The sequence below is a fragment of the Ostrinia furnacalis genome, unplaced genomic scaffold (genome assembly GCF_004193835.3).
Source record: "Ostrinia furnacalis isolate ACB-3 unplaced genomic scaffold, ASM419383v2 OfSCF2912, whole genome shotgun sequence".
NCBI classification, from domain to species: domain Eukaryota; kingdom Metazoa; phylum Arthropoda; class Insecta; order Lepidoptera; family Crambidae; genus Ostrinia; species Ostrinia furnacalis.
In genome coordinates this window covers 181,918-324,960 of record NW_021133151.1, presented here as the reverse complement: position 1 = coordinate 324,960, position 143,043 = coordinate 181,918, and the positions used below count along the sequence as shown (strand labels likewise).

General features: G+C 38.6%; 12 protein-coding genes across 18 annotated transcripts in view; 2 read left to right on the top strand and 10 right to left on the bottom strand.

Moving 5' to 3' along the window:
- LOC114356755 (serine/threonine-protein phosphatase 2A 56 kDa regulatory subunit gamma isoform-like) overlaps nt 1-4,126 on the bottom strand; it is a 15,915-nt gene extending 11,789 nt beyond the window's left edge. Inside the window, exons 1-3 of the mRNA XM_028310103.1 lie at nt 3,985-4,126; nt 3,156-3,359; nt 53-183 (exon numbers count right to left, since the gene is read on the bottom strand). Coding sequence (XP_028165904.1) covers nt 53-183; nt 3,156-3,359; nt 3,985-4,053 — 404 coding nt within the window. The 5' untranslated portion in view covers nt 4,054-4,126. The remainder of the gene's footprint in view (nt 1-52; nt 184-3,155; nt 3,360-3,984) is intronic.
- A 27-nt stretch (nt 4,127-4,153) lies between these two features.
- On the bottom strand, nt 4,154-14,593 carry LOC114356779 (uncharacterized). The gene is made up of 3 exons (XM_028310135.1): nt 14,179-14,593; nt 4,317-4,534; nt 4,154-4,285 (listed from the first exon to the last, which is right to left on the bottom strand). Exons 1-3 carry the CDS (start codon nt 14,546-14,548, stop codon nt 4,154-4,156), a joined length of 720 nt encoding a protein of 239 aa, XP_028165936.1. The 5' UTR covers nt 14,549-14,593.
- Nucleotides 14,594-22,298: 7,705 nt separating this feature from the next.
- On the bottom strand, nt 22,299-55,074 carry LOC114356778 (dynein regulatory complex protein 9-like). Its single transcript, XM_028310134.1, has 10 exons — nt 54,938-55,074; nt 54,782-54,852; nt 54,376-54,544; nt 54,051-54,197; nt 53,808-53,958; nt 53,318-53,512; nt 52,843-52,974; nt 51,385-51,438; nt 22,978-23,158; nt 22,299-22,363 (listed from the first exon to the last, which is right to left on the bottom strand). The coding sequence occupies exons 1-10, from the start codon at nt 54,994-54,996 to the stop codon at nt 22,299-22,301; spliced, it is 1,224 nt and encodes a 407-aa protein (XP_028165935.1). The 5' UTR covers nt 54,997-55,074.
- A 344-nt stretch (nt 55,075-55,418) lies between these two features.
- On the bottom strand, nt 55,419-69,161 carry LOC114356785 (dynein regulatory complex protein 9-like). 3 transcript variants are annotated; one of them, XM_028310141.1, is made up of 9 exons: nt 68,934-69,161; nt 68,414-68,451; nt 68,275-68,345; nt 67,768-67,936; nt 67,297-67,443; nt 66,965-67,070; nt 64,293-64,487; nt 63,814-63,945; nt 55,419-55,760 (listed from the first exon to the last, which is right to left on the bottom strand). In XM_028310141.1, exons 1-9 carry the CDS (start codon nt 69,081-69,083, stop codon nt 55,542-55,544), a joined length of 1,227 nt encoding a protein of 408 aa, XP_028165942.1. In that variant the 5' UTR covers nt 69,084-69,161; the 3' UTR covers nt 55,419-55,541. The 3 variants fall into 3 exon arrangements, with proteins under 3 accessions (XP_028165942.1, XP_028165941.1, XP_028165943.1); XM_028310140.1 differs by lacking the exons at nt 66,965-67,070; nt 67,297-67,443 and adding exons at nt 64,620-64,725; nt 64,959-65,105 and having other exon boundaries at nt 55,421-55,760; nt 68,934-69,146; XM_028310142.1 differs by lacking the exons at nt 55,419-55,760; nt 63,814-63,945; nt 64,293-64,487 and adding exons at nt 65,331-65,750; nt 66,163-66,294; nt 66,639-66,833.
- A 2,520-nt stretch (nt 69,162-71,681) lies between these two features.
- On the bottom strand, nt 71,682-77,565 carry Hph (HIF prolyl hydroxylase). Its single transcript, XM_028310132.1, has 5 exons — nt 77,551-77,565; nt 74,492-74,631; nt 73,439-73,555; nt 73,180-73,241; nt 71,682-72,426 (listed from the first exon to the last, which is right to left on the bottom strand). Exons 1-5 carry the CDS (start codon nt 77,563-77,565, stop codon nt 72,398-72,400), a joined length of 363 nt encoding a protein of 120 aa, XP_028165933.1. The 3' UTR covers nt 71,682-72,397.
- A 395-nt stretch (nt 77,566-77,960) lies between these two features.
- On the bottom strand, nt 77,961-92,376 carry LOC114356776 (mitogen-activated protein kinase 15-like). The gene is made up of 6 exons (XM_028310131.1): nt 91,820-92,376; nt 83,157-83,244; nt 82,858-82,976; nt 82,284-82,424; nt 78,374-78,513; nt 77,961-78,004 (listed from the first exon to the last, which is right to left on the bottom strand). The coding sequence occupies exons 1-6, from the start codon at nt 92,146-92,148 to the stop codon at nt 77,961-77,963; spliced, it is 861 nt and encodes a 286-aa protein (XP_028165932.1). The 5' UTR covers nt 92,149-92,376.
- A 773-nt stretch (nt 92,377-93,149) lies between these two features.
- On the bottom strand, nt 93,150-95,813 carry LOC114356761 (plasminogen receptor (KT)). 2 transcript variants are annotated; one of them, XM_028310111.1, is made up of 5 exons: nt 95,720-95,813; nt 95,508-95,638; nt 95,212-95,298; nt 94,711-94,820; nt 93,150-94,379 (listed from the first exon to the last, which is right to left on the bottom strand). In XM_028310111.1, the coding sequence occupies exons 1-5, from the start codon at nt 95,798-95,800 to the stop codon at nt 94,246-94,248; spliced, it is 543 nt and encodes a 180-aa protein (XP_028165912.1). In that variant the 5' UTR covers nt 95,801-95,813; the 3' UTR covers nt 93,150-94,245. The 2 variants fall into 2 exon arrangements, with proteins under 2 accessions (XP_028165912.1, XP_028165913.1); XM_028310112.1 differs by lacking the exon at nt 95,212-95,298.
- Nucleotides 95,814-96,868: 1,055 nt separating this feature from the next.
- Nucleotides 96,869-107,093, top strand: Fen1 (Flap structure-specific endonuclease 1). 4 transcript variants are annotated; one of them, XM_028310108.1, is made up of 8 exons: nt 96,869-97,086; nt 97,413-97,478; nt 97,883-98,086; nt 98,364-98,509; nt 99,196-99,363; nt 99,931-99,961; nt 102,830-102,963; nt 103,094-103,196. In XM_028310108.1, the coding sequence occupies exons 1-8, from the start codon at nt 97,005-97,007 to the stop codon at nt 103,190-103,192; spliced, it is 930 nt and encodes a 309-aa protein (XP_028165909.1). In that variant the 5' UTR covers nt 96,869-97,004; the 3' UTR covers nt 103,193-103,196. The 4 variants fall into 4 exon arrangements, with proteins under 4 accessions (XP_028165909.1, XP_028165910.1, XP_028165908.1 ...); XM_028310110.1 differs by lacking the exons at nt 99,931-99,961; nt 102,830-102,963; nt 103,094-103,196 and adding exons at nt 101,076-101,294; nt 104,972-105,121; nt 106,254-107,093 and having other exon boundaries at nt 96,871-97,086; XM_028310109.1 differs by lacking the exons at nt 99,931-99,961; nt 102,830-102,963; nt 103,094-103,196 and adding exons at nt 101,076-101,183; nt 102,005-102,175.
- A 6,477-nt stretch (nt 107,094-113,570) lies between these two features.
- Pgi (glucose-6-phosphate isomerase) lies at nt 113,571-121,844 on the bottom strand. Its single transcript, XM_028310130.1, has 8 exons — nt 121,797-121,844; nt 121,392-121,504; nt 120,216-120,342; nt 118,780-118,874; nt 118,057-118,215; nt 117,070-117,202; nt 115,943-116,084; nt 113,571-114,071 (listed from the first exon to the last, which is right to left on the bottom strand). The coding sequence occupies exons 1-8, from the start codon at nt 121,842-121,844 to the stop codon at nt 113,884-113,886; spliced, it is 1,005 nt and encodes a 334-aa protein (XP_028165931.1). The 3' UTR covers nt 113,571-113,883.
- A 209-nt stretch (nt 121,845-122,053) lies between these two features.
- Nucleotides 122,054-124,939, bottom strand: Mkk4 (dual specificity mitogen-activated protein kinase kinase 4). Its single transcript, XM_028310147.1, has 8 exons — nt 124,715-124,939; nt 124,407-124,608; nt 123,885-124,037; nt 123,425-123,569; nt 123,182-123,351; nt 122,916-123,045; nt 122,384-122,604; nt 122,054-122,288 (listed from the first exon to the last, which is right to left on the bottom strand). The coding sequence occupies exons 1-8, from the start codon at nt 124,746-124,748 to the stop codon at nt 122,105-122,107; spliced, it is 1,239 nt and encodes a 412-aa protein (XP_028165948.1). The 5' UTR covers nt 124,749-124,939; the 3' UTR covers nt 122,054-122,104.
- Nucleotides 124,940-129,894: 4,955 nt separating this feature from the next.
- On the bottom strand, nt 129,895-138,975 carry LOC114356773 (general vesicular transport factor p115). Its single transcript, XM_028310129.1, has 7 exons — nt 138,764-138,975; nt 137,454-137,588; nt 133,533-134,479; nt 132,909-133,230; nt 132,024-132,417; nt 130,488-130,672; nt 129,895-130,032 (listed from the first exon to the last, which is right to left on the bottom strand). Exons 1-7 carry the CDS (start codon nt 138,839-138,841, stop codon nt 129,895-129,897), a joined length of 2,199 nt encoding a protein of 732 aa, XP_028165930.1. The 5' UTR covers nt 138,842-138,975.
- A 1,199-nt stretch (nt 138,976-140,174) lies between these two features.
- On the top strand, nt 140,175-142,506 carry Hap40 (Huntingtin-associated protein 40 kDa). The gene is made up of 6 exons (XM_028310146.1): nt 140,175-140,346; nt 140,451-140,700; nt 140,991-141,204; nt 141,538-141,616; nt 141,712-141,824; nt 142,260-142,506. Exons 1-6 carry the CDS (start codon nt 140,282-140,284, stop codon nt 142,442-142,444), a joined length of 906 nt encoding a protein of 301 aa, XP_028165947.1. The 5' UTR covers nt 140,175-140,281; the 3' UTR covers nt 142,445-142,506.
- The last annotated feature ends 537 nt before the right edge of the window (nt 142,507-143,043 follow it).

Here is a 143,043-nt window from a genome sequence, read left to right as displayed (position 1 = left end):
GCCCTTTACAGTGCATTAAAATTTGTACAGTGTAATGTTGTTCATAACTTACCTATAAAACACGTTGTTGATTTGTTTCCGTATGTAGGCGCGGAGAACTAGGAACTTGCCGTATATCCTGTGAAGTGTTGTCTTTAGGAAGTCGCGCTCGCGAGGGTCCTCCGAGTCGAACAGCTCTAGTAACTGAAATAGAAACGGTATGTGTAAGATTTTTCTTAATTACATTATTATTCTATGATATTAATATGGCCTAGATGTGATATTATCAGTAATGATTTATAGTTTCATCAAAATCCGTCCAGTACTTTTTGAGTAAGGAAATCGTTGAAACGCCGCATTTCAAAAGGGCTAGCCGTAAGGTGATACGGCGGATTAAACAATCCTATTGCAACATTTCCATTCTCACTAACATTCTCATTTACTATACATATTTAACATTAAGACAAATTCCTTTCATTTTTACATGTGCTTGACATAATTTAAAGATGTTTCTAACATGCGCCGTGTAAACGCACCATTAGGAAATCAAAATTATGTCTGATCAGAACCATATTACTTGGAAGTCCCCCTAAACTTAAGGTAAAATTAAGAAGAACAATTTTTATAAAAATACGTCATTAATAACTAACCCTAACCTCACCTGAACTTAATGAACTTCTATTTGCACTTACGGCAGCATATCAGCTGGCGCAATCAGCGTTTATAATAAGATTGTTAAGGCGATCGTGTACGGACGGCGTCACATCAAGCTTAACACTGTAGCATCTTATGATATTGCAATAGGTGCCATATTGGAACAAAAATGTATAGGCTGTGCCGTGAGTTTCAGTGCCGTTACTTCGATGGGCGTGTCGCGGCGCTTCATTAGCGAAAGCTGACGGTGAGTTTGTAGGGCTGCTACCTGATATTGATGAGTGGAGTAAACAAGGAATGTCAGTCGAAGTTGATTTTGATACTGCAATCGACTGGGGAGTCGCCAAAAATGATACATTAGCGTCTTATAATAATCGTCGAATTTTTATCTTATTTTATTTATTTTATTAGGTATACAAAACAAGACAATTCAGAGTAAAAGGCCAAAAACTTTCTTTACGCTCACGGCATCGATGGTATTGTAAGTAAATTTCAGTGCTCTAACACAGAGATAGGCGTATTTTGGCGCCTCATATGTGGTGGGGCTGTTACCTGTTACTTTTCTTTTTTCAGTCTTCATGTAGAGAGCGAAAGCAGAACGCTTTTTTCTATTCTATTACAAACATAATTTTGCTTCTTTGTAAATATGAGGACAAATAGTCAAAAGTTGAAATGTAAGTGGGCCATCTATCGGCATCTTCCAGTTACTTCAGTACTTATGCCGAAACCATTTCCGATACACATTCTCTAATGCAGACGTAGCTGAATACACAAGCCGTGTACGTCTAGAAGCTGATTCCTGAATATAAAATATTGTGTCTACATCTGCACTTCGTAAAAACGGTTGAGCTTTTGTTGTTCAGTAAATAAAACGAGATAGGTATTTTCACATACACACGTCTCAAGTAAATGAGCCAATTGAAGATGCTGCTCGTTAAATTCAGACTTTCGTCTCATACAGAGCACTTACGAAGAAAAGAGAGAAAAGAAGACACACGCACGAAGCAACCCTAAAGATATCGAGTCAAAAACACATAAACCTTAACGGCATAGGTTTTATTATTCAAAGGGTCAAGGGCGGCGTGACGTCACAATGGACAGTGAGTATTCTTCCTGCTAAGGGAGTTATAAAACCACTAACCAATATTAAAGCATTAGACGTCCGAATGTTACGTATAAAGCACATCAGTATACACATTTCTGTTGAAAAATAGTACCTATTACAACCACGTAAGATGCCCAAATATACCTCGATGTGCCCGGACATTATTTATTCATGAATTGACAGCCCGAGTGGGGTATCAAACAGTAAACACAGAAATCGAAGTGTGTGCTGTATTATTCATAATGGTGGTGGTCAAGGGCGCATTTTTAACCGCAGGCTTCATACAAGCAAGTATTATTTTGAGGGTACCATTAGCGAGCGGTTTGTTGGTGCATACCGGTTCAATTTGTGGGTAGTAACCACAACATGCATGGTAATTGATAGCAATATTGCACTTTGTACTAGATATTTAGGGGATTGTTGTCAACATTTTTGCTGATAGGCATGTGGTTAAGCTCTATTATGTCAATTTTAAAACTATAACCTCTATTTTTAGTATTTGATCAAATTACGAAGAATAAGAAAAAATACGGCTTCGATAATAATTCATATCCAATAAGGAAAAGTTAACATAATTAATTTAGTCATCCAATTTACTTATGCTTTCTAAATGACTTTAGTGATTAATGTATTTGTCACAATCATTAGTTGTCCATCAATAGTAGACACATTTAATGCGGTTCACCACAACAAACTGATGCCCAGTTTGTGGTTCTTTTGAAATTCTAATAGGTGCTATTATTCAATACTAGCTTTCCACCCGTGGCTTCGCCCGCGTGGAATTTTGTCTGTCACAGAAAAACTTTATCACGCGCGTGCCTCTTTCAAAACCCGGGATAAAAACTATCCTATGTCCTTTCCCGGGACTCAAGCTATCTCTATGCCAAATTTCATCAAAATCGGTTCAGTGGTTTAGGCGTGAAAGAGAGAGAGACAGACAGACAGACAGAGTTACTTTCGCATTTATAATATTAGTATAGATTAATCAGTTCTGCTAGCGACAGTACTATGCTCTATTCCTGTTTCTAAGCTAGAAAGCTGACGAGCTGAGATTACATTAATGTAACTACTTAAGTACCGATAGACCGAAGATATCTTAATAAAGCCACAGCTGTGACATACGCGCGACACTTGCGAGTAATGACTCGTATTCTAGTAGTCGATGTTCTATTGTTTGTACAGAATTTTAATACCTCAGCTACACTATTCACTTCGACGAAGTACCGAAATTACCCGATTTGTGTAGTCAGACACAGTGTTCAAACTTTGGAACAATTTGGGCTCTTTGATTAGGGCGCAAAACGAACGACTTTCGGTAGTCGGACGAGGCGAGGCGAAGGTCAGGTAGCGCGAAGAGAAGTGCGTGTCTACACTAACTTCGCGAGTAGTTTAACATAAGCATAAGGTTCAAACTCACCTGTAGTACAAACTTCTGGTCAATATACTTCTTGGCGATATTGGGCTGGAAGTCCGGCGACTCCAGTAGCCTGAGGAACAGCTCGTAGACCAGCTGCAGGTGTGGCCACGCCGCCTCCAGTGTAGGCTCGTCTTCCTCCGGGTCGAACTCCGCTCCGTTGGGGTTGGATGACGGAGGTAGAGTTCGAAATAGGTTTATCGCGAACTGTGGAACGAAGAGAATTTAAGTTTTGGAATCTTATTGGTAGTTTTTTTAAAAGAATATTCCCGTTATCCCCTCGTACTAAGCTAAATATGCTTGTGTCACGAGTGGGCTCACCACAATAGTCGAACGACGGCGGGGTAGGAACCCGCGTTCCTCGGATCACAAGTCGGCCACTCTAACCCCTTCACCATTCGGCTATCGTGACTTAGCGTGATATGAGGCTAAGGAATAGAATGCTGATGCGCAACAGTGATCCAGTGGTAGTTTACTTATCATTCAGGACGAGCTAGCATTCACTGGTTGTATTTTAAGGGGTCAATATGAAGACAAGGGAGTTCTAGTGGTAGGGACAAGAGATGGGAATGGTCCTATTCGAATAAGCCTAACCAGTGACAGTATAATCTAAATCTAAATTAAACTTTCATAGCCGTAACGAAATTATTCAGAAGGTCAGGAGTTCGAAGCTAAGAATCGACTTCTTTCCAATGCAAAGTGGATTCAAGTCAACAGAAATGGGTCACCACGTAACTCCGGAGTTCTTGCTACAGTCTTGAATTAGAGGACAAACTTCTTCTCTGTCGTTTCGAGAGGATTAAGAGAGAACAAACATGGTGCTTCTACTTACCATATTCACAGCCTCCGGGTATATCGCCTCTGTGATGACGCCGCGCTGCGAGGTGACGTATTCGACCATCTCCAGCAGCGCGGCTCGCTTCACCTCCTTCCATTTGAGGTCGGACAGCGGCTCGTTCGCGAAGTGACAGATAAAATAGCTCAGCTAATGTGAATGTATGCTATCTACTTACCATATTCACAGCCTCCGGGTATATCGCCTCTGTGATGACGCCGCGCTGCGAGGTGACGTATTCGACCATCTCCAGCAGCGCGGTCCGCTTCACCTCCTTCCATTTGAGGTCGGACAGCGGCTCGTCCGCGAAGACAATAGCTCAGTAATACGAAAGTATATCTACTTACCATATTCACAGCCTCCGGGTATATCGCCTCTGTGATGACGCCGCGCTGCGAGGTGACGTATTCGACCATCTCCAGCAGCGCGGCTCGCTTCACCTCCTTCCATTTGAGGTCGGACAGCGGCTCGTCCGCGAAGTCGAACAGTAGGCAGCACTGGCGCAGCTTCTGTACGAACAACTGCTCACGCTCCGCTGCCGGTGCATCTGTGGATGGGTGTACAAGTTTAATAATGAGCTATGCTCACAATCTGTACTAAACTAATTATGCGAAAGGGGATTATTCCACTTTGTTCGCCTGTGTGATATCACCTAGGTGAAGAGTAGAATTTTTAGTGTCCTCATTTCACCCATGTCATATCATGGAAATGTAATGAAAAATGAAGCTAGGTGAAATGGTTCAGAGTGAAATGAAAACACTAAAAATCCCACTGCTTTGCCACTCCCAACGAAGAGGAATAATCCGCGAAAGGAACTATGTCAGTTTTTTTTGCATCTAATCAGTTAGCTAACTCAATTTTTGAGATAGATTGAAGACTATTGAAACGCAGATAAGGTGTATTGAAAAACCATAGATGTTAATAAACGGACCTTCCTACTCTAGGAGGATACTTAACTAGCAAACATTTCCGTACCCTAACTTGTTGGAATGTACGCAAATATAAATGGCTTGGCGCAAAGAGGGTTGAGTGCTCTTCAGCCTCAGGGATTATAGGACGTATTTTAATGTAGTTTTCTGTCTCTTTATTAGAGATGAAACGGATAGTTGTTTGGCCGGATACCGGATATCCGGCCAGCTGCTAGGCCGGATAGCCGGATATCCGGCGGCCAGATAGTTGGCCCATTGTCTCGTTGCATGTCGTGACGAGTTTAGCGCCGCATAGGTGCTTCGAACGCGATCAGTGGGTCTATTAGTAGACTAGACTAGTCACACTTTTTGAAAATCGAATCCGTCCGAATAGAATGTCAGATTTTGCCACTTGTCTTGGGGGCAGATCAATTCGGCCGATTTCGGTTGCTATCGTGAGTGTGTGATTGAATAGCGAAAATTAAATTAGGTTACTTGTTGCGTAATCTGACTGAACTGCATGCATCATGTCATCAGACCATCAGTGAAAAAAAGATCGCCTTTTTTATTTGGCAATATTTCGTTCGACAATTAACAGATATTTAATAATTTATGTATTCGTCATTACAGTGAATAGCCCAGAAAAAAAACTATTTTTTTGAAAGGCTTTAATATGGCTTTTTTGTAACTTTTTGGACTTTAAATAAAAGCCGTCATTATTATAAGCCATCTTATTGATATTTACCTCAAAGATTAATGTATTTCATTTTATTAATAGGAAATTGTCGTAGTTTTTTAATATCCGGTATCCGGCCGGATAGTGAGTTACTATCCGGTATCCGGCCGGATAGTAAATTTAGGCCGGATATCCGGCCTACCGGATAGTTACCGGATATCCGTTTCATCTCTACTCTTTATATTATAGTATGTTATATTCTTGTAAAGGGGCAAGCCCCGGTTTTTGATATGAACATAAAACTAAATGAGGCAAGGCACTTGAAAAGTTACAAGTGAAAATGGTTTTTGAATAGCTTAGAAAGAAAAACAGTGTATAACCTACATCATTTATGCTTGTTTTATATTTTGAAATAGCTGCGCTATACACCACAGTAAAGCAGATTATGTATGCGACTTTTTAATCGTCATTAAATTGAATATTTGAATATTTTCTATACCGAAATTTACATTGTCTCCAGTTACAGGTTACAGGGCGTATAGACTTATTTATATCTATCGATATCCCTGAACGGCTGACTGAATTTTAGGATATGGACGAGATAATCTCAAGGCAGCAGCATCCAAAAATAGTAAATTAACCGGCGAACTGGCAACACCAGTGTCGACGAAGTTTAATGTGTTCTCCGGCGGAGAGCGGAGAGCGCTAGAAACCTCTCGAGGCCCATACGTAACGGGACTGAGTTGCTAGTTTGATATGCTGGGAATATTACGCGAAGTCTCATACAGACGCGATGTTGTTTGCTTTATGTTGAATACAAAAAATATGATCAGATATATTCTTTAGTGAAATGAAATAAATTAGTCCAAAGAAATGATGCAATTAATCATCATCCAGGTTGGATTGAAAAAATTTGACATTGTGTTATGGTGAATGTATGTATTTATGGGNATGATGAATATTCCCGTTAGCCCCTCGTACTAAGCTAAATATGCTTGTGTCACTAGTGGGCTTACCACAATAGTCGAACGACGGCGGGGTAGGAACCCGCGTTCCTCGGATCACGAGTCGGCCACTCTGACCCCTTCACCATTCGGCTATCGTGACTTAGTGTGATATGAGGCTAAGGAATAGAATGCTGATGCGCAAATGCTTATGAACAAATCCAGTGATCCAGTGGTAGTTTACTTATCATTCAGGACGAGCTAGCATTCAGTGGTTGGATTTTAAGGATTCAATATGAAGACAAGGGAGTTCTAGTGGTAGGAACAAGAGGGGGGAATGTTCCCATTCGAGTAAGCCTAACCAGTGACAGTGTAATCTAAATCTAAATTAAACTTTAATAGTCGCAACGAAATTATTGAGAAGGTTAAAGGAGAAGTTCGAAACTAAGGATCGACTTATTTTTAATGCAATCAACAGAAATGGGTCACCACGTAACTCCGGAGTTCTCGCTACAGTCTAGAATTAGAAGACAATATTCTTCTCTGTCGTTTCGACAGGAATAAGAGAGAACAAACATGGTGTATTTGCTTACCATATTCACAACGTCAGGGTATATCGCTTCCGTGATGACGCCGCGCTGCGAGGTGACGTATTCGACCATCTCCAACAGCGCGGCTCGCTTCACCTCCTTTCATTAATTTGAGGTCGAACAGCGGCTCGTCCGCGAAGTCGAACAGACAATAGCACAGCTAATATGAATGCATGTTTGCTTACCATATTCACAGCCTCCGGGTATATCGCCTCTGTGATGACGCCGCGCTGCGAGGTGACGTATTCGACCATCTCCTGCAGCGCGGCTCGCTTCACCTCCTTCCATTTGAGGTCGGACAGCGGCTCGTCCGCGAAGTAACAGATAAAATAGCTCAGCTAATATAAATGCATGTTTGCTTACCATATTCACAGCCTCCGGGTATATCGCCTCTGTGATGACGCCGCGCTGCGAGGTGACGTATTCGACCATCTCCAGCAGCGCGGCTCGCTTCACCTCCTTCCATTTGAGGTCGGACAGCGGCTCGTCCGCGAAGTCGAACAGTAGGCAGCACTGGCGCAGCTTCTGCACGAACAACTGCTCACGCTCCGCTGCCGGTGCATCTGTGGATGGGTGTACAACTTAAGTAATGAGCTGTGTTCACAATCTGTACTAAACTAATTATGCGAAAGGGGATTATTCCACTTTGTTCGCCTGTGTGATATCACCTAGGTGAAGAGTAGAATTTTTAGTGTCCTCATTTCACCCATGTCATATCATGGAAATGTAATGAAAAATGAAGCTAGGTGAAATGGTTCAGAGTGAAATGAAAACACTAAAAATCCCACTGCTTTCACCCAGGTGAACGAAGAGGAATAATCCGCGAAAGGAACTATGTCAGTTTTTTTTGCATCTAATCAGTTAGCTAACTCAATTTTTGAGATAGATTGAAGACTATTGAAACGCAGATAAGGTGTATTGAAAAACCATTGATGTTAATAAACGGACCTTCCTACTCTAGGAGGATACTTAACTAGCAAACATTTCCGTACCCTAACTTGTTGGAATGTACGCAAATATAAATGGCTTGGCGCAAAGAGGGTTGAGTGCTCTTCAGCCTCAGGGATTATAGGACGTATTTATTTTAATGTAGTTTTCTGTCTCTTTATATTATAGTATGTTATATTCTTGTAAAGGGGCAAGCCCCGGTTTTTGATATGAACATAAAACTAAATGAGGCAAGGCACTTGAAAAGTTACAGGTGAAAATGGTTTTTGAATAGCTTAGAAAGAAAAACAGTGTATAACCTACATCATTTATGCTTGTTTTATATTTTGAAATAGCTGCGCTATACACCACAGTAAAGCAGATTATGTATGCGACTTTTTAATCGTCATTAAATTGAATATTTGAATATTTTCTATACCGAAATTTACATTGTCTCCAGTTACAGGACGTATAGACTTATTTATATCTATCGATATCCCTGAACGGCTGACTGAATTTTAGGATATGGACGAGATAATCTCAAGGCAGCAGCATCCAAAAATAGTAAATTAACCGGCGAACTGGCAAAACCAGAGTCGACGAAGTTTAATGTGTTCTCCGGCGGAGAGCGGAGAGCGCTAGAAACCTCTCGAGGGCCATACGTAACGGGACTGAGTTGCTAGTTTGATATGCTGGTAATATTACGCGAAGTTTCATACAGACGCGGTGTTGTTTGCTTTATGTTGAATACAAAAAATATGATCAGATATATTCTTTAGTGAAATGAAATAAATTAGTCCAAAGAAATGATGCAATTGATCATCATCCAGGTTAGTTTGAAAAAATTTGACATTGTGTTATGGTGAATGTATGTATTTATACATTGACAAAATACTTGCGACGTAGTGAGGCGAAAAAAAGTATTCCATGTAGTGAAGTAATAACGTTGTTTGGTAAGGGTAACTGAACTAAACTCTATTTTCTTTTCCAAAAATACATGTACTTATCCAAAAATATTACCTACGCACTACTAAATAAGTAGATTATGTGGGCTTTTTAAATTGTCTACAAAGAGAAGGTCGGGTGCCGCCAAAACGCTAACTCAACGGACTTGAATTAGTGCTCGAGACTGAGGGCACTGGATCCCCTCAAGTGTGATACGTAAGTTTCATTTTAATACGAAATTATCTTGTATAGAAGCAGTTAGAAATTCGACAGCTATTTTAACTTGATTAATTTAATAAAACACGTTTTAGATTAATGTTTCATTACTTTGACTGCTATTTTATTCTTGCTACTGGATTTACTGAACCGAATATATTTCATCATAAACAACTACGTATGTTATTCCCAAAGCAGTCTCTCTTTGACTGGACGAAACGAAATCAAAGTTGAAAAGCAACTGATAGCACATATTCGTATTTGGAGACGATGCTATAATTTACAAATTGGTGTACCTACCTATTTAGTCCAGTCATTACGTACATTCAAAAAAGAAAATGAATTTGCGCTTCTAATTTTTTAATATGTTGTAGGGGATACCTAGAAAAGCTTAACTTGAGATTGTCGACCAAGCTTTCCTAGGAGCTTTCGCCGCCATGTTGAAAAAAGGGGTAAAATTTGTTTTTCGGCAATAACTCGGCTATCCGATGAGACTCGAAAATTTTTATAGGACACTTTTTGTAGCTTTCTTTGTGCTCTACAATAACGCCCGAACCATTTTTAGCGTATCATGCATCGTTATCGAGATATCGATCGATAAAGTCAAAAATTTTGGACACAAATTATTTCGGAATAATTAAATAATTAACGTCAGATACGTACAACATAACTTCGAAGGAAAGGTTGCAATCATATTCGACGGTTATCCGACTGATATGACACTCGCTGGAACNTAACTTACATAATTTGAATCTAATATAAATCTACTATAAATCCACTATAAATCTTAATAAAAGTATTCATGTGGACGGACAACTAATCCCGCGGTATAAGTTTTGAGCGGTATGATTTGACCAAAGTTTCTTAATTACCTTAAAATAGAATAAAATCTTCGATATTTAAGTTATAACTGATAAGGGCCGATTCGCAACATTGTCAAAACAATTAAAACCGGTTTAAGGGTGAACAATGGATGGACAAGCCGCTTGGCAAGCGGTATCGGTTACTCATTTGCATAGATAACAGTTAATAAGATAATAACTCACACTTTTACCTTTAACAACGGTTTGTTGAAAGTGCAAGTTTTCCCATAATATGTTTGTATATTTTATCAATGATGTTTTTTTTTAAATAAAAATAAATGTACTAGTATGTATTTATCATAATTAAATTTCTGGACAAATAGTAAACGTTGTTTTGCTATCCATACTTGTTTTTGGTATATTTACTTTGGGTTGAGTGAGGAATGCATTTGGGTAGAATAACGAAATTCTGTAATGGGTAGAGCTAGGAATACTAATTTGGGATGAGTGAAGAAATGGGTTGAGTTGTCATGGGTCGAATACGGAATAACCCGTATTTATACATTGACAAAATACTTGCGACGTAGTGAGGCGAAAAAAGTATTCCATGTAGTGAAGTAATAACGTTGTTTGGTAAGGGTAACTGAACTAAACTTTATTTTCTTTTCCAAAAATACATGTATCCAAAAATATTACCTACACACTAATAAATAAGTAGATATTGTGGGATTTTTAAATTCTCTACAAAGAGAAGGTCGGGTGCCGTCAAAATGCTAACTCAACGGACTTGAATTAGTGCTCGAGACTGAGGGCACTGGATCCCCTCAAGTGTAATACGTAAGTTTCATTTTAATACGAAATTATCATGTATAGAAGCAAGTATAGCATTTGTTAGAAATTCGACAACAATTTTAACTTTATGCATTTAACAATACACGTTTTAGATTCATGTTTGATTACTTCGACTGCTATTTTATTCCTACTACTGGATTTACTGAACCGAATATCTTTCATCATAAACAACTACGTAAGTATTCCCAAGGCATAGTCTCTCTTTGACTTGACGAAACGAAATCAAAGTTGAAAGGCAACTGATAGCACATATTCGTATTTGGAGACGATGCTATAATTTACAAATTGGTTTACCTACCTATTCTGTTGCCACTAATAAGCAATAAGTGAAACACTTGAAATAAAAACAAATGCGAACAGCTAGGGACTGGAATTCGCTGCCTGCTGCTGTATTTCCTGAACACTATAATCCGGGCGTTTTCAAGGCGAGAGTGAATAGGCACTTACAGGGCAGATATGTACCATCCTAGACTGCATCTCACTTAACACCAGGTGCGATTGCGGTCAAATACCTGCCTTGGCTAGCATAAAAAAAAAATGAATGTTAAAGTTTTTGGTAAAAATAAGAATGAAGTAACAATTATTTAATAAGTCTGATAAATCAAGATACAGAAGCTGTATGCGCTCAAACTCCTTGGCCACTAAGAAAAAAAAAATATTCCACTATGGATTGTCAATTGTTTTTCATAAAGCATTTTTTGCGCTACAATGTTCACGACATGAAATTTTTATATTACTTTTAGAAGGATGTCTAGCATGATCAATCATAGGAAATCTAATTCAGTTAAGTGATTCGAAATCGAAATAATTATCATGCCTAATTTCTTTCTAGTGTGTATTAGTAACAGTGTTTTGCCCTTCAAATAGAGGTTTGGTGACGCATTCATTGATTATACCTAGTCGAGGTGTATCCGCCATTTTTGTTTACCTCAGTCAAATATTACAAATTCAACGATTCTTCGGGAAAAGTACTAAAGTGAATGTATAAAGATAAGGCGCTATTTATCACCAGGACGTTAAACATATTTTGTTGTTAAGGTGGGTTTTCTACAAAAGCATAAAATGAACGAAGTGCACACAATCCTAGACGATAATGTGAAACTAATAGGAAGGTGTGAAGTGTTTATCAGTATTTGCTCAATACAGGGCGTAAGAAAAAGATTTCAGGTAATATTGTTATGCTTTCAAATTGAAAATAAGACTTCGGGAAAATTTTAATTTTCAGTATCATCAAAGTATTGGCGCCTGATGGAGCGACGATTTAGTTTGATTGAGACTGTCATCACACCGATGATAGTCCTCAACTTATTTTCAGGTAAAATACGTTTATTAGTACCCATTTACGAAGTAGGAAAACAGACAGACAGTTGTTGTGTTATAATGCGAACAGCTAGGGACTGGAATTCGCTGCCTGCTGCTGTCATTCCCGAAGTCTATAATCCGGGCCTTTTCAGGGCGAGAGTGAATAGGCACTTACAGGGCAGATATGTACCATCCTAGACTGCATCCCACATAACATCAGGTGCGATTGTAGTCAAATACCTGCCTTGTTATGCATAAAAAAAATTAAAGTTTCTGTGCAAGATTTCCCATTTGGCATGGCAAAGATTCGTTATGAAGCAATAGAAATGCTGTAAACTAATGTATAGCGAATCAATTATGTAAAACAGACTTGTTATCGCCAATGCAGAAACAACTGGTAATTTCAGTAATTTAGCTATGCAATTTAATTTTCAGTAAATTTCTTGGAAGATCGCTATTGAAATATTAATAAAATAGGTCTGCTCTATATTTCTCCTTTAAACTTTGATGTATTTCAGTTTTTAACAAGTTATATTATTTTCAGTTGTGTATCTTATCCATAACTAATCAGAAAAACTAAAAGGTGAAAAAGGACGAAAGCATGGTCAGTTAATAATGTTATAACTTGTGAGAAGCAAATGTAGAGCGTAGTAAAGAAATTCTTCACTGAAACTCAAATCAGCCACCACAATGCTGACTCTACCAGTAGTTCTTGCAACTCACGAAGGCGAGTGAGCATTACTTGTACTTGCATGTACACGTACACATAACGTGTACATGCACATAACGATAGTGGAATGTCTATTAAAACTTAAAAAAAAACGTACAGTAGCGAGCCACCACAGATGAAGTTCACTCGCCTTCGTGAATTGCAACAACTATACCAGTACGGCTAGCACGAAAAACTTTCGAGTTCGAATCGCCATCAAAATATTTAGTACGAAAACTACAACTGCGCCCTTGTGAACGTTTCGTAAAGTGAACTTAGTATGAGGTTGAGTATCGAGATTTGTCGAATACGCAGTCGATTCGAAGACGAAAGTTGTTCATGCTGGTACTGTACTCATGTTTACCGAATTTAAAGCCGGAAGATGAAAACATGGAGTACACATGGATTGGCCAAATTGATGAGTTACGGCAACCGATAACATGCCGTAAAATCCCTCACCTGTCGACTAACACCCGTGCTGCGATGTAATAAATCATCTTGTTTTGTATTCATACCACGCAACAACATTTCTGCCGTGGAAAATGTTTGGAAAAATATTTTATGCTATGGAAGGTGTTTATTTACAGCAGTCCATTGATTTAGATAGTCATTATTTGGCTGTATTTGAAGAGTGGTGAAGTCTAAACAATAACATGCGAGTGAATGGAAGATCTAAAGGAAATGTAAAACAAATACAAACGTGGTAAACAACCAATCACAAAAAAGGTGAGGCCGGTATTTTTAAATCACTAGCTTTTAAAAATCTAATGCTCTACGTTTCTCGTCGTAATAATAGCAACCATTAACGGTTATTGAGAGAAGTCCTCAACCTAAATATGAATTGCATGCCTAATGCCAATGGGGGAACTACTGCAAGGCGCGAGGACGTCGCATTTGCCTCCCATGGCACACATACGCGGGGCCGACCAGTGGCCGATGGGTCGATATATTTCTGCGGCGTTTTCGCCATTTCACGTCATACTGACTACGGCTAGATAGCCATTCGGCTCGCCAGCGACTCTGTCGCATTGTTTAGGCACCGGCGCTTACTCCAAGGCTGCGAGCAGCGTGGGCGGAGTTAGTCATCGCTCCCAACGTTTGTCGTCTAGCACAATCAAATATTTATCGCCAGTTACACTGAGCATGTAGATCGCCGGCCCGCAACGATTAATCGCACGTTTGACGCCGGTCGGCTAGAAATAGCCCGAGTCGTTCCGCGGGCGGATATCGAAAGGTAGCTAAACAAACGTAGGCGGTTTGTAAACAGAGGTGAAATTTTTATAGGCGGGAGCTGGAAAGCATGCGAGACGCCGACGAACCTTTGAGCAGGGGCAGCTGCACCATTAAACTCTCTTTATCTGTTGGGATCTGTACGGGGCGTTCGGGCGAAGCGGCGGCGGCGGCGGGGAGCGGCGAGCTGCGCGCGTCCGGCGGCGACGGCGCCTTCTGCGGCGGGCCCTGGCCCTCCATGCCGGCGCCGGCGAGCAGCGCGAAGCGGAAAGCTCTGGCGACGTCCGAGACGCTCTCGGATCGCTTCGTGGCCGCTTGGCTAGCGACTAGGTCGAGTCCCGAGTGGAACGAGGGCGACTTGGGGATACCGAGCGGCGAGACGGCGCGGCGCGGTTTGGTCTCAGCGGCGGCGAACATCGCGCGAGAGGGCGCGCGCGCGGCCGGCCCGGCGTGGACCATCGCAGGCGGCGGCCGGCAGCGGCATCCGAGCGGGAGCCCGGCGGCGCCGGGACCGGAGCGACTGCGGGGGCGGCCGGACTGGCACGCGCCGGGCGCAAGACTCGCGCCGCCGCCGCTGCGCGCGCACCCTCGCGCCGCCCGCCCCCGCCCCGCGCATACAACCTCCGCTAGGGCTGCCACGTCATAGCGCCGTCCGCGATTTACATAACCCCTCCGTAACAACAATATAATACGCGCGGCCTACGAACTGAGGATGTTATCAGCGCTTTGCGATGCATATCATCTAGCGCTTGAGTCGATTGAAATCTCGTTGACCACCGTGTGCTGATTTCTCTACATTAAGTAGACATTTCTATTGCCACGACGGGTTCAATATCATATTCGTATCAACTTCACGCACCGTAAACAAGCTATGAGTATCGCGATCGTGAGCAAATATTATGGAACACTGACCGCAATTAATAACGATCAATCAGCTGCCAAGCGATGAGTCCATTATGTATTTCGGTATAATAATTCATTGTGAGTTTGGATAGCTAATAGAGGTGTGTGAGGTTGATAAATGAATCATTAGAGACGTTGACGTCACATTTTAGAGATACCTGCTCCCACGCATACATTTTAAGCTTCTCTACAATAGGTATGTGAACTATGACACGCAAAGTATGCTTTACTGTCTCGACGGGGGCAGACGGTCACATTTCTGAGAAATCAAAAGGCAAATGAGGGTTAAAACTTCAACCGGGCAAGTTTGTTTGGGTGTACGCAAGGGGAATGTAACCCTCGCGACGCGGGCGGGGCGATTCTGTGCCAGACGTGCCATTTCCCCCCACAAGAATCGATCGTTTAATCGACTTCAAATTGTCTGATTCATTTCCTGGACTCGATGTTAGTTCTTGAATGTCACGAATGTGAAATTATGTTAAAAACTTTGACATTAAAGACGCAGTGTGTGGCAGGACAATAATCTTATTTTGTTACGTTAACAATATATCCCGATGATATCTTATCGTGTGGTCATAATGCCGAAATTATCTGATAAGCCATCAAATATTTACCGTGCCCATTCTAGGAAACGCGTGTCTAGTTCCATTACAGCACAACTAAAGTCAGTATCTATACTCTGGCTTTACATCATTGATCATATACACCTCAGTCAATAGAAACAAAATGGCATACTGGCCAGTTATAGAAGCTAAAACTGAAGGTTTTTCTAAAACAGATGAGAAAAACCTGAAGAATCTATAACAATGCCATCGAGTCTTTCAGAATGGCGTCTTTACACCATTACGTATGTGTGAAGACACTACACAAGCCTATTGTTCTCGCTATAGTTATACATCGGAAAACAATTAAACGCAGTATTGAAAACACCTTTTATGTAACAAAGCTAATTTGTTTAGTAGATTAGACGTCCTTCGCGCTATATTCAAATAGTCAATGGTGCGAGTTTTTGTAATGGTGCGGGTGTATTTTTATTCGAACAACAAAGTAACTAATGGAAATAGTCTAATAGGATGGGCGGGGAGAGGAAGGAAAAACTTCTGTTTTCAGACAATGAGATGGGAAGCTAAACAAGTTCGCTGATATTCTTCCTGAAAGGTTTTCCTTGACTTTCATTGACAAAATAATTATGTTAATCGGAACTTATACATTGTTTTCACTTAGCAAAGTATCCATCCGTTTATCTTTCAACTATCAGATTAATTACCAACTGGTAGAGCTTTTGAAAAGGCAGCAGAATATAAACCCTGACTAGGGATTAAGTACACTAACATACGGCCCCAACGGGATTTGAATCCCCAATCACATAGGCTTTATAGTCCACTATGCCAAGCACCAAACCAAGTGGCTCTCAATAATTTACCACCGATATTTAACTAACGTACCAGAACAACGTAAAAGAAGCCTATTTGAAAAACACCTCAAATGAATAAAATATAAAGAAAATCCAACTGAAATCGAAACATCAAGTATTAATCAGGCTCGAAGCAACCTTCGGTAATAAACTTACAAGGACGTTTTTCCAACGCACTTTCCACAAGGCTGTCTCCACAATGTCAAGTAAACACATGTAAATCTTTAACAGGATTAAACTCAAGGCACTGGTGAGTTGTTAAACAGATGTTAGAAGGTTACTGTGACTGGGATTAGTGGACCATTACGGTAATTAGGTAGATTAGCGTTCGGTAGCAGTGACCCGTCCTAATTGAAAGTGTTAATAAGTGCTATGGTGTTTATTAACATATACCACGAGCGTAGGTCGGCAACAGAAATACAAATTACGTGCCATCAGCTGTAATGGGTTTACATGTCAGCCTATGACAATTTGTTAAATCAACTATTATTCAAGTCAAGACCTTTCATGGAGGTTTTTAGAGACATATTTTCCGCCTTAAAGTCGCAATTAGACTTCTGCAGCGGCATTTTTACGATTATTGATGTTGTGCGGTGTTGGAGTGAGTATCTCTTAGAGACTGTACTGTATCCATACCCCTTAGATAAAAAATGACGCATTTCACGTAGAGCACCATTTTTAGAGTACCTGAGCTCTTATAAGTAGAACATCTATCATTGTTTTGGTGAGTGTTAACACTGCTTATTTAAACCTAATTATAAGGGAGGCCTATTTTCAGCAGTGGACGTCTTGAAACGATGATGATGATAATATAATAATTTCGTTTCGCTGTAGTAAAAAGAACGTAAATGTGTCAAAGTATACGCATTTTAGTGGCATTTTGGCAGTTATTAGTGAACTAAGAAGACCCAGTTCACTTTGCATTCACAGTCATTAGCTAGTGGAGCCAAACTTTGGAGCTTGAACCCAACTCTGCTACAGCCACAGTGATATTACTTTGAAACTCGGATTAAGGATCTGGGACAGTGGGAATTTTGATGATATTACCTACCTAGTGATTTGAATGGGTGGTTTTATTTTATTCTTAGAAATTGTGTCAGAAATATCCATATTGCTTTTTTTTAAAGCTTGAAAAGCAACTTGCAACCTAAGCTTGCATGAAAAAGTTAGTTCATCTATCTAGTATATTTTTTTACCAGCAGATTCTCAAGTGTCGATGCGTAAACGTGACGTTTGCGATATTCCACCGCTTCACAATACCTATCAGAGTGTATTGTTACCCTCGATAGCAGGGTGAACGAGTGATTCCAGGTCACAGGGTTGACGCTCATTTAGGCGACCCATTTCGTTAGGGAAACCCAAGCGTAGGTACTAACGATAGCACAACGGGTTATACATTTTAGCCAATACAAAATCGCCTATACATTTTAGCCAATACAAAATCGCCTTTATTAATGAGGGCATTAGAGATCACCACGTATAACTTGACGTGCCGTCATCGGTACCTAAGCAGCAAATACGCTACGTGCAGTACTAAAAGCAAATGCAAATTCGAACCGCACTGCTTACATAATACGTATTTACTTATGCAAAAGAGCATGTGAACTCAGGTGCAAGAAATAGTTTGCTTTTGAATTCCATAATAAAGTTTCAGATCAGATGGTTGGCATATTGCTAGATTATTTTAAACGCATGAAATTATTTGATTATTTATTGAATGCCTATTTTTGCCCACAGCATTTTCGGGCTATATTTCAAAAAGTAATATAATTTGAAAGATCGAATTAATACATTATGTTAACATAAGAAACCGCACGTACACTAGACTATACATATAAAAACAAACAAAACAATGAAACAATACTTATTGTGTTATTAATTAAATCATGTAATGTAAATAACATTATATGTAAGTATGACGTACTTATGTATTTGATTTAACCTGACAGTAACAACCTTTTGTTTATTATTATTACACTTTGTATATTTTCTTTTCTGTTGCATTAAATTATGCAACTACGCATTTTCGTCATAAAATATACGAACATAACTAATCGTAATGTTTGTTTTTACATATAAATATAAAACGGTTTAGTAATTAAATAGTTAGAATTTCTGCAGCTGCATCTAACAAATGTCTTGGATTTGGATTGGATTTACAAAAACAAATAGAATCATAAATGATTGAAACAGGTCTCCAAATAATATTCTTGGGTACAAACAATATAAGCCCAGCTTTTGTTCAATTATTAAGTTAGTAGTAAGTTCTTTACTATGTACGGAAACAAGCATCTAAATTATATTCAGAAACGTATACATTGACCTACTCCCAAAGCATTAAAAGGCATGAGGAGCTCCAACTATGTCATACACGATCAACAAGAGGCTGAGAGCTAAGCAAACTGGCACTCCGTAAGGTGGATGGAACTACCTAGACTTGGGGCAAGACTTACAACGAGAACTCGATCTGTATTCACTTGAGAAATAGGACCACCTTCATTCTTACTGTGGATGTCGTTAAAGACAGTTCTATTCCCAGGGACTACTCAACCATCTCATTGGAAGTTGTAGTGGTGGGAAAGACAGCTTCTGCAACCCGCCGTCCAGCGAACGCAGTGTAGGTCAAATCCTCCACTCCCTCTGGTAAATTGGAGGGTCGGTGCTAAATTTTGACCAGTTATCAATGTCTCCCGCAGGCCGCAGTGCAGCTCTATAATCGAGCATTAAAGTGTCAAGCGAAATGTCGAAAGCTACCTGAGACCGTCGAGATTTTTAAATGAAAAATCATGCTTAATAAAATGTTACTGTCTCAAAAAACAGTATCCCAAAGAACAGAAAACCAACGTGTCTACCAATAGAAATTCATGATCGCCAAATTGTAGTGTTCTAACTAAGACCTTAAGTTGCATTGGAGAACATTTAAGAATTCCGAGACTGTCAATAAATGTACTTATCTGATTCAAGGACCTATGGTAGGGGTGTAATGTCTATTGACTAGCAAGCAGCTGAAAGGCGGCGGAAACGGAACGGAGCACAAAGGGATCTGGAGCGAGCGGACACACGCCACTTTACCGCTCCGCCAGCGTATGGTGGCCCTTAGCGCTCAATTGCTGTTTAATTTAATGCTCATTTGTCATTTGCCCTTATTTTGTGATAGTCGGATCTTGGAAGACTGCGATTATTAGGACTCACAGTATTCCAGTTTGGTTCAGCTTGAACTAAGAGGTCAAGCTTCAAAAGAACAGAAATCAAATTCGAATCCTAACCATGACCAAAATGGTAAAATAACTTGATTTTTAACAATGAAATAGAACACAATAATGCTCAAAAGGTTATGCTATAATTTGGAGAACTACGAAGAGCCTGAACATAAAAATAACAATGTAGGTGGCTTTTGACAAAATAATTGTTATTGAATTTCAGGCAAAAGATATTTCGGTCATTCACACGGTGTAGTTGCCCTTCATTTTTATCTCTATTAATTTCTTTTAGAGCTACAGAAGTTTGTATCATGTATAAACAAGCAGCTCTAATGAAAGACAACAAAGACGGTATTGTCATCCTGGGAAATAAGCACTGACACCGAAAATACGGGTGACGTGACAAAACCATATTAAACTATAAAACCGAAGCTAAATTATTACAATCAGTACAGTAATTACAGGAAATTGCTTCGTAATTAATATAAAGTTCCCTAAGTGTTTTTGTTCGCGTGACACAATCTCACTAGTGGTTCAATTTAGATTAAAATGTAGCATATTTTTTACTTTAACCTGTAAGTTATGGTGTACAGTAACTTTCGGTATGCAAAACCTAGTTGATAAATGCCACTGTTTACCTACGAGTATGTTATGTAGTGCGATCGATTCCTAGTTAGATATAGAAATGGTACCACTCTGTTGTGTTTGTTCAATGTATAAAGGCGTAAGTAATTCTTTGCGTCACCAAGAGATGGCGCTGCCTGCACATTAAATCGCAATCAAACATCACACAACTTTATATTTAGCTACTATTTAGCTCTACTTTGGGTTCAAACAGTCATAGTACAGATGCTTTTGTTTAAGCAGAATTTAATCTCGGAAGCTTAAAAGAATACAATGACGTAAAACAACCTCGTCAATTAAATACATGCGGCATTCATCAAACTCAGTCGAACATTTAAACGTTAAGCTCTACAATGCCAAAACAAACACGACTGCTTTATATACGTTGTCTAGTCCTCATAGAACAAGAGCACATCAAGTTTAACACTGTAGCATCATAAGTGGTTGTTATAAGCGTGATTTTCCAACAAAAATATATATTTTGATGTGTTGTCGCTGTCGCCCGTACCGCTTGCTTAGTTTGGTTGGGGCTAAGATTTAGCGTCATACCTACTTTTTTTTCTCCATCTAAGTATTTTTATAACATTGCAAAAAACCACGATGTTCTCCACATTTCCATTCTTTACGAAGTCTAAAAGGAAACATCGTTTTGACAGCTCCAAAAATGCTATTTTAATTTTCAACCGACTTCAAAAAAGGAGGAGGTTCTCAATTCGACCCGTATGTTTTTTTTTTCTATGTTTGTTACGCGATAACTCCGCCAATTATGAACCGATTTGAACAAATATTTTTTCGGCGTATAGGTAATACCTCAAGGGTGGTCCCATTTAAATTTAATAATAGAAAAAACAACGCCCAAGGGTGGAAAATTGGGGATGAACTTTTTTATACGCAATATCTCCGCCGATTATAAATCAATTTGAACGATTATTTTTTTGTTGAATAGGTATTATCAAAAGGGTGGTTTCATGCGAATTTGAAGAAAATATTTCACCCCCAAGGGTGGAAAATTGGGGATGAACTTTTTTATACGCAATATTTTTAATTTTTAGTTTTTTTTTGTGTTCACGCAATTGAAGTCGGTTTTATTTTTTTTTAAAGTTAATTATAAGAAATGCAAACTGACAAACGTATTTCTAGAAAAAACAAACGCTTCGAGACTGCGCAGGAGCATGGAAAACATTCCGTGGCCAGTTCAAATGCACAATAGCTAATAATTGTTTGGTTTTTACATGCAAATAACTATAATGGTTGCTCGATCTTGACATTAGCAAATACGAGTGTGTAACAGTGATGAATAGTACTGTATTGTGTAATATTTGTTTCACGTGGGACTAGAAATAGAAGAGTATTTTTTCAATTGAATAATAGGAAAAGTATTTTCAACAGTCAGGTTCTTATTTTACATTTTTAGCATTGTTTGCGTCTCTACTACGTATCGAGGATGCCGCTACTCCAAAATCCTATTTTCGTAGTTTCGGGTCTATCTGTCACCATCGCTCATGCTGGGATCTCACTTTGCGTGAGATAGATGGCAACATTCGAAACTTCTGATGAGGTTTTTCGGGGTAACTCTAAACCTAATAACCCAATACGAGTGGAATCTGCTTCTCCGCTTTTAATGATACAAAAGTATGGAATCTTAGGCCCACCAGCGATTCGAAAAATAAACTACAGTGAACCAAATATCGCAAGTAAGTGTAACTTCTATGATTAAAATCAATTTGCGTTACACTACACTCCATGCCGGACATGTCAATTATTATCACACGCAATGATACTTTTTCTCCATTCTGTAGAACTACAATTAAAGCTGCGGTGTGCAATTAGAAGATCGACGATTAAGTACAGGAAAACTTTACACAGTAACACAATGTCTCAATTCCTGACTTTTGATGTAAGGGCTCAGTCTAGTGTACTGAATGGTCATTTACGTGTTATGAAATTAATCTGGTACCAATGTTAAGTTGAACATTCACGGTCAGTTAAACTGACATTATACCCAAAAACTGACCGTATTTGTAATGTCTTGTATTGTACATTGACAGTTTTTTGGATGGAAATCAGTTTAACAGAAGTCCAGCATTACTTTACCTGAGGGCTTCTGATCCTCGCAAGAAACTGAGTATGGAACTGGAATTTAATGTCTGCAAAAATACGGACGTAATCTACTTAACTAAAATTAGTCGCGCATTGCTACGCGTAGTCACGCTGAGAATTCGATCGGGCTGCAATCGATTCCACTCGTGCGCATTCGATCAGAAGCAAGAGTTGATTGGATTAATTACTTAATTGCTGTAGGCAGTAATGTGATTAATGCGATGCGCGAGAAATATTTAGAAATGTTGGACTAATTTAATAAATTATTGCATCTTATCGACATCTCCTAATTGATTGAAAATCTTAACGATACTTGGCACCTAGGCAATATTATTGGCATTGATTTTCGTCGTTAAAATGGCGTTTGCCGTTTGGATACTGGCTTATTTATCCATCTCCCACCTCAAGCGTCAACCTTAGGTAAGTAGTAAGTTCGATATTTGGTAGTTCTTTCAAGTTGTTTAAAAAATCAAGCGTCTAGGTAATAACAGAAAGAAATTGTACTCTTTTGTTAGAATTGAATTCGAAAGAATTTTCAAAGTATTTTTCTTCATCTACGAACTACGAGCGTGAAAACTAAAACCATCTCATTGGGAGGATCTAACAGAAACTTCTTCACTTTTTGGTATACCAGCATCATCACTGACCTTTAATGGGCGGTAGTTTGACCAACTCCTGGTTGTGGTGGTGAACATTGAACCGGCTGGAGCCATGTCTTCGCGGCTGTCCGTTCCAGCCTGGAGGCCGGGGCCCGTCGGCGGACCGTGGCACTATGGGCGCGGGGGGCGGAGGCCCAGACGCTAGCGACGACTGCTTCTCTGGACGACTCTGGAATGAAGAAACGGCACTTTGAAAATTCTGGTTTTGATAAATGAGAAGAGTTCTCACTTACTTATATGGAACCAATTAAATAAATTACAAGAAATGGAATCAAAATCAAAAATATTTTATTCAATTTAGACCACAGGTGGCACTTATGAACTTCAAAACGGAAAAAAATAATTTAAAATCTGAAATAAAAAAGGAAAAGTAATGAATTTACTTTAAAATACACAATTCACAATATACAAATAGTGTGTGGATACAAATATACTAGAATATACAAATATACTGGACCAAAATGGAAACCAGCGGTTATGCTCTAGAGTAGAAGTTAGAACCCAGGATATAACGCTGGTATTCCATGAGAACCAACTGGAAAGAGAGCGTCACTAGTGACGTTATCAACATTAACTTTTTTTTATCCACAACGAGGAAGCTCTTGGCCTATATCTCACCTGATGGTAAGTGATGATCAGGCCGAAGGTAGAAGCGAGCTTCACCCGGAATCCTCAACCACATAGGAACTGGCTATCTAATGCATTTATACTAATGACAAAGCGTCATGTCTATTGATAAGGCAATCTTTCTATTTTGGTGTCAGGAATAAAGGTCTCGTAATAATAGACCTCTGAGAAAACTTTTTTTAAATTGAATAAACTTATGACTTAACCCTACTCGGACATTATGCAATATGGACAAAGGGCGATCTCAAAGGGCTGTCAGCCGCAAAATTTAGACAAAACCAGGCTTTTTCGTGGTACGTTGAAATATTGAAAATGAAGTATGATTAAACCGGATTCGCATACTAAGTTTGCGTGGGAGCGTCAAGTTGCGTCGTAATAAGTGAATCGATATTCATCGCCGAAACTTTACGTTGAAGTAGAGTTGTCCAAAAACAAATTATCGATACTCATAGTCAAATACACCATGTGTGATCTTTGCGGAAGTAGATCGGTTTCTTTTTCCAATATGATCACAAATGTAATAGACAAAGCCCGTTAGCCTATGGATAATCCTAGGCTACGAGTGCTTATAATATCTATAAACCGTTGTTACTTATAATAGAGAAATTGGAGAATGAAATGTAGAGTAAAAGCAGTAGTGCTCTAATAGTAATTTAATATGAAACACTATAAGTAAAATATTTGTTTCCATCGTTGTGTAAAAAAATATAATATGGTTACAGATAATAAGGCAAATAAAACATCGTATTTAAATTTTATCGATATAATCGCACAGTAAATACATCGGCCATCACTAAAACAAGTACAACCAAAGAAAGGCCCGTCTCGGTTTACTTTCATATTCAGAGCGTTTTGCGCGAATTCGGTAACAGTAGGCGATCTTGTTCGGAATACCAACAAAGGAGGAAAAGTTTTGTTTTTAAACAAATTGTAATTGTCTAACTTTAAAAACAATCAGGTATTAGCACATAATAGCTTATATTTACTTTAGTTTATTATTCACTAAGAGGATATATTGTTTTAAACTTTCATGGTCAATAATAAAATTATAACTTAGAGGATTTTTGCTTATAAACACAGTGTCAAATCAAAATACACATTTATAACTTGATATCGGTGTATAATTACTAGATATTGAATATGTAATCACTAAACATCGTATCAAAAATAAGATACAGTTCTATAAGCGAAAATAAAGACGCAACTCAATACGTACAAAAATTGTAGAGTAGATGATTATGTATGTACTGAATAAATAATTTGAATTTGATTAATTGATACGACCTAGAGTTCAGTATCCACGTCATTTCATAAAATATTATTAAGGTTAATATCCAAAAGTTTATTTAATTTTGAACCGTATTCCTTTGCGTTTATAGTTTGATCTATTTTTGTGGGAATTGTTTATTTGACATTGACATTGGCCCTAACCGCCCACACTTTAACCTAGGCTAGACCTGTATCTAATTTTGAACTAGTTAATACAACAAGACTGTATTTCTATAAATAGTTGACTAATGCCCGTTTTCACCATCAATCTTTAATTTTTAAGTGACACAACAGTATGATAACACAACAGGATTTTTTTTAAACTTGACCTTCACTGGTTGGGTTTTTATTGGCGGTCAAGCTGTAGATCCTGGCTACACAGGAGTTGCAGCGGTGGGAACGAGAGGTGGGAATAGTCAAGTAGTGAGTTCTTTGACGTAGGCAATAAAAAAATGTCGATACAATCAAGTCAATTGTCAATTAACGGACTAATATTACAAATCAAAATTGGCGTGACGTGATTTATTGACGGAATAAATGTGACGAAACAGAGATTGCATTTTTTAATAGGGGCCATCCATAAAGTACGTCACACGAATTTCATGATGTTTTGACCCCCCCTCCGTCCTTGTCACAGGTGGTCACATTTCTGAGACCCCCCCCCTCACTAGTGTGACGTCACATGTTTTGCAATTTCACATCGAAAAATTATTAAATTAACAGCAGATCCGAAATTAGTTCAAATTAGTTGTATTTCTATTTAAATTAAGTATTTTTTTATATGAAATAACTTAGGACCCCTCCCACCCCTTGTCACACCATGTCACACTTTGCCAACCCCCTCCCCCCCTCTTTACGTGTGACGTACTTTATGGATGACCCCATATGAGAGAACAAGTCAAGATTAAGAATCTGATTGCCTATCTAAAGAAGATAATTAATTAATGCATAATGTAGAGACAAGTATACATTTTAAAGTTTCACGAAAAAAGTAAATGGGACGAGTTGACGAATGAAATCCTACTAATATTATAAATGCGAAAGTGTGTGTGGATTTCTGGATGTTTGTTAATCTTTCACGCAAAAACTACTGAACGGATTTTGTTGAAACTTTACAGTATTATTGTTTATAATAACCCAGATTAACATATAGGCTATAATTTATGCCGATATGTGACAAACTAAATTTCAATAAATAATTTAGATTTTCCGCAACTCGTCCCAAATGGGCCGTAGGCTTGTGGTCCGAGTTTGTGAATTACTCATTACTTCTTGTTTCTACAATACTTCACTTACACTTCTTCGTCAAATCAACGTCAAACATAAGTTTAGAATCATTTTAGCCACGGCTGTGGATAAAGTACATGGGCATTATTTAACGTCGTCAAGGAACTGGAATAATACCAAGGTTTACGATATATTAATGCAAGCGCCCATTAACATTCAGAGAAGATGTCATAGATCATGCCGTGCCTCAATAAAGACTCGCTGTAGATAGGTTATTTTCTTCAATCGTTAACTCTACGTTACGTCAATCTATTAAACGTCGATTAAGTTACGTATCACTATCGAAAAAAGTTTAACTACTATTAGTTCCTCTTCTAAGACGGTCTAGACTAGACACAAGTTAGCGTATTTCTTTTTTGTATGTTTAAAACTTTCACAAATAAATTATTATGTTAAAAATAACGCAGTCATCGACATTAGCTTTAGCAGTTTAGCTAGTATTTTAGCATCTATCGAGTTAATTAATTTTTAATAACAAAATAATGTAAGTAATTATGAATATACTTGTAAACTAACTATCATGAAGGTATTTTTTACTTTATTTCTTTGTCTAAGGTAAAAAAATAATAAAAATTTAGATTAGGATTAGGCGCAGACTACCGATTTTTAGTTGGCCNACTTTTAGTGCAGCCCTCGTAGAAATGGAAAAAAAATCCATTTTCATTTTTGAAAGAAATAAAAGTTGTTTATTTACTTTAAAATACACAATTTTCATTATACAAATAGTGTGCACTCTTCGGGCACACCAGTGTCGCCAAGACAGCTAGGAGTCGGAGTGGTCGCCATGGACGAAATCGGCCGGATGGATCATCATCATCAGTGTGCACTATGTAATTATATACTTAGGTAATTTCTGGACCAAAATGGAAACCAGCGGTTATGTTCTAGAGTAGAAGTTAGAACCCAGGACATAACTCACATAACGCTGGTATTCCGTGAGAACCAATGAAGGTTTTCGCGATTGAAAAATCCGCCAGATGGCAATACGTAGGTGCGAGGTCCAAATGCTGCATGATTGGTTATTTTTGACATGACATTGACAGATATGTCAAAATCCAAATATGTGAAAGACACCGCCACTAATGACGTTATCAACATTGACATTATTTTATACTAATCTAAATATATATCTAAATAAGGCAATCTTTCTATTTTGGTGTCAGAAATAAAGGTCTCGTAATAAAAGACATCTGAGAAAACTGAAAACTAGCCGAGATACCACAACCCTACTCGGATATTATGCAATACGGACAAAGGGCGATCTCAAAGGGCTGTCAGCCGCAAAATTTAGACAAAACCGGGCTTTTTCGTGGAACGTTGAAATATTGAAAATGAAGTATGATTAAACCGGATTCGCATACTAAGTTTGCGTGGGAGCGTCAAGTTGCGTCGTAATAAGTGAATCGATATTCATCGCCGAAACTTTACGTTGAAGTAGAGTTGTCCAAAAACCAATTATCGATACTCATGTTCAAATACACCATGCGGTCTTTGCGGAAATATATCGGGATTTTTTCCCATTATGATCACAAATGTAATAGATAAGTATTATAGCACGTTAGCCTATGGATAATGCTAGGCTACGAGTAGGTATAATACTTATAGAGAAATTGGAGTAAATGGAAAAATTGAATGAAATGTAGAGTAAAAGCGGTAAAGTGTTTAGTAACTTAATATCAAACACTACAAGTAAAATATTTGTTTTCATATAATTTGTGAACTATTAATAAAAGATAAAAAAATATGGTTTCGGATAATAAGGCATATAAGGCAAATAAAACATCGTTACTAAATTGTATCGATATAATCGCACAGTAAACACATCGGCCATCACTAAAACAAGTACAACCAAAGAAAGGCCCGTCTCGGTTTACTTTCATATTCAGAGCGTTTTGCGCGAATTCGGTAACAGTAGGCGATCTTGTTCGGAATACCAACAAACGAGGAAAAGTTTTGTTTTTAAACAAATTGTAATTGTGTAACTTTAAAAACAATCGGGTATTAGCACATAATAGCTTATATTTACTTTAGTTTATTACTAACTAAGAGGATAATATATTGTTTTAAACTTTCATGGTCAATAAAAATTATAGCTTAGAGGATTTTTGCTTATAAACACAGTGTCAAATCAAAATACGCATTTATATGATTTTATAACTTGATATCGGTGTATAATTACTAGATATTGAATATGTAATCACTAAACATCGTATCAAAAATAAGATTCAGCTCTATAAGCGAAAATAGAGACGCAACTCAATACGTACAAAAATTGTAGAGTAGATGATTATGTACTGAATAAATAATTTGAATTTGATTAATTAATACGACCTAGAGTTCAGTATCCACGTCATTTCATAAAATATTATTAAGGTTAATATCCAAAAGTTTATTTAATTTTGAACCGTATTCCTTTGCATTTATAGTTTGATCTATTTTTGTGGGAATTGTTTATTTGACATTGACATTGGCCCTAACCGCCCACACTTTGACCTAGGCTAGACCTGTATCTAATTTTGAACTAGTTAATACAACAAGACTGTATTTCTATAAATAGTTGACTAATGCCCGTTTTCACCATCAATCTTTAATTTTTAAGTGACACAACAGTATGATAACACAACAGGATTTTTTTTAAACTTGACCTTCACTGGTTGGGTTTTTATTGGCGGTCAAGCTGTAGATCCTGGCTACACAGGAGTTGCAGCGGTGGGAACTAGAGGTGGGAATAGTCAAGTAGTGAGTTCTTTGACGTAGGCAATAAAGAATTGTCGATACAATCAAGTCAATTGTCAATTAACGGACTAATATTATAAATCAAAATTGGCGTGACGTGATTTATTGATGGAATAAATGTGACGAAACAGAGATTGCATTTTTTAATATGAGAGAACAAGTCAAGATTAAGAAGATAATTAAAACCCTTAATTTGAATTTGTCCGGTAGGGCGGACACTCAGATCATAGAAGGGAATAGATGTGAAACGGGGGCGTGGCGCGGGTCTCCGCGATATGCCCAGAAACGAACATCGCCCGCGACGCCAGGTTAGTCGCGATTCAGTCGTACCGAGGAAATGTTCTCCGATATTGTTGGATAATGCGTCGTAACGTGCAATAACATAAGTGAAACGAAGAACTAAAGGAACAATTTAAATACTTTTCTGCATCTCACACAGTTGTCAGCGTGTTTTCTTGACATTCTCTCTTCATCATATTCATTTATAATCATAGAATCGTGGGCGTTTTGTGATATCATTCGTGACAAATAACACGAAACATTGGTCACCTGGAACACTTTGAAATCACGTTACTATCATAGGTTTCAGATCTCACTTCTGAACTATTAGAGGCCGGTAAATCTATTCTCATAAATAAAACACTGGATACTTAACTTTCACATTATATTGCCTTATTTTAAATACAATTCATCACTTAGCACAAAAGCGCGGAGTCGTCTCCGCGCGTCCTTCTATTCTGACGTTTTTATGCTAGCGTAACATTGACGTATTGTCAATGTCACTATGACAGCATCTCATTGGCCACAACGATACCGTTATTTTAACGTTTTAGATTTTTCATAATTAACAGTACCTACATAATACATAGTTTATTTTTTGTGGTCGGTTCGTTCTTCGACTGACCAAAGTCCACTAGTCCGGTTATTATTACAAGCGGCCCGCATTCTTTTTTGATGCATCAATAATTTTCTATTACATTGATTACAGTGTAATTATTATTGTGTTATATTTATAAAGGCATACTTATTATCGCTTTAACGTATAATAAGATACTTTGCTTGTCTAAAAGATTTAGCAAGATAAGAAATGATTCAATGAATTTCATGATGTCGCATCTCTTCTTATGAGAATTCTAACGTTATACATAAATTATTTATGCGAACCAATTCTAAAACAGTACCTGGAGTTAAAATTGACCTTTTTTCTTTTTTTAATAAATAGATAATAATGGTGACGATGAAGCCTTACTTTGTAAGACTATCAATAGTATTATTAGCATTAGTCAAACATTGATTAGTAGGTACAAACCTACATAATAATGTTTTTCCAATTCAAGAAAAAATGACGTCATCTTATGTACCGATACCGATACAGTTTAAGGAAGCGTTTAAGGAAGAAGAAGATTTTATCTATTATAAATAGATACAAGCCGGGGTGAGACGTCATGAATTTAAAAATAAAATAAAAAAACTGTAAAAANTTCAAAGTCAAAATCCGGATTTTTTTATAGACTCAAAATCCGGATTTTTCAGGAATTTTCGAATTTCGAATAATCCGGATTGTAATCTCTAGCTTCTACTAACTCAAACTATTCTTCACCTGCACCCTCTATCGAAATGATAATGATATGATCTCTCTCTAATGTAAATATTAGCTTTAGCTTCTCTTATAACGTTGCAGGTATTGTCAAAAAAAGACAGTGGTGTTCTACATAAAGTTTCAAACGCGCCTTTGCTTTGTGATGGGCAGAAATGCAAGAAACTGTTTTTAGATTTCCATACCAAATTATTGTTTTATGTGTTTTTTTAATGTTACGCTTAATTACTTACTTAATTTTTCTTGCCAAAACACCAATTTCCAATGTGTTTTATTCTCAATACTATAAAAATTCTTAATAAAATTAGTTTATAACGAAGTTTTTTTTATTTATCCCCTATTTGCCAATGTCCGCCACGGCGAACATTCAAATCTACTCGTTATTTATGACGTCTTTGGCAGTGTCCGCTGTGACGGACACGAATTTTCCCAACTCTGGGAAATGCAGGAATTTTTTTCATATTTTTTTAAAAGTTCTTAGCATACCCTTGATGCCTTACATTCATCAAACTCATGTATTTCCATTTTTTATGTCGTTGGCAAATGAAGGGTGCATTATGTAGAGACAAGTATACATTTTAAAGTTTCACGCAAAAACTACTGAACGGATTTTGTTGAAACTTTACAGTATTATTGTTTATAACCCAGATTAACATATAGGCTATAATTTATGCCGATATGTGACGAACTAAATTTCAATAAATAATTTCGATTTTCCGCAACTCGTCCCAAATGGGCCGTAGGATTGTGGTCCGAGTTTGTGAATTACTCATTACTTCTTGTTTCTACAATTCTTCACTTCACTTACACTTCTTCGTCAAATCAACGTCAAACATAAGTTTAGAATCATTTTAGCCACGGCTGTGGATAAAGTACATGGGCAATATTTAACGTCGTCAAGGAACTGGAATAATACCAAGGTTTACGATATATTAATGCAAGCGCCCATTAACATTCAGAGAAGATGTCATAGATCATGCCGTGCCTCAATAAAGACTCGCTGTAGATAGGTTATTTTCTTTAATCGTTAACTCTACGTTACGTCAATCTATTAAACGTCGATTAAGTTACGTATCACTATCGAAAAAAGTTTAACTATTATTAGTTCCTCTTCTAAGACGGTCTAGACTAGACACAAGTTAGCGTATTTCTTTTTTGTATGTTTAAAACTTTCACAAATAAATTATTACGTTATAAATAACGCACGTCATCGTCATTAGCTTTAGCTAGTATTTTAGTTTACTATCCATCGAGTTAATTGATTTTTAATAACAAAATAATGTTAGTTAATAATTAATATACTTGTAACTAACTCTTATTATGAAGGTATTTTTTACTTTATTTCTTTGTCAAAAAATAATGAAAATTTAGATTTTTCTTGCCAAGTTAAGGCTTAAACTGTTATGGCGCCCAACATGGTACATATTTGTAGTTATCGTTTTGTAATAAAGAGTCTTGAGTCAGTAACCAATGACTGAGACTGAGACCAACGTGTAGAATAGAAACAAAATAGAAACGTAACGTTTGACGTTTCCCTATTCGTAATCAGATAAAGACATGCGGCGCCAATCAAAAGCAGTTGATCAGGAAATTACATTTATTTTTAAACCAAAGATTAATACCTACATTACCTACCAATTGCAGATAAAGTCAGGAAATGAGATCGGTTTATAGAACAAATTGCTTAAAATAAGTTCATACATTATGTATGGTTGCACGGACGAACGGCAAATCAAGCTAAGTGTAAACAAACAGTTCCTTATGTATTCAATGGGTGTGATGTTGACTACTGTCACTAACGATTGTTGGGAATAAATGGAAACTATTTTAAATTTGGGGTTTTTCGATATTTTACCCATAAATATTAAGCAAGAACGACTTTTAGCCTAGGCGCAGAGTACCGATTTTTAGTTGGACGATAGTTGGGTCGGGCTGTTAATCAGTATGGAGATGTATAAAAGTGCGCAGATTACACCGATTTGGTATCGGCCGATTCTTCATACAAATTAGAATCGGGCCCAACTATCAGCCACCTAAAAGTCGATGGTCTGCGCCTAGGCTTAGACCGGGCCAAAATATGTAGAGCTCTACAGGGTGACTGGAACTGAACCCGCCATAGCTAATATGCGTATAGAGGAGGTCATTTGCTAATTATTGAACCTTACTTTCTATGACTAAAGTTTTATAGTTTAGGAGATATGTCAATTTTTATACTTTTTTCAGATTTTTCCGAAGATCATTGGCAATCCACTATCACCATTAGCTTTTTTTTTAAATCGAATTCGAACTTTAATTTTTTATCGTGGTATGTACTTTTGTTGAACTTTGGCGGCTCGTGACTAGTTTTTCAATCATTATCTGGATCTGAAATTTATTTTATTTAACTAAAGGTTTATTCGATATTAGTATCAAATAAAAAAATCGGTTAAATCATGCGAGAAAAAATTTAAGCAGTTTTAAGGTAAAATTTCGGAAAAATCTGAAAAAGTATAAAAATTGACATATCTCCTAAACTATAGAAAGTAAGGTTCAATAATCAGCAAATGCCCTCCTCTAAACGCGTATTAGCTATGGCGGGTTCAGTTCCAGTCACCCTGTATATTTTTATTAAAACAAAGCTTCGTTTAATACTCTAGTCTACGGTATGGTAATAAACCGGTGTTCATTAAAATTGTAAAATTCTGTTTAACCACGAAAAAATATCTCAAACGTTATTAACTACGTCGTTAGTTAAATATGCCTAACTATTATGTTAGAAAAAACAACGCAATAAGTACATTATTAATTTCCGAAAAGAAGCTTTGTCACGCTAGCTAAGTAAGAATTTCATTTTAATGACAGAACAAGCAATTAGGCTACTCATTATTACAAAGTGCTCTTACATAATACCTACAATTAGCGCCATTTAATGCTAATTAATAAAAAATCTTTGTATTTTATGCACAATAAGTATAGAGAAAAATTTTGATTGACTGGAAGAGAATGCCATAATATAGCAAGCAGTAAGTTCGCCTTCTACATCACTGTGATAAATATATAATTTGTGAAAAGAATTTAAATGGTTTATTATTCAAAATCTCCTTTTAAAATTGAATAGACACATTGTCTGAGAATCTTATAGGAATGTTATAAGAATCTTTTAGGGAAGTTTAGTAACTCCAAAGTCCAACTATCAAGTCAAACTACCTACTTTATGATGGATTTAAAAATTAATGACGTTTATTTACATTATAATCTCACAACATGGCATTCGTTTGATTTCTACTGGATGGGGGCTGATCCAAGATCGACGCGTGCTAACGGTGACCGCCGTCATCCGCGCCCGCGTATTAGCAATTAGCATACCTACGCAACGGAACATCATACACCATCATAATCCGGATCGGTAAGAAAACCCCAGGAAACTTTAATAGGAATTGAGGATATTGTAAAGAAATAGGGTCTCGAAAGTTGTACAGAGAAGTTTGAAGCATGCCATCACACAAAAGCTGTGATGGACGAAGGAATGACTGACAGATCTCATACATTTCTAATTTGTCCATAACTGGCCAAAATAAAACTTATTATTAAGTCGAATAATATCACATTTAAAATGTACGTCTTTGAGATATTTCATCGTGTGTTAAACTATACATATTTGCATAAGACCATCTTATCAGATACGTATCTTTCTGTTAAGTTGACCTGGTTTAAAAAGCGGTTAATATTGTGCAGAGTATGGTTTGAAAAAAAACGAGATCTACTGTCGACAATATCATCGATTAAAAATCTCTGAATGGACTCTCCAATACTTACTTCTAAATATTATCAATGATTTTGAATTTACCATTTATGTACCGAAAACTTCAAACTTTTACCAGAGGGGTTCAAAATCTTAACAAAGTTCGAGCGAAATGCTGGCAATGGCGTTTAATTTATAATTTAATTATCTGCTTAATAGAGTAAAATGGAGGTTCAAAACGCTGCTGCAGTCTATGGGCATTTAACATCGACTAATATTATAATATAGAGCTTTTATACGTTATACAAAATACATTCCGCATTCATAAGCGTATTCTCTTCATCATAATTATGCCACACGTTGAAAGTATAACCTAGTCTTCATTTGGTTGAAAGTGTAAAAAAACACGTGACAAGTCTACCCTTTAACCTTAAGGTTTAAGGCCTAACTATTAGTCAGCCTGATAATTTTGACAGTGATGAAGAAAAAGATTTCCTTACCGTAGGTGACGGGTTCCTACGCCTCCGGAACATCGACGACAGCGAGTGACCGCTGATGTTTGAGGCTGACACCATCATTTTGACACAACACTTCACTCAATCCGTATACATTCACAAATCAACAGGTCATCACCTAATACCACTGTCACAACACTTGGAACTTCCAATGAGGCAGTAAAGTTTAATTCCCTTCGATAGTTAAATTCTGACTGATATTTTAGTCTATGGAATTGCACTGTATCGCACTTTAGTTTCGTATATTCACGCACAAATACGGAAAGGTCGTCAACATGCATAAACGTAAAATGTCTGTAACCTTGCTACGAATTCGGACATGGAATATGGGTCACATCTCATGTCATGCAACAGCGGAATTTAGCCACGAGCAAACCTTAAATCTGACTGAGATTAATCCAAAAATATAAAACAATTAGAATTTACCGCTTCAATTAAAACGGTCCGGTAAACCACTTTAAAACAACGGCACACAGTCGAAGCTTAACGTGCACTAAAGCTAGCTAAAGATCACTGAGAACAATCAACTTTTACTATTATAGCACAAAAAGTTTCACCGACGCGCGCGCAAAGTTTGTGCGAACGGTCACAAACCTATCACTTTTCTTGGGCAAAACACACGCGGACTTTCACCAAGAGATTTACACTTTCTTGCTTGAGACAGATGTCCTCGAAGATTTTAGGTCCAACAGGTAAATAAACTAGTCTTTACAGCGCCGTTAATTTTTATCAATCCGCGAAACAAAAAGCGCGCACTTTTTTAGGTCAAAGGTTATTGTTGAAAAATCGCACTTATCACAACTAAATATGATGCCAGTGTTTATCTTGAACCGCACAAAAGAAAAATTAACTTTGGATATGTCTGTAAGGAGATGCAAACAACCAGACACTACCTAGCACCGACTGATAAAGCGACAGTACGGGTGCAAGATAAGAAGGTGTTAATTAAATCGACGTCAATGTGNCTAACAAATGTGTTAAGCGTTTGTTTTTAAATGCTGTAATAATGTTAAAATAAAGCAAAAGAGTATTTAACAGCTGAACAAACGGTTGGTCATTGATATTCAGCTGGCGTGCGTTACGATAACTGGCAATGATTGGTTTCAGTGAAACGTCACTGCTGCCAAACCTCTAGAATTTTTCGTATTTGTGCCGAATATTCCCCACCACTTACAATAATTGTAAATTATGTTATGATAGTATTTACAAATCGCGAAATCACGGGGAAATGATTAAATCAATAACTCACAACAATAGAGCTTACCTCTACCATCGCCTCTACACGAAAATGTAAACGCTAGGCTAATGCACTCGTTCTAATTAAGTTATCGTTAACCACCGGTTCTTTAATTAATCTAGTTTGTAATTAAACTAATGAAACCGTCACATATTTTTAAAAGACATTAAGGAGCCTGTCGCTGCGAACGACAAGCTCGATAAGTATATTCTGCAAGTAAAATTTACAGGAAAATTATCTTTCTAACCCACTTTGTTTGTGTTTCAACAAGTTTTAAATCTGCCGAGCTCTAAATATACAATGTTTGCAAAAATTCACATGACATCACTACCATAAAACTGGCTAAAAGTGTGCTGATATACAACATGCGGTTGCTGGTTTCTTTTGTGACTATTAAATGCATGTTTCGTGTAAGATTTTAGATCTGATTAACAAATTAGCAAAGAGGAAGAGGTAAATATGCCGTGGAAAGGGGCAGCAAAATAAAAATAATCAACAGGGAACCAACTTATTATTTTTTTTGCAAAATTTTAAGTTACTTTAGTGTTGGGCTCTCTCAATTTCGTAGGTGATTGGATTGGTAGGTTTTTCAGGAAAAACGCATAAATTAAAAAATATATAGCCGATTTATTCCAGTTTGTACAGGAATTTTAAGCTTTTTATCAATTCGATTGATTTATTAATCATTAGATTAATCTTTAGGTATACATACACTGCTTCAGATTGCACGTTATGTTAGCCGCCTATGGCAGCTATATGATACGGTTGCGATAGCCGTTATTACATTCCGACAGTGAGATAAAAATTGCATTCCAAAAATGCCATTGGCACAGTCACTAGGATTCTGATGGAAGAACTTTTAATAAAATCTACTATTTCTATTCGACTATTATCATTTGATTTTATCCTGACCTAATGCAATTATTTCGGGTATAATCGACATATCAAATCGTTTCACATAGTAGAAGTTGTCTTAAATTATGCCTTATCCTATGACAAGATCAGCAAAATTTTGATTCAAAACAAAACACACGTTATAATCTTCACACAAACATATACAAACTGACTAAAGTACATGTTACTTAATATTCTGATACGTACGATTACAGTTGTTTCCTATAATTAACGCGAAATTTAACTAGTTATTGGTACATTAACGCTAACAGTCAGACACATTTGGCACAGGAATTAGAAATATGATCGATTGGGAAAATAACCTGTCGAGGTCGGGTTGTAATCGCGTGCAGAAGGTTCCGTAAGTGTATGCCATAATTAGGTAATTTATCGACAATCGAGAAAACATTTCTTATACTTAAACTAGATGCATTTAAAACTACTTACATCTAAATATATAAAAGGAGAAACTGACTGACTGACTGACAGATCAACGCACAGCCTAAACGGCTAAACGTAGGCACTTGAAATTTGGAAGGGACGTAGCTTAGGTACCGTAGAGGTGCACTAAGAAAGGAATTTCCGAAATTCCCACGGGAACGGGAATTAGCGGGAAAAACGGGATTCACGCGTACGAAGTCGCGGGCGGCCGCTAGTAATATTATAAGAATATGGACATAGCGTTTGATCAAAATCTTAAGATTACGTTCCGTCATTAGATGTCACACTGTCGTCGCAAGAGGACGATGTATTTACTTTCGATAGGAGTCCCCTATTATAGGTTTTATGGTTGCCCTTGGGTTGATCTAGAAATCAATGGGTATAGTATTACTTGTTTGGGATGAATCTGCTGCAGGACAGACCAGTTGTTATAGCGAAAAATGCTAGATTTTGTACTACCGTACATACTGGCTATGCAGAAGTTACAGTGTGGGAACAAGAGCACCTTATTTAGAGAATAATTTGACCATACTAAATTATAGTTCCACGCGTAAAGGAAACTAATTTAAAAGAAGTTACCGGTGTTTTAGCATAAATTCTACACGTGCGAAGTGGCAAAGACGCTTGGTATAAGGCTTCTATAGCGCATAGAGGTTACACGAGCAACGGAATAGCGGGTAATTGAAACAATAAGACATGAACTACCTACTACTTGCAACGTGATCTTCATTGGTTAGGTTTTTATTGGCGATCAAGTTGTAGATCCTGGTTATACAGGAGTTGCAGCGGTGGGAATAGTTTCGAAGACTTATAGCAGGCCTGGCTCACTCCGCGCGGCACATCCGATAATTACCTACAGCGAAGCGCCCCGCCGGCGGGTATTATATCAGTCGAGTGTCACGCGCGCGCTCGTCAGGACGCTGGCGTGCGTTGTAGCATGATTATAATTCTATGATCGAAGTATTATTTAAAAATGGACATAAAGAGAAAGAAATATTGTGCGGCGTTCGGGTGTTTAAATTCGAAAAGTAATCTACCGGATTCATCTTTTTTTTCGCTTCCCAAAGATGCTGAAAGGTATGTTGGCCATGTAGGTAATCAATAATTCTTAGGACAGTATAGGAACCTAACCTACTATGACTACTACTCAGAATGCGTTCGTTCGTTTCAGCCAAATGACGTCCACTGCTGGACAAAGGCCTCTCCCAAGGTTTTCCATAATGAATGCATACTTATCTACATACGTACCTCATTACAAATAAGTAGATTAATTATTTTTTCACTAGACAGCAACCCTAACAGCGTAAGAAGAGTTCAGAGGCACGCNGCGGAGTTATCGCGTAATAAACCTCCTCCTTTTTTTGAAGTCGGTTGAAAATGCCATTGGCACAGTCACTAGGATTCTGATGGAAAAACTTTTAATATATAAAATCTACTATTTCTATCCGACTATTATCATTTAATTTTATCCTGATCCAATGCAATTATTTCGGGTATAATCGACATATCAAATCATTTCACGTAGTAAAAGTTGCCTTAAATTATACCTTATCCTATGACAAGATCAGCAAAACTTTGATTAAAAAAAAACACACACACGTTATAATCTTCACACAAACAGTACAAACTGACCAAAGTACATGTTACTTAATATTCTGACACGTACGATTACAGTTGTTTCCTATAATTAACGCGAAATTTAACTAGCTATTGGTACATAAACGCTAACAGTCAGACACATTTGGCACAGGAATTAGAAATATGATCGATTCGGAAAATAACCTGTCGAGGTTCAATCGCGTGCAGAAGGTTCCGTAAGTCTATGCCATAATTAGGTAAGTATCGACAATCAAGAAAACGTTTCTTATACTTAAACTAGATGCATTTAAAGACATCACTGTATGTACATAATATTATAAGAATATGGACCTATGTTTGATCAAAATCTTAAGATTACGTTCCGTCATTAGATGTCACACTGTCGTCGCAAGAGTACGTACGATGTATTTACTTTCGATAGGAGTCGCCTATTATAGGTTTTATGAATGCCCTTGGGTTGATCTAGAAATCAATGGGTAAAGTAACGCGTAAAGGAAACTAATTTAAAAGAAGTTACCGGTGTTTTAGCATAAATTCTACACGTGCGAAGTGGCAAAGACGCCTGATATAAGGCTTCTATAGCGCATAGAGGTTACACGAGCAACGGAATAGCGGATAATTGAAACAATAAGACTAGAACTACTACTTGCAACGTGATCTTCATTAGTTAGGGTTTTATTGGCGATCAAGTTCTAGATCCTGATGATACAGGAGTTGCAGCGATGGGAATAGTCTCGAAGACTAGCCACTAGAGCTGCAAGTCAATTAATCTACATGTTCAAATTAATATTTTTAAAGTAGGCCTATAAAAATCTCTTTTACACGTCCCCGGTCCCAGTATAATTTTAACCAAACTACTGCTTCGGTAACACAAATGGGTCAGGGCTAGAAGCAGTGCAAGAGTCCGTCACTATTATCAGCCTCTTTTTCATGAGTGTCAGGTGAAATATTACATTGAAATACTGAAAAGTTGTGTCGGATACCATTATCATCTCTAGCATCCATAGAATTTTATGAAAGAGTCGTCTAGTTTCAAAACCCGCTAAAACGCTCCTGCAACGAATTTCTGTTTATATCTCTAAATGACGTTACTGCAATTTTCTCATCATACTGTTCAATCATTTTCGATCAAAATTCACTAAAAGACTACTAAACTAGCACTTAAAATTTGGTTTGTGTTACAAACTCCGCTAAAACGCCGTCCGTTTCTTTCAAAACCCTCTAAAAGTTGATTGACCAATGGCAGCACGGTATTTTGGTCACGTGACTGCGAAATCAGTATGGAGATTTTTTCATAACATGCTTAAGGTTGCTGCGGTTTTTTATTGTTTTTGATCCAAAATAATGGAAGATTTGTCTCAGTTCGTGGAAAAATGTAACCCTAAAGACGCAAGAAAGAAACCACGTAATGAAATAGCCTGGAAACGCACCAAGGAGCGCCAGAAACGGAAAGAGAAATTTGTTAAAAAACTACTTTTGAAGCAGCTTTGATGGTGTTATGCAAAATTAACCATTTAGCTGTCGTTGGTTATTGTTACTATTAAGTGTTGGTGATCACTACTGGGATTATAGAAACTTCACTAGCTCAATGCCTTTAGACGAATTTAATTATAAAGGTATGTTACTTTTTACCCGAGTGCAGGAGGGTAATGTGTTTCGAGAGTAGGTAGGTATGTATTTGTGTAATGTGTATGTTTATATCCCTGTACAGTCAGTCAGTGAAGTAAATAAATAAATATCGTGGGATGTTTTTTTTATGTGACAGGAGGCAAACGAGCAGATGGATCACCTTATGTCCAGATGTCTAGGAATAAATATTATGTTATAAAAAGGCAAAGACGAGATTGAGAATATAATTTATAAAAGTTTCTTATTTACATGCTGTAATTTAATTGTTTTTTTTTTTAATAACCCGATAAAACTTGATTAATCTAATAACCTAACCAATAAGTGCAATCGCTTTGAATATTATAGAATGAACAAATTATACGGACACTTATTTATTTTATCATTTTTTGGGTTATTTAATATTAGACTATATTGTAGAACGCCATTCATGCATTACAATTTGTTCTTATCAAATCCCGCTAAAATACAACATGTCCGTTTCAAATCCCATTAAAACGGAATGTTCGTAACAAAGTACGCCAAAATGAAAATAGTTTTCATTATAATTCAAATTATATTTAATTTAAAGGTTAATAGGAATTACTGTTAGTAATGCCAGATGACAATAATAATTCGTATCATATATTTTTTTGCCTAAGGCCAAAGCTATATGGATAAGCGGTTTTTTTCAATTTCTCGAAATCGTTTTAGCGGAATTTGAAACTAGACGCCTCAATATGGTTAGGTTTTTTCTAGCAATATAACGCCCATATTCACAAACAATGCTTGCTTAAGTGACGCAGCAAATCGAACGCACAGCGTTGAATAGAGCTCTGTGATTGGTTCGTGTGTCACTCTGTGCGTCACGCGCACTGTGAGACCTAATAGTAATGTTTGTGAATACGGGCGTAATTCAAGAACAAAAATATTTTTCTAACACGAAAAAAGGAAACGCTTCCGCTCATCTCACCCACGAGCGTTAGTCTAAAACGTGACAGTAATTTCGCTGGTTCGCTAATGTGTTTAAAATTAGTGTAACGACGTAAACATCAATGACATTGTAGAGACTAGAGAGTAACTTCAAAGGCGTGGGCCGTGGGCGGCTACGGCTAGTGTTGATGATGGCTCCCGGGATATTAATTAAACATCTTATCTCTTTTCGTCTAACGAACGAAAGCGAACGTTTCGAAAACGAACTAAAGTCGCTGACATAGCTCGACGGATTAGCAAGCTGAAATGGCAATGGGCAGGGCACATAGTACGCAGAACTGACGGCCGATGGGGCAGCAAGTTTCTGGAATGGAAGCCGCGTACCGGAAAACGCAGCGTGGGACGTCCACCTACAAGGTGGACCGACGACATCGTAAAGGTAGCAGGGAAGCGCTGGATGCAGGCCACTACCAATCGATCAACATGGAAAGCATTGGGGGAGGCCTATGTTCAGCAGTGGACGTCCTATGGCTGAAATGATGATGATGATGATCTCTTTTCGTATCGGACTACTATCACAAGTCGCGGGTTTGGTTCCCGCTAAATACAAACATTTCGTCTATATTGTAGGTCTAGAATAGAAGTTTTCTACGTAAATGGTACAAATAAAGTGATTTTGATAGAACGCGCGCGCGAAATCCTTTTCTGTGGCAGCCTGAAATAAACGCGACAAAAGTCAATACAAAACTGTTGACACTTTAAACGGCATTTTATTTTTCGTTACTTTTGAAAGAAACAATGCAGAAAAAGGACTCTTTGATGTGTTTCTGTATGGTCGACGAATAGGTTTGATTGTTGCTAAAACAATAGCTGTAATAAATATTTGCTACGACAAAGGCCCCGTTTCCACCAAGCGGAGCGGAGCGGAGAAGAGAGATGTATCGGGCAGACCCATTTTTCTATACTATAGAATCTATAGTAGTCCTTTTTTCTTTTTTCTCTTTTCTCTTCATTGTCTTTGTACTTTTTTTTTTATATAATTGTATTTTTATATTGCCTTTTGTTTCTTTGTTGTTTTGTTGTCAAATAAATAATTTTTCTTTCTTTCTTTCTTTCTATAGAATTTGACAGTGGTGGCGACGCGGAGCGGAGAGATGTACAAATAATGAAATCTGATTGGTAATTGAAAACACATCTCCGCTCCCCCTTGCTAGAAACCGCCAAAGGCGCAGCTCTAGTTCTGACGTCGGTTTTCAATCAGACAAGTTTTCGAAAACTTTTGGCGATCACGGATACGAAAGGACGTCGAAAGACGATGTGATCTTTGAGGTCGAAGTTTTTTGGCATAGTAAATATTATTTTAATCGATTGAATTTGCGTTTTTAAGGTACGGTAAGTTTTTTGCGTGTACAAAACGTTTATATGAGCTAAAAATGTAATGTTTGTAGCAGGAAAACTCTAAAATAATGTCAAGAATGTTACTTAGTTTAGGACATAATACGAAACGAAATTGAATTAAACGGATTAACGAACGTTAAATTTTCTAGAGGCACTGTTTTCAAACAATACAAGTTTTTGGTCTCATGTGCAGAGCTGCAAAAATGGCTAGTAAAAAACATTGCTTTTCAAAAGCCAGAACAGCAAACAACGCCAACTGGCTGCACTGCCTAATGTCTTTTAAATTGTTACGAGTACGTCGTAAAATACTTACAAATAATGGAGATAAGATACAGACGAAAGACTTGATTTAATATTTGTTGCTTGCGATACAAACTACGCTAAAATACAACTCCATTCACAATGTACAGTAAGTACCGACTCGTTTATAAATAACTACACCAAGCGGGGAGTGCTAAATGATTTTTAGGACTACGTAAAATGGTGATTCAAACACAATATTCCAATCTGTGAATTACACTATCTTTGATAATTAACACCAAATAAAACCAGTAACAAACTGCTTTTTTTACAAGTTCAGTTCAACAAAATATCTTCTTTAATTGGTTAAATAGAAGAACAAGATAAAAAGAAATAAGACCAGTCGAACGATAAATAGCTCAAACGGAACAAGGAAGATCTTGGCAACAAAATTTTACTAATTTTATCAAAATTTGACTCCCCAATGTAGGTACGACATACTGTTTCCACAGTGCCAAATTTTACACAACTACTTGAGGAAATCGTAGTTATAAATTGCGAATAAATGCTGCTAGTTCTCTCTAAGTTAGATTAGAAGTACTACAGTCTGAACTTCTGTATAAATATCACCAGGTATAACATATAAAATCACATGAAGCCCAGCTGAAACAATATAAAACGTAATAGTCAGTCGATAGATCTACAAGTCTGCGGTCAAAAGCGACTAAAATAACATCGTGTTCACAATCCTAGATTATATCCGGCTAGTATGCATAAAAATCCGGGTTTGAAAATAATCCAGATGTTCACTGCAGCAGCAATCAACGTCAGCGGTGTGCGTGACGTAAAGCAGCAGAAGGTATTCGAATTTCGCCTTTATTCAAATACAGTTAAAGAGAAAATTAAAATAGTTACTGTTCGTGGCTGTACTTGATATAAACAAACTGCGCTGGCGCAGCCTATAAATAATAGAAGCGAGGTTTGGGATTATTCGTGGTTTATATCAAAGCTATTGTTGTGACAAGAAATTCTAAAGACATTGACATTATAATTTATCTTGAATGCTGACATTAATTTATTATGAATGAAACAATTAATTGAAATGTAATTTAATTTAATGTAATTTATTAAAAACTGGTATTATCAATATTTGCATGCTATGACTTATGGCTGAACAGGCACTGACACTTCGAAACATGAAAATGTAAAAGACCCATTGTAACCCTTGTTTTATGCAAATAAATAAATTTGAATTTGTTCTAAATTAGAAGAATTCCGAGAATCTCTCAAGGCGTCCAAACGTCATTATCATCAGGTCATCCAGTCTCCACTGCAAGGAGCACGACCCCCTCTAATTTACCAGAGGCCAATTAAGAATTTACGATTTGGTAATGAGACCGTAAATATTTGTAAACCTGATTGTCTCCGACATATGAAATGAGCAGTTTTTTTATGACACAATATGCTTGTAATTGGCATGATTAATGCTTATGTAATGAGCTTATAACATTTTGACGACTGATTCGGAAATGCCTCCGGGTTTAAAGACATTTTGTATGTTGCACACGTGAAAGGTGAAAGTAGTTTGCAACAGCCAAATAAATTGGCTTTTTAATACCAATAAGACAGTATTCCTTTTCTTCATTAACTAACAATTTAAATATAACTTTAATAATGAATTTTAGTCCCATAGCCAATTTTTTTAAGGGAATGAAACAGGGAATAAAAATGTGTAATCAAATCAATTAATGTTCAAAAAAGGCATTAAGATGGTCTAAATTTTTAGCACGACCTCGTGAGCTGGGCTTAAATGGATTTGTTTAGTCTGGGTCAGTTTACCTACACGATAAAGACGGATGTATTTGGTGTAACAAACAATCAAGCAACGCAGTGGACTTAATCTTAATAGACACGAATACAATTTACTTGCATAACAAATTAATAAAAAAAGTTTATATGTCAGAGTGGTTGGGTTTTTATTGGCGGTCAAGCTGTAGATCCTGGTAACACAGGAGTTGCAGCGGTGGAAACGAGAGGTGAGAACAGTCAAATTTCATACTGACAACATGCATTTCAAAAAGAAAGACCTTAAAAAGATAAACCGATAACTAGATTTTTTAGTTTTTAAATAAAATCAGAATAAAATGACTCAAAACCCAAAATTTTCCACATGCCGCCATGATGAAACAGACCATATAAAGGCTTTATTTAATCAATTGATTGTCACGTTCAAAACAGTACGGGAACAAATGGAATTAATAGGTAAGTTGATATTTGCGGAGCTCGCAGGGCGCTTATTGATAGTGATGATCTACAAAAACTATCGATATATCGATAGGAATAACGAAATAATTTATGGATTAGAAGAATTTTCCCGGTATTTCACCTACGAAAGTTTTTCACACACAAAGTTAGCCTTTAGTTGGTGATTTCGTGTCAATTCGATCTAAGATAGAGCCAGACAGTGCAGAGCAGAAAAGGCTGTATGTAAGATACAAAGAACTATCGACACAATAAATCATCGTGAGACAATTCGTCATTTCCCAACACTAATATTGGTAACCCGAAGGCCGGGGCACAGCGAGGCCTTGTTAGTGACAATTCATTAACGCCACGTGCCAGATATTAGTGGTTTTATTAACGTCATATGGGTAATATAATACAGAAGATGGACCAAAACAATAAACAATACAGTGGACGGCATAAAAGTTAAGGAAAAAGTGTTCTTAACTTAAGAGTTCCATGAAAAATACCCATTTTATAATAATTTTATTGCTTTCCTGGAACATTCCCTTACTTTAAAAGACTATTGCGACAAACTTTTTACGGGCCCAATCTGCGACTACTTATACCAAAATTCAGCAATAAACAGTTACTTACATTTGCATTTATCTACAATGGTACATAGAAGATAAAATCGAACCTTTCCTACTTTATATATGCAAAATATTTATTTCCTAAAGTGGTTGGTACAGTAAGAGTGTAATGCTATCTGTATGACAGTTTATTTTGATAAACACAATAAAATATTCTCATTAAATCCATAAAATAAGATAACAGACAAGATAATGTTACTGCTCTGGAATTATAACGGCTATTACGAAACAGCCTTCAAAGTTAGGAATCTTTTGGCCAAAATAAAGAGAACCAAGGACAAGATTTATGTTTATTGTTTATGTATTATTTTTGTACTCATAAATATAAAGTTATGAATTGCGAATCTTTATTTACTTAATGCATCCCAATTGTAAATTGTCCTGCCATTTAACTTTATGTTATCATAGGAATATAATTACAAAATATAACATTGTTATAAGTACGAGCAAGGAAGGTTTAGTCGATATTCTTTCTTAAATAAATAAATAGTGTTCTGCTGCTCGTTTTAGCAGGCCTGTTCATCTCCGCGAGTTTACATCGAAAACAAAACACGCACGATGGCCCACCTACAGGACACTATTCGACAAGGCCTCACATACGAGCGAACATTGACTCACGCACGCGTATTCTTGTGTATGATGGAAGAAAATAAAGAAAATGGTGTACTAACTACTGTGCAGTATTTAACTGCCTAAATAATAATAAAAACACAGAATGTACTTTTTTAAGTTGCCTCAAGACACTGAAAGGTAAATAAGTAGTTACTATTATTCATGATAATTCATGCTAAATCATGTATTTCCTCCGCCATTTTCCGCAGTTTGGCACCTCACGTCACATCATTTTACCGAAGTCAGCCCTATAGCTTCGGCGCAGTGCCGATCACTGACGTTTGTCAACAAAATGGTGCTTGACTCTTGAGACAGGCTAAATTACACCATATTGTTAATGAAATTGAGCATACATTTTTTAAATACCTTCGCGAAGTAAATAATTATTAAGAATTAAAACTTCTGTACGTAGTACATTATTATTCTGTGGTTTTAGTACGAGCATGTGTAAATTCCTTGTGTAAAACCAAATTACGTAACACAGTAAAAATATAATATTTCTGAGATGTCACTATGATTATTACCTCAACTCAAATAAATAATAATTGTAAACTGACAACGTCGCAAGTAGTTGTTGGTTTAGAGCAGATAGCTTTAATGTATTTTTAATTGCTATCTTCTGTCACACTTAACCTTGGTTGGTAAGAACTTCTTTTATGTACAGGAAAACGACATATTTACTAAATTGTAGCTAGTTTTAAAATCATACATAATTTTGCTGTAAGTCGTTTGTGTCTAGGAGTGAATTATGTAGTTGCACATATAAAACTTTACATGTACCTACTATGTTGGGTACCTACTAAAATCTAATGGTAACAAAAATATATTTCAGCACCTGGAACATTTTCTATCATAACAGTGATATTTATATGCATGACTATTATTAGCAATAGATGCTAGACTTGCTAGGTACTTCCCAGTATTCGTTATCTAGTCGCTATAGTACAACTGCACTCAGATTAGTTTGGATAGAACTTTAATAATATTGTTTATTAGATGCAAACATTAATTATGCTTGATTTATAATAATAGCCTGCTGTACTTACGTAAAGCGGGATTACGCCAAAATTCACTCGACATCGAAAAGGCGTGTCCGAACCGATTGGTTTGTATTATACTATATCATCTACGTATACTGTTGATACTCGAATTAATATGGACTTAAGAAGCCTGTTTCCGATCGCGAGATAGTGAAAGTGTCGCCGGACGGCATCGGATAAAATTCTGCAGATGTGGAATGGGAGAGATGAATCTATTAGCATAGAAATGAAGAGCGGATTTAACAGTACACCACAGAGCTCAGGCGAACAGTTATCTGGATGATTGATTGCTTTTAGCTGTGGTCTTCGATAAGGAAGGGTTCTCGTGAGTTTTGTGACAAATGCTTTGCTTCGAAAGCTAAGAAGCTTCCAAACACGTGTTAACTGAAAGTATCTCAGAAACTTTAAACTTGGCAGGCAGGTTCCATAAAGGGTCCACTAAGAACGGATTTTACCAAACTCCACCCCTAAAAGTAAAGCGCTACGCGTACTATTTCAAGGCCGCTAGTTTCAAATAATACTAATAGAAACACATCGCCTGCTGCATGTAGAATTTGTACCGTTACTTCATAACACCCTTTGCAGATAGTCAAATTATCTGTCTCCATCTCTCATGCCAATATCTGCTTTGAATGAGAGAGATGGGATAGGTCAAAGAATACGGAAACTGCCGGACTAAACCTACTGGTCACGCATCACGCCTCCGAACCAAAACCATGGCTTCTTCTACCTACATTGCGGTAGTGGGTGCAGCGTCTGTTCACTGTTGAGTCAAGCGTACCGTGTTTCATCTGTACTGTAGTGCTATTACTAACCACATCGTATTATGGTAAATTAAATAACTAAATACGATGCGAGTAGAACACACGGAAACACATTATGCTTCCGAAACCATGGATTCTAAATACATTACAGTAGTGGGAGCGGTGCAGCGTCTGTTGAGTCAAGCGTACCGTGTTTCATCTGTACTGTACTGGAGTGCCATTCCTAACCACATCGTATTATGGTAAGTAGGTTCCGAGTGGACACTTAGTACAAATTAGGCGACAGAGTGGAACTCTTGGATTACTGAGAAAGGTGTGTTTCTTGCCGAAATTGCTTCTCTTCACCGGCGTATTAATTAAGTTGTACGTACTAGTTGTTCCAGCTGTATTTGAAATTGCGTAAGTCAAGCGGAAGATTATGTTATATTTTCTATTATCCTATAAAAACAACTTTAATGTAGGAATATGCCGCAGTCATAAAAGAAAGTCGTTTAGTTTAATTGCCTATTAAATTATAGTCTAACAGGTTATTTGTCATCGTATTGTTAATGTTCTTCTTATGAGATTGGGATTCAATTACCAACACATTCCAATTAGAAAAATTTTAAGAGGTTGTGTAGGCAGTATTACATATTACTTATTTACATGTTAATTCTTTATCAGTTGTTATCTTCTGTCATCCAGTAAAATAATAAAAACAAAGTAAATTCACCTTGTGTTTAATAGCACAAAGGTAAATAATATATACATACATAAGTACGACACATATTACGGTTTAGGCCTCCTATAATCTCTAATTAAATTAGTACAACGCCTTTGGAGCCTTTTTATGCAAATCCGGTACATTCTAGACTGCGAGCACTCGATTTAATCATGTTATTGAAATTCAACCGTGAAAACCAGTCACATTAAGCGTATGATGGTTCCACTTGGTAAAACGTTACTAGACTATTGAAAACGAACTCGAACTGGTGTTTACAACTTGGTGGAAGGCAGCATGTTTTGATCAACAACAATGGAAAACAACTGTATCAAACAAGAACATGCAAAAGTACCTACGTGCAAAAGCCACAAGTTTTCCAATTTACTATCCACAAAATTCCGCATGTGAGAACGGGAGCGAGTAAAAATTTAAATTTAGAACGTTTCGAAAATCGCGAATGGCGAATGCGCGCGTGGATTGCGCCCGCGCACCGACGCACTCACTGCGTGACGACGCGCGAGATGCCAAAGCTTGCAAACTGGCTATTTACATTTGAATGATAAAACAGTGTTTACCATCAAAACGGAGATTACATTCCGGAGATGACGGCATATATTACAGAGGCGAAAACATTCTGAAGTTTAATAATTACAGAACTAGAGTGACATAATATTTAGTAATGGGTTTAAATAACGGCCTGACATAGGTACATTAGGTCACAATATCTGATATGGCGTTTAGCGTACCAAATGATAAAGTTGCGGGTTCGAATCACACTAGAGGCAATTTTTTGTAATGAACATGAGCATTAACAGTCACAGATTGCCTAATCTATAAAATATTCCATAAGTAACACAAAAGTGTTGGCCCCTGCATCAAGATCACTTGTAATGCACTGTCTGGCACATGTCTATTATTATCTTACCTGTCTTTTTCCAAGGTGCATGTTTATATTTAAAAGATACAAATAGTAACCCAAAAATCAGACATCTCATAGAATTCTCCTTTTAAAAGAAATGTGTAACCGACACATAAGAACTATGGTAGATACACCAGAAATGTAGAATCTCCCGCAATAAACATGTAAAAGATTATATTATTACTGTTTCAAGGCTTATGCAACATTGTTTATTAAACTTATGTTTTATTTAAATTATCAAAGGCAGATGTAACCTTTTAAAAGTAGTAACAGCTAAGGAAATATAATTGAAAAACATTGTAACCGTTTGTGTGAATAGCAGAGATAATATTCAATTCAATTAAGATAACTTTGATTTGTTATATCATTAAAAATGGTTATATTGAATGATATATAATATTTAGGTTCTAATTATGGTAAAAATTGAAAAGAAATCTCCAAATTGGTTGTCAGTTTACTAGCAGTGATTAAAAAATAATATTTGGATTCGCTTTTGCTGAGAGTAGATTCATAACCAAGTTTGGTTAATAAATAAATGCTCTTAATAATTATAAAGTTTGTATAATATGACCGGACTATTTCCTGTCTTATAATACTTATAACATTTTATGTTTCCTTATTTACCTATACTTTATAAATTTATAGTAACCATTTGCAATTCCACAAGCATACTTGATGGACAGACTTATCTTGTTAACCTGTTACAGTACCGTCTGTTTATACAAACTATAACATTACAAAAATCAATTTTTATAATAATTTTATTACTTCTACAGTCCAAAACATACAAGTAAAACATTAAAACTAAATAAAAACGACTTATAAGTTAATAAAAGTATGTAGGTATGTACTTTTCTGCTAATTGAAACAAATTAAAGCAATCCAATAGGTCTTCTTCGGTTCACTTTGATTCGAGTTTTTATTTACTAACAGGAGCAAAGAACAGGATTACAAAATTTTAGTGTCTGTTTGCTTTGTTGTTTGTTATGAAAGCATTTTGCATTATTGCAAATTATGGAGGTAAATATTCAATTATGGAAATGCTAAGTAATTTGAAGCAAAATAATATGAAAATAATTATAATCTACAATAACCTAGCAGTACTTCGATCACGCAATTGTCTAATTGTAAAATTGGTAGATAGGAATAGATAACACATACTCAAATAGCTGCAAAAACAGCTACGACAAAATTCAATTTAACAAATCGGCAAAAGAATTCCCAAGTTTACTATCTACAAATGATTACAGTTAAAAGACACAGGACAAGTTTCTGCAGAAACCTGATTCCAAATGCGCGAACGATAAATTAATATCGGTTCAGGGCTACGGAGCACCAACAAGATCACAGTAAGAATTTTATCTTGTAAGAAACAAACTTACCTCCGTGTCGCTATCTCCGCTTTTATTTTTGTCAATTTTAGTCTTCATCGCCTCCTGCGAACAACAATTCACACTGAAACTCTCACAACACCAATTTAAGATTCCGGATCACCAATAAACGATGATTTTACACACGTAAATTATGCAGAACCGCATACCATAAACGAACTGACATGGCAAAGTATTTCTAACCTGAAGGTTCACTGATTACATGAAATAAATATTTTTGCTGCCCGATAAAGTTATTTCACGTCGGGTGTGTAAACTATACTCTTTTTTCGTTTCCCTTAGCTTACCTTTTCTTTTTTCGGCATATCAAATTAGTAAATAAAGCTGAAAATATAACTTTTCTGTATTCACATGAAGTTAGTTGCATTTTACTTGTCAGAATGCGGTTTTGTGATTGGCTAGATAAGTCACGTGACCAAATTGACGTTGCCAATAGTGATGCGACACTTGAGTAAGTGCAAGTTTAGAGTAAATCGAATTGTTGTCCTATTTTGTACTTCGAGCAAAGAGGCCAAGGAGAGGGACTAAACAACCAACTGCACCAAAGTTTTATAATATTTATGGCCACGGCCACGGTCACTTTATTTTTGACCATAATAATAATGCTGTGGAAATTCTTTTCGTTGAATCATCTTTCTTGTTCACCTTTCAGAAGAATACGAGGTGAATCTTTATTAATAAATGTTTAGATTTTCCACTATACGAGTAAAAAAATAACACTGCCTAGGTTTAATAACAAGTTTATTAATAATAACCATGTAACTATTTATTAATAATAATCATACAACTAAAAAAATCAACAAACAAGGAAAAAAACAGAGGGAAAAATCATGTTATTCTTCATTCTAAGTTATTATTTTTTCTTTCCGCCGCCTTTTTTCTTGGACACCTTGTAAGGGCCGAGTTGGCGTCGCACGAGCAGCCCTCGCCACCACGCCTGCACAATGATGGCTGACTTGGTCATCTTCTCGCGGNGATGTTCAGAAAAAAGTACACATTACCAAATAACACCTTTGTTGATGAAACGAATTTAGTGTATTTTACTGTTAATCAATTTAAACTATTATGATATAAATTTAACAACATAAATATTATTATTTACAGTAAAAATGTAAAACTGTCACATCCATGTCATGCAGTGTCACAGCCGTGTTTACGTAGGCTATTTTGTTTCCTTTCCGAGGGCTTTAAGGTTGTCCATATACATCAAAAGTATGCTTTTGGTTTATACTTTCGATACACATCGCAAAAAGTTAAAAAAAAAATCTTTAATTTTTTAAAAAAAATTGGCACAAATTTAAGAATTGCCCAGGTATTATTAGGTTTCTACAGAAGTGGCGATGCGATTTGCAGATGAAGTGGTCTACTGTTGGATGAGGTCAAATGAATTACTTATGTATGTTGGATTAAAATAATATTTCGTAAAAATTAAGACGAATAAGTGATTACCGTTTCTTCAAGTCCAACCCTCTTGTCATACATATTCTGATACTCATTCTTCCTGATCTGTATCTTCAGGTCGATCCCCTCCATGTCTTTGTCGTACTTGTTCATCCACTGGTCGACCTTCTCCAGGGTCTCCTGTAAGAATATCATAGCTTTGAACTGAAGTCACAACAAAAGTGATGTCAGAATTTCGTTCGTTCGTTTCAGCCGAAGACTCCATTGCTGGATAAAGGCCTCCCCCAAGAATTTCTTAATTCTTTCTGAATAAAGACCGCGACCTTCACCAGATCGTCGGTCCACCTCGCTCGATGTCAGAATTTATTAGTTGCCAAAAGTTTAAAGCGCATTGCTTCATTCAGTTTAGAAACTAATTTAATCAATGACGCACGGCATATAGTTAGCTAGGAAAATACCTAGGTAGTTACTTCATTTTTATTTCGTAATTCGTGATACTTCGAAGCAGAAAAAAAATAGTTACATTAATAGCAATATTGATGAGCACTTCAACTTCAGAGTGCACCCTTTGCTCGTGGTCGGTCCTCTGCTTGTAGTACTCGATGGACTCCGAGGGGCCTTTCTCAGTGTCCTTTATGGTCTGGACGTGCTGCTCGGTGCGCGCACGCTGCCAGTTGTCCACGTAGCGGCTGCGGCACTCGGAGTAGAGGAGAGCATCCTGATAAATCAAGATAAATTGCTAAAATCAAGTCATCTTGCAGAATTGCTAAAATCAAGTGGCAGAGGGCGGGGCACATAGCTCGTAGAGACGATGGCCGTTGGGGCAGAAAAGTTCTCGAGTGGCGACCATGGGCTGGAAGACGTAGCGTGGGTAGGCCCACTAAGTGGACCGACATCTGTGGGACCGACGATCTGGTAAAGGTCGGATGTAGGTACAGCTACTCGAAAGACAGCCATGATTTCTTTACTCCTTAAGTAGTCCGAAGTTGGAGAGATCAACAAAACGTAAAAACCTCAATGTAGGAATGAAGCTCCTGTAGAAAATTAAAGATGCATACTTCAACTAGTGTTTTCAGGTCGTCAATGGTGGCGTCGGTGTCGTAGAGCACCGATTTGATGTGGTTCCGCTGCTGCCTCATTTGCTTCATCAGGTCATGGCGGAGGCTAAACAAACGATATTTATAAACTTTATGCTTTAAAGAACGGACCAAATCTTGGTAGATATCTACTGTTAAAAAGTAATTTATGGAACCAACATTCTATTTTTAGCTTCGTCCTCTTCCAGTTCCTCGCGGTACGTATCCAGCTGAATGACGCTTTTTACGTGGTTGTGCAGAGCAGAGTAAGTCCTGTGCATGCTGAGGTCTTTGTACGTTCCAATCACGACATTGATCGCCAATTTCCTGCAAGGTATAACCAATTACAGCTTAACTGAGGTTCCTCTGGTAGTGGAATAGGACGTGTGACCGTGACGTAACAGAGGTTTCATGTCTGAAGCCCAACTCTGTGTCTCAGTTTTTTTTAAGTGGTGGCCAGACAGTAACTGCCCTGGTTACAGCAGGTAACTCTCATATGACTTACCTGTCGGCATCTAGTTTATTGAGCTTATACTCATTGCAGCCAAGATTTCGGGGGTCAATGCCTTCCAGCTCATCGGTGACAGGCGGCAGGTCGATGCCATATTTGATGCTGCGCAGCACACCCATATCTGACCAAGCCTTGAGTATGCGCAGCTCATTGTTAGTCTCGGCTGTAATAGAGTTCATTAGAGTTATGGGAAGTAGGCAGGCATACGAGAAAAATCACTACTGCGAATAAGTCTGTATTTTCCTCAGTAGTTTCGTTTCAGGTTTCTCGAGCGACTGCAAACAAAACTTGGTAGAGTTACGAATGAAACACAAGCTGGACGCGGCCCGTAGCGTCCGCCGAGTGGTGTTCTATGCTGTGTAGCAGCAAGTTTAATAAGGAAGTATAACATTTAACTTACCTAGAACCCTTAACTCTGTTATAGTATCTTCTAACACTGAAGCAAATAACGATGACTGTAGATAAAGTAAACTAAAAAAAAAACAGAAATCTAAGAAAGTGCTCCTCACGTTAACGATTCAAATTGATTTTTATGATGGCAAACATTTATCATTACCATGGCTTATTGCTAGAGACATCATTTTCACCTTCCTCAGAAGCTGGCGTAGTAGACATACCTAATACTCACTATAATGAAGCTTATTTGTAAACTTTTCATAAAAACTAGGAAACACTGTAGCAGTAGGAATTCAATCCACCATACTAATCAATCAATCGTGTCAATGTCCTGTAAAAAGGAATAGTAAAAAAACAATAGTTTTTAATTACTTTTGTACTGGCAGCAAAAGCTTTTTAACCTTTTTGGTAAAATAAAATTAAATAAATTCTCCCAAGTTATGGACCGGTTTATGGTTATAATAGCGGAATCTCTCTTGAATTACAATATTTTAATTTTAATTCAGCATTGAATTTCGCAATGAATTACAATAATACACGAGGAATCTTTTAGAATAGAGGTATTTAATTTCAAATAAAGCTAAGCTACAAATTAATATTAATTTATCAAAATCAATCAACATCATTACAAAAATAAATAGCAACAAATTAAAATAAGTTAGACAAAATTACAAAATAAACGACATAAACAAATTAAATGATTACAAAGATAACTAATATCATGTGGTACGAAAAACGAGGCAAAATTTTTCCATGGAACCTCTTTACTTCTTCTTCTTCCCTGGTTTCTCTGCAGGTGCTGGCTTCCCACCTTTCTTGGGCATTGGCTTGTAAGGTCCCAGCTGGTTCCTGACCAATAAACCTCGCCACCAAGCCTGGACTACTGTTGCTGCGTTGTGCATCTTCTCTCTGTATAAACGAGCTCTCTCCCGTTCGTCTTTGAAATCTACCCACAGTTTTATGAGCGCCGCGTGCTTTTCCAACTGTGGAAAAGAAATGAATGTGAGTCCACAGACTACTGCTACATAATGGCAAACTACTAAGAAAGCATAAAATAAGTTACTCCTAAAACACTGAGGTAAGAGTTCTTGAGTGGAGACTGCGACTCTGCAAGCGTTGTGTTAAGACACCTTTCAGGTAGGCGGAGTGACGATCTGCGAAAGGTCTGTAGCTGGATACGAAAATCCGAAGACTGGGTAAAGCGGCGCGTATTTGGAGGAGACATATGTCCAAGTGAACTGCTGTAATGATGATGATGATTCTTAACGAGAATTGCCGCTTGTCTTTCTCATCATTGCAAATTATAATAATAATAATAATAATTGCACGCATTGTCCGGAGGTTCCTCAGCCTGTGACCCTGACCACCGGTAGTTTGGGCCTTGCTCCGCTGCCAGCGGGTTAACTATTTTTAAGATTTTTGTTTTTATAATGTATTTTTATTTTTTGATAATTACATTGTAAAAAGAAAAAATTAAAAATAAGAAAGAAAATTAATAAAGGAGATAATAATAAATAATAAATAGTTTATTTCCAAACCAATTACACTAATAAGCTTAAAATCTTAATCACGTTAATTAACAACTTCGTGTTTAAGCAAATTTGTTGTTCCCCTGACCTTCAAAATAGGAAAAACCTGAGCTTTGAAGGGTCAGTGGTTCGGCTCGCGATATGGGTATGAGAATTCTTACAATTTTCTAAGTTTAAACATTACTGTGAAAAGATATGTGAATTTAACAAAAGAAATATAAAGTAGATAATAAGACGACAGAGAACTGTGAGTGTTGCTTGTTGTATAAGCGTGTGTATGTGTGTGTGTAAGTGTATGTGTAGGTATGTGTAAGTGTAATGTATATAAGTGTAAGTGTATGTGTGTGTTGTTGTCTAGGACAACAAATCCTCAGTGTCAGTGTAGCCAAGATTTTGCAGGTACAATCTTAACTTCTTTTTAAGCTCAAACTTGTTTAATTTATGTATTTGTAATATTTTGTCTAGTTTATTATACAATTTTGTGCTTAAGTTGTGCAGCTGTTTATCAGCGAAAACAGTATTAGTGGTGGTTGCAGGACAAGGTGGTTTGGGACGACGTCTAGACTCTGATGGACAGTTTATTGGTATAGTCGGGTGTAGCCACAGGGTGGTCCGAAGGATATGTAATTGTCTAACCGTGAGTAGATTACATTCCTCATACAGTTGTGCGGTTGGATATCTCCAGGGCCTTCTATACATAACCTTAAGTACTGCTCTTTGTGCACGTTCAATTTTAATGAAGGTTGTCTTGGAGGTGCCACCCCACACTGGGATGCAGTAGGAAAGGATTGACTCACAAAGCGCTGAGTAGACTGTTGACAGGATATCTCTATCTGCGGAATTGCGCAAAGTCTTGAAGATGAAGATCATCTTACGCAATCGACATGCTACGGATTCCACCTGACTATGCCAGTTTAAGCAGTGATCTACCTGTATACCCAGGTATTTCATTATGGTTGTATTTTGTAACTGGGGGCAGTCGCAGTTTAGGGACCCACTGGAGCATTTATGGGCACGTATCTGAAGGCCTTCATGCGGAGGTTGTGTAGAAGAGCGAATTGAAAAAGTTAAAACTTTAGTTTTATCTGCGTTCAGCGTAAGAAGGTTAAGCCTTAGCCAATTCATGATAATTTTAAAATTATTTTCAGCCAAAGCGAAAGCCTCAGCCCAATCATTTCCTGAGACAGCCAGAACCGTGTCGTCTGCATAGGCTATTATTCGAGAGTGGGGTAACTGTAGGTCACAGAGCTGGTTTACGTATATTAAGAATAACGTGGGACCCAGTATACTCCCTTGAGGAACTCCGAAGTCAAGAGCCTCTTGGTGGCTGACAAATTCTCCTATCCTTGTACATTGCGTCCTTCCCGATAGATAATCGGAAAAAACGCTTAACGCACACCCTCTTACACCCAGTGCATCCAACTTCTTCAAGAGTAAGGGGACAGAGACAGTGTCAAAAGCCTTGGAGAGATCCAGGAAAATGCCTAGACATTTTCTATTACCGTCAACCTCGCTGACTACGTATTCTACAAGTGAGGCCACAGCGTCCTCGGTAGACCTTCCTCTCCTGAAACCGAATTGATTATTTGAGATTAGGTTATTTGCTTCGAGGAAGGAAACCAGACGGCGATTCAGAAAACGTTCAAAAATCTTGGACAAGGTAGGCAACACCGAGATTGGACGGTAATTATTAACACTGGCTCTGTCCCCACTCTTATANATTAGTGGTGGTTGCAGGACAAGGTGGTTTGGGACGACGTCTAGACTCTGATGGACAGTTTATTGGTATAGTCGGGTGTAGCCACAGGGTGGTCCGAAGGATATGTAATTGTCTAACCGTGAGTAGATTACATTCCTCATACAGTTGTGCGGTTGGATATCTCCAGGGCCTTCTATACATAACCTTAAGTACTGCTCTTTGTGCACGTTCAATTTTAATGAAGGTTGTCTTGGAGGTGCCACCCCACACTGGGATGCAGTAGGAAAGGATTGACTCACAAAGCGCTGAGTAGACTGTTGACAGGATATCTCTATCTGCGGAATTGCGCAAAGTCTTGAAGATGAAGATCATCTTACGCAATCGACATGCTACGGATTCCACCTGACTTGGTTGCAGGACAAGGTGGTTTGGGACGACGTCTAGACTCTGATGGACAGTTTATTGGTATAGTCGGGTGTAGCCACAGGGTGGTCCGAAGGATATGTAATTGTCTAACCGTGAGTAGATTACATTCCTCATACAGTTGTGCGGTTGGATATCTCCAGGGCCTTCTATACATAACCTTAAGTACTGCTCTTTGTGCACGTTCAATTTTAATGAAGGTTGTCTTGGAGGTGCCACCCCACACTGGGATGCAGTAGGAAAGGATTGACTCACAAAGCGCTGAGTAGACTGTTGACAGGATATCTCTATCTGCGGAATTGCGCAAAGTCTTGAAGATGAAGATCATCTTACGCAATCGACATGCTACGGATTCCACCTGACTGCCAGTTTAAGCAGTGATCTACCTGTATACCCAGGTATTTCATTATGGTTTTATTTTGTAACTGGGGGCAGTCGCAGTTTAGGGACCCACTGGAGCATTTATGGGCACGTATCTGAAGGCCTTCATGCGGAGGTTGTGTAGAAGAGCGAATTGAAAAAGTTAAAACTTTAGTTTTGTCTGCGTTCAGCGTAAGAAGGTTAAGCCTTAGCCAATTCATGATAATTTTAAAATTATTTTCAGCCAAAGCGAAAGCCTCAGCCCAATCATTTCCTGAGACAGCCAGAACCGTGTCGTCTGCATAGGCTATTATTCGAGAGTGGGGTAACTGTAAGTCACAGAGCTGGTTAACGTATATTAAGAATAACGTGGGACCCAGTATACTCCCTTGGGGAACTCCGAAGTCAAGAGCCTCTTGGTGGCTGACAAATTCTCCTATCCTTGTACATTGCGTCCTTCCCGATAGATAATCGGAAAAAACGCTTAACGCACACCCTCTTACACCCAGTGCATCCAACTTCTTCAAGAGAGGTGAATCTCATGGCAAACAAAAATATTGGAAAAGTGTGTCTTTCATATGGCAAATGTCTATGGCTTTATTGTCACCTGTCAAAGTAAATCAAGTGAACTGTCAGTCGCTGCAGAAATTTTGTAATCTCTTCATGCCTATTTGTTATTTTTGTGAAAAAGTCAAAAAAGCTCAAGCAAGTCATATTGTTTTCAATGTGTATTTAAAATAAGGCATAATTCAAAGTCAATCTTTGATTTTAAAGCGCGTCGTTGAGTTGACAATAAGTTGGAGTGAAATTTGATACATTTAGTNTGCCAGTTTAAGCAGTGATCTACCTGTATACCCAGGTATTTCATTATGGTTGTATTTTGTAACTGGGGGCAGTCGCAGTTTAGGGACCCACTGGAGCATTTATGGGCACGTATCTGAAGGCCTTCATGCGGAGGTTGTGTAGAAGAGCGAATTGAAAAAGTTAAAACTTTAGTTTTATCTGCGTTCAGCGTAAGAAGGTTAAGCCTTAGCCAATTCATGATAATTTTAAAATTATTTTCAGCCAAAGCGAAAGCCTCAGCCCAATCATTTCCTGAGACAGCCAGAACCGTGTCGTCTGCATAGGCTATTATTCGAGAGTGGGGTAACTGTAGGTCACAGAGCTGGTTTACGTATATTAAGAATAACGTGGGACCCAGTATACTCCCTTGAGGAACTCCGAAGTCAAGAGCCTCTTGGTGGCTGACAAATTCTCCTATCCTTGTACATTGCGTCCTTCCCGATAGATAATCGGAAAAAACGCTTAACGCACACCCTCTTACACCCAGTGCATCCAACTTCTTCAAGAGTAAGGGGACAGAGACAGTGTCAAAAGCCTTGGAGAGATCCAGGAAAATGCCTAGACATTTTCTATTACCGTCAACCTCGCTGACTACGTATTCTACAAGTGAGGCCACAGCGTCCTCGGTAGACCTTCCTCTCCTGAAACCGAATTGATTATTTGAGATTAGGTTATTTGCTTCGAGGAAGGAAACCAGACGGCGATTCAGAAAACGTTCAAAAATCTTGGACAAGGTAGGCAACACCGAGATTGGACGGTAATTATTAACACTGGCTCTGTCCCCACTCTTATATATGGGGTGGACAACTGCCTTTTTCAAGGCAACTGGAAACCTCCCAGTTTTCACTGCTAGGTTACATAAGTGGGTAATGACGGGTATAAGAACTGGACAGGACTTGAAGATTCTGGCTGACAATCCGTCCCATCCCACTGCACAGTCATTCCTGAGGCTCATAACAATGTCTTGTACCTCCCTTTCATCGATCTCTAGAATAGCCATCGAATGAGGAGGAGAGTACTGATGCTCGGGGGGTAGTTCGTGAGCCTCAGAGTTTAGATTAGGCTTAATTTTGCTTGCCAAGTCTTTCCCTATATGTGCAAAAAATGAGTTTACAATGTTAACACATTCCATCGGATCATTATTTAAATTTAGAAGTTCTGTAGGTGGTTCAGCTACTTTCTTAGTATTTGTGACGTTTTTAATGATCTCCCAAGTTTTCTTAGGGTTATTTCTTGCATTAGCAAATTCAGCTCTTTCATAATCTCTCTTTAGGTGTTTTAAAAGATTATTACAGAAGTTCCTATAACGTTTGTATGTAATTTGAAGTGTCATGTTAAATGGATTTAATTTAGCCTTTTTATTTTTATGCATACGATCTCTATTTCGTATGCATCTCAGCAAGCCCGTGGTAATCCACGGTTTTAGGATTCGCTGCCTGCAAGGAACTGTGTGCGAGATGGTATTGTTTTTTAATGTAGATATTAATATGTCAAGGAACTGATCAGTCGCCTCATCAACATTGTCAAAGCTTAAAATACTAGAGAAGTCTGTTCTTTCTAAATCAAGTGCAATTTGTGTAAAGTTGGTTTTATTGATATGTCGGTTTGCTTGGCTAGAGATAGACTTGGCAAGATTCAGGTTAAGAAGGACTGGAAAGTGATCAGTTAAAGATGTTTCTATAACTAGAGTCCTAGATTGTAGTTTTGTCTTTAAAATAACATGATCCAAGCAGTTACCCAATCTGGTTGGAATTTGGTGTGCTGGTAGCATGCCATGGGACGCTATAAGATTTAAGTAGTCGTGAGAATTTGGATCAGTGCTGTTTGCCTTAATGTCTATGTTGATGTCGCCCATCAACACAATATTGTTAACTGTTGAAAGATCACTTAATGTAGCATTTATGCTATTTAGAAATTTTTCAGAATTCCTATATGAGGGAGATCTATAGAGGCCGACTATCGCAAAGTTATTATTTATAGTACAGATTACGCAATTTGCATCTTCAAAAAATGGCTGATAAACTTTATGTGAGATCGAGTTTTTAATGTAGATGACTACGCCATCATTCTGGTTATGTATGCGTTCAGACATGTATGACGAGTAGCCTTCAAGTTTGGGTAAGCTGGTAACTTTGGATAGCCAACATTCCGAGAGGACCAAGATATCGCAGGTAATGTTAAGTGCTATTAAAAATAGTCGAAGTTCATCAAAGTTTTTATTAATACTACGGATATTAGCATGCAAAATTGACAAGGATTTCAAGTGATATTCTATATAATTTCTACAGTTTTGAGGTTCACATTTAATGGCTTGCGAGATACATAAGTCATCAATTTGGCTTTTTATTTCATTAGCCATTTATGATGATTAATAGATCATTTAGTTTGAGTAACAGATTGTTGATGACTAGGTTTAAATACAATACATAGGCTAATATTAAAGAAAACCTGCAGAGCTTAGATTGTACATGTGAAAATGTTATGAAGTGATTGGTTTTGTATTTTGTGTGAAAGTTTATTGTTAAGTGAGAGTGTAAGTAAGTGTGCGAAGTTTTTTTGTACGTGTGTGAGTGTGATGAGTGTTCTCTGTAAATATTACTAGGGTAAATTACAATGAAGTGTATCAAAAAGATCAACAAGTTAAACAAACAAAAAGAAGCTATGCCTAGTCATGTCTTCTGCAAGTCTGATAAAGTTTGTTCTGATTTAACTATGATTTGTTTCTCGCCCTGCTTCCTTCTCAGATACACTGCTCCGTTCGATGTCCAGCAATAATCATATTTATATGTTTTAGCAAACTCTTGTGCACGGAAAAAGAGTTTTTTTATTTGTAATGACAGGAGTTCCGAAACGTAGATCGGTGTACAGGTACCCGGAATGCCAATGAGTTCTGTATTTAATTTTTGTTGCTTATTTTTAGCGTTTTTATTAAACTTTCTTATGCCAGAGATGAAGTCCCGTTTGGTAGCAACTTTTGTGAATTCAGCGAGGATTGGCCTTGGCATTCCCGGTTTGCTGGGTACGCGCCGAACATCTCTAAGGTCTGATAAGGTGACATGTTGTTCAATCTTCTTTCCGATCTCAGTTACAACAGACACCAGGTCGTCGTATGTTTCATTGTCTTTAGCGGGTAAGTTTCTAATTTCAATAGTCGAGCTTCGGGAGCCGTGCTGCATGTCCCTAATTGTGTTTCCAAGCGACTTGACTTGCTCTGTTAGGTATTTATTTTCTAGTTCCAAGTCGAGGACCTTCTTATTGACATCCTCATATTGGGAACTTACGAATTTAACAGATTTTTCCACTTCGAGGAATGATTTCTTCAGTTCAGAGTTCTGTGTCTTAATTTCATTAACCTCAGACATCAGGTTGCTTAGAATAATAGCGTGTTGTTGCTGTAACATTTTTGACAATTCTTGCGTTTGTAGGCTGCTCCATGAGGCGAACATAGCCTCGATTTCCTGCTTCAGCTCTTGCTTAAACTCATGTAAATCGTTGCTTACAGGTGACTTCTCAGGTTTAGGGCGTCTGCTGCGTAGATTTTTGTTTATTTTTCCCTCATCAGAGGCGCTTAACACCTCAATGTCCGCTTGTGATTGCATCCTAGATGTGGTGGGTGGCGAGCGTGGAATTTTAGACATGTTGATCACCGAAATAAACCGAAAAACGATGCAGATTAAGTTATTTTGAAATATTTTAAGAGGTGGCGGTCACTTTGACACAGATTAACAACAGTACACTTTGTTTACCCGGCACACCAGTTTAGTTCGTCAACTGCAACTGTCTCACAAAAGTTCTAATCGATACCACAGGTGTAACAAGGACGCACCGATTTCACGCAACAAGTCGATACTATAGTCAAACACAATACACGCACCAGAACCAGTCGTGCGAGATACCGAGCGGCCGGGTTAACGTCCATAAGCGTGGTGTCTGAGTCACTGGTCACTTGATGCGGCGCTCGTCCAGCGACCGTAGACACGAGCGGTCCGTATAAATCTCGTAAGGCAGGGGTCTATGTAGCTTGGCTAACCGCGCGTAAGATGCGTGGACGCGGCCAGTCATCACGGCCTCTCGAGCCGTAATCTTTAATTATGTGTAGCCAGAATCTACTGCGAGAACAGTTGCTTCCGTACTGCTGTCCTACCTACCTGGTATTTATCGTATTTCAAATGAAATATTTACCGTGTCTTCAAGCTCCTGCCTCCTTTCAAGTTGGGATACATGCTTGGTCTTCATCCTCTGGATTTTAAGTTCTATTGCCTCCATGTCCTTGTCGTACTTGTTCATCCAAGATTCCACCTTTTGTAATGTTTCCTGTGAAACAGTTTAAATTAATAACAGTCTAAATGATTAGACCACCTATTCGGCTACTCATTATTATTGAATCGAATCATTTATTTATTTATTCATGAATAGAACCGTAAAGTCTGGTCGCCGAGCACGTAGAATTTCGTCTGATGATCCCAAGCTACCTATCCTTATCGCTCGCGCGTAACTTGTCTTGCCTCCCACTGGCGAAAACGTCAACGTCAACAGCCTCCTTAATCCATCTGGCCAATGTGACTAGTGGGGAGTGTAGGCATATCCTCCATTTGCCGCTGGCACTTCAAATAGGACGTGCTACTGCAGTTAAAACTAAATGATGAGAACTCGTCGCTCACATTGATAACGATGGTCGTCAGAAGCTCCACCTCAGTGTGCACTCTCTGCTCGTGGTCCGATCTCTGCTTGTAGTATTCAATGACGTTGCAGGGGCGAGACTCTTTAGTGTTGATGAGCTGGGTGTTCTGTTCGGTGCGCGCGCGCTGCCAATTCTCGACGTAGCGGCTTCGGATCTCCGAGTTTAGTGCTGCATCCTAAATGTAAATCATAATCGAGAAATCCAATTCGTATTTAGGATTTTATCAGCCTCTTTCATTAGCGTTTTTTTTTTTGTAGAAAAAGTGCAATTAAAATTTAAAAATCTACATTTTAAGATAAAAACCTACTTCAACTTGTGTTTTAAGATCCTCAATGACGCAGTCTGTGTCGTAGAACACAGACTTGATGTGGTTTCGCTGCTGTCTCAGCTGCCGGGCCAGTTCTCGGCGAGTACTGAAAATTGTAATAAAATGAGATCTAATTATATTACCTGTCTGCATAAATAACTTGTAAATTTTCCGCGGAGATAAGTAGTTGACGCATATTTTACTTTACGGAAGGGGTTCTGATACAAGATTTAAAAAAATCACGAGAAACGACACATTCGAAGGACCAAAAAAATTGCCAGGGAATTCTGTCGGTTCAATAAAGATTACGTTCGTAATTTGAGAGAGACGAGAACTAACACCCGATTCTTTGCCTCGTCCTCCAAAAGAAAGTTGTAGTGGTTAATTTTGTCCACAATGATGTGGACGTGCGAAGCCAGCGCCTGGAATGTTCTGCGCAGGGACAGATCCAAGTACATGTCCAATAACGACTTTTGAAGGCCCTTCCTGCAAGAGAAAAAGCACGTCATTATAATTTACAACTGCCTTTGAATCTCACGGGCAGGATTGTTTTTGATATGGTCTAAGTAAGTATACTTAGTNTGCGCTCTGGTCTTAACCAGAGGTTCTCAAATAGGGGCCTGAAAATGCGGCGAAATGGTTCCAGTAAAGGATGGTACGGCAGTGTTTGCTTCGCGCTCGACTTGGCGGGGGCACTGCCGTGCCCCCAGATTTAATTTCAAATAAAGCTAAGCTACAAATTAATATTAATTTATCAATATCAATCAACATCATTACAAAAATAAATAACAACAAATTAAAATAAGTTAGACAAAATTACAAAATAAACGACATAAACAAATTAAATGATTACAAAGTTAACTAATATCACATAGTACAAAAAACGAGGCATCATTTTTCCATAGACCCTCGTTACTTCTTCTTCTTCCCTGGTTTCTCTGCAGGTGCTGGCTTCCCGCCTTTCTTGGGCATTGGCTTGTAAGGTCCCAGCTGGTTCCTGACCAGCAACCCTCGCCACCAAGCCTGGACTACTGTTGCTGCGTTGTGCATCTTCTCTCTGTATAAGCGAGCTCTCTCCCGTTCGTCTTTGAAATCTACCCACAGTTTTATGAGCGCCGCGTGCTTTTCCAACTGTGGAGAAGAAATGAATGTGAGTCCACAGACTACTGCTACATAATGGCAAACTACTAAGAAAGCATAAAATAAGTTACTCCTAAAACACTGAGGTAAGAGTTCTTGAGTGGAGACTGCGACTCTGCAAGCGTTGTGTTAAGACACCTTTCAGGTAGGCGGAGTGACGATCTGCGAAAGGTCTAGCCGGATACGAAAATCCGAAGACAGGGTAAAGCGGCACGTATTGGGAGGAGACCTATGTCCAGCATTGAATTGCTATAATGATGATGGATGATTCTTAACGGGAATTGCCGCTCGTCTTTCGCATCATTGCAAATTATGTGTAGCCAGAATTTACTGCGCGAACAGTTGCTTCCGTACTGCTGGCCTACCTACCTGGTATTTATCGTATTTCAAATTAAATATTTACCGTGTCTTCAAGCTCCTGCCTCCTTTCAAGTTGGGATACATGCTTGGTCTTCATCCTCTGGATTTTAAGTTCTATTGCCTCCATGTCCTTGTCGTACTTGTTCATCCAAGATTCCACCTTTTGTAATGTTTCCTGTGAAACAGTTTAAAATTCTAAATGATAATACCACCTATTCGGCTACTCATTATTATTGAATCGAATCATTTATTTATTTATTCATGAATAGAACGGTTAGTATCAATTACACTATTCAAACAAGACGTAACAAAGTTCAGAATAATAATCATAGCAAACGGAGGGCAAGATTTCAGTATAATAATCATAAAGCGTTGTCTTGCTTCCCAATGGCGAAAACGTCAACGTCAACAGCCTCCCTAACCCATCTGGCCAATGTGACTAGTGGGGAGTGTAGGCATATATTCCATTTGCCTCTGGCACTTCAAATTAAAACTAAATGATGAGAACTCGTCACTCACATTGATAACGATGGTCGTCAGAAGCTCTACCTCAGTGTGCACCCTTTGCTCGTGATCAGATCTTTGCTTGTAGTACTCAATGACGTTGCAGGGACGAGACTCTTTAGTGTTGATGAGCTGAGTATTCTGTTCGGTGCGCGCGCGCTGCCAATTCTCGACGTAGCGGCTCCGGATCTCCGAGTTTAGTGCTGCATCCTAAATGTAAATCATAATCGAGAAATCCAATTCGTATTTAGAATTTTATAAGCCTCTTTCATTAGGGTTTTTTTTCGTAGAAATAGTGCAATTAGAATTTTAAAAATGTACATTTTAAAATAAAAACCTACTTCAACTTGTGTTTTAAGATCCTCAATGACGCAGTCTGTGTCGTAGAACACAGACTTGATGTGGTTTCGCTGCTGTCTCAGCTGCCGGGCCAGTTCTCGGCGAGTACTGAAAATTGTAATAAAATGAGATCTAATTATCTGTCTGCATAATAACTTGTAAATTTTCCGCGGAGATAAGTAGTTGACGCACATTTTACTTTACGGAAGGGGTTCTTATACAAGATTTAAAAAATCACGAGAAACTAGACATTCGAAGGGCCAAAAAAATTGCGAGGGAATGCTGTCGGTTCAATAAACATTACGTTCGTAATTTGAGAGAGACGAGAACTAACACTCGATTCTTTGCCTCGTCCTCCAAAAGAAAGTTGTAGTGGTTAATTTTGTCCACAATGACGTGGACGTGCGAAGCCAGCGCCTGGAATGTTCTGCGCAGGGACAGATCCAAGTACATGTCCAATAACGACTTTTGAAGGCTCTTCCTGCAAGAGAAAAAGCACGTCATTCTTAGATTAATTAATCTAAGACGTCATACGTCATTATAATTTACAACTGCCTTTGAATCTCACGGGCAGGATTGTTTTTGATATGGTCTAAGTATACTTAGGAATAAAGAAATAAGAAGTCGTTTTGATAATGACCATGACGCTAAGGAAGTCAGTTGAAGATATGTCTTTTCAAGGCTGAATAAAATGGCATAAAGGTTGACTATACGCCTTTCTTCTAAAATTGCCGCTGCAGCTGGCATTTGCCATTTTTCTCTGCATTAGGGCACTGTTTTTCAAACCTTCTTAGTCCACTCATACCTGTCAGCATCAAGCTTGTTGATCTTGTACTCCACGCAGTTCAATCGGCGCACGTCGATGCCGTCCAGTTCGTCCTTGACGAGAGGCTGTGCCACTTTATACTTGAGAGCCCTCAAGAGTTCCAGGTCCACTAGGGCTTTGCTTAGACCCAGTTCGGAGTTGCAGTCCACTGGATTTTGGGAAAATGAGTCTTATAGCTAGAAGTCTTAAGAATGACAAACGACAACTGGGTGAGTAAGCGTAATTATGCTTCGAATACCGTGGGAACATGGTTTATATTTGATTGTTCCACAGTGATATAGTATAATACTTAACCCCAACAATGTATGTAGACTGCTATTGTCTTCCAATCCGATGCTTAAAAGAAAATTAAGGAATATTTAAGTGAAGTTGCGCTTTTCGTTTCTTTTACTACCACGTTGGGCGCCAAATTGTGTGAGAACCTGTATAAACTTAATCTACCTTGATAAGGTCTAAAATCCAAAACATTACTTAAATACAGCTTACCAAGTATCCGCATTTCAGTGATAGTGTCTTCCAAGATGGTGGCAAATAGAGAGGCTTGAAAATAAGGCAAGCTGCAAAACACATTTTTTTACTGAGATTTATGAATAAAGGTTCGAGATAAGCATTTTGTAATACTGACCTGTAAATATCATCATCATCTTCATCGTTTTCAGCGTCCTGAAAATAAAGACAAGATTAGAAATCAATAAACCATAGTTTACCACTTATGACGTATCAAGATGTTATTGGCATAACTGTACTTTTATATCGATTACTGTTAATTTTCAACTAAAACTATTTCTGAACCAACTGGGATTTTACGACAAGTCTCCTCTGGGAATGTGAAGGAATAGATCCTCCTTCTCAATTAAGAGACGTCCACAGCTTGGCAAAGGCCTGCAAGATTTTCACATCGTATCCAGGTGCTTTCCCCAACCGCCAAATTAAAAAAAGAGGAACATTTGGAATTTGTATTGCACAAATTACTAAGTCCCGTTACCCTTATAAAGACGATGCCTTCCTGCTACCTTTTCGATCTCATAAAGATGGGAAGGCGCTGGATGCAGACCGTTACCAACCGGTCATTATGAATGATCAGTAAGGGAGGCCTATGTTCAGCATTGGACGTTCAATGGCTGAAAAGATCATACATTACTTACCTCGTCCATGGCCAGAACCATATCACTAGCGAACACGCTCCGACCAGGGATCAGGGCTCCATCCTCCAAAGCCACTGGAGTGATTTGCCCTCGCTGCAGCTTGTCGATGGGCAGCATCGACAAACGTGTCGCTGACACATTTCCCGACATATTATAAACTCTAAAAGGTATAAAAATCCAAAATAATGTTTTCTACAAATAAGGTGTTGGGTGTTGTCGAATTTTGACTTGTTTGTTGTGTCTTGTGTTAGGTATGTCAAAAAGTCATGAGAGAGGTTTGTTAAAAAAAAGTTAGTATCTTTGTCTATTATAAAAAAAACATACAGGGTGGGTGGGCCAACATTTTTTGAAAATGGCAACGCTCGATTCCTCGAAAACGGTTCAGGGACGCGTAAGTGATGGAAAAATGAGCATACTAACATGAACGTGTTTTTTATAAGTTAATAAGTAGTTAAGTCTACGATTTATATTGTAGGTATTTGTGTATCTCGTTAATTTATCTTTATTTATGACATGGGATGTAGGTAAAAGAGGAAGGAAAATTAAAATGTCTTATTCAGTTTTCAATAAAATATTTAATGCCAATTTCTGTCCACAAAACAATATTGGTAGGAGTTAGGATACAGTACTTGGTCAGACGCAGTACATAAGTATGCTTGACTATCTAATATTTATACATAATTTTAATATTGGGTTAGGTTATTCATCTCAAATAAATAGCAACTCTACTAATAAATAAGTAGAGTCCAAATTTAAATATTTTTGAAAATTAACACATTTAAACCTACACCTTACCCAATATAAAATAAAAATCACACAAAACATATTTAAATAAAAACTCAAGTACTAACTAACTTTACCAACAATAAAGCTATAGGAAATTATAATCTTAATTAATGTATAATCTAGATTTTCTGTATAAAATTCAATACTATATCTTTTTACACATCGTAAACATTAATAATTTGTAATTATTACAACCAGATATAGTTACATTGCAATATTTACACCTTAATGACATTGCGAAAAATAATATGAGGTATTTTAACAAAAATTACATCCTAACTAAATAATTAATTTGAATTAGATTGTATATCAACTTCTGATTATGAATGACCTTGATTTTGTGACAAAAAATCTATTTGTAAGAGGATAGTCCTCTTGGGGACGTATTTAGAAACCACGCGCAAAACTTGACTCTAACGTAAGCTTAGATTCTGTCCTGTGATTGGTCTAAAATATAGTCATATAAAAATTCAACCAATCAAACACTTTGAATCGAGTTTTGAGAGATAATTTCCTAATACGACCTTTATACACCAGATATGCAATGAAAAGGAAAAAATATTGAGTGTTTATTTATTGTTAATAAATAAAATGTATAACACGAATCTCATTTTCATATACTTACGATTGTAGTACTATTCAGTCTTAGGCCATTACACTGATCACTGATGGGTTCTGTATTAAGTAGTAATCGATACTTTATCGATATGAAACATGAATCGATTAAAATCATAGTCGAATAAAATATTAGTTAACATGCATGATAATAGTCAAACGATTTATTAAAATTAATATTCGTCTATAAAAAATATAGACATTAATAATAATGTAGTAGAGGAAAAATGAAATGATCGTACAATGTACATTTAGAAAAACATTTTTTGTATCATTTTGCACGTTGATTAAAATATACACGCGCGTTGTACACTACTTTAAAGTGACGTTATGCATAGAAGTGTAATTTTAAACTGTTTAAAAGCATGCATAACACTAGTGTAATTTTCTGTCAGTAAGTGTTTTGTATATTATGTTAAATATAAATGAGGTGTCACTATAGTTTAGTTTACTAGTCACATCAGTGAGGCAGCTGATACATTTTAGGCCGTTTTCGCACAGATTTTAGAAGTCAAATCAGTATGTTTATACATACAACCTGTAATGAGGGTTTTCGCGTATGAAAAATCCGCCAGATAGGCAATACGTAGACGCGAGGTCCAAATGCGGCATAATTGGTTATTTTTGACATGACATTGACAGATATGTCAAAATCCACCAATCACGCAGCAGTCAGACCCCACATCCACGTCCCGCCATCTAGCGGATCTTTCATACGCGAAACCCCTCATTACAGAGTGATTTGCAATTTTAAATCTCATATTTACTTGCAAGATTTACAAGAACATAATCGTGAGAAAACGGCCACAAAATTATGATGTTCCTAATAGTTAAGCTTCAATCAACAAAATATAATACTTTAGGGCTTGTAAAACAAACTCAAACTTTAACTATGACTTAAATAATAACATATTTTTATGACTCGACTGTCGTTATGACAGAGTAGCGCAATAGATCTGGACTGGTCACTCAAACACTGTGAGGTCATAAAAATTTAAAGTGTGTGTATGAAATATTTCGCACACCCATAAGGATTATTAAGGATGTCTAAAATATAACACTAGGCTGGTTATATCTGTCGGAAAACCGATGAAAGGTGGAAAAGTAAATGAGTTTTCGAATGGAGATTACGTCTCGACAAAACTGTAAGACGCTCTCTTATCCTTAAATCACATCAACGCGTGCAGATCGCCATTGCCGGCGCGGTCAAAGGCCAATGACAATACGCGCGACCCATGACAGTTCACGCGACCTGTCATTTCCCTATGATCGCGCTGGCGATGACGACCTGCCCCCCTAGACAAAACGCACTTTTTGATCGAATCGAAAATCGAATCCGTCAAATTCCATACAAAAAAGGGGCTTTTCGACCACTTTTCGACTGGTTTGCGATTATAATTTACACTTTGTCTAGACCCACTGCACGCGTTGGTGTGTTTGAAGCATTAGAGATCATCCTTGGTGCAGTTGACTGCCATAGATTGGCAGTTATGGTTATCATCATCATCATTGATGACCCTTTAGAAGCTCGGTACTAAGCGACAGATTTTCCTTGATGTTGAACGGACCACGTATTTCGACGATGTTGAAAATTAAACCTGCCATTCTGAATGGTTTCTGTCCACATCTATTGCGTAAAGGATTTGTACAAACTAGTTCAAAATAGGACTATGAAACAGTAATATTGACTTACTAGTAGGAAAATACATTTAAGCCTTTCAAAGGCGATATACGAGTACACAATATGTCAGTGCAGATATAATTAGTTTCTAATTTTGAGTAAGATTTGAATAGAAGAGATTGAAGAATTAGGAAATAGATGAAAAATGGCTTTGGGAATTACTTTTAATACTGTATACAGGGTGAATGTTTTAGTTCACATAAGAAAAAGTAATCACATCTGCACAAACAATATTGTTTTAACAATTTTAAAACAGCACTATCTAAAAGGCTTTCGTTGAGTTGTCAATCATTGAACAATAGACTCACTAGTGAAGTTCACTCATAGTCCGCACATCACAAAGAGGCTGCAGTTACGCGCAGCGAGTTTGTGACACCCTGTATCACTGACTCGAAGATGGCTGACCTTTTTCTGAAAGAAAAATATATTTCTTGTATTATACGATACTTACGAATTTTAGTTTTGTAAGGCGATTTGATTATTCCTAAATATTGAAATGGGGGATCATTCGCATTTGTTTCTTTTTTCATGTGAACTTTTGCTTATGAAGTTGCTTAGAATCAAAATACAGCAATATAAATAAAGTTAAATAAATGATAAACCACTTTTTTACGCGACCGTACTTAAAAGACAAGACAATACATAGTTATAGTTGTACTACTCGTGCAGACGACAGCACATCAGGCTTATACATTTTTGATGCAAAATCACCTGTATTACTTAGCACATAAGATACCACCGTGTTTACCTTGATGTGCTCTGTACAACACACTCGCTGGGGAATTTACCGGACAAATTGAAAGGAGGAAAACCGATGCATTCGCAGTCGATTAGATAACCATTACAACTGCTTTAAAATGCATTAATTGGCAAAAACATACAAAAAGAACTCCATGAATGAAGTTAGAGTATGGTAGGTAAAGGAAAAACAGCAAAGGTTTCAATTAAATAATTTATATAGGTAGCAGCTATAAAAATGCAATGAAAACTTCAATGAGGAAAATTGTGTACTAATGTTTAAGACATGAACAGCTTAAACGTCTTTCGAGTCGTATGAGATTAATTATCCGGCTCGAAGGACCGATAACTAACACGATGAAAAAAAAATGATTTTCGTGATAAAGTGAAAGTCTATTAAAATAATTAAATTGCCAAAAAACTTACTGTATTTTCTTAGAGCTTCTTCTCTTTCCTGGTGGTCGAAGTACCAAAGGGTAATGGCATATCTGTAATAGAATTAAAATAGTACGATTATTAACAATTCAAAGTACTAGATGTTGGTAACCTTGTGCATTATTAATATTGTCCTTCAATTCGATCAGCGATCGACATCTCTTTATTGAAATTTAGTCAGTAACGTGTCAGCCAATACGTCAATTTTACCGATGACACATAGCGTTATAAATGTTACATTTATGTTTACCTCGTCCTGTAGGCCGGCTGAACTTCGTGGGGATTCCGCCTGTCGGACCAGAAGAACAGCATGCGATCGAAGATTGGCGCTATGTCTGCTACCTGGTTAGTGCCTTCGGGGAACACCCTGCAAAAGGTTATACGCCACTATTTATGTATTTGACACTACTATTTTTAAACAATAGATACCTTCTCTATGGTCAATATTATAAAGAAAATTTTTTAGACAAACAGACAACATTACATTAGAATATTTTGTTTCAAATTACTCTTATTACAACTAAATAAGATAATACAGTGCAGTGATTAGATTGATTTTATCATTGCTATTGTACTCATTAGAGAGTACTTTCACGGCAAAGATATTTTTAGTCTAGACTCTAGACTGTAAACATAGATAATGTGTCTAGTGTTAGTAAGCTGTTATCACTTTACATTGTCTGATTCTCTGAAAAGCTCTTAAAACTTTAATCATATTTGTTTTGTAAATGAGTATAGGTTTAATAAGTGCAATGATAATACGCGAGGTAGGTAACGTTGATTACCTATTATGCGCATCAGACATTTACAAACTGCGTATCGAAATATAAAGTGTGAGATTAAATCCAACCTTTTGTTATTAAAATACACATAATCAGTTCATGTATGCTTTTGTATTTTTTTCGGATTAATCCATCATTTCAATTTATAAATTCACAATCAAAACTATGGAAAAGCCTTGCGACACTATGTTTGATGAAATATCGTACCAAAGAAATAAGTAATTACCACAGATTACAGAAACTAAAGGAAGATGTGACAAGGGTGCGGGGCCGGTGTCGCAGCAGTATGCTCAAAAACAGAACACATTGCTCGTGACAGCAATGATGACAGCAGCGACGTCATAATGTACAGTTTACATTGCTTGTGTAGTACTAAAGATTATTCGAACGTTGAGTACTGATACCGCAGTGGATAATGAGCACATATTTTGATTACTTTGTGTGTGTGAATTTCTAATACGACACTGAGTTTCGAACTCAGCGCATTAGTTGGCATCTCTCTTTATTTCTATGGTAATTACCTCAGAAGACCCCCGCAGCTCTTGACGTCCCAGTCGAGATTCAGGTAGTATATGGCTGTGATGCAGCGGCCATCTTTGTTGGGGTTGTCCACGTGCTTCACGTAGTGGCTGCCCGACCCTGGGTAGCATGCCACCATCGCCTGGAGACAACATGAGACATGAGTTAATAATGGCGAATACTTTTTTGGCGTTAAACAAATTTTCATGGTAATACAGCTTGTTTACCCTTCTATTTGGGTAATTTATATCTTATACAATACATTGATAGACTAATTTGGTTACAAAATAATTCTTGTTTTGTTGATGGTGTTTTGTTTTTCCTTCTTCAAACCTCTTGTTTCTGCCTAGAATATAAATAGGACATACAAATGTGGTAGGTATTTTTTTCGCAATGTTTTTGAAAGAACAAGTGACACGTTCTAGCATGATGTATGAACTGTTAATAATTTATTCCTGTATCTATAGCAGAGATCATTTAATGTTATGGTATTTACAAGCGCAGAATACAAAAAGGTTAAAATGGTTCAACTTTCACTTCTGCGTGTGACTGTACAGTTTATGTTCTAGTACAATCAATTTACAATCCTCACACGTGCCTAATTTATAGCCGCGATGCGCTGCGATGTGTCACACGATGTCAATATGCGTTGTGGGTGGTCGAGATGCTACAGCTTGCAAGTAAAAGAAGGAGTGTATGCGGTTTTTAAAAAGGTAAAATTTGCTGGAAGGCCTAGGTCTCCTAATTCCTTCCGAACATGTCAAACCTGCGTGCAGAGTGTTAGAAATCCTCAATTTGCCTCTGGTAAATTGGAAAAGGTCGTGCTACTGAAGTGAAAATTAAAAGATGATGATGACAAGGAGTAATCAAAGGCAGCTATCGTAGCTTCATCGTCCAATACAATGCGTACAGCGATCCTCTATCGTCTCACAAACAGTTATTTGAACATGCAATGGTTTAAGTGGTTATTATTATAGATCGTTTTGTATACCCACCTACATGAATAACTTTGTTTTTTCTAACATATCACTTACTTTCACTGATTAATTTAATCTAAGTGTTTTATAAATAGCATTGTTATAACGCTGCTGAGAAAAAGGAATGTGCAATGCAGGTGTGCGTTTCTTATTGGAAAAATATAGCATGCCGTGATGAGTGGCGCAGTGAAAGATTCATCAAATATAAGTAGTGTTTAATATGACTGGGACACTGTTTAGTTTTTAGTGTATAAACTGACTCTTTTGATTTTTAGGTATCTAATGCTGCATCAAATTCGAGTTATTAATTTAGATAATATTCGGTTCAGTTAGGTTTATTGTCAAATTCGTGACGTCATCATAGATCCTAGCTATCAATTAAACCTAAAACAAACCTCTCGCACACCCCTACAACTAGCATTGTCTGATAACGGCCATCCTTTGGACTCGGTTAATTTATCATGCCAATTTATCAATGCAGGCATTTGAGCGCAATGACTCAAAGGATTCCTGGAATGTGAGTCAGCATCTTTGCATTAACTGAAGTAGTTCCACTTAGTGCAAAGAAACCTTTTCCCTTTTCGGCGGACTAGAGTTATTGATCATTACACATTTTAAAGGTTATCCTTTATTCAGTTACGCTTTTCATGTAATAATGTGTTTTAACAAATTAAATAGCGTAGAAGAGTCATATAAGCCACTATAGTATTGTCGAAGAAGTAAGAGATGACTTCTTTGACACTGCTTTTATGGTGCTTGGCTATGAACCAAAGGATGGATACAGAGCCACCGTGTATATTTCATAAAATTCATTCGATTGATCTTCCCTGTCAGTTTACGATAGAGTTAGACACTGAACATTACTGGCTGAGGATAGATTCTCCGCCAATAATTTAATACGGACCGACGAAATACACAGTTTTTAATCAAATTCCAAAAGCAATAGATGTTTGTTTAGTTACCCTCGAATCAAAAGCGAGTTTTCAAGACAAATCATGTCGATATCCTGTAAGAATGAAACCAGTAAGATTCAAGAGCGAATAGATTTTACAGGCATCTAGCAAAACGGCTTATTTATCGCAGATATGCGATAAAACTGCTGCGCAAGAGTCGCCCGACACTGCACTGGGGTTTTCCCGCAGAACATGCGATTTATTATAGTAAATAATAGTATGGTAACAAAACTCGTTCTGCGAAATGCACCGCGCTTAGTTTGTTTACAAACTGCGCCGGCGCTGGCAAGACGAACTTAAACAGTGGCCAGTGCATCAGTTGTTTTTAGTAACGTCATAAGTAAACGTAACAGACATGAATTTGGTGAGATGAGAACTCACCAATTCGTAACTTCACGAATTCCCAGTTTCATTTCCATTCCATTTATTTTCCTGAAGATGTGGTAGGGTTAATAATACTGGAACGTGTAAAAGTGCTTTTTAAAAGCCTACTTGCAAAAACGAATGAGATTTTTGAGTTTTTTATGAGTTTTTAAACTATTTGGTTCTACTTGTAATATTCTTCTGAAACAATGTAAAAAATATGAACATTGAATTTCATAAACCACAATAAACGCTGACCACAAACCGTAAGTCACTGTTATAAACTTGAGGAAGTTACAGCTGTCAGAGCGGTGCCATAACATATACAAGCTTATGGTGACGAAGATAGAGCACACATTTGTCTGTTGCCATAGGAGCAATGTCGTTTCCGTACTTCGAAGGGCGAGGGCCACGTGCTCACGCGCAGGTATTATGTATTCGAATGTAGGGCAAGTGACTAATGGGGTTCGAGTGCGTGTGCACTCGGAAAGAGTGATAATTATTTTTTCTCTCTTTCTTTTCTTCTTAGAAAATTGTCTTACTCTTTTCATTGACCAATGTCGAGTGTTATTTATGTTCTATTTTTCTAATTATTTTTGTTATTTTGCTTGACCATCACCATCAGTGTTGTGTTGGCACATATTAACCGTTTTATTTCTACAATTTGGAAGAACACCAGGAGTTCTAGGTGATAAAATAAGGTTACAGACAATATTATTTTAGTGTGGTTGTTGTTCTATGCGCTATTGGTAACTAGATTAATATTACCGAAGTGTTTGGCATTATCCTAGTATATACGATGAATTGTTGTGGTTTTTCAAGTACACAATTGAATGCATAATATATCACTACATATATCATCACGTATTTAAGTGATTACACATCAAATAAACGTGCCACTCTGCAAGGAATATTAGTTTTCGACGTGAATCAACATACCTAATTCATAGTTAAATATTGACTAATTATCTCATTATTACGTGGTCTAGTAAAAACTTACTAACTACGACGCATATGAGACATCACAATGAGACATACTTCGTAGCAGATAATGTGGGACAAGCAAATAAAATACTATGTAAAGTAAAAGCATTAANATTTTGACTTTGACTTTGACTTTGACAAATGGAGGATTTGGCCTACACTCCTTAAGTGGCACGGAATGAGGAAGCTCGTATTTACATTATTATAATTTTTTCCTTTACTTTGTCGCCTTTTACATCTACGGGAAGATTAATCATTTACCGGCAATACCGGAATAGTAAAACTCATTAAAAACTCATTAAAACTCATTTATTTCTGTAAATAGGCTTAAAAAAAGCACTTTTACACGTCCCAGTATTAACCCTACCACTGCTATAAATAAAACTATTCCCGGTTTTTAAACTCTACCGGTACATATCTAGCAGTTTCACGGTAGTTTGTCGATATTCATTCAATACTGAATAAAGTACTGAATAGTTTATAGGCATTATCCAACAATAGGTATAGCAAGCTAAAGCGTTGTATTGTCCCCAGGGTACACTAGCTGAAAACATTTAAGAAAAATATCGCATTGGTAGTTAGTATTTCAAGATTTCTAGAGACTGACCTTCTGCAGAGGGTTTGGGCAGCGCAGCCATGATCCTCTCGACCTGGTTGACGGTGGAGGTCCCCGGGAACAACGGCTTGCCCGTCAGCATCTCGCCGAGGATGCATCCCAGCGACCACATGTCTATGCCCTTGGTGTAGCTGGAGATAAAGAAGACACCTGGTGAGTCTTCTGGGATTTCTGTTTTGGTCAACTTCTAGAAGATATTTTACGCAAGAAAGAGGAAAAACACTAGACGACCCGCTAAAGTGAAATACTTTTATTTAGAGGCAGTACCTCCACTAATGGGACTGATATCTTGTGATGTGTATCTCCCTCCAGCCCGCTCGCGTGAAGGGTCTACAGGCATTAGTAGCGCGACAGCAGCGCGTTTTTGTAATGTGAAGGGAGGCATCAGCTGTCACATAGTATGAAATTTTCGGCAGCGCGTCGGTCGCGCGTTTGTCGCGCTGCTAAATCGCCTAAATGTGGTCGCGTCATTATGTTTTGTGAATGGTTATGGGAGACAGTTGTTCGCCTAATGATATCTCACCATCTTTTCCTGGTGGTGCTCAACTCAGTGCACTCATCCAACAGTAGATCTACTACTTTGTTAATATAGACTTACTTCTTGCTAGCGATGTGTATCTCAGGCGCGCGGTACCAGCGAGTTTCCACGTAGTCCGTGAGGCAAGGGTCCGCGCCTTCCTCTCCGCCAGAATACATGCTGGATAGGTACTGACCGGGCGAGACCAAAGCCTTCAGCCTACAACTATAGTCTTCAGTCTACCAGCGTCCGACAGTAGCTCTACTTCCAGACTTACTTCTTGCTAGCGATGAGTCTATGAGGCAAGGATCATGCTAGACACTGGATCATGCTAGAGCTGCTAGACCAGTCTCCAGCCTACCAGCGTCAGACAGTAGCTCTACTTCCAGACTTACTTCTTGCTAGCGATGAGTCTATGAGGCAAGGATCATGCTAGACACTGGATCATGCTAAAGCTGTTAGACCAGTCTCCAACCTACCAGCATCAGGCAGTAGCTCCACTAAAGGACTTAGTTCTTGCTTGCTATGAACCTATGAGGCAAGGATCATGCTAGACACTGGATCATGCTAGAGCTGTTAGACCAGTCTCCAGCCTACCAGCGTCAGGCAGTAGCTCCACTAAAGGACTTACTTCTTGCCAGCGATGAGTCTATGAGGCAAGGATCATGCTAGACACTGGATCATGCTAGAGCTGCTACACCAGTCTCCAGCCTACCAGCGTTAGGCAGTAGCTCCACTAAAGGACTTACTTCTTGCTAGCTATGAACCTATGAAGCAAGGATCATGCTAGACACTGGATCATGCTAGAGCTGTTAGACCAAAGCCTAATTCACCCTACCAGCGTCAGTCAGTAGCTCCACTACCAGACTTACTTCTTTCTAGCGATGAGCATCGCCATAGTCCATGAGGAAAGCATCACTAACAGAGATCAATTCCCTGCTAGCAATAATTAGTATCTTCGTAAACCGTGAGGCTAGGGTCTTCCTTAACTTCAGAGCTGCCTTAGAACTAAAGCCTTCACCTTCAGGCAGTAGCTCCACTACCAGACTTACTTCTTGCTAGCGATGAGTATCTCGGGCGCGCGGTACCAGCGAGTTGCGACGTAGTCCGTTAGGCAAGGATCCGCTCCTTCTTCCCCACCGGAATACATGCTGGATACTGATCGGGCGAGACCAAAGCCTTCAGCCTACAACTAAAGTCTTCAGCCTACCAGCGTCAGACAGTAGCTCTACTTCCAGGCTTACTTCTTGCTAGCGATGAGTCTATGAGGCAAGGATCATGCTAGACACTGGATCATGCTAGAGCTGCTAGACCAGTCTCCAGCTTACCAGCGTCAGGCAGTAGCTCCAGTAAAGGACTTACTTCTTGCTAGCTATGAACCTATGAAGCAAGGATCATGCTAGACACTGAATCATGCTAGAGCTGCTAGACCAAAGCCTAATTCAGCCTACCAGCGTCAGTCAGTAGCTCCACTACCAGACTTACTTCTTGCTAGCGATAAGTATCGCCATAGTCCGTGAGGAAAGCATCACTAACAGAGATCAATTCCCTGCTAGCAATAATTAGTATCTTCGTAAACCGTGAGGCTAGGGTCTTCCTTAACTTCAGAGCTGCCTTAGAGCTCTTACACACGAGCAGCACATTGACGACAGCAAAAGCGACAGCAGTCGTCGTCACTTGTCGGCAGCTAGCCGTCGACGTGCCCGCAGCAAGCTGCCGACACGTCGACGTCTGCCGTCGACAGCTTGCTGCGACGACCGACGACGACGACGTCTTTGTACAGGAGCCAGTTGAAAATGGATTTCATTGAAGAAACACTGTTGTTACTGTCGTCGACGAAAGAGAAGGAACCGGTCATTGTGGTTTTCAGAAATGTTATTGAATAGAGAACGAGACTACACACACCGAAACCAATGCTCTATTTTTTAATGTTTTATTATGGTAGTCTAAATTCGAGTTCCATATTATTTCATTGTTTTTGACAGCACTAATTTTTTAGCAATTCCGATTCAATTTGTTCGAAACTCATTAGGTGTGCGTGTAAGCTCCTGGACTACTGACAGTTGACCTTCAAAATGGCGGAGGCGGCTAGCTGTAGCCACCTGCCGGCGGCAGCCGCGAACGCGTCGACAGCACGGCGGCGGCATGTCGACAGCTAGCCGTCGCCTTCTGACGTCAACTGCAGTTACATGCGTCGACAGCAAATTGTTGTTCGTGTGTAAGAACCCTTAGAACTAAAGCCTTCACCTTCAGGCAGTAGCTCCACTACTAGACTTACTTCTTGCTAGCGATGAGTATCTCGGGCGCGCGGTACCAGCGAGTTTCCACGTAGTCCGTGAGGCAAGGGTCCGCGCCTTCCTCTCCACCGGAATACGTGCTCAACACTGATCGGGCGAGACCAAAGCCTTCAGCCTACAACTAAAGTCTTCAGTCTAACAGCGTCAGGCAGTAGCTCCACTAAAGGATTTACTTCTTGCTAGCTATGAACCTATGAAGCAAGGATCATGCTAGACACTGGATCATGCTAGAGCTGTTAGACCAAAGCCTAATTCAGCCTACCAGCGTCAGTCAGTAGCTCCACTACCAGACTTACTTCTTGCTAGCGATGAGCATCGCCATAGTCCATGAGGAAAGCATCACTAACAGAGATAAATTCCCTGCTAGCAATAATTAGTATCTTCGTAAACCGTGAGGCTAGGGGTCTTCCTTAACTTCAGAGCTGCCTTAGAACTAAAGCCACTACTAGACAGTAGCTCCACTACTAGACTTACTTCTTGCTAGCGATGAGTATCTCGGGCGCGCGGTACCAGCGAGTTTCCACGTAGTCCGTGAGGCAAGGGTCCGCGCCTTCCTCTCCGCCAGAATACATGCTGGATAGGTACTGACCGGGCGAGACCAAAGCCTTCAGCCTACAACTAAAGTCTTCAGTCTACCAGCGTCAGACAGTAGCTCTACTTCCAGACTTACTTCTTGCTAGCGATGAGTCTATGAGGCAAGGATCATGCTAGACACTGGATCATGCTAGAGCTGCTAGACCAGTCTCCAGCCTACCAGCGTCAGGCAGTAGCTCCACTAAAGGACTTACTTCTTGCTAGCTATGAACCTATGAAGCAAGGATCATGCTAGACACTGATTATGCTATTGCTGCTAGACCAAAGCCTTCAGCCTACCAGCGTCAGTCAGTAGCTCCACTACCAGACTTACTTCTTGCTAGCGATGAGCATCGCCATAGTCCGTGAGGAAAGCATCACTAACAGAGATCAATTCCCTGCTAGCAATAATTAGTATCTTCGTAAACCGTGAGGCTAGGGTCTTCTTTAACTTCAGAGCTGCCTTAGAACTAAAGCCTTCACCTTCAGGCAGTAGCTCCACTACTAGACTTACTTCTTGCTAGCGATGAGTATCTCGGGCGCGCGGTACCAGCGAGTTGCCACGTAGTCCGTTAGGCAAGGGTCCGCTCCTTCTTCCCCGCCGGAATACATGCTGGATACTGATCGGGCGAGACCGAAGTCTGCAAGCTTCACTCTGAAGAAAAGATTGAAATAAAACAGATTGAAAGGTGGCCGTGGCTGCGCAGTGAAATAAATGGCCGTTGTATGGCCTGGACAGCCTCGAATCAGCCTTGAGACCGAACAGCTTCTTCTTGAGGCAGTTTGAGGCTGCGTAAGTGCATATGAGGCTTGAGGCAGAGGGTCGAAGCACGTTGCGGATCGAAGTGAGGAGCCAGAAATCGATAAAATCCGGCTTGGACCGCGAAAACAGAATATTTCCGCGGTGAGTCGGCTGCCGAGGCAGAGGAAATGGGGCAGCTGCCTCAATCTGCGGCACGGTGCGTCCTGAGACAATTTCATTGCCGCGAGCCGACAAGCCATATTATTTTGTCAGTCGGAACGAGGCAGTCGCTCGGCCCAAGGCTGCCTCTAGAACAGTTAGCTCTACCCCTTGGAAGTCTAAGTACCTGCATGCGCTGTCGATGAGCACGTTGGAAGGCTTCTGGTCGCGATGGATGACGTTCCCCGAATGGATGTACTTCGTCGCCTTCAGCATTTGGTACATGATGTACCGCTTGTGCACGTCCTTTGGGGCATAGGAATACCTACATTAGTTTGAATATTTCTCCTAACTACCTTAGCGGAATCTATTATATCAACTACCATCTTTAATATAATTTGGCCAGCTGGCTTTCTGTTTTATTAAGTATTACTTATTTGAACTCATAAAGCGACGCAGAATAGCAATGTGAGCTTTAAAAATTACCTTTAGAATATTCCCGCGCTTGATCACGTTGTGTAGATCCGTCTCCATGTATTCGAAGCCGAGGTAGATGTCCCTGTTGTTGACAGCCCTAGAGCAAATAAACCGTTATTAAGAGTAGGCGCACACCGTTGATTTTTCGTCGGCCGATAGTTTAGTCGGGCTGTTGATCAGTATGGGCATGTATGGGAGTGCGCACACTACGACGATTCGATTTGGCCGATTCTTCATACAATTTGAAATCGGGCACAACTATCGGCCAACTAAAAATCAACGGTGTGCACGTACTCTAAGGGTGGATTCGACCAAACAAGAGTAAATATTAATCTCTGAATATAAATCGTCAGTTATTTGCCATTCTGAAACTGTCAACGTGCCAGTTATACAAGGAGTTATTCTTGGATAATAAGTTTGGTCGAACCGGGCCGGTAAAAACTGTTATTTTGCTTGCCCCACTCAGCATAAAATGTTATGTCATGAATGACCTAGTAATGAAGAAGGTCAGGACCATAGCTGGGCACCGTTAATCAAATTGTTAACTTCGTTAATCGTTAATCCGTTACAAAAAAAATTAACTTCGTTAAAAGTTAAAACGTTACATTTCGGAAGATTTAACGCAAGTTAACGTTAATCGTTAATCCGTTAACATGTGATATTAAGACGAATAAAATACCAATAAATTCGAAAGCTTGTATCCTCTGTAGAATTTATTCCTCTTTTATGTTTGCGCTACAAACTTCTTAATTAAGAAAATAAAAATCTAAAAAAAAACATATGATGTACATTACTATAAAAACTACCAACGAAAATTGTTTTGAACGAGATCTAGTAAGTAGTTTTTTTTTATTACCTCGTAAATCGTAAACCGCTTACCTATTACCGCGTAATCTTTCATACAAATAACTTAAATTTAAAAAAATATATATTAATCAATGGTACGGAACCCTTTGTGCGTGAGTCCGACACGTACCTACTTGGCCGGGTTTTTTTTTCGTTTTAGTACAACTGCATTTCAGAATAAAAGCTTGTTTTTAAAAAAGTGTTTTAAATTATAATTTTATTATACAAGACAAATCCAACAAACCCAAACTTGATAAATTTCCTCCGTTTCGTTTAGGAATTCCTATGGCCACCTCCTGACTCCATCATCAGGACCCTGGACATCATCTAGTACTAAAGTGCTCAAAAAGATAAATCCAACGAACCCAAATTCGATGCGATTCCGCCGTTTCATTTAGGAGTTTCTATGGCCGCCTCCTGACTCCATCATCAGACCAGTTCAATGGTACCATAACTGTAGGCGATGTAGGTCGATGGGTGAAAGTAGGTGATAAGATGAAATGAAAAGTCTAGGTAGGAATATTGAAAATGCGGCGCGTCCGGGTGTGCGCACAAGTACGTTCGCAGATCACGAGAGTTCGACGACGAGACGACTGGCGGCTCTCGGCCGCGTGTGCGGCGCGGTGAGCCGCTAGAAGCTTCTGACCATAAAAGGATAGAGGCCTCCGGCCAATCAGCGGGCCGCATTGCTAACGGCTAGCTTGGAATGTTCTAGGCGCGCGATAATAATATTACCTACGCGCGCACCCAAATATTATTTATTTCTTTTGTAATTGATTAATAAAACATTGATACACAATAGTTGAAATTTAATTGTTCAAACAATTGTTCTATGATATTTCCTAATCTCTCAACATCTACATTGTGTTATATAATCTATGTTATACTAATCTCGAGGACGAAGCACGAGTATAATTAATGATTAAACGAACTTACCTGTACGTGAAGTTCAATCATAATTATACGAAGTGCTTCGTCCGAAGAGATTAGTATGTATCACCCTCCCACCCATGATCTATTTCTTTGGTAGAAATAATCCCTAAAGACTACGGAAATATCATACACCTACTCATCTAGCTCTAAACTAAATGACGCCAGTGGAGTGAGCCCGCCATAGGAAATATCGGCGGTAGAGGAGAGAAAAACATTTTCAGGCTTACCCTCAAAATGTTTTATTTTTTATTTTTTTCTTTAAACAACAGTGCAAAAGTGGAGTGACTATGCGAAACTACATTGTGTTATATAATCTATGTTATACTAATCTCTTCGGACGAAGCACTTCGTATAATTATGATTGAACTTCACGTACAGGTAAGTTCGTTTAATCATTAATTATATTGCTGTCGCGACTGTGCGACGGGCGGCCGCAATGAGTGTGCGAGCGCGACAGAAATATAATTAGACTTCGAGGGCGCCCGGAGACTGTTCGTGGAGCCCGAGGTCGCCGACCCCAGCGGGATCGAGGTGAGACACTCGGATAATGTCCGGTCGCCGAGCAGATAGGATTGCGTCCAATGACCCCAAGCTACCTATCCCTATCGCCCGCCCGGGCGGCCACAGTGAGTGTGCGAGCGAGACAGCAATATAATTACGCTATATTGCTGTCTAGCTCGGACACTCACTGCGGCCGCCCGTCGCACAGCCGCGACAGCAATATAATTACACGCGAGCGATAAGGATGGGTAGCTTGGGGTCATTGGACGAAATTCTATGTGCTCGGCGACCGGACTTTAGCAGACGCCAGGAGACTGTTCGTGGAGCCCGAGGTTACTGCCCCAGCGGGATTGAGGTGGAAGACACTTAAATAGCATACTAAAAGTCTAGCGCTTAGCTCAGTCAGTGCCTGGGTTATGGGAGCGGTAGGGGAGGGTGTTTTTGAGATGTCAAACGTTATCAAGACTTCAGATAATATGCTTCTTTTTTGGGATGGACTGTCCCAGATATGCTTCAGATTTGTATGCATTGTCACGTCATAATGTGTCAATATCACCCCTCCCGTGTCGCTTACATACCTCGGGCACTTAGTTAAGCGCTACAATAGTCAATTACTACCATCTTAACTACTGCGGCTCCATCCGGGATCNATGAAATACTCAACACCACAATTTAGATTCGAATCAATTGAAATCGAAAGCAAGCAGATAAAATAATAAATAAATAAGTTTATTTTTTGTCGACTGTACGCCTATGCCAACTTTTCGGCTCTTGCTTTGGCGGCGTCGGCGTCTTTGTGTCAACAAAAGGCGTGCGGCTTGTCGGCATTTGTCGGCGCGTGCGCTTTGATTTAATTCAGTTTTTGACTAGCTTTCTTGTGTGAAGGTGCGTTTTGTAGTGCTCTTGAAGTGAACTATGACGCACAGGTGCACAAATGCAAATAAATTTACTAAGACGCGCCTTAAAAATCATGGCCTTTGCTGGTTGATTTTTCGATGGTATCGTGAATCCATTTTACTGTGATCAACATAAGATAATAAGGATAGACAACGATATGAGAGTAGGCCTGCAACATTGAAGTGATAGCTCGCCCAATCAGTTGATCAGCTAATCGGCTATCAGCTGTGACGACTGCTGTGAGGCCTGTGAGTTGTTATGACGTGAGTGTAAACAACAAAAAAGTGTGCAGTGGTAGTGATCGTTATGTGTGTTGTGTCTCGTGTTCCTGTGCAGAATGAATACACTACAGCTTTGTTGTGTGAGTAAAAAATACAGCATGTTCTATTATGTAAGACGCAATGAATTTTTATTTTTGCCAGAAAATGTAACTTTGTAAAATCATTATAAAACACATACCTACTGAAAATTTGGTGAACTTGTTCAGTGTACCGTATAGATGCCCCCATTAAACGGAATGTAGCTAGTTTAGAAGGATCCTGTATAGCCTACATTCAGGCACCATCAGTTACATATTCATACAAATGAAAGGCAAATCTAATAAGATAGTAAATTAGTTTCATAAGTAGCCATTTTAATTAATAATATAATATTTAAATCTAGCTAAGTTGTACCTACTCTAGGTGGCCATCGTCAACAATAACATTGCATTGTAATCGTACTTACATAAGTATACCTTACAGCTTAATCGGTTGAGAACTGAGGTGGAATTGTGTAAAGCAATCGTAATCATTTGACAGTTCATAACGTACGATAAAGTCAGTTATACAAAGCGTTTGACAGAATAATCGTACGTTATGAACTGTCAAATTATAACGATTGCTTTACACAATTCCACCTCTGGTCTTAAATTCAGTTGTAAATAAATAAAAAAATGCATTTTAATATATCGTTGCGTTAGTGATCTGATTACAAAAACTGTTGCTTTGGGTTCTGGAAGTTCTGGAAGCCCGAACGTACTTGTCAGAACGCGTTTTTCAGCGTGCCTGCTGTATCTTTTTTATAAATAGTAGGTACTGGATTAACGATTAACGGACTTAGGATACTTTAACGGAAGTTAACGAGTCCGTTAACAATTTTTAAAGTTAACTTAAAAGTTAATCCGTTAATAGAAATGTTAACTTCGTTAATTAACGATTAACGGATTAACGAGTTAATGCCCAGCTATGGTCAGGACCTAGTGTTTCAGTGTGCCAAGAAAGCCAAGATTATCAAATTAATCATAATATGAATCAGTTGTTCACGTCATACAAGGGTGGAGTTTTCAACGGAGGGAAGTCGATATTATAACATTTCAAACTCCTTTATTCCGATTGAATTCATTGCAGGTTCCAAGCTGTTACTCCTTCACTGTTTGGGTTTCATTGGAGTCCAAAGAGAGGTGGGAATTAGTCCCGAAAAGGTGGGGTAACAATAAATAAAGACAAGGTTTAGGAAAACTTTGAAAACCATAAAAAAATATACCATTATTTGATAAACTAATCAAAAATCCTATCCTACTAATAATAAAAATGCGAAAGCTTTTATGATGTCTGGATGTTTGTTACTCTTTCACGCAAAAACTACTGAACGGATTTTGATGAAACATTACAAAAAAAAGTACTATTGTTTATAACCCAGATTAACATCTGTGGCAAACTGAATTTCACGCGGGTGAAGCCGCCGGCAACAGCTAGTAAACTAATAACCCAAAATAAATAGCCCTATTAGCTAAAACGATAGAATATTCAATACGCTCGACAAGACTGCTAATGGATCCGACCCTCATCCGGCCCGCACCCTCATACCCGTATTGTACAAACAACGGCACACAAGGTGACACAAGGTAAACCCTGTGGCTTCTTATGTAATCGTAATAGGTGTTATTTTGGAACAAACTATTACTAGACTGATGTGCTATCGACAGTAATGTACCAAGATACGGGTTTGTATAGGGGATCGAAAATTGTATAGGGGAAACAAAATTAGAAATAAGATTTGTAAGGAAAATAGTTTTGATACATCTACTACAGGTATACCTACTTAAGTAGTTCATAACTGAGTAGATGTTCCTGAAGAAAGTAGAGCGACACGAGATGGGTGACATTTGACGTACCAGAGCTGTTGTAGTAAATTACGCGCGAGCGATAAGGATGGGTAGCTTGGGGTCATTGGACGAAATTCTACCTGCTCGGCGACCGGACTTAGGTACACCTAGATCATGGTAGCCAGATCACCTAGTCTGGAGCTCATCTGGAATAACGCAGGAATTTTAATAATCTTACGCATATTTGTACATTTTTCTACTAAACTTCACCAGGGTGAAAATAATGCTCAGGGTAAATCGACTCTTAAAGTCTAAAATCGGATTGTGTATGACCTCAGAATTTGTAACACGATATAAGTTACCCCCACTTCTAACAATATTCAAACATAAAAGCCCATCGAATGCGAAATAAAAAGACAATAAAGATTGTAGGTAATGAAAAAGATAAAGAAAGAAGCTATAAATATTTCCTTAGTGCTTTCGGATAGCGCCGTAAAGTTGTTTTTAAGCCTTCGTAATGAGATGCTTATTTTTTCATTTTTCCCAGAGGTGAACCGACGTGGACCGACGACCTCATAAAGGTAGCACGAAGGCGCTGGATGCAGGCCGCTACCTACCGGTGATTATTATGTAAATCATTGGGGGAGGCCTATGTTCAACAGTAGACGTATGGCTGAAATGTAGGTACATATAAACGATTTGATTCCATTTGCCCTTCTTGTCTTGGTGAGCCCCACTTAAGTAACCTACTCTCCGCTAGGTATGTAATGCAATAATAGATTTCCCCGAAAAAAAAAAGTATGAGGGACTCCATGACGAACAATCAACCCCATGATTTTGATGGCTACAATCGATTCTTTTCCCTTTTGAAGCTACCGATAGCAAAATTATGATTTCGTGAAAATGTTTTATAGCAAGATGGGTAAGTAGGAAAACTTATTTACGAAATAAATAAGACATTGATGTAGAAAAGTAGGTAACCTACTTATTGGAAAATTGCAATACCAACTTTTCACATTACATAATGAAATAAGTCCTTGTGGTTATGGTAATTGGATCAAGGGTACGGGGCGTTCTTGGAAAAGATAATAATATTTAACCTACTTTTGACGAAAAAAAAAACGTTATTTCAGTAGCATAATATACAGCAGTGTTTTTCAACCTGTGCCTAACCGAAGCCTCTATAGGGGGGTCGCGAGAGGTCGTAAAAACTACCTTAGTAAAAAAACAGTAAAGTTTTAAAGCTAGATTTATCCGAAATCTAATTATGCAAATGCATAAATATTGTACCTATAGATTGAAGAATTCGATCCCTACAACATTTTCGTAAGAGGCATGAAAAAAAGCGAACGGTCGGGGGGTCGCAAAAAATGTTTTCATGCTAGGGGGGTCGCGTCATGAAAAAGGTTGAAAAACACTGATATACAGTGTCCCAAAAATAATGGATACTTAACTTTGAAACTATAGATAATATGCCTCATAATTATGGTCTCTTCAATATAAAATTTAAACCATGTAGCCCTGTATATATAGGTATTTATAGAAAAGGGACAAAGTCATGTACTAATTTAGCCAAGTCAAGTTGTGATGCAACTGCGCCCTCTGACCATTCAATTTGACGGGAGTCGTTAAAAGTCTCTCCCAATTTGGAAGTCTTGAGTTCGGTTCTTGGTGAGATTTTGGTGTTTTGTCAAGTTGTTGTTGTTGAGGGAGAAGGTACTTTAAAGAAAATCCTTTTGCTGTTCCAATAAATAGATAAAAATGTTGCTTTGGACTACTCCGCCAACTACGCTACGGCGAAATTGCTTTTTACATAAAAAAAACACTCGCTCATTTTCACAAAGCCTATGACTAGTGAGAATTGCCTCGAGGTACGTTCGCACGGTGGAAAGCTCTTTTTATTGCCACTTTATTGTAAGTTGCGAATCCAATCGAAAATTAAGGGTAGATAGGTAATTTAACCATTCCTCGGCCAGCTTGAGCAGTCTTTTGCATGTGAATACAAAAAATCTGTTCGTATATTTCTGTATCCCAGCCAATACCGAAACAGGTGCGCCGATTTTTGACGGATTTTTATTGATTGAAGTTGAAGGAGCTTATAAACAATCCAATCTACGCGGGCGTGGCAGTGGTATGCTCAATTTTTTACCTCAAGCTGTGACTGTGAGCCGTTTTTCTTTCATTCTTTAGGTATTATGCACTTGCACACGATCGCGAAACTTGCCAAAATGTATTATTAAACGGTGAGTAAGACCTATTACGGGGCGTTACGTTTACGTTACGTGGACTCATCAGAAACCAACCAAAAACATAGAGACAAGTTCCATTTCAGCAGCATTTTCTCAAACTCTACATGGAAAATGTAGGTACCTAATTTATGAATCTGTGAATGAATCCCTATTTTCCTTGATAACGATATCACGCCGGAACGGCTGGACCGATTACTCTTATACTTTTTTGTTGTGTTTATTATTGTCAGGAGAAGTTTCTTACGTAAGAAAAATAGCGCGGAAAATTGAAGAAATTGAGTAAACTTAACGGCCATATTAACTTTTCTTAAGACAGTAGGACAACGTCTGTCGCGACAGCTAGTCTTTTTAATTAAAGTAATTGGTTGTCTTTAAGCCAAAGAACTGCAGTAGTTTACACAAACTATAGAGGAAACCACATGACTCAGTTCAGACGCCAAAACAAGCGCAAAGGGCAACGACTCCCGCCTTCATAGTTGCCAAGTGTTGAACTACCTAACCCCTGATTAACCGAAACTAGGTTAGGCTACGAAGTTTTAACTATACTTACTTAGGTCTAGGGCTTAGTCTGTGCCTGAGGTATGGAAGCGGCACGGGAGGGGTGATATTGACATATTATCGCCGTAAGGTAGCATCCCTATCGGTTTTCTACAGGCTACACTTCGGTGAATGTGCGAAAGAATTACACGAATTAATTCCACCAGCCCCCTTCCATCATCGGGGAAACAGACGCAGGTTAGCGTACCATCCCTATATTGTTGACATTCCACCAGCTCGCACTAAGCGTTTCGATGACTCTTTTATAATGCGAACAGCTAGGGACTGGAATTCGTTGCCTGCTGCTGTCTTTCCCGAAAACTATACCTAATCCGGGCCTCTTCAAGGCGAGAGTGAATAAGCACTTACAGGGCAGATATGTACCATCCTAGACTGCATCCCACTTAACATCAGGTGCGATTGTGGTCAAATACCTGCCTTGTTATGCATAAAAAAAAAAAAGTCTGTGAGGTATGGAAGCGGCACGGGAGGGGTGATATTGACATTATGACGTGATAGAGCAAATCTGAAGCTGACTTTTGACGTCTCAACAACCGTGTCGCTCCCATACTTACCTCAGGCATTGACTGAGTTAAGACCGCTAGACCTGTAGCTCTACTTACCGGTGTATACTATGTAGCTTCACGATATTCGGATGGTTCCGAAAAGATTGAAGAAAGATGATCTCTCTAAAAGTCCTCTGCGCGTCCGTCTGGTTCCTAAACGCGTCGAAAATCTTCTTTATAGCCACCACATCCTTAGTCTTCTTGTCCACAGCCTTCCACACAATACCATAGGCACCTTTGCCCAACCTCTTTTTAATTTCAAACCTCTTTAAAATATGCTCATCTATCTCCGACATATTTTTCTCCGGACTCTTTTTCGGAACCTGCTTGGTTTGCGCGCCTTCTTTTTTCCGCTCATCCTTCTTGAGATTTTGGGACTGATTCATCACTACTTACAAGTATTAGACCACGAGATTCACTAAAACAAAATTCATAAATTGGTTCATACTCAATCCGCGATGTCTGAGCGGAGGTCACACAAAATGGAAATTTTAATCCATATCGCAAGCTAATTTGAATATCAGGCTGCGTGATGCGAGACATTTTAAAATATTGATTAAACAGACTGACAATAGATCGATAACTTTCGATGACTTCCTCAAAATATTGTCACACGAAAACTCTATAAAACATGTTTTTAAACTTATAATTTGAGATACTTACATACAATACAGCAACTATCACTCACATAATCCATCTTTTGGACAATTCAAACGCAAAAAATGGCTGTTGATATAATTAAATTGAAATTAGGAGCACGTTTGATGTCTTCCAGCCGAAATTCATTTGTTTACGGCGCCCAATCAAACGCTGTCAGTTGCCATAGCAACCGCACTGACAACTTTAGTAAAGAGACCCATAAACAATAAATTGTGTAATCGATATGGATGGACTAATTGATATTCAAATCGATTAAATTGCCCTTGAGTTCTTAGGTAGAACATTTTTTCCTCAAATGTTTTGTCAATTTTTAAGATTAACTTATTACTTAAGTATTATAATATGTAATTCAATTAAATCAATTTCTAAATTTTAAGAAATAAAAAGGTATAAAATGAAAAAAATATTTTGATTTAAAACGTTTATTTTAACTTTTATTTATCGAGAAATACATTCATAACAAACAAGTACTTAATTAATTTATTTGTCGTTCAATAATACTTCAAATAAGCTAATTCTAAAAAATAAAACTCTTTTTGACACTTTAAGATCTTATAAAGATTATCCTTTGAGCTGTAAAAATAAATTAGTTAGCCTGTAGATCTAGTTTATTAACCTAAAAAAATATCACCCATATACAACTATAGAACTTACTTATAAATAAAATTCAACAAAATATATATTTTCAAGCAAAAATAAAGTTATTTACCTACTTTATCGTCTTCTAAGTACTTAATCTCAAACAAAATAAATAATAAACAACACCTAAATCACGCAGCATGTATGAGATGACTTAACTAAGTACCTATTATATTTTTTTGTGATTCTTTGTTAACTTTGTGACCAATATCTTTAGTTTGATTGCCGTAAAATCTTACTGTTTAATATGGTATAAGTTATTTTAGCAGCAATTATCTTCAAAATGCATGAAATGAATAACAACTAGGTACATACTACAATTATTTGAAAACACCATTTCAAAATGACGTAATTATTGAGACTTGAGTTAAACATTAATTTTTAGAATTTCAAATAGGTTCTAAAACCATAAGTCGAGGTAAGTACACCTCGACTTACAAATCACATGAACACTTTTAATTTGACGAAATTTAATAAGATTAAGTTGAACTTGAACTGTTCATGTTCTTAATGCAAACTATGGACCATCCTTTTAGTCACATCTTTTCAGTTGTTTTTAAGGATGTCGTTATTTACTTACTAAATATTAAAATAGTATATTGTCGTTATCAAATATCAAAGAGTATTTCTTTAAATGGCAAATTAGTGTGCGTTCTACGTCATGATTCTAGCTTTTCCCGTCGATGTGAACTTTTGAGCTAGTTAAAGGAGTGGATCCAAATTTAATTAAAAGTTACTTAAAAACACCGTTTGGATAATTAGTTACGAGATAAAAACACTTATACCCTAGACACCAAAGCAAAATGGAATGCCGAATTATTTCTTAAGTATCTAATACTACGAATTTGGAAATGCCAGTAAAATGCTTTAACAATCATACTTCTTTTTATCATCCAATCATTAAAAAAACATTAGTATCAGTGATGACAAGAACAATGCAATCCTATTGGTCAAAATCTAATCATTTTTTGATAAAATCGACTTAAACAAAAATGCATTTTCCTGATAACGCGATGAATGACGAATCTTATTGATATTGCCTTTATCAGATACAGATGTCTGCAACCCGTACACACAGTATAACAAATAGTGCAACTATTTTGTACCAAAATAAAGTGTGAATCCACCCCTGCTACACTACAGCATAGTGAAGGCACACTCCTGAGCATTATCTTGTTGCTAATTTAAAGAAGTGGTGGATGGATCTTTTTCTTCTCTTCGTCTTCCAAGCGCCCTAGGTCAATGGAGGAAGGTGACGGTAACCCGCATGGCCATTCAAGCATGTCAGCTTCATGTGTCATGATGTGCTCAGCCTCCACTGGAACATCAAAGTAAGTACTAGAAACCTCATAGTTCAAAATTGTTTGTGTAAATTTGGAAATATTGGAATCCAACAACACCTATGGGAGGTCTGTGTCTGTATTATCAACCCGCAAAGGGATCAACACCGTATTGCCTTTCACCGCGAGGCAAGGCGTTACAGTGTGGATAATGTACGTTTGCAGTATGGAATTTCGTACAAAGAATAATGACCACCTCGAATTGATACGGTTGTGATCCGTTTCCGGGTTGATAAATGTTTTGTCCATAATCCCTCAATATGTGCCTTCGTTTAAAAACTACTTTTTATATTTTACACAGAAACTTACTTCTGATTCGGTGCATTTTATTTCCATAAGCGAGATCCCAGTAGTAAAGAGTGGTAAATGTAAGAGGTACTAAAGGTACCAAAAAGTATGCCCTTTTTGTCCTCCTAAAACTGAAAAAGAGTAATATTCGAAACGGTAAATTAAATAGGCAAGTACTTTTAAAATTTTCTCATATTTAAAAAATACAGAAGGGTGAACGTACTGGAGGCATTATTAAAAAAATAAATAATTATGTAGATAATAAATTAAGGTAATAATTAGCAAAATGGAAAGAGAAATGTTTAATTGTCTTTAAATAGGGTTTATAAAAGGTTAAAACATCAAATTATGATCACTTATCCAGCCATAAACAATAGCATGCAAATACAAATTCATTGGTTAAACATACAGCAGTTAATTTGAAATTTATTAAAAATGAATCGTGATACTACTTAATTAAAATACCAGATTTAATTATTAATAATTGTTGGAATAAAACAACGATAAGAATAAATTAATTACTTATTGCTGATTCTCCTTGTATCATAAAATTTCTCGGAGAGAGTAGAAATATCGCGCGACAAGTCACTTATGCCATGTCCTCTTGAACTGATTAAAGGATAGTTCTTAAACATCATTATCTTTTTATTATTAATAGAAAAAACATGCAAGAAAAGTTGTTTTTTACTTTTTGCGATAAAATCAAGGTCTATTCAAATTTACTTTAGATATAATTTTATTTGTTTGCTATTTAATCAGACACTATTAAGTACCTACAGATAAAAACTAAATAAAACCTTGTAAAAATATAGACTTACCCAGTAAACAAGGCTGTAGCTGCAGTGATTGAAAAAACAGTAAGCCAGAGACAAGTGTCCCTATTTTTAGCAATTTGCATCGCCATTTGTCGTTCTTGCATTTGATATTGCAATTGTATTTGTCTCTCCATCTAAAATACAATTTTAATTAATATATGTGAGGTACAAAATGTGACCTCATGATAATGAATAATAAATGAATTAAAATATACCTTAATTTTGTTTATTGTTTGAATAAACTCTTGATTTTTCTTGAAATTTTCTTCCATATTTATTGAAAAATAGTTTCCCATTTTTTTGAATTACTTATTTTGAATTACTTAATTAAAACAAAAGATAAATAATTGGGCGCTGTCTTTATAGCTTGCTCTTGTTACTTGACAAAGATGACAGCAAAGAATACTCACTGACAACAACAGCGAGTGAATTAATAAAAAAAATTGTTTGACCAGAAAAGTTTTGTTACTGCTCACTGTGCAACTCGATTTAAATATTAATACAGGTAAGTACCAAACATGCTTGCTATTGATTGAAATATGTAAAACATAATAATATTCCCGATCTACATTAAACGAGGTATTAAGTTAAAGCAGGCCTGGCTCACTCCGCGCGGCACATCCGATAATTACCTACAGCGAAGCGCCCCGCCGGCGGGTATTATATCAGTCGAGTGTCACGCGCGCGCCCGTCAGGACGCTGGCGTGCGTTGTAGTATGATTATAATTTTATGATCGAAGTATTATTTAAAAATGGACATAAAGAGAAAGAAATATTGTGCGGCGTTCGGGTGTTTAAATTCGAAAAGAAATCTACCGGATTTATCTTTTTTTTTCGCTTCCCAAAGATGCTGAAAGGTATGTTGGCCATGTAGGTAATCAATGATTCTTAGGATAGTATAGGAACCTAACCTACTATGACTACTGCTCAGAATGCGTTCGTTCGTTTCAGCCAAATGACGTCCACTGCTGGACAAAGGCCTCTCCCAAGGTTTCCCATAATGAATGCATACTTACCTACTTACGTACCTCATTACAAATAAGTAGATTAATTATTTTTTCACTAGACAGCAACCCTAACAGCGTAAGAAGAGTTCAGAGGCACGCGATAGAAAGAGACAAAACTTGTAGGTGAATAAAATTGTAGGTACGTAGTGCTGTGCGAGCTGAATTCCACTGTATCGCGTCGTAACAAGACTCGCATTTATTTAAATCGTCTTGCGGAGTAATCCTTCTGTACCTGTACTATTACTTATTCTGTGGTTAAAGGTCTATTTTGTTATAAACATATCGATTTAACAATTAATTGTTGTAATCGATTGCATAGTGCAACACTAATGTCAAAATCAGTCAGATCATCAGCTGTCCTTTTACTATGCTTGTGTCAAAAATCTCCCGCCAAATTCCTCTGTTCTGTTGCTGTTGTACAGTTTGGGCTTTTATATTTTAATTTGTAAAGAAAACAAGTTATTGGTTTAATTGTTACTGATAAATCTTCAAAATGGGTATTTTAGGTTTATCTAAGTTAATAGCGGACATAGCTCCTCAGGCTGTGAAAGAAATGGAAATCAAAAATTATTTTGGTGAGTTCAATGTTTTCATAATTTTACATAATAAATGTACATAAATTGCATTTTAAACTAACGTTTTTCTATTATAAAAGGTCATGCATACCTTTGATACCTTTCCCATTGGTAGAAAAAGCACATAAATGCCATGCAATGCCAGCCATCCATATTCCATGATAGTAAAATGCTATTCGTTTTACAATGCTAACTTATGAATGAAATCTCTGAAACCGACATAATCCTGCTTATTCACAACTAGTTTATAAACAAATCTTGATTAATTTATTTGACATCCAATTTAGGTTATGTTCTATCATTATCATTGGATTCCCTTTTCTCAGGAAGAAAAATTGCGATTGATGCGTCCATGAGTTTGTACCAGTTCCTGATTGCTGTCAGAAGTGAAGGTAAGCAATTCCTTGTAGTTGACTGGAAGACAATGTTTATTGCTAAGTCGCTGTAAGATCAGAGGATGTAACATCTTTCTATAACATGTGGACTATCAAGTAAGTAATTGAATCACTGTATATCAAGTTATGCTGGACTTGAAAGGCTATTCACAAAGGTTCTCTCTTAATCAAATCAAATCAAAAACATTTATTCAATTTTTACCACTATTTTGACACTTATGAACGTCAAAAACAATTTAAAAAGATAGGCCTTAAGTGCCCCCACTTTACTTGTCTCTTTCTTTATCTTTTGGGCCCTACCAGCGCTTCGAGACAAACATGGCAAATGCGGGAACAAACTCAGTCACCACTCTTTTATACTTATTATTTGATAATACAAACAAACTCATTCCTTTCTCCAGGTTCACAACTGATCGCAGCAGACGGAGAGACCACGTCTCATCTCATGGGCACATTCTACCGCACAATCCGGCTCGTAGAGAACGGTATCAAGCCAGTGTACGTGTTTGACGGGAAGCCACCGCAGCTGAAGTCTCACCAGCTGGACAAGAGAGCAGAGAGACGTGAGGAGGCAGAGAAGGAACTGCTGAAGGCTACGGAAGCTGGTAATTTATATTTTTTACCTTATTTATAGATCTATAGTCTGGTCCGGGAGCATGTAGAATTTTGTCCAATGACCCCAAGCTACCCATCCTTATCGCTCGCGCGTTATTATGTTGCTGTCGCTTTCGCACACTCACTGCGGGCGCCCGTCGCACAGTCGCGACAGCAATATAATTACGCGCGAGCGATAAGGATGGGTATCTTGGGGTCATTGGACAAAATTCTACGTGCTCACGGACCAGGCTTTAGTAAATATAATCTTTGTGTATGTTTTGCCAGGCGATCAGGTCTCCATCGAGAAATTCAACCGTCGTCTGGTGAGGGTGACAAAGAAGCATGGCGAAGAAGCGCGGGAACTCCTCAAGTTAATGGGCGTGCCGGTTGTGGAGGCGCCGTGCGAGGCCGAGGCGCAGTGCGCGGCCCTGGTAAGTGAGATTAGATAGGACTAAGGCCCGTTTTCACCATTAATCCCTATTTTTAAGTGACTATACACACCCTATATACACACACACACATCACATATAACTGGTAACACATGAAAGGAATTTTGTTTTCATAGGTGTCACTTAAAAATTAGAGATTAATGGTGAAAACGGGCATAAGGCCTCTTGCCCACGACGACTTTTTATAGCGATGCAGTGGCGACTAAGGTTTACGGTGACTATCATCATCGCATCGATACAGTCGCAATACGACCTACCTGTGTGCCCTTGATAAACACGATTCAGTCGTGATGCAAACGCGATTCAGTAACAGCACAAAATTACCTGCGAACGCTACAGTTGCCATGCCACTCCCTCCGTTCTCTAACCGATGTCGTCCGACACGGCCGGTCGCGCGTTTGTATCGATACAGTCGTGATGCTTTAGCGCATTAATATTACTACCGTAGCGCGTTCACATCACTTCTGTAGCGCGTTGGCAACACTTCTGTAGCGCGTTGGCATCACTTCTGTATCGCGTTGGCATCACTTCTGTAGCGCGTTGGCATCACTTCTGTATCGCGTTGGCATCACTTCTGTAGCGCGTTGCAAATGCGACAAAACGCGACATCACAACTAAAAGTAGTTTAGTAAGGTAGATTCTTTATTTAATTAGTACTTCTTTTCCAGGTAAAAGCAGGCAAAGTGTACGGTGCGGCCACAGAGGATATGGACGCGCTATCGTTCGGAGCGACTGTCCTGTTACGACACATGACCTTCTCCGAAGCACGTAAGATGCCCGTACAAGAGTTCCATCTGGACAAAGTGCTGGACGGATTAGGATTGAAACAGAACGAGGTGAGCATTCAATACTTAATATTTTATTATATCCATAAAGTACTTAAAATTAGAACATTATGGGCCCTGTAGGACACGACAGTTAGAAGAGAGGAGGACCACCCCAGATCAGCCGAAAAATTCAGTAGTCTGATTCACAAATTATGAGGCTAGATAAATGTTGATCACAGACACGTGTTAAGATGATTGCAAAGATGCCCAATGTAGTAATTTGCTTTTCATACTTGCCATTTAATTTTTGGCATACGAGCCTAATAAAAAAACTTACGTTAGCATAAAAAGCCGCAAACTCAGTCATCACTTTTTGCGTGATACAATCGTTATACGTTCACATTATAAGCCTAGTTGTAGACTACAGACTTTTTCTGTTACGACCTTTACTTTTAGACTCCCGCAGACTGCAGTCGGCCGATAGTTGGTCCCGATTCAGATTTGTATGAAAAATCGGCCGATCCAATGTGCCCACTTTCATACATCTCCATATTGATTTGATCAATCGGCCAACTAAAAGTCATCTGCGCCTAGGCTAAGGAGTACCCTTGAATTTAACTCGCATCATTTCCTCAGTTCATAGACCTATGCTTCCTTCTCGGCTGCGACTAAAGCCTGGTCCGTGAGCACGTAGAATTTTGTCCAATGACCCCAAGCTACCCATCCTTATCGCTCGCGTGTAATTATATTGCTGTCGCGACTGTGCGACGGGCGCCCGCAGTGAGTGTGCGTGCGGGTAGCTTGGGGTCATTGGACAAAATTCTACGTGCTCACGGACCAGGCTTTACTGCAGTTCATCCGCGGGATTGGTCCCAAGCGCGCCATAATATGACAGATCAAGCTAAACTCCGACTTGTGTAGTTGTAACAGGGGTTATTTTGCCACAAAATTTAGTCTAAGCCTAGGCGCAAACCACCAACTTTTTGTCGGCCGATAGTTGAGCCCGATTCTAATTTGTATGAAATCGAAATCGGTGTAATGTGCGCACTTCCATACATGCCTGTAGGCAACTAAATTTTAACTTGATTTTTCTGTCAAGTTGCTGGGCGGGGCCTGTCACTTGACACGTTGACAAGCAGTTTCATGGTAAACAAGAGCTTTGACGTTTGAAATTAAATTAATAACTTATTGCATCGTAACTGATCACTTAAAATTTTGTTAAATACTTAACTACTTAATACGTGTAAATCAGCCTATATTTATTTATTTATATTAGGAAGACCAGGGTTTACATAATTGATTATTTTACAATTAATAACACTTTATAACCACTTATAGGTCCCCACAGATAGAATTGTGGTGGATATTTGGACGTAGTTATGCTACAACGCTCCAACCCACATGCAGGTCGAACTGAGAAAATAGCGTTTTTGTAAATTTGTGGTACGCTTTTTTTGGTAGCGAGTAGAATTGAGCAGTATGTATCACTTCAACTAAATAAATAAACGTTATTTTATTACATACTTGTCATTAAAATTTACTAATTTTTCTAATACAAATTTTGAAAAAAATGTACTTGGAACGTTTCTGCAAAAAGGCCCCTTGCATGCAAGTAGCTTTCAACCCATTTTGCAAAAACGTTCCAAAGTGTGAAAATTCGTATATTTCCGTAGTCAATGTATATATTTTTTTCAAAAATATACTGATTAACTGTCCAACTAAACTATCGCCCGACGAAAAATCGGTGGTCTGCCTAGGCTAATACATAATTTTCTCCTCAGTTCATAGACCTGTGCATCCTTCTCGGCTGCGATTACTGCGGCTCCATCCGCGGGATCGGTCCCAAGCGCGCCATCGAGCTCATCCGCCAGCACCGCTCCCTGGAGCAAGTGCTGAAGAACATCGACACGAGCAAGTACCCGCCGCCGGAAGACTGGGACTTCGAGGGCGCCCGGAGACTGTTCGTGGAGCCCGAGGTCGCCGACCCCAGCGGGATCGAGGTGAGAGACACTTGGATAAAGTCCGGTCGCCGAGCAGATAGGATTGCGTCCAATGACCCCAAGCTACCCATCCTTATCGCCCGCCCGCGCGGCCGCAGTGAGTGTGCGAGCGAGACAGCAATATAGTTACGCCATATTGGGGTCATTGGACAGAATTTTATGTGCTCGGCGACCGGACTTTAGTATATGCCAGGAGACTGTTCGTGAAGCCCGAGGTCGCTGACCCCAGCGGGATTGAGGTGAGACACTCGGATAAAGTCCGGTCGCCGAGCACATAGAATTTCGTCCAATGACCCCAAGCTACCCATCCTTATCGCATCACAGTGAGTGTGCGAGCGAGACAACAATATAATTACGATATGTTGCTGTCTCGCTCAGACACTCCCTGCGGCCGCTCGTCGCAGTCGCGACAGCAATATAATTACGCGCGAGCGATAAGGATGAGCAGCTTGGGGTCGTTGGACGAAATTCTATCTGCTCGGCGACCGAACTTAAGCATACGCCAGGAGACTGTGGATTGAGGTAGGAGTCTTAGAAGACACTCCGATGGCGTATCGTAAATGGTCTGTAAACGGACTAAAGTCACTGACAAATCCCGACGGATTAGCAAGCTGAGGTCACAATGGGCAGGGCACATAGTACATAGAACTGAAGCTAAATGTCCCAAGCGCGCCGTCGAGCTCATCCGCCAGCACCGCTCCCTGGAGCAAGTGCTGAAGAACATCGACACGAGCAAGTACCCGCCGCCGGAAGACTGGGACTTCGAGGGCGCCCGGAGACTGTTCGTGGAGCCCGAGGTCGCCGACCCCAGCGGGATCGAGGTGAGACACTCGGATAAAGTCCGGTCAGCCGCGACAGTAATATAATTACCCGCCGCCGGAAGACTGGGACTTCGAGGGCGCCCGGAGACTGTTCGTGGAGCCCGAAGTCGCCGACCCCAGCGGGATCGAGGTGAGGCACTCGGATAAAGTACGGTCGCCGAGCAGATAGGATTGCGTCCAATGACCCCAAGCTACCCATCCTTATCGNCTCGGATAATGTCCGGTCGCTGAGCAGATAAGATTGCGTCCAATGACCCCAAGCTACCTATCCTTCCGCAGTGAGTGTGCGAGCGAGACAGCAATATAATTACGGTATATTGCTGTCTCGCTCGCACACTCTGCGGCCGCCCGTCGCACAGCCGCGACAGCAATATAATTACACGCGAGCGATAAGGATGGGTAGCTTGGGGTCATTGGACTAAACTCTATGTGCTCGGCGACCGGACTTTAGCATACGCCAGGAGACTGTTCGTGGAGCGCAAGGTCGCTGACCCCAGCGGAATTGTGGTGGAAGACACTTAAATAGGATACTAAAAGTAGCGCTTAGCTCAGTCAGTACCTGAGGTACGGGAGGCTGTTTTTGTAACGTCAAACGACAGCAAAACTTCAGATTTGTATGATCTGTCACGTTATAATATGTCCTCCCATGCCGCTTCCATACCCTGGACTGACTTAGTTAAGCTACACCTATAGTCAATTACTGGTACCGTCTTAACTACTGCGGCTCCATCCGCGGGATCGGTCCCAAGCGCGCCATCGAGCTCATCCGCCAGCACCGCTCCCTGGAGCAAGTGCTGAAGAACATCGACACGAGCAAGTACCCGCCGCCGGAAGACTGGGACTTCGAGGGCGCCCGGAGACTGTTCGTGGAGCCCGAGGTCGCCGACCCCAGCGGGATCGAGGTGAGACACTCGGATGAAGTCCGGTCAGCCGCAACAGTAATATAATTACGCGCCGCCGGAAGACTGGGACTTCGAGGGCGCCCGGAGACTGTTCGCGGAGCCCGAGGTCGCCGACCCCAGCGGGATCGAGGTGAGGCACTCGGATGAAGTCCGGTCAGCCGCAACAGTAATATAATTACGTGCCGCCGGAAGACTGGGACTTCGAGGGCGCCCGGAGACTGTTCGCGGAGCCCGAGGTCGCCGACCCCAGCGGGATCGAGGTGAGACATTCGGATAAAGTCCGGTCGTCGAGCAGATAAGATTGCGTCCTATGACCCCAAACTACCCATCCTTACGCGTAATTATATTGCTGTCGCGACTGTGCGACGGGCGGCCGCAATGAGTGTGCGAGCGCGACAGAAATATATTTAGACTTCGAGGGCGCCCGGAGACTGTTCGTGGAGCCCGAAGTCGCTGACCCCAGCGGGATTGAGGTGAGACACTCGGATAAAGTCCGGTCGCCGAGCACATAGACTTTCGTCCAATGACGCTCGCACACTCACTGCGGCTGCCCGTCGCACAGCCGCGACAGTAATATAATTACGCGTGAACGATAAGGATGGGTAGCTTGGGGTCATTGGACAAAATTCTATGTGCTCGGCGACCGGACTTTAGCATACGCCAGGAGACTGTTCGTCGAGCCCGAGGTCGCCGACCCCAGCGAGATTGAGGTGGGAGACACTTTATTAGATTTATATGTCATAATTTATATCAATATCACCCCTCTTTATGTCAATGAACTGAGGTAGAAGATACTTCAATGGGATATTTATATTGATAGTTTGTAAGAACTTACGACTTCACTAATAAGAGTTTTCGCGTATGAAACATCCGCCAGATAGCAATACGTAGACGCGAGGTTCAAATGCTGCATGATTGGTTATTTTCGACATGACATTGACAGATATGTCAAAATCCACCAATCACGCAGCAGTCAGACCCCACATCCATGTCCCGCCGTCTAGCGGATCTTTCATACGCGAAAACCCTCATTGACCTGGTAAAATTATCATTTATATTAATTTTTAATTTATTCCACATTGGCTGGTCTTGAGCTGCCTGCATCCAGGTACTTCCTACGACTTTATCTAGATCAGTGTTTTTCAACCTTTTTCATGACGCGACCCCTAGCATCAAAAAAAAGTTTCGCGACCCCCCGACCGTTCGCTTTTTTTTCATGTCTTTTATAAAGATGTTGTAGGGAACAAATTCTTTAATCTATACAACAGTTATGCATTTGTATAATTAGATTTCGGATAAATCTAATTTTAAACTTCTCTGGTTTTTTTGCTGAGGTAGTTTTTACGACCTCTCGCGACCCTACTATGGAGGCTTGAGGACCCCCTGGGGGGTTGCGACCCACAGGTTGAAAAACACTGATCTAGATCATCGCGTCAGTCCATCACTGGCAAAACAGTATCGCTATTTCACTCTATTTAATGCAAGTGTGATAGTCCTACTGCTTCAATAGGCTAGTTGCCTAAAAAAATTTTTGTAGTCCGTAATGTTTAATATCAAAAAATATTGGACACGTATATTTTTATTTGTCAATCTAACAAATAATTACATAGTTATGGTGCGTTGAAGTTGCGCACGACGTCACAACGTGCGGCATTTTTAAGCAAGCGTTGACGTCACGGGCCTCTTCTTATGAACTTTGGGGCGCTTTATCTCTTTAAATTTTCATTAGTTTGAAAAAATGAAAAATACGTGTAGAGTATTTTTTGATAAGTTAACTGACGGACTAATTAAAACTCTTGCTTTTTGACCCAGGCAACATCCCAATTGGCGCCACTATCGAATGACAAAACATTAATCGCCAGTGGCGTCAACTGGAGTGATAATCTGACACCATTTTTGATCTACAATCATTGTTGATATTCAACCACCTATAACCATGTTTATTCCATTCCAGCTAAAATGGACAGATCCGGATGAAGAGGGCTTAGTAAAGTACCTCTGCGGCGACAAGCAGTTCAACGAGGATCGCGTGAGAGCGGGCGCCAAGAAACTGCTGAAGGCTCGCTCCGGCACCACGCAGGGACGCCTCGATGGGTTCTTTAAGGTCAGTCGATGAATATAATATTACTAGCGGCCGCCCGCGACTTCGTACGCGTGGATCCCGTTTTACCCCCTTCATCTATCTAACGCGGTTTAGATTTTTTCATACAAATGTTTTTTCCCGCTAACTCCCGTTTCCGTGGGAATTTTGCAATATCCTGTTGTAACTAAGCTTTAAGTTTACTAAGGTACCTGCATGCCAAATTTCAAGCGTCTAACTTAAGCGGTTTAGATGGTATGTATTGTAGCTATACCTAGTTGACAGATCTGGACGAGGAGCGGCAGTGGCGTAACGTAAAGTGCGTTAAACGGACATTAGATCTCTTTTCCAACTGTTGGTATTGGTAGCTACATCCTTGAGGTTGAGGTTCAACGAGGATCACGTGAGAGCGGGCGCCAAGAAACTGCTCAAGTGAGTCGATGGAAATGCTTCCAGAATTATTGGCGTATCATCATCATGTCAGCCAGGACGTCCACTGCTGAACAAATGCATCATCCAGCGCCTTCCTGCAATCATTATAAGGACATCTGTCCACCTTATAGGTGTGGGGTCACACGGTATGTGGCCTCCATTTCAGAACCAGTTGCATACTCTGGTAGCTACATCCTTGATCTTCCCTGGGAATCGAACCTGGGATCTCTGGGTCTGAAGCAAGTAGTCTGTGTGAAACGTGATCGTTTTATGTCCAAAATAGGGGTGCTGATTTAGCGATCATCAGTTGGTGCCACTGTCAAACCTACAGTGACAGGATTTTATTCAAATGGCGCCAATATCTGAAAGCAATTATTTGCTGCGACATCCAAGCAAGGGGTTACTCCGAAAAACGTTATCCGAAGTTTCAAATGTTGCCATCCCTCTCACGCAAAGAAAGATACCATCATGTGCGACGGTGACAGATAGACTCGAACAGCGTTTCGGAGTAACCCCTCTGGTACAATCAGCGTCAAATAGTTCAGGACACCCAAACTAGCCAAAAAGTTCGTAACACGTCTTTGTTACATTGGAATAAGGTTGTGTGTAACAAACTATTTGACGCTGACTGTACAATGAACTGCACACTTTTGATGCAATATCGTCCTTATCACAACTACAAAAGAGCTTAATATCCTGCAAAACTAACTGTTTTTGAACACAGGTACTATCAACGACACCGAACCCCAAGAGAAAAGCAGAAGAAGAGAAAAAGAACGCCAACAAGAAAGCCAAAACGGGGGGCAGAGGACGGAAGCCCAAATAACTATAGAGTAAGCTATTTTCAACCTAAATCCATGACCATAAGGTCGTAATTTACAATTCAGAAAATATTATGTGTACTCGTAACTAGGGTAAGCTATTTTCAACCTAAATCTATGGCTTTAAGGTCGTAATTTACAATTCAAAAAATATTGTGTCTACTCGTATTTTAACTAGGGTAAGCTATTTTCAGCCTAAATCCGTGGCTTTAAGGTGAGTATAGACTGGAACATTTCTTTATAATGTAACGTTTTTGTGATTGGTACAATAGAGTTAAAATGTGCGACGTTTGGTTCGTCAAAGGGTGACACTAGAACATTTGATAGAGTGGCTCGTTGTCGTTGTTCTGTTACAAGTAAGTACTCTAGTCTATACTCACCTTTAAGGTCATATTTGTGATTCAAAAAATTATTACGTTTAAGTAGGGTAAGCTATTTTCAGCCTAAATCCCTCTGAAATCAAGCATAATTTGGCATTTTAAACCATAGACAACTACAGTGCTCATCTTAAATGCTGCTTCCATTATACTCTTTGGCACACAGCGAAAGATTTCTCACTCTAAAAACTGGTAAGTACATAAGTTGTAACTTTTCTCGCTATGTATTTGTCTATGGATACAATAATGTGAAAGCATGTTGAATATCCGGTTTCTACCTGGTCCAGGCTAAGCCTAGGCGCAGACCACTGACTCAGTTGGCCGATAGTTGAGACGGGCTGTTAATCAATATGGACTTGTATGAAAGTGCGCACATTGCACCGATTTGCTATAGGCCGATTCTTCATACAAATTAAAATCGGGCTCAACTATCGGCCAACTAAAAATCGGTGGTCTGCGCCTAGTCTAAGAACCGCCCATCGCCGGACCACATGGAAACTGGCTAGTCACCAAATGCCCTAAAGATTTAAACTATAGTCTGGTCCGGGAGCACGTAGAATTTTGTCCAATGACCCCAAGCTACCCATCCTTACCGCTCGCGCGTAATTAAAATTATATTGCTATCGCGACTGTGGGACGGGCGCCCGCAGTGAGTGTGCGAGCGCGATAGCAACATAATTACGCGCGAGCGATAAGGATGGGTAGCTTGGGGTCATTTGACAAAATTCTACGTACTCCCGGACCAGACTATACCTAAATATTATAAATACGTTCAATATTATTTGATAAGTAGTTTTTAATGTTTATTTTTCGACAGAAACCTACTCATGGGTTGACTAAAATTATGCGGGTTTTTAAAATTGAATCTAAAATTATTGTGTGATACGATTTCGATTACCGTGCGTTGCGCATTGCGTCCGCGGACGGCGTGCACTTATCTCTTAGTAATGTACTGCCTTTAATTAGACAGTGGATCAATCGGTCAGCAATTAATATTTTGAACAATGTTAAATGCCTCGTTGTAATAGTTCGCACAGCGCGAGTTGAGGCGATCAACACAAGCAAAGATTTGTGTATAGCCTGACCAGGAACATAAAAACCCTGGCATAGAGGCGCGTCAATTGCATTTGATAGTGCAACACTGAGTACAGTCGTACCTGTGTTAAATTAATAGGCTAACTTTATGTATCAGGATTCAGGATTACGGGCTAATTTGATATTTTCATAAATTAACGAAAAAATATTATTATAGGTAACCTGGTTTAAATAAATTAAATGAAACCATCAATCGAGCTAGTAGGATTTATTTTATTATTCATCAATAATCAAATTCAGAACTTGAATATTCAACTGCAATGTCTGCTCATGAACGCTTCAAACTCGGTACTTCTTTCCCAATTCCATAAAATTCAACACTTAGAAAGTGACAAAAAAATTTAAAATAGGTAGTTGAAATAAACCACAGCTAATTTTCATAGTGGACTGTACTATGCGATAAACATGTCAGTCAATTTGACAACCTTTGTCGGAAACATTATTCAATGAAAATATTGTCCGAACCCTTAGTATTTCTCTTCGACAAATACTTTAACACATTGTAAACCACTTTTCTTTCACGACTATAAAAAGATTTTAGCAATTTAATTCACAAAATCAATTGCGCACATTTAAAATAAAGTTTGTTTACACTTTGACAGCAATAGACTGACATGCAAGGTGACATGACAATGAAGTTTTCAGTTACTGTTGCCATTAAAAGAAATTAGTACCATTAGTTTTCCGCAACATGGCGAGGGTTTTTATGTTCCTGGTCAGGCTATATATTTTATTATGTAATATGCAAAAGCGTGGTAGATAGTGTATTCGATATTTGAATGTGTTAGACTAAGAGCTAGTGAACGCCAGACCTACGTCATTTTATAAAAGCCGAGTTTGTCAGCGTATGCTCCCAATATACGTGTTTGGGTCATCGTCGCTTTGGCAGATATCCTAAAAAACTGGCAAGGAGTTGGAACTGTCAAAACTATCTGGCTGATGAGGAAACTACGATAGGAAGTTGTTTCCACATCAGCCAGATAGTTTTGGATGGATTAGTTTTTTTTATTAGGAGAGCTGCCAAAGCAACGATGACCCAAACTTCATGATTCACCAGCATTCTAACCTATATTGGGAGCATACGCTGACAAACTTTCAGCTTTTATAAAATGACGTAGGTCTGGCGTTCACTAGCTCTTAGGCCCAGAACAGACGGTGAAACGCAACTGCAACGAAACTGCAACTGCTAGTTACATTTGAGTTGCATCTAAGTTTCTGCCATAGCGTCCGTTGAGAGACCATACATGACGCAACCAGTTTGAAACTTTCAATTTCAGTTTCATTCATCAGAATTATCAGAAAGTTGCAGTTTCGTTGCAGTTGCGTTTCACCGTCTGTTCTGGGCCTTAGTCTATATTGTGTGCTACGTCAGTGCGAGTCCCTTGTTCGCCTCAACTTTCGTTAGGCGACGTATACATGTCTTGAAGTTACTTTATTAAGTTTAGTTGCATAAATGACACAAGACAGCTGGTCTGTTAGATTATGTATAACATGTGATGTGGTGATTGTTTTTATGCCATTTATGGGACTGTAACCTAGGTAGGGTAGGTACGTCTTTGATTTTTTATAAGGGCTCTTACACATAAACACCGTTACGATATGACGTCACGTCGTGCTACGATGCGGAAATGATGCAGTCATTTCCGTATAATATCAACGCAATGTCTATAATTTGTGAATATTGAAAGAATGCACAATGAGTTTCTAAGATACGGCATCTTAGCGTGTTTATGTGTAAGAGCCCTAACGCAAGTAGTCACGTAATTTCGTAAAGAACAGGTATTCTATGGCGGACTTCCGTGAAAAATCTTAATTATGTGGCAGATAATTATAATTATTTTATTATTGATTACCGAATAAAGACTTCTAATCATTCATTCTATTATTTTTATACGACTTTTTTCATAATCAACACGAAAGATAATTTAAATGGACATAATCGATAACTTCAGCCTAATCGAACTTTGTCTAATACAAAAGGTAAATAAAAAAGCATTTTCGTAAAACATAAAATTAATATATTACTCTAAATACAACATCCTAGAAAACAAACTTTCTCATACTACATAACCAACGCATACATAAGTATTAAGCACACATACACATAAAATGGGCTGATATGCTGAAAAATTGGGATAGTAGACATTTAAAAGCAGCCCTATAATTTTAAGTATGAGATTTCATACAAAAACGAGTAAAAATCCGATTTTGTATGAATTCTCACACATACAAATATCTTTAAAAGATCTCGTAATAAAGCGATAGTAACAACTATAAAGTAATATGATTCTTGTTCAACTATAAAATATAATTTTCTATATCCATTTTATATTTGTGATTCACTTTTACACTTACAAATAAATTAAGTTTTTAATGCCAGTGCTAAATACATAGCAGACAATACATAATAAAACCTACTCATATAAGATTAACATCAAATATTGCAGAGATTATATCATTGATTTTATATATCTTTATAAAATATACAGGGTGACTGGAACTGAACCCGCCATAGCTAATACGCGTATAGAGGAGGTCATTTGCTAATTATTGAACCTTACTTTCTATGACTAAAGTTTTATAGTTTAGGAGATATTACAATTTTTATACTTGTTTCAGATTTTCCCGATATTTGACCTAAAAACTGCTTAAATTTTTTTTCTCGCATGATTTTAACCGATTTTTTTATTTGATACTAATATCGAATAAACCTTTAGTCAAATAAAATAAATTTCAGATCTAGATAATGATTTAAAAACTAGTTACGAGCCGCCAAAGTTCAACAAAAGTACAAACCACGATAAAAAATTCAAATTCGATTTCGATTTAAGAAAAAACTAATGGTGATAATGGATTGCCAATGATCTTAAAAATATATCTACCTTCTCTTCTTTCCAATGACATATCACACGTAGTAATTAGATATTGAAATTAATAAAAATTCAAAGTTTATGGAAGAAAATGGAGTAATTTACGAAAATTATCCATACAAATTTTCTTCAAACAACTCATAGTTTCTGCTATACTCCTTTTCATAACTATTTTCGTGGTTTTTTTTTAAATGAATTTAAAAATAATAATCACATTATAAAGAAAAAAAAATTCCAAAAATTCAAAATCAACTTTGTATGGATAATTTTTGTATTATTACTCCATTTTCTTCCATAAACTTTGAATTTTTGATAAATTTCAATATCCAATTACAACGTGTGATATATCATTGGAAAGCAGAGAAGCTGGAGATATTTTTAAGATTATTGGCAATCCATTATCACCATTAATTTTTGTTTCGATCGAATTTGAAGTAGAATTTTTTAACGTGGTTTGTACTTTTGTTGAACTTTGGCGGCTCGTAACTAGCTATTCAATCATTATCTGGATCAGAAATTTATTTTATTTGAATAAAGACATATTCGATATTAATATCAAATAAAAAAAACTGTTGAAATCACGCGAGAAAAAAAATTGAAGCAGTTTTTAGGTCAAATTTCGGAAAAATCTGAAAAAAGTATAAAAATTGACATATCTCCTAAACTATAAAACTTTTGCCATAGAAAGTAAGGTTCAATAATTAGCAAATGACCTCCTCTATACGCCTATTAGCTATGGCGGGTTCAGTTCCAGTCACCCATAAGTTTCCAACATCTTAAAACGGCTTCAATATTTTATTATTGTTTGAACATTTTGTTTCACTGAGTTCGGTATTGCTATTAAAATGTTTGTATAAATTTCATAAAGCATAACATTTTAATGTTTTAAATATTTATCATAAATATGTTTCGGCTAACGTTGTCATTTCAAGCTTTACATGGCGGGTCCAGGGTACTTTCTTTGTGACATGTCTTTCAAGAGATTTTTGTTCGTAAACCAGTCAATTATGAACAATAACAATCATGTCATTTTTATACGTTTTTATAATCAGAAAATGACTGTAGTTCTTGGATCACACGGATCACACCCTAGTTGTTTTCCAAACCGTATCATCATTTACAATTAGTGTCCGACCGAATATGGATTTTCAACCGAAAACGGAAACGAAAACGAAGCTTCGGCTGCAGTCTCATTTTCGGCCGAAAACGAAAACGAAAACGAAAATGACCTTCAACTCTCAAATTTCAATCTGAAATTATGTAAAAACTTTGAAAACCGTTAATGTTTTGACCAAAAACATAATGACGTTTGACAGTTGATTTTGATAAGGATTGATTAAAGAAAACCGGAAAACCTTGGGGGAGGCCTTTGTCCAGCAGTGGACGTCATTTGGCTGAAAACGAACGAACGAAAGAAAACCGGCATTAAAACACAAAAAAATAATTATGAATTCTTAGTAGAATATTATTTCCGGTGTATAATGAAATATTGGGAAGTGAAGAAGAAATAAAGGGTGTCCAGTGGGAATTTTTCAACTTCAAAAATAAATACAAATAAATTAATGATTTTTTATTATTTATTACTAATGCAAAGTGGAGTTTAACAATGCGGATTTAATTTTTTATAGGCAATGTCTTTTAAATGATGCCCGTTTTACTATAGGCACTCTCACAGCTGGACCCTTACATTCGCAACTATGCGAGAGCAAATCGCGCTAATAATTTTCCTGCAACTTCACGGCGGATATTTTCTTACAGAACCTGATTTATTTAAGGATTCTTTGCTGTAAACATTTGACTTGAGATATCCCCACAAGAAAAAGTCGCATGGTGTGAGATCTGGTGACCGAAGCAGCTAGGGTATGTCCCTGTACTTGCTGATCATTTATTTGAAAAAAAAAAAATAGTCCTCAGTGTCTCCATCGAGGTACTCTCCGTGTGTGGTGAGACACCTTCTTGCTGAAATAGAGTTACGTAGTTGACCGGGATGCAGTTGTGGTATCAGACATTCATCGATCATTTGACAATACATTTCAAATACTTATTGTTCAACTGCGAACGCTCTGTAGGCTCCCGACCAGTGAGTAGTGACTCATGGCGTATTTCAAATCCGCATAAGACTCTATTTTGAAACAATTAAACTTTATGAAAACTCTTTGGTTTTATTTGTATTCAATTTTGAACTTGGAAAATTATCTCTGGACACCCTTTACAACGTAACCTCACTTCACAACTTCAAAAGAGTGTGACAATACCGCGTCCGTTCAAGTCTGATTGGAACCATGAGTGCACCAGATTCACTCCCGAAGATATCGGAACGATAAACGTCACCATCTTATTCACGTATTTCTGATATTCGGTTTGGCCGAAGCTTCGGCTGGTTTTTGGCCGAAAACGAAAATATGGCCGAATGTCCATTTTTTGGCCGAAAATGGCCGAAAACGAAAACGAAAACGAATATTCGGTCGGTCACTATTTACAATACCCGGCGACAATAATATTGCACATCGACCTTAAGAAAGAGAAATCGGCTAATTTCGGTTTCGTAGAGCGTTATCTCTGTCGAACAACGACTGACAATGACGTTTTGTCAAAGTGTAAACAAACTTTATTTTAAATGTGTGAAAATTATTTTGTGAATTATTTTGCTAAATTTTTTTTATAGTCGTTAAACAAAAGTCGTTCACAATATGTTAAGTATATGTCGAAGAGAAATACTAAGGGTTCGGACAATATTTTCATTGAATAATGTTTTGTCAATGACGTTTTATCAATCGTATAGGTAGTGTGCGACAGAGATAACGCTCAACGAGCCGAAATTAACCGATTGTCTCTTTCCAAAGGTCGATGTGCAATATTTATTGCCGGGTACTGTACTATTCTCTTGTCATTTTGACTGACACCTGACATTCTTATCCTCCCCCCATTTCGTTTCTCTCTTTTCACTCTTGCGTCCCGCAAAAAACCGATCCGTTCGAATTTTTAATTCAAATTTCAAACACATTTGCATATTCACACGACAGACCATGGATTTCCATGGGAAAGTGTTAATTTCATAATTATCACCCTTTTATACCTATGTTTATGAATTATTAAATGATTTGATTTAAAGAGGGCCCTTAGACAACGTAATAAGTTTGAAACATCTTACGAAATAGATACATCTCCCTTTGACCCGCCCACTCTACAATTTAGAAGTTAGCCTTAAGGAAGTTGATCAGCCCGTTGGTAGACGCGTCGTGGGAGCTGACTGGGCTCGCATCCTGGAGCTCAGGCTCGATGGCCTTGGCGAGTTGCTTGCCGAGCTCCACACCCCATTGGTCGAAGGAGTTGATGTCCCAGATGATGCCTTGGGTGAAGATCTTGTGCTCGTACATTGCTGGGAAAATAAGGTAAATTATATTATAGTTCTTGCAACCAGAGTAAATACAAATGAGTAGGTCATCTTCATAGAAACGCACCGAGCGCGGTTTGTATGTGAGCGCGCCAATAGTCAATACGTATGCGGCGCGCACGCACACACTGACAAAATTTAGCGTGGTGTACGGGGTTACTCATTTGTATTTACTCTGTTGCAACTCACGAAGGCTAGTGAGCTTTACTTGTGTGTGTACGTGTACATGCACATAACGATAGTCTATCAACGCTATCTATCAAAACTTGGAAAACTAACAGTAGCGAGCCACCACACATGTAAAGCTCACTCGCCTTCGTGAATTGCAACAACTACGAGTATACGATAGTCAACGTCAGGAAGAGCTTTGGACCATTGAGATTCGTGTGCAAACACGCAACTTACTATTTTGTGCTATTAGATAAGTAATAAACATATAAAGCACTTAATGTATAGTTTAGCTACAGTAGGCTACTGGTTAACACTCCTTTTTCATATTCAATCCAAATCCGTCCGTCAACTGTTAAATTTTCATCTGTTTTTGGTCAAAATATCCACGGTAGTTGATGTCTTTACACTGTAACAGACTATTTTAACAATTTGAAAATTGTGGATATTTAATCGATATTGTTCATTCAAACAGATCCAAATTTGACAGTTGATGGACTGATTTGGATTGAATATGGAAAGCGGGCGTGGATATCATAGCTTGATATTGATATCATGTAGAAGAATCTTGGACGAATAAACCACTGGACGCGTAACGAGTGACGTTTTCGTCTTTACCCCGCTAGCACTTACCAAGGCTAAATTAGCCGTGGTAAATGTTGTCAGGTTGTCACTTTGTCAGTATGACGCGAGCTCTCGAAGAGTAAAAATATCACGAAAAATGGGTAAATGCGCCGTACTTTATTGCAAAAATTATTCCAGTCGCACAAAAAATGTTTCTTATCACGCGTAAGTACATTTTAAATCTATTATAGTAGCTATTTTTTCGTAAAATAAATAAAACTTAATATGTAAACAAAATATGATTACGTCATTTTGAAAAGTACTCATTGTACATGTAAATGCTTAAAACATGTAGCATGTTTAATTTGGTTGGATTATAGGTTTCATTCATTCTCATTTTTTATGACGTAAAGGGCTTGAAAAATGTCGATAAGTTTATCGATATACCAAACAAACTGAAACTGAAATTATTCAAATTAACTTGTTTATTGCTTTACGAATTTGATAATGATAACACAGCAAAAAAATATTTCACCTTAATTAACGAAACTTTCAATATTAAATCAATCCATAATTCATTTATCTCGTTAGGTTCATTCATTCATTCATTTGCATAACTATCGATAAAAATTTACGATCTTTTCCCAGCACTAAATGTCATTATTTGACAATTGTCAAACCTCTCCCCCCGCAAAAAGTGGTTGATCGTGTTTCCTTAGAAATCTTGTAGGTTTCGTGTCCAGTGGTTTATTCGTCCAAGAGAAGAATTATCTACGAGCAAGAATTCGTGGATAAAAGTTTTACAAAAAAATCTCACCAATCATTGACGACGAGCGAGTTGGTGGGCCGGTTGCCCTTGAACACCTTATGAGGGCATCCAGCGCCTTTTTCACCTTTCCACCTGTCCACCTTGTGGGTTGTTGGTGGAAGTGATACTTTGGCAAAAGCTATTTAATCATCATCATCATCATTTCAGCCATAGGACGTCCACTGCTGAACATAGGCCTCCCCTAATGCTTTCCACGTTGATCGATTGGTAGCGGGCTGCGTCCAGCGCTTCCCTGCTACCTTTACGATGTCGTCGGTCCAACTTGTAGGTGCTAAAGCTATTTAATAAGTCTCACCAATCATAGCGCCAAGGGTGAAGGGCGTGACCTTCTTGACGACGATCGAATTGGTGGGCCGGTTGCCCTTGAACACCTTGTGGGGTAGAATCTTGGCCACGGCCTCCGGAGCCATGCCTGACTTCTCCAGCTCGGCTTTAGCCTGGAGAAAGAAACGTTATACTTGGGGTATTTCAATATTACAGGGTGTTAGGTAAATAGGTATATGAGCCGACACTAGCCCATGTTAACATGGTCATATAAATGGTATGGTGAAGTCAGAAATCTGATATAATCATTTTATTTTTTTTAATTTTCATACAAAATAAATTTTATAAAATCCGATTTGTATGAAAAATAAAACAATTAAAATGAAGATATCAATTTTCTGACTTCACCATACCATTTATATGACCATGTTAACATGGGCTAGTGTCGGCTCATATACCCATTTACCTAACACCCTGTATACTGCGATTTAAACGCCAGACGGTGCATCGTCGCAAGATTTTAAACTGATATGCACGATTTGTGTATGTCAGTGCATGTGACACGACTAAGTAGAATGATTAGATACATTTAAAATGTAATAGAACAATATCTATATATATAAAAGAAAGTCGTGTTAGTTACTTCGCTTATAACTCAAGAACGGCTAAATCGATTTAGCTGAAAATTGTCAGGGAGGTAGTTTAGAGCCAGGAGAAGGACATAGGATACTTTTTATCCCGTTATTTATTGCCATTAAGGCGGAACAAAGTTCGCCGGGTCAGCTAGTATTCAATATATTTATTGCATTCCATGCACTGAATGTGCAAACCGCACGAAGCCATAATCTAACAAAAAAAAACAATACGTGTATGACATTTAGGGCACATCCAAATTAGATGCGTGGGGAAGCGCTGCAGTAGCAGCACTATAGCGTAATTTAAAGGCGCTCTTACAGAACGCTCATGCAAACGTAGACACTTGTGTCTTAAACTAGCGGCCGCCCGCGACTTCGTACGCGTGGATTCCGTTTTACCCCCTTAGGGGTGGAGTTTCGTAAAATCCTTTCTTAGCGGATGGCTACGTCACCTTTGAGTTATGATTATTTAGATGGAATATAATGTACTTATGGCCATATAAAGAAATTATGTCAAACTTACCTCCTCTGAGCTCTTCCCCTTCATAAGCGCTTCAGTCTGAGCCAAGAAGTTAGCGAGCAGGATCTTGTGGTGCACGCCGCCCGATATCGGGTTGTGTGTTTGCGCTGGCGCGATGAAGTCGCACGGGATCAGCCTGGGATGAAACGGGCTCGGTCAGTATGGTATTAAAATTTTCTAACGTTGAGATCTCAAATAATTTTTTTAAGTAGCTCAGATGGTGAGAGAAGCCGCCAGGCAAGCGAAAGGTCGACGGATTCCCACTTTAGGCAATTAGATTTTTTCAAGTTATTTAAAAATTATTTATTAATTAAATATCAATATGTGAATTACGTAGTGGGATGTGTTACCACATAAATAATACACAAGTCTAGTAGACAAGTTAATTTCTGTAACACATTTGTTTGTAATTCCTAAAATAAATAAATAAAATGGTCGCATAGTGTCCTTTGAGCATTGAAGTCATGGGTCAATTTACAAACAACTTCTTTAAAGAATACATAATAATTCCAGGCCTGAACACTGAAGTGAATTAGTTTTTATTAAGCTGTGAAATTATATTTTTTGTAGCGCTGACATTGTCAGTTAATTGATGTCGGGAACTGGTGACCTAATGGACCGGTTTTCCTTACAAAATTCTATGGGAGTCGCGTTTTGACAGTTCATAAGAAGTATGTCAACTGATTGACGTGTCAACTACCATAGGGTATGGTCAATAGTGACCTAGATTTCTACTATACTATTGTGTTTGTTTGGTCGTAGTATACAAAATACGAGTCTCTATGTACTGGACTTTAGAGACGTACTGTTCACGAGCCTTTTATCAAATGATGAGTAAGAATAATAATACTTTATTCAGCATAAAAAAATACAGTACATGACATTAACCTAAAAGCTATGCTGACGAGGCGTCCGCTCAGAAATATTCGCGACATAACAAGCGCCATGTCGAGAAACTGGTTTTCTATGATGACGTCATAGGTCCCTCACCTCGTGCCCTGGTGTATGAGCTGGTAGAAGGCGTGCTGCCCGTTGGTGCCGGGTTCTCCCCACACGATGGGTCCAGTAGAGTAGTCCACTTGTTCACCAGAACGCGTGACGTATTTCCCGTTGCTCTCCATGTCGCCTTGCTGGAAGTACGCTGCGAATCTGCAATAGAAAGATATTTGATGCACATCACACGAAATTGAGAGTAAGAAAAACAAAAATGGAAAACAGATTATTGAGTATTAGCCTCCACCAGTTGGCGCCACTGTACAATAAGGTACTGTCACTTGCTGGCGACAGGGGCGCCAACTGGCGAGTGCTGAGGCAGTAGGAAGATTATTGCATCTTCATTCGCCAGGATGGCGCCACTGTAGACTAAAAACTTATCATTCGCCAGTGGTGCCAACTGTTACAAACTGTGCCAAAGTATAAACGATAGCTCTCATTTAGGAAATCTTATCGAAAAACCATCGATTTCTCTCCGTTGCATTTATACTTATTTCACATCCTGTAAATTATCAATAGATCAAGAAAGTGAACTCAGTTTCTTCCACCACTTCATCTCAGCATCAGTCGATTATGTTGTCCCGAACAAATAGCTTATTTTACCACTAGGTCGACATATTATAGGCAAAATTACTAACTACAGTATAAAAATTCCAGTAGTACCACCTGAGTACCGAGAGGGCAAAAGCTACTATTATATGTATTATTGATTGTATTTACCTGTGCAGATACTGATCGTAGGGCAGGAGAGCGTGAGTCTCCGCTCCGTAGAAGTTGGAATACCACACGCCCAGCAAAGCCAGGATCACCGGCGCCTGGGAACAACGAGATTGCGAACATTTTTATTAGGAAAAAGGAGACCTCACTTACTTACCTCAACAAGGTTACTAAGTTTTAAGCACTGTATTTAGTTATAAGACCTTATGTATGTAAAGAAAAATATAATTTTCTTTAACTATTTCAAGTTTCTTGCGGGCAAACATCTTTAAGCCAGACCGTGACATTTAAAAAATGAATTTGTAATCTATGGTAGGAAAAGTCTATGGCCATAACCTAAAAAGCGTCTCGTACCTCTGAAAAAACAATATTTAATTTTATAGAATTGAAATACCAATTACAATTGGATATTCTATTTTATATTTTTCTTTACATGTACCTACACTTAGTGAGCAAATAAATGAATATGAATATGACTAGAGTTAGCACCGATTTCCAGTAAATCCGTATCCACACACATAATGTACAAAGAGTATGTAACTATGAGGCAGTTCATAATAATAATATTTAAGTTTGACACGTACAGTATTATGTATGACGTCAGTTACTTTACAAAACCAATTCAGGATCAAGTAAATTCTACAGAAAAATAGTTTTTTGTTCAGACAACGGCACGTCAAGCTAAACCCTGTAGCTCTTTTTTACTTGTGATAAGGGCGACTTTGCTACAAAAATGTAGTAGTAAGTAGAGGAGCGGAGAATTTTTTTAAATAACCAATCAGATTTCATCATTTCCACGTCTGTCAAACAAACAACCGCAACCGCTGTCAAAATCTGTAGAAAAATTCCTCCGTCCGACTTTTCTCCGCTCCGCCTTGGTGGAAATCAGGCCTCAGATGTGCTGTCGTTTGTACAGTCGCGGCATGAAAAGGTTCGTCACCTTAGTGTCGGTTTTCTCTTGCACTAGGTACTGTAAGAGTCAAACCTGCCAACATAACCGTGCAAGAAACAGTGCTGCTAACATTTAAATAAATATGACGTTTGCTAACGAATAAGGTTTTGCTTGTTTAATTTTCTATCCCATACAATGTTATAAAATGTAGTTTTTTTTATTTAATAGAAATAATAATGGCAGGTTGTACCAACAAGAAGGTTTTAGTTTATCAAGCATAATAATCTTGACAAGATAAATCGTCAAACAACTTTGATCTGAATAATTTTGAACTTTACTGACTGACGAACAGTTAAAGATTATTTTTTCTAACTCGAGATTATTCTGTAACATAGTTTCAAAAGGTAATATGTGCTCGCGATTCGTTGAAGGAATCAATTTGAAAACTGACGAACCTTTTCATTCCGTGACTGTACATAAAAATGCAATAGGAAAGTAAAATAAGTAAGTAATATTTTATTTTGACACCCTAGATGTGATTACTTACATTCTTCTCAAGAGGCGCCGTGGTGAAGTGGTTGTCCATGAAGCTAGCGCCTTCCAGAAGCTTCTCGAAGTTGTCGTAGCCCACGTACAGAGAGATGGACAGACCGATGGCCGACCACAGCGAGTACCTGCGGGTAGAAAGAAAATAAGACACAGATAACAGCCTAGTCTAGCTAACCAAGACACGCGGTAGTACGCCATGAAAAATAAGGGGTAACGCAACCAGGGTTCGAAAGGATAATTATCAATGATAATTATCACTATAATTATCTTGATAATAACAGATTAAATTATCAGTTGATAATAACAAAAAAATGCGCTCGTAAAAGTGAACTGTATTCGAAGTTTTCAAACTCGTATATCATAGCTTCATAACGATCACTCGTTAACTAGCGTAAAAATATTTATCTACTTTCCACAACGCTTTATGCGCCTAGCGATGGATAACTTGACAACAATCTGTAACCAAAAACATAAAGCAAAATTCTCAATGTAACATCAGAATTTCTTATGAAACAATATGACAAATGTATGTTACACTGTTGATAATTATCCGATAATTATCTGATAATTATCACGAAGCGTAATTATCTTGATAATTTCGAACCCTGAACGCAACCGAGGATTGGACTTGGCTAGTTTACTGTGTCCTAATTTTTCAATCGTCAGATATCTTTTAACTGAAGAATAACATTTTGACATATTTTCCCATACTAAAACTGTCAATGTGCCAAACTTATTCTTCAGTTAAAAGTTATCCGATGATTGAAAAATCAGCCCTGTGCAAAGAGTAATCAACAATAGGTAGGGTGATTTTCTGTATGCGTTATAATATTGATCTTTTTTTGTAAGATGTAACTCTTCTAAAAATTTGGTTTTTTATTTAAAAGTTTCCAAGTGAAATCTACAAGCATCCATTTCAATTCTTTTGTATCACTTTTTAAAAACTAATATTTGTCCATTTATTCTCATTTTCACATTTATTTTCAAGCGAAGTGAAGTGGGTGTCTTCTCTGTCCTTTCGCACAGTCGCGACAGCAATATAATTACTCGCGAGCGATAAGGATGGGTAACTTGAGGTCATTGTACGAAATTCTATCTGCTCGGCGATCATACTTCGAGTAACTTCGGCCAAGTTCGCGAGTAGTGCACCCGAAGTATTAAACATTTTACCAACCTGCCTCCAACCCAGTCCCAGAATCCGAACATGTTCTTGGGGTCGATTCCGAACGCGGTCACTTTCTCGCCGTTGGTCGACAGAGCCACGAAGTGCTTCGCTACGGCTGCCGGCTGTAAACGAAAATAAGTATCTAAGCTAAATCAATATGGATGGTTTTGGTAATTTCAAGTGAGGGTAGATAGATAAACTAACTGACAATCGGCTCAAAAAAAGCTAAACCTCTTTAATTTAATTGGAATTTGACCCTATGGACATCATTACTTTGCCATTTCAAAGAGGAATACAAATAACTCATAAAAATAGGCATTCCCATATTTACACTCTTCCCGAAGATGAGGTAAAAGGCAACTAATTACTAAGTGCGAATATCAGGTCTACCCAATCTGTCTGGCCAGCGCTCACATTGGCTGCTATTCTCTCCATCTGAGAAGTGTACACCAAACTCTCCATTTGAAAGAAAGAAAGAAAAATCTTTATTTGACAAAGTAAATAATAAATACATTCATACCATTTTAATAAATTATAAACATTACCTACATCAAAAGGAGAAAAAAGAAAAGAAAAATATGTTGTCAAAAAGGACACCCACTTAGTAACGTCTTTTATGTTTTTTTCGCTCGCCGCATGTGACGGTGGCAACACGTGTTTCAGGNGACACAATTTACTCTTCGGTCTTACGAGGTTAAACTTTCTAAATTTTCATATAACAGTTAATCAACCCATGCTTGAGCAGGCTGATCTGTTGTGAATGGACTTACGCCATTACGCTCCATAGCGTCCAGAACTTCACATACATACGCAGCGACATCAGCTCGGCTCTGTTCGATACCTTTGATGAATGGGTGTTCCAACAGTCTGTTGTATTTAGGACGCTGAGTCTCTTCTTTGATCAAGCTGGAAATAAAATCATTTAATACTCAACACATAACTTAACGACACTAACGGCTTAACGACATTATTAAAAACATGTATAATGGCCTTGGACTTACCATGTGTTGACAAAATTTACGAAGTTGTTGGAAAATGCATTATTAGTGTTTGTAAGACGTGGAGGATCACCCTGGACTACTTGTTGCAGCTGTTCGAAAACAGAGCCCCAACGTGGATAGGGGAAGGCACCCGTCGCCACTTCCATTAGTGTGATCCCAAGAGACCACACATCTGAACGAACATCATAACCTCGTGCTCTACCTGGGTCAATCCGCTCCGGCTGAAAATAGAAATCAATTTAATAAAAATATGTATGGTTTTAAAATGTATTAATTCAAATAAAATTTAGTAATAAGTCAATATAAGAATGCAAAGGCAAAAATGTACAAGACAAGTATGTATTTTGTTGATATGACCTATTTGTTGAACGCAGAGTTATTTTTAATTATCAAATAAACTGTTTACTGATTAAAAGAAACAGTACTAATACAGCCAGTCTGTCAGAGCGAGTATTAACGCGCCCGCATGCCTTCCATAAACTAATCGTGTGCTACATAATAAACGAATGCCAGTAATTTCTATTATACTTACAGCCATATATGGTCTGCAACCAGCGTCGCGTGTACGCGCTATTGAATCCACCAATTTTCCTGATATTCCAAAATCACATAACTTTATATTACCCCTTCGGTCTAACAGTATGTTAGATGGTTTCACATCTCTATAATGACAGAAAAGTTTTAATTCTTACAGAATAAAAATGTATAAAAAAACATCAAGTAAACATGCAACAAATAACTAATTATTATTGTGATCCACATGTGATTAAAGGCCTAAAATAATATACTAATACATACCTATGAATAATTTTTAGCTTTTCCTTTAAATAATTTAGAGCTTTGACTGTTGCAAGTGTTATTTTAGCTAAAATGTTTTCTGGTATTCGAGTTTGCATCCGCTCACAAATGAACTTATAAAATTTGTCTAATGAAGTGTCCATTAATTCCATGCAAATCCAGCAATCACCCTAAGAAAAAAGTTTATTTTAGTAAAATGACTTTTGATGTGGATGTCATACAATATTGTTCCTTAGTACTTACTTCTTTAAACAAGGCTCCATAAAACTCTACAATGTATAAGCAATCATTACTTTTCATTACCACTTCAAGATCCATGAGTAATTGCTTTTGCTCTTTTTCGTCCACTGTGGAACGTATGCGTTTCACAGCCATTACACGGTTGGTTCTATGATAAGAAAAACATCACTTATATCTAATAATAATAATAAATACAATTTATTGCACACCAAAAAAATAACAATGAAAAGGAACACACAAGGTACAACTAGGCGGTCTAATGTCTAATGTGATATAACTTTATATTATTATGTATTAGAATATGCTAACTAAATCAAATCAGCTGACTAATGGTTGAGCTTTGGTTAATTTTGTCTGTGGTTAATGAATAAATTGTTATAGGCATATTATTATGAATATGTGTATTTTATAAAATATAAATATTGCTAGATTTTATGATAAGATACATAAAAAAAAAACTTACTTTCTGTGTTCCATTTTATTTACAGCCCCAAATGCTCCTCTTCCTATCTCACCCAGATCCTGCAGGTCGTCGGCTGTGAAATCATAGACTTCTGTTGCTGATAGCTGCAACTTGCCTGATGACTGCATGGACGGATAAATCCTGCATCTGTCTCTGTATACAATAGGCACAACATGAACTTATTTTATTACATTCTCATTTGATTCTGAGATTTTAAGTCTAAAAATCAATGAATACATTTACATCATTACTAATTAAAAAAAACAATAATAGAGTGTACAACAAACAACAGAACTATGTGATCTACTGATGCAATTAATAAAAAATTGACGAATATTGAGTTGCACCTATAGATTTAAGGTAATCTTTACATCATGACACTATTCTCTTAATAAATAAAAATAAATAGGTATGTATTAACTGGATTTTATATAAAATAGATACATAAAACAAATTGAAACACTGAACTTTATCAATAAGGAATGTTTGAAGTGTGATCTAAATTTGGATGGACAACATTACCTAGTATTTTCGGGCAACACATCTCGTATGGTACGTGAGGGCACTCGAGGTCGTTGAACTACTGCTGGATTTGCAGTAAATGGCGTAAACACAGGACTACCCCCAGCTGATGGACCACCACTTATTTGAAGATCTAACGCTTTGCGTCTTTCTGTACCAAAAAGATTCAAATCTGGTCTCGGTAATGACGGTCTACTGGAGCCTAAAATAAATTACGATTTGAATAATTAAACACAAAAGTAACACTAAAATGTAAAACATCATCATACACATCTTAGTAATATTTACTTCACGGAAGCATTACCTACCTTGATTCGATGTCACTTCGCCATTCTTCGACATTTTTAGCTCGCTAAGAAATACTCGTTTAAAATGTTTCCAACTACTCTTTGGTGTCGATAACAACTTCCAAATTATCCATTTGATATTGGTAACTAAAAATTGGTCACGTTTTCATACTAAGACACGAAATTTTATTGTAAAATCTATTCATTGTATTTATCGACAACACTTACAAAATTGACATTTTGTTTTTTTTTCACCTCAACACTTTTTTTTCTGTGTCACGGAATGTGGCAATGGGCTAATTGGGCATGACGACAACTACTAGTTAAGTGTTTCTCAGTCGCTAGTTAACCTTTTTACCGCCACGGTAATATTTTCAAGGGACACACAGTACAGCAATGAAGAAAAAAATGTTTCTGTTTGAGGAAATGACGCGCGAGTAGAAAGATGATATGGTTACGAACGATCCCTTTTAAGTTGGCGTGCTACGGCCTTTATGGTGATACTCGATGCTTGATACACCTCTATCTTAACTGTCAAATGACAGTGTCCCAAGCACAGTTCCAAGGCTAAAAAAATGTTTACGTCAATGTCATTTTTGTCAAACGTGTCAAAAATCAGCAGAAAGAAAAGAAACGTTTTTCTTCGCTCGCCGCATGTGACAGTGGCAACACGTGTTTCAGGTGTNTGTTTTTTTCGCTCGCCGCATGTGACGGTGGCAACACGTGTTTCAGGTGTTTAAGTGAAAAAATCGAATTCTAACGTAGTTTATCCCAAAAAAATATTCAATTTTAAGCTTAGTTATTTTAATAAATAATAACAGGTGACGGATTTATCTGGTAAAACCGTAAGTAGAATGGAATTAACTCCTCCCGATCCCCCGGATCCTCCGGACCCGGCCTCCTGTTCAATGGACATTTCTCAACCGCTGTTTTCCCAAGCCGCAACAAAACGCCGCCTGGATTCGGAGGTTCCTTCTGAACCCGCGAAGAGATCCAACAACCCTTCTGTTGCAATGTCATCTCCAAGCAGTCAACCGGTGTACATGCACCCATCTCTTGTTATCGCACCAAAAGTCTACAGTGACCTTGACAAAGGCCCTTTTATTGTCCACGTGTCCCGCATCGAAACCGAGCCTAATGCCCCAACTTTCATCCAGCCAATTAGGTTCGGTAAATTTTTGGTCAATAACAAAATTAAGGACGTGATCAATGATGGTGTCAAGAAAATAGGAAGAAACAGAATCTCTGTTGAGTTCTCCTCTGCCAGTTCTGCCAACAAATTTTTGAGTAGCGAGATTCTATCCCTTTGCAAATACTCAGCAACAATCCCGACGTACAACGTGACCCGTATGGGCCTCATCAAACAAATCCCCACTGACCTTCCAATGGAAGAACTCGCNTGACCCGTATGGGCCTCATTAAACAGATCCCCTCCGATCTTCCAATGGAAGAGCTTGCGGAGTCATTGACGATTCCTGACGGATGTGGCATCCTGCTAAAAGCCCGCCGTCTAAACAGGAAAGTGACCACAGACGGGCAAGCGTCCTGGGTCCCCACCCAATCGGTAGTCGTGACATTTAAGGGACAGGTTTTGCCAAAACGAGTATTTCTGTTCCATAACTCAATTCCAGTTGAGACATACCAGCTCCCAACTATTCAGTGCCTCAACTGCTGCCGCTTTGGCCATGTCAAAGCCCAGTGCAGGTCGAAGGCTAGATGTTTTCGTTGCACGCAACCCCACTCAGCGGATAACTGTGATATTACCGAAGAAAAGGCCACATGCATTCACTGCACAGGACCTCACTTTGCTCTTAACAAATCCTGTCCAGAGCACTCCAGACAAAAAGCTATTAAAATTGCTATGTCACAGGATAATATCTCCTACGCTGAGGCTTCGGCCATGTACCCAACCACTCGTAGGTCTTATGCCGACATAACAAAGTCCCCATCCTCACAACCCCTACCCTCTCCATCCCAAACACTCCATTCACAAACATCCCACCTACCTCTCTCCTACAAGAAAACCATACCCCGCTCCCCCCGCTCTCACGCCTCTGGAAAGGCCTACCTCAAGGATCCGTTCTCAGTCCACTCCTTTACAGCATATATACCTACGACCTTGACCAAGCTGTCGATTCCTTCTGCAACATCCTTCAGTACGCCGATGATATTGCTCTTTACATCTCATCTAAATCGATAGACGAGGCCACCACTCGCCTTAATTCCGCTCTAAGCTATCTCGGTGACTGGATGCTCTCTCACGGCCTCTCCATCTCTGTTCCGAAATGCTGTTGCGTTACTTTTACTCGAAAACGACACATCCCGAACATAGATGTATTTATAGACGGTGATCTTATTCCCTGCTCTAACCAGGTTAAATTTTTGGGTCTGACACTAGACTCTAGGTTGTCAGGCGTCTCTCATTTTAACTCCATCCTTAAAAAGGCGGAAAATGGTATTAATGTAATGCGCGCCCTTTCTGGCACTTGGTGGGGGGCTCACCCTTACTCCCAAAAGCTGCTTTATAACGCCATTGTGCGCAGCCATTTTGATTACGCGTCTTTTCTTCTGGACCCATGTAACAAAGCAGCCCTTGATAAATTATCCAAAACACAGTCCAAATGCTTACGTATAATTTTGGGAGCAATGAAATCTTCGCCTATAAACGCGTTGCAAGTAGAGTGCGTTGATCCTCCCCTCTATTTACGTAGGCAATACCTCAGCGACCGCTTCTTTGTTAAGGTTGCTCAGAATGCCTCTCATCCACTTTTAAAAAAACTTGAGCTTCTCTCGTCTTCCAACATTGCATCTTCTTCTCTTCAAAAAACACCCTGCATTTTGTTAAGCTTCCAAAAATTTAGTCGCCTTCCATGCCCTATTACAAAAACTCCTGTTTTCCCTCTCTTCTCCAACAGCTTTGAATCATTACTGTTTCCACCGCCTGTTATTCTAAATTTCGGTATTTCTAAAGACTCCCCCACAGCGCCCCAAGAATTCAGAATTATTTTATCCGAACACTGGCAAGGTTGGCTCCCGATGTACACAGATGCGTCCAAGCTCGCTGATGACGGCTGTGTCGGCGCAGCAGTTTGGATACCTGCGTACAAAATCGCCCTTAGTTATAAATGCCCTCCAGTGACATCGGTTTTTACCGGTGAAGCAGTTGCAATTTTAGAGGCTATCCTATATGCTAAATCTCATTCATTAAATAACGTTATAATTTTCTCGGACTCCCTAAGTTGCCTCCAATCGATTCTGGCTAACCCCTTCAAGTCTAAAGTTAAATTTCCCACCATCCTAAAAATAAGAGAAGCTCTTTTTGATTGTCATTCGAAGGGTATAAATATTATTTTGGCTTGGATCCCTAGTCACAGAGGAATCCCAGGAAACGAATCTGTTGACTCATGCGCAAAACAAGCCATATCCTCTGGCTCTCTAGAGCATTACTCACTTTTCTCTCACGATGCGGCATCCCTCTCTCTAACCCATCTTTATAAATCGTGGAGAACTCACTGGGACAATTCAAAAAGGATGGTCGGTAAATATTATGCCGATATTCAGAAAGATATCCCCCCTAGACCCTGGTTTTTCAAACACAAATATTTACCAAAAAGCTCTGTTTCAATTATATGTCGGTTGCGAATTGGTCATGCGTGTACCCCGGTTCACCTTGCGAAGATGCACATAAAGGATAGTTCCTTATGCGAATGTGGCTTAGACGAAGGCACAACTAATCACATTTTCTTTAACTGCCCAAAAGTAGGTTCCTCTTTATTCGATCTCCTTCCTGAAAGCGTCCCTCGCCCTATTAATATTAAATGTATACTAAACTCTATGGACCCCCCGCTTTTAAAACTTTTATCAAAATTTATCCAATCCCGCAAAATTCGTTTGTAGGTAATCAAAAATATTTTTCCTCTCCCAATCCTTTATCCTACCTACCCTGTTTTTTCCCTTACATTTTAATTTCTATATTATGTATTTATTTGTGTTGTCTCAATTTGTGTTGTCTTTTTTGTTTTAGGTACTCACACAAATAATTATAATAATTTTGCTTTTAATTAGAAATGTAAATACTTTTGTTTTTTGTAAACCCTGTTACACTCTGTCAAAGCTGTTTACGTGACATTGGCGAAATCATGGTTCTCAATACCAAGTCGTTGCCAAAATAAAAGAAGAAGAAGAAGAAGAAAATATAAAAATACTAAATAATTTTGCATAATGACATGTGTTAAGAGATCCCTTGTATTTTGTTTACTTTAGAGTCATAATTGGTACACTTTCGAAACACACACGATGGCATTTTTTATTTATTTTGGTAAGAACGCACGCGATTGCGCACGACGCAGGCCACACGAAGACTAAACACAAGACGTCCCAATTGGAACGTTTTTGAGTATTCACAGCGCGAGCGCTTATAACATATCTGCTTTTGTTTTTATATAATACTAGCTGACCCGGCGAACTTTGTTCCGCCTTAATGGCAATAAATAAGCAGACTTTTTTTTTTCGAACGGGATAAAAAGTATCCTATGTCCTTCTCCTGGCTCTAAACTACCTCCCTGACAATTTTCAGCTAAATCGGTTCAGCCGTTCTTGAGTTATAAGTGGAGTAACTAACACGACTTTCTTTTATATATATAGACTAGCTTTCCGCCCGCGGCTTCGCGCGCGTGGACTACATTATCTACATATTTTACGGAACCCTATTTTTTCCAAAATAAAATTTAGCCTATGTTACTCGTGGATAATGTAGCTTTCAAATGGTGAAAGAATTTTTAAAAACGGTCCAGTAGTTTTTGAGCCTATTCATTACAACCAAACAAACAAACAAAGTTTTCCTCTTTATAATATTAGTGTAGATCATTGGAACCTTAATAGTACCGCTGCAGAACACACAGTACACAGTTCCGCCTCCTACCTGTAGACGGACAGCGGAGCGGCTCGTTTTTTTTATTTTTATTTTTTTATACACAACGAGGAAACTCTTGGTCTGTATCTCACCTAATGGTAAGTGACGATCAGGCCGAAGGTGGAAGCGAGCTTCACCCGGAATCCTCACAACCACGGAGGAACTGGCTATCTTACCTCTAACTGCCGGAACACAACAATGCTGTTAACATTGTTGTTATGGCGACAGACTTAGGTAAGATGGTGGTCCCGGATTGTACTGCTGGAGGCTCCCGGAGGAGGGCGAGGCATCATGAGCCGTAACTGTATCGCCGCAAGGCACACTGTCCCACCTGCAGGCGGCGGTTGTGCTGCAGCAAGCCGTCCAGCTGCTGCGTGAGCTCCTGCAGGCGTCCTGCTGCCGGACGAGGCTCTTGTACTGGAGGCTCCTTGAGGAGGGCGAGGCATCGTGAGCCGTAACTGTATCGCCGCACAAGGCACACTTCACTCGTTATTCAAATTTATGTATGCGAGTCATTTCTATTAATACCTTAATATGTAAGTCTAGACATTAGCACGTCACTACCTTGTTTAATATACCACGCAATCTTGTATACCCATTCTTATGATACACCATACAAGAATGCATGGTAAATTCAGTGAACTGCTCCTGAATCGAATGTACCTACTACTACTATTTCTATTTATTTATATTAACCGGCAGACAGTGGTGACTGAGTTTGTTGCGGCGCTTCTTCTCAGCACTTGCCAAATGTTGGCCTCGAAGCGCTGGTAGGGTAAAAAGATTATGATACATGTAGAGGCTCCTTAAGAGCAAAATGACGATTTGTAAGAACTATTTATTAGTCTAAACAAATGAAGAAATTTTGACTTTGACCCCTACCTGCAGGCGGCGGTTGTGCTGCAGCAAGCCGTCCAGCTGCTGCGTGAGCTCCTGTAGACGCGCGTCCTGCTGCCGGATGAGGCTCTTGTACTGCTGGAGGGTTCCAGACGAAGGCGAGGCGCGGGATTCCGGCGCGGAGTCCACGCCGTTCTCTTTCTTCACCGTGAAGCTTTCCACCACCACTCCTGGAAGATTGAAAGTAGGAATCAGTGTGGTGCACACTTTAGTACCACCCTGTCGAGTCAGCTGCGTAGCTGGCAGCCGTGACGTCACATCGATGCTCAGAGGTGGAATTGTGTAAAGTAATCGTAATCATTTGACAGTTCATAACGGGTTCGGGATTCGGGTTGTAGCAAAATTGACACAAGCGAGCGAGACTGTTAAGGTAGCATTCGGATCAAGACGACCGCGACGCGAGACCGCGACTCGAGACCGCGACCGGCGACCGCGACCCACTGCTTTATATGAATTAATAGGAAGTGCTGACGGATGCAAGAGACCGAGTCGCGCGACGTGTGGGCGTGGCCTGCCGGCTACTTGCGTCGCGCGACTCGGTCGCTCACAAGGCAGTGCCGTCGCGCGACAGATGCAAAATGGCCGTGTTTTCTTCGCACGAAGACGAAATTTTAATAGAATTAGTAAGTAAAAACGCACCTGTATTCGATACGAGACTTCAAGCTTATAAAGATAATACTGTGAGAGACAATATTTGGGAAAAAATTGGAAAAGCATTAAATAAAACAAGTTAGTTCAAATGATACATATTTTTATTAGAAAAGGTACTTATTTTTATTGTTTACAGATAGGTACTATTTTACATTAACTGCAAACATACTGAGTTTTCTATGGGTCGCACAACTCGTGTCGCGAAGATTCGTAAGTAGCTGTCGCCCTGCGACCGGCGACCGCGACCCACTGCTTTATATGAATTAATAGGAAGTGCTGACGGATGCAAGCGACCGAGTCGCGCGAAGTGTGGGCGTGGCCTGCCGGCTACTTGCGTCGCGCGACTCGGTCGCTCACAAGGCAGTGCCGTGACGCGACAGATGCAAAATGGCCGTGTTTTCTTCGCACGAAGACGAAATTTTAATAGAATTAGTAAGATTCGTATGGGTCGCACGACTCCTGTCGCGAAGATTCGTAAGTAGCTGTCGCCCTGCGACCTGCGACCGGTTGCCTGTCGCGGTCTCGGGTCGTGGTCTCTCGTCGCGGTCGTCTTGATCCGAATGCTATCTTTACTTTAGTTAGAAAATGTATAAGTATCAGTTCGCGAGCGAGAAAGTGACCTAAGTCAAAGTAGCGATCACGGTCTACGGTACTACGGTCTCTATCGCGAATGCCGCCTTGCAGCATTGTATCTCCGTAAATCAAATCAGTTTATTTGTATAAATGTGGGTAAAAATTAAGATGACAAACAATATGGAAAAAGCACAAACAGATTAACTATCACTAGCATACAAATATTTTATGGTATTGAATTAATATTAAAATGTGAAATTATCTAAGTCAATACAGGTAAAATGTCAAAGTACTCACCTTCAAGAGACTTGAACAACTTGCAGAATTCGTAGTCAATAAGAATCTCCGCTGCCGCCTTGACTCTTAATTGAGGATGTTTCGCCGCTTTATTGTACGACTCGTGCTTCGTCACCTCACTGAGTTTCCCTGAAAACGTCTCCATGCCTATCCTTTTTAACAGAAGTTGTTTGAGGGAATCTTTGGAGTAGTTCTCTACGGAATCGTCGTTGAAGTGTATGCAGATGGCTAGGAGGAAAGCTGATAGGCCTTGTAAAAGGTATTCGTTCTCGTCGTGCTCGTTGGAGCAGGTCTGGTTGACGAGGTAGCCGACGCCACCTGGCACTTTGAGAAAGGCGCTCACTGCTGACGGACAGTGGCTCATCCATTGCGAGAGGAGCATTAGTAGGGCCACCTGGAAGAAAATAAAGTAAGAGGTTTTTATATAATGTTGCTTAAATTTTCAATAGAATGCATTTATGTGTAACCGCGACTGATTACATAAATAATCGGATTAATATGTGAAATAGACTATCACTGTTTTTATGCAAATAAATGTTTGACCTGCGACCGATTTTGCACAATTCGTCCGTCCATTTGCGACGACAGTGTGACATCTCCAATTATACTACATACTATACTTTGTGGAAATCCTTGGGGGAGGCCTTTGTCCAGCAATGGACGTCTTTCGGCTGAAACGAACGAACTGTAGTTCGAGATGTCACACTGTCGTCGCAACAAGTGGAAGAATTGTTAAGAACTCAGTTGTTATGGCTGACCATGGTCAATGCAAAATTAATGGTCTACTAGTATTACAAAGACATTAATTAAATTATCAAACATGCACCTTAATAATATAGGTTAGATAAAGTGTAATAGGACATGAATCATCAGATCTAACCTCACCTTAGCCTGCAGTTTAGTCGACTGTTGCAGCAGCAGGGTGCATTGATGCAACAAAGACACGGGCGAGCTTCCTATATTAGTCGCAAGCAGCACCCTTAACAACTGCTCCTTCTGCGACGGATTCTCAGTCAGCGCGTGCATCAACGCAACTGCTGAGAACCAGTTTGATAACACATCGGATGAGAATAACCCCCCGCAAAGCAGTTGCCCGCTGGTCAAGCTTGAGACGTCGGAGGAGGAAGGTAAAAGAGTCTGGACTAAGCTGGCTTGGCTCATCTCGTTGTGGTAGAGGTAACATTGGAAGCAGTAGAGGACGGCGCATCTGGAACAGTTAACAATTAAATTAACGTCACGAGTTGTGGTGGACTTTCATTCCGTTAATATTAATGTCAAAGTATCGATATTAAGATTTGGAATGTACGACTACTATTATAGAAATGTACGCTAGTAGGATTCTGAGGTGCCATTCTCGCGTTACAGAATTTAGGCCACGTCGAAATAGAGAGAAGTCTACTATTTTATAGGCATGTGGACCAGATAAACGCACATTTTAGTTCTAGAATAAGGTTTTAAACAAAGTTAAGTCAAAGTGTAATTTAGAATTAAATGAAAACCATTTGTTACCTTAACGAAAACGGCTGTTTCTCGTTGACCATCGACATAAGTAGCACCACGATGGCCGGTCTTGGCGGGTTGGAAGGCGCCATCACGTTTCCCAAGAAGTCTTGATTATTCACGTCACCCCGCACCACCTCTCCCACAGTATTGATCGTCTCCGTCAAAATGTCCGCCGGCACACCGCTCGCCATCAGTATATTGCACAGAGAATCCAACAAGCTCGCGTATTTCATTATCTTTTGACAACTAGTTATAATTTGCACCGCGTTACTCGGCGACACTAAAGTCCTCACTATTTGGAGCATGCAGTGCACGTTGGACACCTTCTGCGGCGACCAGCCGATGTCTTCCGCGTCGTCGGGAGTCTGGAACATTGGCAGCATCTTCTGGATGTAGTTCCCTTCTTTGAAGAAGTGGATATTACTGCTGTTATTCTTTAGTAAGTTTAGCATGAGGAGCAGACAGTCTTCCACGATTATTCCGCCGTCGGAATACCCTTCAGACGACACGATTTCAAATAGCCTATCAAACGCATTTTCAAACGCGACGATTTTCTGTATATTAGCATTTCCTTTCGTCAGTTTTATTAGCAGGAGCAAGGTTTCATTCCGTATGACTTCTCTCGTGTCTCCCAAGAGATCCATCATTTTGGACACGCCCATTGGTTTGACTAGAATTATTTCCTGTATATCTTTAGGCCTGTTCGTTAGCAGCGACGTGAGCAGCTGGACTGCTGATAGTCGTACTCTGAAGTCATATTCGTCTAGGAGATCTAAAACAAGTTGGATGTTGTTGTGGTCCTTGATGAACATTTCTGTGAACTGTTCCCCGATGTTCATGGGAATGTTGGGGTTCTTCTCTTCCTCCTCGAACTGGGCGGGGGACATGATGTTGTTAAGCGTATCGAGGGCGTAGTTTATGGTCTCATTGTCGGCGCGATCGAGCTCTAGCACCTGCGAATGATAAAAGACACGAAGGGAATATCACACAATGTTTTTTAAGCGCGTTGTAGACGCGTGTTTGCAGCGATAACACACAAAAGTTGGCTCTAATCTATAGACGTTTGTAGAAAAAAAATCGCGTTAAAGTATCGCGCGTCGACGGCAACAGGCCCTAAAATGTATTCAAAGCTAAAAAATTGCATTGAAATCGAATATCGTGCGTGATAGTCGCCGAAATGCTGACTAATAAAGATTTAACCCTCTTAGGTTTGCCAATAAAAATCTTGGAAGCCACTGGGACACTCTAGCTATCTAATCGAATCTTACCTGTGCGCCGACCTCGACGCGGTACTTCCGCGACATGGCACAAATTGATACTCTTCCAAGTTTCCCGCTAGAAAGTCGATTCTGAGAGTGGCAGTCTCTTGCTAATAGGTTGCCTAATAAATATTTTATTTATTTTTATTTTACAAGGAAAACAATACAGTGTTGAAACTATGTAGACTAACATTTTAGAAAACTTATAACCATTAACATGTTTTCACATTTAGAGCCTGAGTAATGCTTGTTTATCAATAAAAAAATACAAAAGAAGTTACCAAGCCAGAGTTACCTACTACTAATTAAATTAAAGCTTAATAAAAAAAAAAAGCACCTTTCAAGAATGCACATCAAACCAGTCTTTGAAGAGATTTCGTTTAACACTATTTATGCTGGAATTGAATAAATCAATATCGGAATCGCCAGCCATAAGGTTAAAGACATTAGCAGCTCGAATAAAAAATGAGTTCTTCCTGTAATTGCTATTACTATGAGGAACAGAAAGAGTAATGGGTCGTCTTAAAGTCCTGCTAGGAGCACGTAGATTTATTAAAGAAAGGAGGTGTGGGGAATCGATCTTACATTGGGCTACTTTTAATAGAAAAGTGATGTCTGCTATTTTGCGTCTATCTTGTAGCGGTAATATGTGATGTCTGCTACACCTCCCTATGTAATTATCAATGTAAGTCTTGCTCTTGTACTGTAAGTATCTCATAAATTTCCGTTGGACGCACTCCAGCCTGTTAATGTAAATATTATATTGCGGATTCCAAATCTGTGAACAATACTCGAGGATGCTACGCACATATGAGCAATATAACACCTTTGCTACTTTTACACTTTGGAATTGAGAACAAGAACGCATGATAAAGCCCAAGGTCCTAGTGGCTCTCTTAACTACACTATCAACGTGCAGCTCATAAGTTAATTTGGAGTCATGTATTACGCCGAGGTCCCGAACTTGGGTGAGATTCTTAAGCCCTGTCCCTTTTAATGTGTACAAGTAGTGCGTCACATTACATTTACGACTAAAGCATATACTATGACATTTAGAAATATTTAGATCTAGTTTATTTAGCTTGCAATATTCCTCAAATCTTTGGAGATCATCCTGCAGTTTCTGGCAGTCATTTGTGTTTTGTATTTGTTTATATATTTTCATATCGTCTGCATATAATAAGAAACTTGAATGTAAAAAACAGCAAGATATATCATTTATGAAAATATTAAACAGTAGAGGGCCAAGCAGTGAACCCTGGGGCACACCAGAAGGCACAGTACACCATTTTGAACAGTAACCATTCACTGCTACGGCCTGTGTACGATTTTCTATGTAAGAAGAGAACCACCTAAACAGATTTCCATGAATTCCTGCTGACAGTAGTTTCTGTAGAAGCAATGAATGGTCTATTCGATCAAAGGCTTTGCAATAATCAGTGAATATAGCGTGAACTTCCCCCCCTGCATCCATGCCTGAAGTTACAAATTCGGTAAATAATATTAAGTTGGATGTGGTTGACCGATTTTTTAAGAATCCATGTTGTTCAGGGATGAAAATACTAGACAGGCTATCATAAACCTGCGTATATACGATACGCTCAAAGACTTTGGCGAACAGGCACAATTTCGATATAGGCCTATAATTGTTTACCAGGCACTTGTTACCGCTTTTATGTATTGGAGTTATAAATGCAGACTTCCATAGAACAGGGACGATACCTTCCGTTACAGAACGCTTAAAAAGTATTGCGAGCGGCCTCGCAAGACCTTTCGAACAGTTCACAATAAATGTTGGCTCTATAAGATCCGGCCCTGCACCCTTGGTAAGGTCGAGAGATTTCAGTAAAGTATTTAAACTATCGGCGTTAATTTCTATATCACCAATGGAATGGGTATGATTTGAAGTATTTACGTTAGAATGTTTTGGTGCAATATTGCTAGAGGGTGGAAGGAAGGTGGATTTAAAGTAAGAAGCGAAAAGCTCACAAATCTCCTCTCCAGAGTCACTTGATTGACCCTCATATTCCAAATTAGCCGGAAGTGAATTAGCGCCCTGCTTATTTGATTTGATGAAGGACCAAAACATTTTAGGGTTTTCAATAATGGACTCTTCTGAGGTCTTCAAATACGCTATGTAACAATCTTCCTCTAGTGCTTTGGCTCTCTTACGTAGTAAGGAGAATGTATCGTAGTCCGAAATGTTTCCATATGTGCGATATTTCCTATGATATTTATATTTCTCTTTGAGAACCTTTTTTAGTGCTGAGTTGTACCACACTGGAAACTTAGACGGGGAAACTAGTTTATGTGGTATATGTCTATCTCTTAGATCATACAAGATATTATAAAAATAATGCACAGCATTCTCTAATGATGTGCCGTTTAAACAGTCTTCCCAGTTGATTTCATCTAAAGACGAGTTATTTTCCCATAATCCGCTAATCGATAGAGGTATTTGCGCCTAGTTTTTGTTTTGAGACACTCAATACCACCAAAACTCAATTCAAACACATACACACAGTAAAGTCCCATGTTGTGTCGGTAGTTTTTATCATTAAAAGTTTGGGAGCTGCTAGAGACTCATAAGGCTTAGTAATTCATGGTACATGACATCCATGATGCTGCAGTCTAAGATTTCCTAGCGTAGCCTAGAATATTTATTTACCTGCTTTAGGGTGGCCATGCCCTGCGCGCCGACCTCGACGCGGTACTTGCGCGACAACGCTTTGAGCGCGCGGCAGGCGTCACGCCGGTCCTCCAGCAGTGTGGAGTTCTCCACGCGGTTCACTAGACGCTCCACCTGGAAACAAATTATTCAGTTTTAGGAAACATACTTGGACATTTTACACTGCACCATCTAATCCCCAACTAAGTAGAGCTTGTGCAAAAAGTTAAAGTTAGAATAGAATAGAAAACTTTTTATTTGCAAGAAAGGTATACAAGCAGGTAAGACATAGATTAAAACAGAGAAATAAACAAGTGGACAATTAACTGCTTGTGCCCCTCTGACAAAAAGGCACCCGCTCAGCGTACATCAAGACCGCCAGAGCTTGTCTTGAAACTGATTTTCAGCGGGGGCCCTCTGTTGTCACGGCGTACCCCTGCTGACGGAGATGCAAGAGGAGAAAGGAGTCCACAAGTCCGGCAGCAGGGAGAACGCAGCAGTAGCAGAAAGTTATAAAAACACTTTTGTTAGGTTTGTAGGTCAAAGGATTACCTATCATCAATCAGCAGGACCATTATGGCCACAAATACCCAAAAACACAGAAGCATGGAGATCCTTGGAGGAGGCCTGTGACAAACTGGAGAAGATAAATCAGAGTGCAGTTTTAGTTAATTATTATTTAATCAGGTTACAGCAGTCTAAATGCTGGCCTCTACAACCTAGGTGGGAGTGTGAGAGGCCAAATACTCACCATTGCCTTTGGTAAATTACAGGGGCTCATGTTCCTTTAGTGGAGATTAATAGTTGGTGGTGGTAATCTAATAATCTAAAAGCTGCTTGACATAATAAGCCTCCCCAATATTCCAAGCTAGTATGAAAAGCTATTGCTGTATGCACATAAAGAGTGTTACAAATACAAATGACACTAAACTAGTATTTTGTTACTGTTTTCGCAAACCTCATAATCCCATAATTCTCATCTTAAACTTGGTTTAAGAAGCAATATTTTGTTTGATGATCTCAAATTAAGTTAAAACAAAATTATTTGTGCAAACAACAGTATTTTCTTTTCAGATCATTAGAAAGTTATGTTATGGTTATAAAACAATATAAAATGCATTAGAGAGTAACAAACTATGGTGTTTAGTACTAGAGAATGTAATAATATTTCTAAATACCATAACTTATTTTTTAGTGATCCCAATCGCTATAATATGCTATTCAGTCACAAAATTAGAACACTAGAGATGTCTACTATTCCTAATATATCGGTCAAGCGGCAATAAAATGAGAAATATGCCAGGAATCACCGTCTCGCCAGCCGAAGGTTGTTGTCCGGGCTCCGGGGCGCCGAGCACGGTCTTGAGACCACTTTTAAAGAAATCCATTTTGCACCACTCCCTTGGTTCTATTAATATCACACACTACCGCGGTTAATACGAAACCATCGTATAAAATAGCGAAAATATAAGAAAATCAAATTATCACTAATTCACGACACGTCAAAGCAAAATTTGACAGATTCCGACAGTGTTGCCAGTCGGGTCTAGTCAGAAATTACCAGAAATATAAAAAAAAGTAACCTTTTTGAATCAAAAGTAACCTTCATACGGGGGGGGGGGTGCGGAGCGATGATTGTGTAAGGTTGTTCATGGATGGAAAATGAATAGAAAAACATTCGCTAAAACTCATTTTTTTTAACAAATAATAAATCAAATTCAAGTTTAAATGCACTTTATGACATAATTTTTAAATTTTCACTATTAATTTTTTTACTGAATAACCTGTAAAGTTAATTCTACAATTTCTGAAAAATCACCTAAAAGTAACCTTTTCATTAGTGTAACCTAAAAGTAACCACAGCAGTTCAAAAGTAACCTAAAAGGTTACAAAAGTAACCTTCTGGCAACACTGGGCCTAGTTCTTAATAATCCAGTGTTGCCAGTCGGGTCTACTCAGAAATTACCAGAAATATAAAAAAGTAACCTTTTTGAATAAAAAGTAACCTTCATGCGGAGCGATGATTGTGTAAGGTTGTTCATGGATGGAAAATGAATACAATTGATCATCTAAATTCGAAAAGTGACCAGTCGTATAAAAACGTTTCGTGGATTTGAGTTTTATTATCGAAAAACATTTGCTAAAACTCATTTTTTTTAACAAATAATAAATCAAATTCAAGTTTTGAAATGCACTTTATGACATAATTTAATAATTTTTAAATTGTCACTATTAATATTTTTTACTGAATAACCTGTAAAAGTTAATTCTACAATTTCTGAAAAATCACCTAAAAGTAACCTTTTCATTAGTGTAACCTAAAAGTAACCACTGCAGTTCAAAAGTAACCTAAAAGGTTACAAAAGTAACCTTCTGGCAACACTGGATTCCGATAAGACGATTACGTTTTGTTAAATTAACTAAAATCATTGAGGAACCAATAAAATTAAAAAAATATTGCAAAGAATCCTCAATCACAGCAGGCTAGTACTAAATTTATTTTTTTATTAAACAAAGGGGCTATTTACCATACTTGAAAGTACAATCTACTTAGTTAAACTAGTTTTATTAAATTGGTTAATCTTATTCAATGTAATAACGAAACATCTTTAATGTCAAACTTGACGGTTGTGCTTCGGACAAACTATTTTAGACCTTATTCGTACGGCATTACAATCTTATTTTTATGCACGATTCTGAGGAGTTGATAGTTGAAGTTGATAGAAGAATTTCATGTTTGTTGTGTTGTGCTTGTGATTAGATTTTAGTAATTTTAAAATAAAATACTCGTTCTATTTTAATTTACTACCAATTTTACTTTCATAAAAATGTCAACCGATCTCTATGCTAGTTTCAACGAACAGTACATGAATATCAACACGAAAATGAAAAAGTAAGTGCACCTTTTCTATTTAAAAATTGTTTTCTAATTTCTCATAAATTTCACAATCTTCACACTGTATTGTCAGAGTTTTATTCGCGTTTATAATGTTTCAGGCGGTTTATGCGTAAACCGAACATCTCAGAAGCGACGAACGAGTTCATAGCCTTAGCCATCCAGTGCGAGCATTCGGAGCAGCCTGCCTTCGCAGCGCAGGCATACGTAGGCGCCGCCAAGTGCGAGGCTTCCGCGGGCAACTTCTTGGGCGAGGCGGAGCACTACGTCACGGCCGCGCGGCAGTTCATGAAGGCGGAGAAGAAGCTCGTCTCTTTGAAGTTTCACAGCCCTGATAGAGAAAACTTAGAGGTAAAACGACCTAGACAGTACTTAGTAACATAATAATAGCCAATAGTAAGTAAAGTTGATAGTTTCATTTGAGCTCAGGTAAAGTTTCTTTTACTTAAACATATTTATTTAGTCATCTATTTGAAACCTATGGTCAGTCAATCTTCCTTCAAGCTATACTATTGCTTAGATAGGTACTTTGCAAAATTTTTGTACCAACTGAACTGAAGTAAAGTAAGCCACTTGATTCAACCTACACAATGAAATGAAAATCAGCACAGCTAACTCATAAATGTTTTTTTCTTTTCTAGGCAGCCATAGGATGCTTCATGCAAGCCCTCACCAAGTACCCAGCCAAGTCTCCCATCCGGACATCCATCCTGATGGAGCTGGCCAACGACCTGGCGGTACTGGAGCACAAGCTGGAAGCCGTATCTTACTACGAGCAGGCACTGGAGGGTGTGGTAGACACGACCATGCGGCTGATGTGTATGAGAAAACTACTGAATATGCAGATTGAATGTGGTAAGTGACAGAAATTTTTTTCAACTGACTTTTTGAGTAAAGAAAAAAGCCTTTTCTATTAGTTTTAAACTCAAATATCAACAGATTTTTAGTTGATATTTTATAAAGAATGTTTATTGTAGTTACATTGTTACATATTACATTGTTTTTGTTAATATTTAAATTGGAATTTGAGGGTGTTTAGTCAATGATTCTTTTGTGGGATTAGATTATATTAGCTTATTATTTGTAATTTCTAAAGGATAATATTTTTTTTTATGCATAATAAGGTAGGTATTTGACCAACATTCTATTTCTTTTATTTAAATTCAGCATCATTTTATTTCTTTACAGACAAACTAGATGTTGCACTGGAAACAGCCAATGAAATTTGTGATTCAAATACGAATTTGCCTGATGACATATTGACAGAGTAAGTAGAGTAAATATTATGTTAAATTAAATATACTGTAATTGTAACACATAGGCTACAAACATTATGTAGTTGAATTAATGGTCTATTTACAGAATACAAACGAGCAGAATACTCCTAACACTCCTGGTGGAGCCTCAGGAAGAGAGCAAACCAGAATCTCTGAAGCAGCTGATGTCTGATCTTCTGAATGACAGTGAAACTGACAGTAAGTTTGTAGTTTTTATCAGATACTTCAGATTTCATAAATATTTGTAAATTAGAGTAGCCTTTTACTGCAACATCACTACTACCTTGGTCTGTTGTTACCAAAGTTATTATATAATATGTATGTATTTAATAAAAAAAAAAAAAAAAGTATATAAGTAGTATATCCGTTAAGCTTAGCACCCATAACACAAGCATTGAGTTGCTTACTTTGGGGCTAGCTGGCGCTGTGTGAAATTGTCCAAAGATTTATTTATTTTATTTATTTATTATCTTTGAAGTTTCATCAAAATCTGTTCAGCAATTTTTGTGCCACCATCAATGCTCCATTCCTACTCTCTATCCTGTACATTTTCAGAGCTAATTTCCTAAGAACCTTTTATATTCATCATTCACCATTGTGCCTGCATCTCACTTCAACACTTTTACTCCCCAGCGATCCCATTCAACAGCGACCTCCGTCTGAAACTGCAGTCGGTCGCTATGTCGTGCGCGAGCGGCGATGTTCCTTCTCTAGTGGGCGTAGCCGCGGACGCTAAGCGCCTCCTCACGGCGCCGCAGGCCGACCTCATGGACCGACTGTGCAAGGAGATGAGGCACGCTCATCTGACTATTGCATAATGGGTGTAGTATGCTAATCGTAAGAGTAGGCGCACACCGTTGATTTCTAGTTGGCCGATAGTTGTGCCCGATTTTAATTTGTATGAAGAATCGGCCAAATCGAATCGGCGTAGTGTGCGCACTCCCATACATGCCCATACATACTGATCAACTGCCCGACTAAACTATCGGCCGACGAAAAATCAACGGTGTATGCCTACTCTTAAGGTTCGTTATCCCTCACGTATAACATGCAGCAATGAAAGAAAAAAGCTAATGCAGCAATGAACTCGACGCGAAGAATGAGGCCCACCCATCCATCTACCGCCATTCACTATAATATGTTTGCGGCGTGCTCAAGAGTACCCTCAATGTGCGAGGGGGTTTGCCGCGAAGATCATCGTAGGCCATCTTCGGCTACCACCGCTGCCAAGACGTTGGATTGACGATTCAAGGAATGGATTGAAAGGATGAAATGCTTCTCTTACACTTGTCATGCTATTGAGTGTGCCTCATTCATCCAGGATTAATTTGAGACTCAATATTTTTTAGCCAAAGTTGTTGATTGTTTATAAGATAGTGGGTGGTGTAGTGTAGTGCTGAAAGTGATTAATTTGCGC

Bases quoted from the DNA above. Each gene is read 5' to 3' on its own strand.
- LOC114356779 (XM_028310135.1), bottom strand. From the start codon at position 14,548: ATGGTCCACGCCGGGCCGGCCGCGCGCGCGCCCTCTCGCGCGATGTTC. The intron at 4,535-14,178 runs GTTCGTCGGCGT...ACCCATCCACAG, and splicing joins GCAGCTGCCCCTGCTCAAAG to ATGCACCGGCAGCGGAGCGT. The intron at 4,286-4,316 runs GTATTACTGAGC...TTCGCGGACGAG, and splicing joins TGGTAAGTAGATATACTTTC to CCGCTGTCCGACCTCAAATG.
- LOC114356778 (XM_028310134.1), bottom strand. From the start codon at position 54,996: ATGTCTACTACGCCAGCTTCTGAGGAAGGTGAAAATGATGTCTCTAGC. The intron at 23,159-51,384 runs GTAAGTTTGTTT...TCTTCATTCCAG, and splicing joins GCGGAGATAGCGACACGGAG to AGTCGTCCAGAGAAGCAGTC. The intron at 22,364-22,977 runs GTCAGTGATGAT...ATTAAATTCCAG, and splicing joins CAAACTACCGCCCATTAAAG to TTCCATACTCAGTTTCTTGC.
- LOC114356785 (XM_028310141.1), bottom strand. From the start codon at position 69,083: ATGTCGGGAAATGTGTCAGCGACACGTTTGTCGATGCTGCCCATCGAC. The intron at 63,946-64,292 runs GTGAGCGACGAG...ACTGTTTCACAG, and splicing joins TGACGACCATCGTTATCAAT to GAAACATTACAAAAGGTGGA. The intron at 55,761-63,813 runs GTAAATATTTCA...TCTTTTCCACAG, and splicing joins GGCAGGAGCTTGAAGACACG to TTGGAAAAGCACGCGGCGCT.
- Hph (XM_028310132.1), bottom strand. The intron at 73,556-74,491 runs GTAATTACCATA...AACCTTTTGCAG, and splicing joins AGCTGCGGGGGTCTTCTGAG to GGTGTTCCCCGAAGGCACTA. The intron at 73,242-73,438 runs GTAAACATAAAT...ATTCTATTACAG, and splicing joins CAGCCGGCCTACAGGACGAG to ATATGCCATTACCCTTTGGT.
- LOC114356776 (XM_028310131.1), bottom strand. From the start codon at position 92,148: ATGAATCAGTCCCAAAATCTCAAGAAGGATGAGCGGAAAAAAGAAGGC. The intron at 83,245-91,819 runs GTAAGTAGAGCT...TATTTGCTCTAG, and splicing joins AAGCTACATAGTATACACCG to GGCTGTCAACAACAGGGACA. The intron at 78,005-78,373 runs GTCAGTCTCTAG...ATCTTCCCGTAG, and splicing joins GCCCAAACCCTCTGCAGAAG to ATGTAAAAGGCGACAAAGTA.
- LOC114356761 (XM_028310111.1), bottom strand. From the start codon at position 95,800: ATGGGAAACTATTTTTCAATAAATATGGAAGAAAATTTCAAGAAAAAT. The intron at 94,821-95,211 runs GTAATTAATTTA...ACTCTTTTTCAG, and splicing joins ACAAGGAGAATCAGCAATAA to TTTTAGGAGGACAAAAAGGG. The intron at 94,380-94,710 runs GTAAGTTTCTGT...TTGATGTTCCAG, and splicing joins TAAAATGCACCGAATCAGAA to TGGAGGCTGAGCACATCATG.
- Fen1 (XM_028310110.1), top strand. From the start codon at position 97,005: ATGGGTATTTTAGGTTTATCTAAGTTAATAGCGGACATAGCTCCTCAG. The intron at 98,087-98,363 runs GTAATTTATATT...ATGTTTTGCCAG, and splicing joins GCTGAAGGCTACGGAAGCTG to GCGATCAGGTCTCCATCGAG. The intron at 101,295-104,971 runs GTGAGAGACACT...ATTCCATTCCAG, and splicing joins CCGACCCCAGCGGGATCGAG to CTAAAATGGACAGATCCGGA.
- Pgi (XM_028310130.1), bottom strand. From the start codon at position 121,844: ATGGAGAGTTTGGTGTACACTTCTCAGATGGAGAGAATAGCAGCCAAT. The intron at 118,875-120,215 runs GTAAGTAATCAC...CGTTGTTCCCAG, and splicing joins CGGCGCCTCTTGAGAAGAAT to GCGCCGGTGATCCTGGCTTT. The intron at 116,085-117,069 runs GTAAGTTTGACA...TTCTTTCTCCAG, and splicing joins AGGGGAAGAGCTCAGAGGAG to GCTAAAGCCGAGCTGGAGAA.
- Mkk4 (XM_028310147.1), bottom strand. From the start codon at position 124,748: ATGTCGAAGAATGGCGAAGTGACATCGAATCAAG. The intron at 124,609-124,714 runs GTAGGTAATGCT...AATTTATTTTAG, and splicing joins CGAAGTGACATCGAATCAAG to GCTCCAGTAGACCGTCATTA. The intron at 123,570-123,884 runs GTAAGTTTTTTT...TTCTTATCATAG, and splicing joins AATAAAATGGAACACAGAAA to AACCAACCGTGTAATGGCTG.
- LOC114356773 (XM_028310129.1), bottom strand. From the start codon at position 138,841: ATGGATTTCTTTAAAAGTGGTCTCAAGACCGTGCTCGGCGCCCCGGAG. The intron at 133,231-133,532 runs GTAACAAATGGT...TAACTGTTCCAG, and splicing joins AAACAGCCGTTTTCGTTAAG to ATGCGCCGTCCTCTACTGCT. The intron at 132,418-132,908 runs GTGAGGTTAGAT...ATTTTCTTCCAG, and splicing joins CGACTAAACTGCAGGCTAAG to GTGGCCCTACTAATGCTCCT.
- Hap40 (XM_028310146.1), top strand. From the start codon at position 140,282: ATGTCAACCGATCTCTATGCTAGTTTCAACGAACAGTACATGAATATC. The intron at 140,347-140,450 runs GTAAGTGCACCT...ATAATGTTTCAG, and splicing joins ATCAACACGAAAATGAAAAA to GCGGTTTATGCGTAAACCGA. The intron at 141,825-142,259 runs GTAAGTTTGTAG...TTTACTCCCCAG, and splicing joins GAATGACAGTGAAACTGACA to CGATCCCATTCAACAGCGAC.